Below are 121,801 nucleotides of genomic sequence, written 5' to 3' on the forward strand. Positions count from 1 at the left end.
GATCTCACAGTGACACCACACAGTAACCTATCACCAGGAGAGATGGCAGGGAGGTCGTCAACAGGAGGACATTCAGCCCCACAGGAGAGGTCTCAGGTGTAAACTTGAGGGATAGCGAGATGGATTACTGGGGGTATGGAGTTTATGAGAAGTGTTGCTAGTGCCATTAGAAGGCAGGCAGTCGATAGCCAGATGGAGGAGGCTCTGAGGGGAGTTAAGGGTCCAGCACCAGATCAGCATAATGGTATGCACAGAAGGCTCTGATGACAGAAATCCAGGGCTCACATTGCAGACATAGGGGGCAGTTCTTCTGTCCTTTTGAGTATGGGAGGAGGTCTCACAATATAAGCTTGAAGGCAGGCTCTCTGATTCCTAAGCAAGAAAGGGAAGAAGATGAGGGTGTGTGTCCATCAATACAATACCCCCAATGGTGTAAACCTCCTAGGTAAGGATCCTGGGCCATGACCTGTCGGCTGGACATTCGGTGTCTAAGTAGTGTGCTGTTTAGTACATGTGTCGGGGAAGGGCTGACTCAGGTGCTGTGGTCTGAGCAGCAGGTGGATTCCTACAGCACAGAAACCCTCCACAGATTGCAGATGCTTTCCAGGATATGCAAGAACTTACCCCTGACTCCAGAGTTCTGGCATGAAGATAGTCAGAGATCGACTACGGCATCCGAGTCTTAAGGCAACGCACCAGTCGCCCAAGGCTATCTCTTCCTATGGAGACTGTGCAGAGATCTCTATGTGGATCCCAGAGCCCCTCAGAGAGAAGCCCTCCAGATACACATCTCACAGTTTACATGAACATTTCCCTAAAAGGCCCTCAGCAGCAGCAGGACGGTCACCTAAAGCCCCAAGTGTCTGAGAATTGTTGAAGAATGACCCCAGACTCAGAGCAGGCAAAGGAAAACAGAATTTATTCAAAAACTAACAGCATTTGGGGGAAAATCACTCATCAAAATGGTGACAACCAGAGGAACTTGCAGACCCCCTATTCTGAAGGGTTAGGGGGATCTTCTCCACTGCTTAGGTAGCCACTCCCATGATTGCCTAGATGTGCAGTTGCAACATTAGAAAAATTTTGAGTGGTTGCTATGTTAGTTTGATGGGTTTGGGTGAAGCCTTGAAGAGTTTCAAGAACAGACTCAGCTCTGGCTTGGTGTCCTTCAGCTCGATGTCCAGGAACTGACTCAGCTCCAGGCTTCCCCTCCCTTTCAATCCAATGTCAGCAATACCATTGAGTAATGGACCACTGCTCATTGCTTCAGCTGAAATTTTGTATTCCAAAGGTTTCTGAACCTCTCCAGACCATCAGATGATAGGGCCACCAAACTGGGTTCTCTGCTTAGGGTACAGCACTGGAATTCAGTTCCCCCGTTAGTCTATGACCTCCATACAGACTTTCAGATTGAATGTGTATGCTGACAAATTAATGTGTTCTCCAGGGTTTTCAATGATTCTGGCCTTTGACCCATGCACGTTGTGTAATGGTGTCCTCAAACTTGTCACTTCCTCTCTAGGAGGTGCCTGGGAGACTCAGGAAGACAACACATCCCACAGGTTTGGGGAAGCCCCCCCCCAACCTCAACAGGAGCAGACTTCCACTAGCTGAGCCCTGTACAGGAAATACTTGGGACCTGTCACGCTGCTTGCAAGGAATGCCCCAGACATGCACTTCATGTGAACTGGAGCCATATTGGCCCTCTTCCTGCTAGTAACCTCAACAGAAACCTACTGGGTTCACCAAGCTGGGCTTTGGTGCAACCATTACTTTGGTCTGTGATTCGTTTTCTCCATGTCTCCTGGGATAAACCTCCCATCCAAAAAGAACACACAGAAAGTTTTGTCACCCTCCAATGAGGGGCACTGTCTTATTTTCCCAGTTTAAGTCGCCATCTGCCTAACTGATGTCAGTGACACTTTTTTGTATGTTTCTCATTTCATTGTGGACAAGATATGAGCTCAGGATAGCTGAATACTTTGCTTTGGGAACTCTAAAAAGACAGTAAAAGTAAAGGAATCAAACACACTAACAAAAGACAGGTTGACCTGTCAGCTAGCTACAGAAGCCCATCGTTCTCTTCTGGAAGAGATGGAGAAAATGTCTTAGGCTCATGTTTTGTGCTGTGGAGCAAACTCATTGTTCTGAATTCTCACAAACATACTGTGTACAGGCAAGGTGATTTCATGGATTTATGACACTAAAGAGAGAAAGGCTCCGAGGAGAGGGGTAGGGGATGACAAAGAAAAACCTTTCCATTAGAGCATGAGAATGAGAAAAAGCTTCTCAGAGTTTGGAAATGCATTATTAAACCCAGTAGAAAGGCCTTCTTACTGTGTCCATCCATCTCACAAGGATGCTAAAGATGGGCTGGGGTGAAAACTCAGTCAGTCAGATGCTTTCCACACAAGGTTGAGGACCTAAACTCCATCCCCCAGAACATACCTAAAAAGGTAGGAATGACGGAACACATGTGTACCTCATGAGGTAGAATGGCAGACACAGGTCAGATGCCTGGGACTTGCTGGACAACCAGTCAAAACAAGTTAGCAAGGGTCATGTTCAGTGAGACAGTCTGTCCCCAAACACAAGGTGGGAATGACTGAAGAGGACACCCAATGTCAATGCCTAGCCTCAAAACACATGTACATACCCGTGCACATGCATGTACTCCGACATACATGCATACATATAGCCATATATGTACACATGAATACTCAGGCGCGCGCACACACACACACACACACACACACACACACACACACACACACACACTCACACTGGAAAAGCACTAAAGATGAGTTTTCCCATTAAGTAATTAGTAAATTAATGGCTAAACAAGAACTTGTGAAGCTCAGGGTCTTCCTTCCTCTCTTTCTTTCTGTCTGTCTTTTTCAAATTTTAATATCATTTCTCCCTACTTTCCTTCCTTCAAATGCTCCCATATACTACTCCTTACTCCCCCAGCATCATGACTCTGTTCATTGGTTGTTATATTTCGTTGTGGAAGAGCACATGGATCGCTAAGTGCAGCCGGCTAAGTCTGCATGATGTTATTTCTACGTACATCTTTAGGGCTGACCGTTTGGTATGGAGAGCATTACGGAAAGACCGAAAAAATCCAAATGCAGTGTGGAGTCCAGTTCCAAAGCATACCAGTACAAAACAAGTCCCACACCTCAGCTGCATGAACACTGCAGGATAGGGCTGGAAAGACTATAAGAGCCAGAGATCAGGAGGTTGCTGTGAGAGCTGCCTCCAAGAAATGTCAGAAGCTACGTCCACAGTCTCGCCAACATGACTGAAAATGACCTCAACAAGGACAATAGTCATGCCAAAGTGGGCGGGGGAAAGAAAGTTCGGGAGCCACCAGCACTAAACGAAGCACCACAGAGAGACTTTAATGTTCTTGAACACTAATGTCCAAGGAGTAAGAGTAGTGGATGCCTTTGAAACTGCAGCTCTCTCCTGAATTCACTCGGTTCTCAGGACCGAGTCATGCATTCAGGGTCAGGCTGTGGGACTGATCCTAAGAACACCTTCTACAGAAGGAGTGCATCAAATACACCTCCTCTCTGGGGTCTGCATGCTTTGACAGGGGGCTCCTCCACAGTGCAGATTTGATAGCAGGAGGGCTCTGCACAGAGACATGTCTTTGACAGCCAACAGCAGGGGCTTTGCACTTGGTAAAATCAGCATCGCCTAGTTTTGTTTTTGTATTTCCTTTTCTTTTTCTTTTTTTGTTTTAAGGAAAAAACCAAGTTCACTGCACTGGAATGTCTCAAAAATGATTCTGGTGACTGGACAGATGGCCCAGTCAGTAAAATTCTTGTCACACAAGCACAAGGACCCAAATTCTAATTCCTAGGGTGTGGGGGAACACTCCTCCGTACCTAGATGGACAGGCAGACAGCTGGATTCCTGTGTCTTGCTAACTTGCTATGCGAGCTGATTCAGAGAGCAACACAGAAGAATTCCTGGCAACACTTCTCCCCTTTGACTTAAGTTGCTTTTCTATTGCTGTGATAAGATACCATGACTATGAAGACTTCCGGAGAAACTGTTTCTTGGGGACCTATGGTTTCAGAGGATGAATCCATGAGTAGCATGGTGGGGAGCATGGCAGTAAAAGGAGAGATAAGGTGTTGAAGTGGTAGACAAGGAACATCCTTAACCACAATTGTGAGGGAGAGAGGGTGGGGGAGCTGGTTCCTCTGTCCCCTCCTAACACTCATGTTCAGACATTTTCTTAGTCAGCTGAGCTCATGTGAAGGGGGTGATGCACTCCAGGACGTGAGATCAGGACTTGAGTCACTTCTGGCCTCAGGAAACAACATGGCAGTTAAGAGCTAAGCTTCTAGTTACTGAGGAGAGAGAACACCGACCCACTACACCCATGGTGGATCTCACAGGGGCCATGCACACTTGAGGTTTTCAAGGGAGAAAGAATACAGACTTACCCCCCATCATCAGGGAGTGAATGGGGCTGCAGGGGTTGTCTCTGTCAGACGGTAAAATGGACCACAGCAAGTCAAGGAAAAAAAAATAAGGATGGTAAATGGCAGGCTCCATTGGCAAGGAGGCCATAAACTCCATTTAAGGACCATGCCTGATTTCAAACCAAACGTCAACTCTCCCAGGAACGGATTATAACCGCACACCCTAAATCATCGGTCCCTGGAAATGGCATTAAAACATCAGCTCCAGGAATAGAATATAAACCCCAGTTAAAGGCTATAAAGTCCATCCAAAGAGCCGCTGGGAGACAAGCACAAGGATGGGCCAATACCTCTCGGTGGCCCTCTGTGCTGGGAAGCTTCCTACAGTTTGGGCATCTCACCCTATGGTTAAATATTCACGGCATGGCATCCACTGACCACCGGGCACAAGCCAACCCCAATGAAGCCAATGTCTATCTCAATCAAGCTCTTCCTGGTACAAGGCAGCTGCCAGGACGTGGTGTCACTCAAACTCATCACATGGTGAGACCCTGCAAGAGGATCTCCATTTTAGCTTCCAAGAGGCCTCGTTCTGGACAGACCCTGGATACAGGCAGCGAGAGGCTGGAGAACCCTCGTTCATCAAGTCTGATGTGCAGAAGACACTGGAGCTGCAGATTAACAAGAGGTAGAACTGAAGCTGTGGAAAGAGAAAGGAACAGAGAGCTTCGACCACGCCTTGAGCTGTGTGGGTGATATGCTGCAGTCCTGGAGCAGCGAGAAGGCCATGACTTGAAGTCAGAGCAACTACGGACTATGAATATCTTTCATCTAACTGACAACAATGAGGGCTTTAGGGGCCCCAGCATGGCAGACACCTTTCACAGAGGAGACTTGCCCAAGCCTATGAGTCAGATAATCATGAAAGCAATTCCTCAAATCTTGCAGAAAGACATTTGGGGACAGGTAAAAGGCTTTTTAACAAACTATGTCAAGTAAATATAAAGTGCAGGAGAACTCCCTGCAAAAACTCAAGGCCTCATCAGCCACTTTCCAAAGTCAAGACTCAGTCATGAGCAGGGTGTTTCTGCCCCCACAGGTAGCTGAGGCTCAAGACTTCACAATCTAGGTCAGGCCTATTCTACAGAAGAAAGTGGGGGTTGGCCATGCCAGGACTGCCTCAAAGAAAAGTTTGCACAAAGAACCACCTCAGGGTCCTATGAGAAGGCATGTTTGCCTCCATAGGACTGCCATTGTAGAAAGACAGAAAACACAAGGAAACAATCCCAAGGTACACAGCCAACCTTCCACAGACAAATGGATGGACTACAACAGCCAGGCCCAGCTGTTCAGAGAGTCTGTGACCAGAGCTCATGCCTGTCAGCACACATTACAGCCACCATATGTCCCAGGCACCCCTGTCCACTGTCCCCGGCACTGTCTCTACAGAAGTGTGCTGTCTAGAAAAGCAAAAGCTTTTCTACATCTACTCAGATAGGAAATTTCCCCATGAAATATTAGTTTTTTCAAATATAAAAACAAAAAAATAAAATGAAACAAAACCATGGTGTCTGAGTTCTAATTGACTCCGTTTCCCAAGGTAGGCATTACTTCCTCATATACATGTTCACTCTGGAGGTTGTGTCTGCAGGGCTTGACCACAGGGAACATCTCCATCTTCTTCTGGAGAAGACAGCTCTCCACAGGGTCGGTTCAGTGACATTTGAATGACTTCATGCATTAATTGAGCCTATGGAGGGAGGTAGAAAATAAAATGTTCGGGGCCCAGGCAGGGGGTCATGCAGCAGGAGGATGACCTGAAAGGTTCCGTGCATGTAGGTTCAGCCCCTGTGCTTCCAGTACAGACTATGGACTCTCAGGGACCCGTCCGCTGGCGCTCCACCGCAAGCTGGAGGAGCCCTTTATCTTTCCAGTGTCTGGATGCCAACCCAGAAAGCAGTCCCAGAAGATTGTCTAACAGCACATCTGATCATCCGCATGTTCTGGCTTCCTGAATTCTAGACACTGAGATGGGGGAAAAGCCAAGCTAGATATTCTCTGTGTCACTCACAGCCCGGAGGACTCCGGACACACACACACACACACACACACACACACACACACACACACACACACACACACTGTGCCAGCATTAGTCCCATGCAAAGGAGGACACCTGAGAAGGGTGGTGGGGATGCACTGTGACCTCACAGCTCGCCATGCTAGGCCCCCAGCCTTTGTCTTTCCAGGAGACCAGCAGAAGAGGCCTTCTCACAGGACTTGTTCACACAGCAGAAGGGATTTGGCCAAAGCACAGGTGCTCTCTGGAACTCTGGGCAGGCAAAGAAGTGTCCCTGCTAGGCCTCCCTCTGCTACCTGCCCAGGTTTCCTTACCTCAATCTTTGTAAACACGTGGGGGTAACTGAATAGGAGAATAGCCAATCTCCAGTGAGCCCTGCACTGTTCCTCCCAGATGGCAGCGAGGGGGCAGCTCAATGTGGGGCAAATCTCACTTTAACAATTAATGTCAGAATCCCAATTGGAAACACGAACACATTGATTAGAAGTCAGGGAGAATTAGTTTCCTAGCTGAGCATTTTTTCCCCAATCCAGTGGAGGTTTCTAGACTAGAACAACAACTACAACAACGTGCTAATTTGTCCACCTGATTCCATGGTTCATAGTGTAAGCTAAGACACAGCGGTACCCCCCAAACTGAACCAGATACACTGAGCAGCAGGCTCTGACTCCAGCCTGCATCTTCTCAAATGCTGCTGTGCTGCCTTGGAGGTGCAGTTTAGTCATGTATATGTGAAAGGCCCCCGCCGTACAACGAAACAGGCAAAGCCCTGCTACTCAAAGGGCAGAAATCAAGCCTACATGCCTCCTGCAATCAAAAAATTACAGAGAATGGAAATGTAAGTTGTCAGTGCTATCTAAAGGAACGGGTTTCAATATAGATATATTCTTCCACAGAGCTATTAATCTCTGAAGAAGGGAATAATAAATGGAAATTGCCTTCAATGGTTTTTTTAAGGGGAGAATGGAAATGTAAGATGTCAATGCTATCATAAGCAACTGCAGTCTTTAGTTATGTATGTGCGTACACTGTCGCTGTCTTCAGATACACCAGAAGAGGGCATCGGATCCCATTACAGATGGCTGTGAGCCACCATGTGGTTGCTGGGATTTGAACTCAGGACCTCTGGAAGAGCAGTCAGTGCTCTTAATCACTGAGCCAATGGGAATGTTAGAACTGCTTAGCTTAGCCCATAATACATATGTTGGCCTAAAAATAGGCTTGTATGGTAAATAGAAGGGAATTGAAATGATGTTAAATATAGAAAAGAATATTAATTTCTATAAAGAGAAAGGGGTATGTTTATCCATAGAGCTATTAATCTCCAAAGAAAGAGAATGGAAATCGATATGCATGTTTTTAAGGATAGAAGGGAGAAGTAAGTGGAAATTGATATGTTTTAAGAATGCATGGATGAATGATCAATCCAGGCCTTTGATCTCAATGCTTAGAAAGCAAAGGCATGCAACAGTTAGGTGTCTTGTAAGTCTGAAGCCAACCTAATTTATAAACAAATCCAGCTCAGCTCAGGCCACACAGACAAACCCTGCCTCAAAAAATAATAATTGCTTTTAATTGGTTTAAATTGCTATAATTATCAAAATTAAGGGGGTTATAAGTTCAGTGATTATAATACAAATTCTCTCTTTGAGAGGATAGAGTTGAGCAGGCCTAGATAAAACAGAGGCTGCTAAATTGAATCAATCTATTCTTTTGATGGTTTTGGGTTGCCGGACCAAGGACATGCCATTTTTGGAGAGGGGCATATTTGTGTGTTAACAGGAAAGAAAATAAGACTTTGGACTTCTTCTAAAACAATAGGATTAGATCTGATGGAAGAAAACCCCCTAAAAATCTTGGCTACAGACAAGAAGAAAAAAATCAAGACCAAACAGGAGAGGTTACATGATTTGCTGAATCCTCTACGTGGAAACAGCCCTAAAACTGACTGAAACGTTTCTAGCGAAATCTTCAGCTGTACATAGCCAATGGATCTGTAGGCTACAGAGTCCTCAAAATTCATCACGCCATCCTTCGTATTGCATGAATGAAGATTTATTACAATTTGGTTATTGATCAAACTAATAAAAAGAAAAGACAATTGTCTTTCACTTGCTCAAACGATGAGCAAAAATTCATCCTCACCTGATCTGTGCACCTTGAACATTCCATACAAAAGTCTTTGTAGAGATAAATACTGGTTATAATGTTTGTATATTACAGAATGAAACAAGAGGGCAGGCCTGACAAGATTCACCATCAGGGATGCTGAAATGACCTGCTTTTCCGGTTCCCTGCCTGATCCTGCCTCAGCTGATGCTCTTTCCAGAGACTTGCTTTCAGAACAGCTTCAGAAATGGCTGCTAATCCTTGATGACTCAGTTCATCCAGCCTTATCAGACCCTTTCAGTCAGGACCTCAGTTAAGCACTGAGCTTTCTCATCCACATAAAGACTCGACAATAAATAATGCCAGCTGGCTTTGTTTGGACTTAACCATTTTTTTCAATTTCCTACTGGTTTAGGAATTCTTTACCTCAATTAAGCAGGAAGCAGTTAAAAGAAGACCATTGTTCAATCTGTTAAGTTGGGGTGGGTGGTTTTAGTTATTTTATGAATTACAAATATGTTGTCATTTTAAGGGATAATTTACAAGTAACTATAGTTTTGGACAGGGAGAAAACTAAATAGAGAGCTTAGACTCAGGGATTTCTCTTTCCCTTCCTCTTCTCTATCCTCCTTTCTTTCTTTGGTCAAAGGAAAGGGGACTTAAAAGTAAAATCAGGATATAGTAATATCCTACAAATGGGGATGGATTTTTAAATCTACTCGTAAACAAAAGCATTTTATAACCAAAGTCTGACACTTTATATTTTGATGCAGACTGAGGTTATTTTTATTACATTAATACAGAATTTGTATATTGATACAGGTTTAAGGATTTCATTGGTATAAACCTTTATATAGATACAAAATTTTTAATTTTTAATTGTTACTTTGAAATAGGCATTGTGCCTACGCAAGTCATTTAAGAATACAAGGTTTAATCCCAGTCCTTTCAATAGCTGCTGTTACAAACTCCTTAGGATAATTAAGTAATGCAAGTTTATAGTCAGATAGTCAAACTTGCAGTCATAGTAGATTCTAATTTAGTTAATTACAATAAAATGTTTTCAAGGTTATTCAAATAGTAAATAGCTAAAAATAATGTTTGACAATTCAGTTATGCTATATACACATAGATGGCCTTCAAAAGTGCCAGTGATCCATAGAAAATGGCATTTAAGGTTGTTTTCATTATTAAAAGGTCTTGTGTCTAAGAGACATGTCTGCTCCTGCTAGCATACCCAATCCACTTCAAAGAAGGTGGTGAACATTAATAATTCCACATGGAGTTGTTTCAAATGTGCCAAGCTAGCTAGGCACTGGGCAAGAAATGTCCTAATTTTATCTGCAGACAGAGTAGCTTGCTAAGCTCTGCCAAGACAGGGTAAGCTAGTCATTCATAATTCCTGTTTCAGTGTCAAATGTTCTGGGCCAGAAGGCTGAAGGTAGATGCTGCAATGTTATAAGAAATGTTAAGCACTGTCCAGGTAGTCAGCAGACTCTGCCCATTGTTTAAAATTTGGAAGCTGCATTCCTAGATACACAAATATATTTATTCCTTCTCAAGTCTCTGACACAGTGGAAGACTAGATATAGTCTCACAATGAAACTTAAGTTGTTTAGGATTTTAGATGTTCTAGGTCTAAAAATGATTTCCAGATGGTAATACAAGTTAAAGTCAAAGATGATTGAGGTACAGAATTATAAACTCATTAAGTTAAGAGAGAGGGTAATACTTTATCTAAATTGCCAAGTATGGTGGATTGGACGTGATAAGTGTGTATCTCACCTTGTAGTTTGCACAATTGTTGTAAGTGTGCTCAATTTGCATCTGAGTGCATCAGATACACCTCCTCTCTGAGGTCTGTATGTTTTGACAGGGGGCTTCTCCACCAGTGCAGATTTGATACCAGGAGGGCTCTGCACAGAAAGAGACATGTCCTTGACCGTCAACAGCAGGGGCTTCGCATTTGGTAAAATCAGCATTGCCTTGTTTTTTCTTGTTGTTGTCTTAAGGAAAAAACCAAGTTCACTGGACTGGAATCTCCCAAATATGACACTTGGGACTGGAGAGATGGCCCAGTTAGTAAAGTGCTTTTCACACAAGCACAAGGACCTGAGTTCTGATTCCTAGGGTGTGGAGGAACACTCTGCCATCCCTAGATGGACCGGCAGACAGCTGGATTCCTGTGTCTTGCTAACTTGCTATGCTAGGTGATTCAGTGAGCTACACAGAAGAATTCCTGGCAACACTTCTCCCCTTTGACTTAAGTTGCTTTTCTATTGCTGGGATAAGATACCATGATGTTGGTGACTTATGGAGAAACTGTTTCTTGGGGACCTATGGTTTCAGAAGATGAGTCCATGACTAGCATGGTGGGGAGCATGGCAGCAAAAAGGGAGACATGGTGTTGAATGGTAGCTGAAAGCATCACCCTGATTCATAATCGTGAGGGGAGGAAGGAAAGGGGAGGGGAGGAGGGAGCAAACAAATGCAAATGCTTATTGGGAATGACACTGGTTTTTGGTACCTTCAAACCCATTTCTACTGACACCTTCTCCAACAAGGCATCACCCCCTTCCCAAAGAGTTCCATCAACTGTGAACCAAGCTTTCAAATAGATGAACCTATGAGGGCCATTCTCATTCAAACCACCACATTCCACTCCCTGGTCCATAGAGACTTATAGCCACATCATAATGCAAACATATATTTAGTCCAGCTTCAAAAGTTCCCATAGTCTCTCAGTCTCAACATGGTTTAAAAGTCCTAAGACTTGGGTTGGGGATTTAGCTCAGTGGTAGAGCACTTGCCCAGCAAGCGCAAGGCCCTGGGTTTGGTCCTCAGTTCCGAAAACAAAAACAAAAAAGAAAAAAAAAAAGTCCTAAGACTTGAGGAAAACTCTTAACTATAACCCTTATAAAATCAAAAATACTATTACAAAAGGAAGAAAGGGGAGTACACTGAGGAAATGCAGAACAGAACAAGACTGAACCCAGCAGGGAAAACTGAATCCCATAACTGTGTCTGATGTAAAAGGACTGAAATGGCTCTATCCTTCCGGTACTGCAGGCTGCCATGCTCTTCTCTCTCTTGGCTTGGCTGCACTCCCAGTCTTCGGCTGCTCTTGGTGGGTATCCACAGGCCCTGGTCTTCAGTGTCTTGGGGTCCCCGGCACCCAGGCTTCACTGTCCATGCTTTACCAAGCGTCCTCTTTGGGCCTCCATGCAGGGACTTCCCTGACACATGGCCTCCCTCAGCAGCTTTCCTTAGCCATGGATGAAGACTTCACAAACCATTTGCCCCTGTGTCCTTCTCTGAAGCCAGAACCACATGGCTAATGCTGCAAACTCCTGCTGCCTGCTTGGCAATGACCTGAACCCTCCTTGAACTGCACTTGCATGGGCCTTGAATTCTGCTTCCCTTTGTGGCACACACTTTCAACCAACTGTGGTATCAGGTGGGTGGAGTCTTTCCCCGAGAGCACCATACCCTTTATTCTACTTCTTACCTTGCTTCATCCATTTTAGTGCACGCCTTCACCACAAAGCTTTTCTCCTCAAACTCTACATTCTGTATTCGTCTTTGCCCTGCTTGCTCTTTTTCATTGTAGAGCTGCAAGCAGTAACCTCTAGTAACCCCGCAATAGAGTCAATATTAAACTGTCGTGAAATCTCCTCTGCTTTCTAAAATCGACGAAGTTCATTCCGAACTCTTCCAAGCTTCAAGCTCCAGGCAGGTTCTTCAGACAAGGGCAGAAAGCAGCCATGTTTTTCTGTGTTCATTTTGTTTTTTGCCAAAATATCACAAGAATTGTCCCTTACCTGGTTGCTAATATTGTTTCCGCTGGAGTTTCTTAGGCTGGGTCTCCATAGTCCACATTGCCGTCATTATTACTGTCTTCTAAGCTCCTACTAGGACTGCCCTTTAAGCTGGTTTATAGCATTCAGTCACTTTCCTACTCCAGGCATGCAAACATATGAGGCTGTTGGTGCCATTGTTATTCCAATCACCACACCTCCCCAGGTCCTTCCTCACTCCCACAAAGTACACCTACTTTCTGACTTTGGCTTTGCTGCCAGCTTCTAGTTCTGAGTGAAAGGGAATGAGTTTGCAGTCAATTAACATTCACTATTCATTCACTATGTGCAGATCTTTCCTGACCAGATGATAGATCCAGTAGTCAACAAGCTAAAAACACCCCTGCCTTTAAGGAGCTGATTGTGGGAAGAAACCATGGCTGTCCTAAGACGTCTGTCCCAAGAGTATGTGCCGTCTCTGGCTGGGCTTGGGCTGCTTTGTAGGTTCTTTTTTCTTCTATCCTTCCCCACGCCCTTTCTTCCAACTCCCTAACATTAGATAGAAGGGAAAGACAGGGGAGAGAAGAAAGAGATCCCTGAATAAGGTCAAGGGTTGGAAAGAGGGTGGCATTGTTACATTACTTCCTGCTGAACAGGAGCATTGAATTCCTTGGAGCAAATTAGATCTAATCTCTTCTTGTTTCTTCTCTGTGCACAACTAAATAACAAATTGCAACAAACAAACAACAACCCCTCCCACCTCTCAGGGACCCTCTAAAAAGTCCCCAGAATTCCAAATATCACACAATTGCAGAAACTACCTGCAGCTGGCAAAATCACGCTGCTGCTAGAGCACCAGGCAAATCGTAGTCAGCTGCTGTGGACAGTCCAAAGCAGCCTCATAGCCCTACATCTGGAATCAAAAACAAAAATACCTCCCCATAATATTTCTGTTTTTCAATGAGTCTCAATTAGAGTTTTTATTGCTGTGATGAAACACAATGGCTTACACTTCCACATTGCTGTTCATCACCAAAGGAAGGCAAGTCAGGGACTCCCTGCTATACATCCCTGCTTGAGGCAGGGCTGGATCCTAGAGACAGGAACTGATGCAGAGGCCATGGAGGGGTGCTGCTTACTGTCTTTCTCAGCCTACTTTCTTATAAAACCCATAAGGACCAGTCCAAAGATGGCATCACCCACCATGGGCTGGGCCCTCCCCCATTGACAACTGATTGAGAACATGCCTTACAGCTGGATCTCATGGAGGCTTTTCCTCAACTGAGGCTCTTCTCTGATGACTCGTGTGTCAAGTTGACACACCAAACAGCCAGTAAACAAAGAAACCAAAATTCCAAGATTCTCACTACACTGTCCTTTTCCCAAGGACCCTTCTCTCTCCCCAATGCCTGTGCTTAAATCCATTTAAATTTTCTTGTCTTATAAACTCTAAATTCTCATCACTACACACTCATGACTCTTGGTCCCATTGTACTAAAATGCAAAATCATTTCCCCTCTTTCTGAGTCTGCATCTGTTCCTAACACCGAATATCAGTCATTGTAGTCAAGAAATTTCCATGTCTCAGTTGAGGAAAACTTCCCCAAATTTTCAGTTGTACTTTCTAGATGTCCTTCATAGAATTTCTGGTCACTAAGTTTTGGATTTATTCAACTGTTTTTTTTTCTTATTGTTTTGTGTAAATGTCACTTTTTCATAGGATCCAGTTATTGTTTCTTTGACACAAATCTCCTCTCACAGGAGAAGGGTTTTTAGAAGACTACTGTGCCTCTGAACAAATGAGATGCCTGGTTTTAATGTATTTGTGTGTAAAGTGTGCTGTGAACTTTAACCTCACTTTACCTGTCCCACCCTTCCTACTTCTGGCATTCCCTTCCACTTCCCAATATGATACAAAACTGAGTCTGGTTTCTTTCTGTCAACATCTTTCCAAAGCTCCATCCATGTCTCCACTGAAGGCTATGTTGCTTTAAAATGTCATCAGTCAAACAAATTCATCCACCCTTTCAAATTCAGGCTCACTCCAAATGGTAGTATATCAGCACAGGGGAGCCATGTTCTCTAGCACAATGTTATTGTAAATGGCCTTCGGTTGGATTTCTGATGAAGCCCTCTTCTTTCCTGGAGCCTCATGAACATAGCCTTCATTTCTCTCAACATTCTGGTCTTCCACAATCTCTTCTACAGGATCACCCGTTACACTCTATTTGTGGCATTTGAGGGCTTCTCTGGCCTGTGTAGCTACAAACTCTTCTTCATTCCTCGCCTAAACCACTTCCATCACGCCAGCAGCCAGAGGTCTAGGTTTACCACAACGATTCCCCTTCCCAGTACCACTATCAGTTGTCTCATGGACCCTACAGAAGACTATGTTTTGACTCATGCCTTGAGCAGCACAATCTAGCATAGGGCACAAATTATGGGCTGCATTTGGTTTGTGGCAGACAGAACCCAAAGAGGAACTTGCCAGAACTAGAACCAGGCTATAGGACAGAAGACCTGCACCACGACAAACCACTCCCTTCAGTTGGGCTTCATATTCAAACAGTTCCATGGCCTCCCAAAACATTGTCATCAGTTTGAGACTATGTCCCCAACCTCATGAGCCTGTGAGGCACATTTCATACTCAGAGCATTACCTGTGTGAACCAGTCTTTACACATTCATATACTGGATGCAGACACATCTAATACACACACATGAGGTGGTTCTATACAACTATATTGGACTAGAAAATCTGCAGCCTAGTGACTGACAGAAGAACAACACACTACTTGTCTATGGTAATGCTATAATCAAAAATCAAGGTGCTGGTGGGGACTGGAGAGATGGCTCAGCGGTTAAGAGCATTGACTGCTCTTCCAGAGGACCTGGGTTCAAATTCTAGCACCCACGTGGCAATTACTGTTTGTAACTCCAGTTCCAGAGGATCCAACTCTCACACAGACATACATGCAAGCAAAACACCAATGAACATAAAATAAAAATTTTAAAAATGTGCTAAAGTTAATACAAAATGAAGCACATGCAATTAGAGAGAGTGCCTAATACCAGACCACAAATGACCACACTGCTGATTCATGTATTTAGAATACACTTTTTAAAAGCAGATCTCTAATTATTAATTCAAAATATTGGTTGTAGACTGTATAGTGTGCTTTGGTGGCAGCAGCCCCATCTGTGTAGCCATGTTTCCTCTTTGCCTCAACAGGTCACATCAAATGCTGGTTATAAATGATGTGACACGAAGTCTCTAAGAGCAGTGGCAATACCCACTGGCATGTATCTCAAAACGTTCGTCATACCTCCTTCCATAGTCCACACGCCCATCTCTGTCCTTCCAAACACACACAGACAAACCAGACACAAACGACATTGTGCTTGACTGGAAAATGATGGCAGATAATGTGTGTCCCCAAGACTGGTCCACCATAACACATGGGTCTCGCCATCAGTTCTGGGTTTCTGGAATCTGCACTGTGACTTTGTATGAAGCATTCAAAATAAGTCACATTATGAAAAAGACACAAAAAAATGGTATGATGAGACACGGGTCCACAAATATGCCTAAAGGACAGCAGTTACGGATCGCTCCCTAACGGCTATCTTTGCTTTTATTTTTCTCCACATCCAGATCTGTAAATAATGTATCCGAGTTAGACTGGCATACTACCTGTAGAATTATATACTTTCCATAAGAGGACTGGGGTACTGCCTGTAGGATTCTAAACTTCCCATAGGAGGACTGGCATATTGACTATATAATTCTAAACTTCCCAGTGGAGGGCTGGCATATTGACTATATAATTCTAAACTTCCCAGTGGAGGGCTGGCATATTGACTATATAATTCTAAACTTCCCATAGGAGGACTGGCATATTGACTATATAATTCTATACTTCCCATAGGAGGACTGGCATATTACCTGTAGGATTCTAAACTTCCCACTGAGGACTCGTGTACTACCTATGCCACTTGCTTTCCCTCACTCCACAGCGAGTGTCCCCTTGGCTGTGCTGACCTCATCAAGTACAGAGTACTTGCTTCCCGACTTGATGGGCTGTTGTCTCCCATTTTTTGTTAGAACACAATCTGAGGACTTGCCAGGCCTTCCACCCTGCAGTGGGATATCTACCAGTCGGCTGCCCTCACACAGGGGCAAATTATGTGGGAAGTTATTCTAAGTTGGCACTGACCCATAACTCAACCATAGTTAGAGTCACAGTAAATTCACATCTACACAATTTCTCAGGATTGACCCACTGTTTAAATGTTGGCTTAAATTAGAATTACTCTCTCATTTTGGTTTTAAATGTTTTCCAAATTAAGACATGAAGATAGTTTTAGTTACCAATCATGGTAGCTCACCCCGAGACCCTAATCTCACCATTTAGGAGGCAGAGGTAAGTGCGTCTCTGTGAGTTCAAGGACAACCTGGTCTACAAGGCTGGTTCCAGCTAGGGCTGTTACACAGAGAAACCCTGTCTCAAAAACCACATGTGCTGAGGGAGGAGAGGAAGAAGGGAGGAAGCTCTGACTCTACAACCATCACACTCCTCATTGTTTTTAAATACCGAGCCATATACATATACTTCTTAACTCAAGATGGGGTCATGTGCCAAGACTCCTCAAGCTATAGTTTTTCTGATTTCAAAATGGGACAAACAGAACTGTCAAGTGTCTCAGCTCAGTCCTGGGTGTCCTGTGTTCAGAACACTTAGACTAATCACACTAAGGCAAAGCCATGCCACACAAATCCTTATTTATAATAAAGTGCTCAATGTTCGATGTGGTACTGAAAGACATAGAAGGGTTGATGGTTGTGTGTTGTGGTAAATATTTAATATTAATTGGGGGTTTCTATCCTGTCTTGGATCTTGGAAAATAAAAGACACAACCCTTGATATTGATAATAAGCCTTAATCAGCACAAAGGTGGACAGATCTCTGCCCTCCATGCTATTATGTCTACTTCCCTATCAATAACCCCGAGTGAGGACTTGCCACATTCCACCCGGGCTGCTCTTACTCTAATTAGTCAGACCTCGTGGCCATGTTTTCATGACTCACCTACCCCATTGGCATCTTCTCTCTCCACCTTCTCTCTCTTCCTCTCATGGTCTCCTGCCTCCAACCCCAAACTCAGGAATCAAAGCCCCATCCACCTCTCTTCTGTCTAGCTATAGGCTGCAGGCATCTTTATTCAACCAATAGTTTTCAATTAAGGAGCAAGGTTACATAGCATCACTTAGTGTGCATGAGGATTTCCTCATCCATGAGACAACCAGACCTTGGGGGTCCAATATTTAGCACTATAACATATGGCAACAGACTGAACCTCAGCAGTGTGGACTCGCCACGCCAGAAAGCCAAAAATGTGTGCATACAACTGTATTACGTCAATGTCAAGAGAGGAGAGGGTCTGGAATAGAATGGGTAACATGGACAGTGGAATCAGAAAGAAAACCAAATGTTGTCTGGGGAACAGGTGATCTGCGAGCCTGGATGTGATGTCGAGCCTTTGGTGTGGATCTAAATGAATGTGCAATGCTCAGAACACAGAACCAAAGCAAAACAAACCCAGGACACATGCGGGACAAATTCCACAGAGTCTGACCTGAAAAACATGTATGTCTCTTAGACTGTGCTATTGAATACCAAGTCTGTAAACTTATTCCAGCCAAAGCGGGAGCACTGTCAGCCCTCACAGTGAGACTCCTAGTTTCTCTCCTGAGAACTCTTTATAGAATGACCAGTGCCTGAGCAGCTGCAGCCAGAAGCTACAGGTGGAGAATAGCAGGTAACAGAACTCATTGTACAGGGCACAGTTTATTGGGGACTTACAGAAGCGTGGGCCTGGGTGACAGCAGCAGCAGTGAGCTGCTCAGTTTGGGTCGCAGAGGTCTATGTAGGTGAGGACATAAAGGTCTCCCCCTCCATCCCAGGGGTATGGTTATCCTGACACCAGTGAGTCTCACTCCTAGAGCCAGGGGTTACTATAGAGCTGCACACAGCTCCCTACTGGATTGTCTATTTATAGTTTGCAGGAGAATAAGTGGGAGAATGTCGTTAGGATTATTCTGGAATACTCCTAGCAATCTGACCTCAAGCCACTGCAGTCACATTAACCCGAATCTACATATTATACCCTTCCTTAAGGCTCTTACAATCTCACACACCCTCTTCGGCAGTGTTCACGGAGTTTGTGAGGGGCTACAGACAGCAGCCAGGAAGGGATCAGTACACCTTGTAAACAGAATCCCCAGTCACAGTGAGGCAGTGTTGCTAAGGCATAAAGTCACTGGCAACAAGAGCAACAATTAACTGTTTTACCCTTGGAGACCAAGGAACGGAGCCAACGACTCAGCAGCACCCGTGCAGACACAATAGTCAAGGCCTTAATCTGAGCCTAGTGTGACGTGTGGTTTGTGACATCAGAGATGAGGATGCATTCTGTCCTGAGAACAGCACTTTCTACATACAATATAGAGGTAGAGGTGACCAGAAATGGACTTAAAATAAGTGATTACTAGGGGACTGTCACAGTCAATCTGCACCACGTAAAAACAGCACCATTGGCACCTTCTCACAGACACCATGGCAGAAGCGGCTGGGGGTGTAACCATGGAGCATACCACACACTTGACAACATGAGGAACCCATGCATCATTCCTGGAGTTGACAGCAAAGTGGTGCACAGGACCAGAAGGCCACTGCGACACTAAGGAATTTTCTTTAATCCATTCAGGGCACAACTAGTAACAGAACAGGCACACAGGATCAAGAGTCCTGAGTTAGGAAGACCAGAGACTCCTCACATTGTAACAGGAGTCAAGCGACCCATCTCCTGGTGGACCAGCAGCCACTTGACTCTCACTGGGCTGCTCACTACCTAGGACCTGAGGCATTCTGTACACTACAGCAGTGCTCTGCTCACCCATCAGCTCTGACAGTGGGTCATCTGGGTGCAGCTGGGACAGGGTCAGTCACTGGGGAAACTACCAGAGCCCTGTGGTGTGCATTAGAGAGTCATGGGGGTCAGTTCAATGCTTATGTTTCTCCAAGGGCTTCAGTCTAACTGGCCTCAACGGATATGAGTCCTGCTGCCTGGGGGTTATACAGCAGACAAGTGTTCTCAGAACTAACAGCATGGTCTGTAAAATGAGGCACTGGTCATTGAAAATCTGGTTGACACCTTATTCCATTAGCAGATAGCAAAGAAATGATAACAGTCCCATCATTGAAGGTAGGTTCTGTCCTTCATCTCCTGTCCCTGAGAGCCGTGTATCAGAGAATGTAAGTGCAGAAGCCTAACAAAGAGAGGCTGCTGGGAAGGCAATCAAGCTTGGAGATGCTTTCTAGGTTCAAAACGTGGAATGAAGCTGTCAAAGACAATGCTCAGAGAGACGGACGCGGGAGCAGAGCCATGCTGCCCAGATTTGGAGAAGGACCTCCAGGCCTTTCCATGCACAAATTATTTCACTTCCCTTAGAACTAATCCTCTTTCAAAGGATTCCTTCTTTCTCACCATACAGTGGCTTTGGAAATCATAGTTTGGTGGAGGAAGCACCCTATAAATGATGGGACCCACTGAGCCTTTTCAATCACTGTCACCGGCCTCTGTCTCAGGACACCAGTGCTGGGACTTTGCTTCCCTGGGCTCCCCTTGTCAGTCTGTGGGTCCACTCTCTGACCAGTTTCTGAGCCTGGCCTATAGAGATGGCTGGCGATAGAAGAGACTTAGAACTTGCCTTTAACTTTGCAAATACGAGGAGCTTGCCACACTTCTGCTTAATTCTTACCAGGATCTCTGTTGCAACCCCAAGGCCTGTGTCTTACCTTGTAGGGAAAGTCAAGGCAGGGTAGGATGCGTCTATGGTGCATGCAATATGAAGGGCATCTGAGGTCAGGACAGTTGTGAGTCCATGGACAATAGATACTGACCCTACTCTGCCTACTAGGCCTCTTGACCTCGCCCGCCCCAGCTGCAGACCACATCTCCGTGTCTCCCAAAGCCATCGAAAGAGCTCATGACTGAGCCATGATGAATTCATCCTTTCCCCATCTGCGGCATGAAGTGGAAGAGCAACTCTCCAGCCCTCAGCAGCCAGCTCTCCCAAGAGCTCGGAGCATCATTTGGAGCAGAAATGTATCAAGTAATGACGGCATGTGCCCCCTGCTCAGTGAGCCGTTGCTGGCTCCTGCCTGGTCTCTGCACATGCTCCCTATCTCACTAGAAGATGCCAATTAAATGAACTGTCCTTCCTGGAGTGACTAAAATAGACAAAGGTAAAATTTTCCTCCATGAGTATCAAGATACAATTAGTGAGCCCATTCTCAACCTTCCCTGAGGTCTTCCCACCCACACCTCCACGTCAGTCTCTGTCATTCTTGTAGATTCCAAGTGAAGGAGCAACACAGCCAGGAGAAGTCACCAGAAATGAACAGCAGCAAGTCCCCCACTTCAGATGGGGCAGGCCTGACTCAGGAAGGGTAAATTCTCAAGGACATGTTGATGCCAGGGACAGACAAGTCCGCAGTTGCTTGTGAAGGCCACAAGGGTGTGTAAATGATTGGGTCCTTTAGCGCTGAAAGAGCATCTAAGAAGGGACAAGAGGTGAAACTAACAGATGTAAGGAAGAGACTGCAGGGAGATGGGGTGGGACTGAAGCATCACCCAGCAAAGAGGCTGGAGGGGATAAGAAAGCTTCAGGGAGTGCCTGGTGAGGCCTAGCAAGTGCCACTCTAGAAGTCCCTTATCTAGTGACACAAGCAAGAAACATCTATAGAACATCTTGCAAGTCAATCATGGCAGGAAGTTGGAGGAGAACACACAGGGTCATCCCCACGTGTACTGATCATGGCCCACTGTCAACCATGCTTGCCCAAAGCCCAGCTTCCTCGGTCCATAAACCCAGCATTCTGGAAGGGTTGGACATCCCATGAGAATACCCCCAGAAGCCTTCCTTCCTTGACCTCAGGTCTCACCTAAGTCAGAACCAGACACCCCGTATCTTGTGAGGTTCAGGTGGGGCTCAAACCTGCAGGTTCTGGAGCCAGGGGACCCCACGCTGGGGGTCACTCCAGCCTCGTCCCTTCCCTAGACTGTTGATTCCACGTTGACACCACACTTGCTCTCTCCTGGATAAAACTACCAGAGCAAGGCTGTTCACCCAGAGACTCAGCATGTAGTCAAGTCCGAGCCTTGCAAAGATGATGGGTGACACACAGCAGGTGAGTGGGTATGTGGCCTCAGAAGACACTGAAGAAGTATGACCACCATGGAGACTGGAATAGGGTTCCAGTCATCAGTGACCAAACCACCATGACTGTGGAGTCACTGGAGGTGTGGTGATGACATCACTGCTGAGTGCTAATGGTGTCCCTGCCAAAGTTAATCAATGAATCTAGCAAGATCAGATTCGAGACTAGTAAAAACCTCCATTCTAGAAAGCAGGCATCCTGGCCTGAAAGCACAATAGTGACAGGTATACATTTAAGGCAATAATCTCAAGAATGGACCCCTGGTCCTCCCCCAACACTGTGTCACACTCCCCACCTCAGCCAGCCTGCTCTCTGCACCTCTCGGAGCATCTTTCAGAGTCTAGAAGCAACATGGAGACTCTGGTGAGTTTCTGTGCTCTGAATGAGCTGTAGGCACAGCAGAGAGCTGGTCGCCAAAGAGAAGGTTTCAGAAGGAGTCCCAGCAGATAATTCTATAACCAGGAGAGAGGCGGCCATGAGAGGCCCAGAGCGGAACAGCAAGAGAAAAGCTTGCAGGGGTGAGAGCCTTCCGAGCCAGTGAGCTGAGCCATGCTCAGGGCAGGAATCTAGGTGGGCGCTGTTGGGAGCAAGCCCTCCCCATGCCCGTCAAAGAAGTGACAGTCTCCCCCAGGAAGGCATTTTAAGAGAAGGATGAGGAATGTTCTGCGGTGTGTGGATAACATTGTCTAGTGAATGGAATACTCTCTGCTTTAGTGTGAAGTCCCTGCAGCTACTGTCCAGAGCTGGGCCTAAGTCCAAAGGCATCTCTTCCTGTACATGGGGCAACAGGATGCTCATGACCTCATAGAGACAGCCCAGAGCAAAAGATGGGCTCTGACACAAAATGGCCCATAATAGTGAAGATGCCAAGTTGAGGAACCCCTGGCCCTCTGACGGCAGCCATCCCAGCCACAGTGGGGGTCACTACGACCTAGAACAAAGCAGAGTGGTGAGGCACAAGCTGTGGGCATCATATCAGCCCCAGAGGCCACAGCCATCAGTGAAAAACAAGTGGGCCACAATAGGGACAGCACTCAGGCCTTGCTGCCCAGAAAGTCTGTCCCTAGGAGCCTCTGCCCACACAGTCCACAGAAGACAGGGTTCTGGTTACCTTTACCATCCATCAGGCAGTCATTCAGTAAGGTGGCCCCGTCTGATCAACCAATGCTTCTCACGCATGTCGGCAAAGCTTTTTCAGTAAAAATACGTCCCCACAAGGGAAAAGCTTTACTTCTTATGTGAGCACACCCTCTGTGCACTAATGGCTGTGTCTTCTCAGGACGGGGACCGCTTCCTGGTTGTGTTTCTCTTCCAGTGCGTTGGTTTCTGTCTGCACTGAGCTGGGCACAAGGCAGGTCAGCATTTGGAAATCTTGAAACAGCTTCTAGAAGTAAAGGGCACACAGAGATGTGACAATAACACTGACACTCACACTCACCCATAATCCCTAGCTACACTGTGAGACTCGCCATCCCAGCACCAGAGAAACGTATGAGGAGATGCACCATCCCTCCCGGGACACCCACCTCAAGGTCTTGCTCAACCTGACCCTCTGGCTATGCTGCACACGTGTGCTGGTGAAGGGATGGGTCCGCAGAGGCATTCTCACATGGCACTCCTTTAAGGAGGGTTAGGAATGCTGGGGCTGAGGTTGTCTCCTGCGTCCTGGGCTTCCTGGGGAGAAATTAAACCCCCAGGACAGAAGACCCTGTTCTCCATGGTGAAGCCTAACCCTGCAGCCCCTCAGCTCAGCCTGGGTGACAACATAGTGTGTTCTTCGCCAGTCTCCCATCTCCTCCCCACACCCTCAGAGGTGCCAACTGAACCTAAATCCCTGCAGTGTGGAGGCTGCAGGATGGCATTTGAGGGCTCTCCTGACTTTCCATCTACTCAGGCCTGTCTGTGCAGTCATGGTTGCCACGGACAGAACACTAACCCTAGAGATGGGACCCTGAGCACCCAGTTGGCTCTGAGCACCCTCTCTCTGACACCATCCCAGGGACTCTTGGTCTTGGTCTAAAGCACAGGTCTGGAGAAACAGACTCTTCAGCTCCATCACAGACTTCTGAGAGTGAGCAGAGGCATGAGTGACCTTACCTTTCTCAAATCTCTTAATAATGTTTAAAAGGTCTACAATGGGGAAATTCCATAACCATTTTTTTTGTAAATCAGAAAGTTGTGGTGCTAATCTTAACAGGAAATGCTGAGATTTGAGCAAGTGGGATAAGCAGAGCTGACTCCTGGCCTGTTCTTGCCCCTTCAACTCCAAAAAGGATGAGTCACTAACTAATGGGAAAGCCAGACCTAGTAATTCTGAATGTGGCTCATACCATGGTGACCTTTATATATACATATCACATGGCACTACCACTACACTCGGGGCAGGGTCCCTGATGTGACCAAGAGCATGACCTGGGATCATACAGCAAGTTCTTCTGGGCTTCCAGCACTTGCCTTCCTATGAGACCAGCAAGAGACCAAGTTATCCTACTGGACAGGCTCACACAAGGGAAGGGACTTGTTCAAAACGCAGGTTCCACCTGGTCACTAAACAGGCCAGGAAAGGTTCTAGCTAGGCCTCCCTCAGCTGCCAGCCAGATCTCGAGTTCCAGGGTCCATCCACATGGACATGAGGATGCATCAAAACAGAAGCAGCCATCCACAGAGACTCCCACTATGAGAACACACAGTAGCCACCTTTTTCCTAACATGTCTGTGTGTGTGTCTGTGTGTGTGTATGTGTGTGTGTCTGTGTGTGTGTCTGTGTGTATGTGTGTGTGTCTGTGTCTGTGTGTGTGTCTATGTGTGTGTATGTGTGTGTGTCTGTGTGTGTGTCTGTGTGTATGTGTGTGTGTCTGTGTCTGTGTGTGTGTGTCTGTGTCTGTGTGTCTGTGTATGTGTGTATGTGTGTCTGTGTGTGTGTGTTTGTGTCTGTGTATATGTGTGTGTGTGTTTGTGTGCGCACACCTGCTCTTTATGTACACATGCACCCTCAGTACCTGTGGAGGTTTCCAGTCCCTGAAACTGGAATCTCAGGTAGTTGTGGGTCACTTGACCTGTATCCTGGGAACCGAACCCAGGTCCTCAGGCCATGCTCTTAGTGATGAGTGCTCTCCCAGCCCTTCCACAGTCACCTTTAAAGACTCCTATGATAGAGCCCCACAAGAAAAACACCCAAGGTTCCCCTCAAAAACAACCCCCCCAGACCTTTACATTCCCTACACACACACCTGGGAAGTTGCCCCTTCAACCCTCCCACAAGGACATTCAGGAACACTCAGCACCAAAAATCTTCCTCAGACTCTCTCTTCCATAGACCTTCACAGACCCCTCCACAGAGAACCCTGAGTACTCCCATAGGCCCTTTTACAGACACCCTCTCAGTCACTCACACCAAACCCTCTAGACCGGGCCATAGACCTACACAGAGAACAGCACTCGCAGTGAGAACAGAGACCTGTGATCAACATGGAGACGCTCTGTAATAGCAGCCACCATGCAGAGAGACGGCACATGAGCTTGGACTCCCAACAGGGATCTCACAGAGACCTTTACACGCTTCCCACAGACACCACGGACAGAGACAGACACACCCTCAAAGACCCAATACCTCTTCCAGAGTGGCTTCTACGTGACTTATAGTCCCAACACTCATCCCACCACAACAGCCACTACAAGAGGAGTGGAAGATGCTAACGCGCCCTCTAGGAAAGGTGGTCAACGGGGCTTCTCTGTCAGCCATTCGCCCTCGTCTGCCGCTATGACGCCTGCAGCACTTGGATCGCTTAGTTCAGGCCCTGGACTCGCCACTACCTGTTCACTGACGCCTTAAGAATTTTTACCACCTCTCAGTCATGATTGAACGACCCCAAGATGCCTCTCAAGTTGGGGCTCATTCTGAAGCTTCAAACTAAGCACAGCCCCCTCCCCAATTTCATATTCATCTGGTAACCTGACACTGGGAACATTTTACATACCATTTTCAACATCACGGAGAGCTCAGAGAGAAGCATGCTCTGGTTTTATGCATTGTGGTCCCTGGAGTGAGGTAAACTTTACTGCGCGTCTTGAATCTTCCCTTGCTCCAGCTACGAAATGGGAAACGGACCAGGAATGGGTGTTAATGCTATGTGAAGAGAAATGAGCAGCAAAGCTAATACACTCTGGGTTGCATGCATCATAGGGATTGTTCTTCAAATTCATTTTATGTGCACAGGCTGTGCCTACATGTCTGTGTGTGGACCATGTACATGTCAGGTGCCTGGGAGGCCAGAGGCGAGTGTCAGAGCCCCTAGAACTGGAGCTGGGAATGGCTGTGAGCTGCCCTGTGGGACTGGGAACTGAACCTCTATCTTCTGCAAGAACAGCCAGTGCTCTTAACAGTGGAACCCTCTCCCTAGTCCCCAGTTCTTTTTTTCTATCATTGCTTTTTTTTTATGGCATTGTCACTAACGTGATTTTTACTGGCTAACACACAATCAAAAAATTTTCCCTAGGGGAGAGATAGTTCAGCGGTTAGGAGCACTGGCTGCTCTTTCAGAGGTCCTATGTTCAATGTCCAGCAACTACATAGTGGCTCACAACCATTTGAAGTGGGATCTGATGCCCTCTTCTGGTACACAGGGGTATATGCAGACAGAATATGTATGCATACGCAATAAATAAATCTTGAAAAAAAAAATCCCCAATAAAGGTATTATAGATTCGCAGTCCACATGACAAAAAAAAAATCTGGATAATCTTTCAGGTCATTTTTTTTTGCGTCATTTCATGGCATATGGCACGCAGAGGGCTTCTGTATGGTAAGGGTCACTTTTGCAACCCTAAAGCCATCACAGCTTTGACTATGAAAACAACGATCTCTGGGGTTCGTTTCTTCCAAACCATCTTTTTCCACAAGGCCTGAACACACATGTACCTTGGGTAAGGTCCAGGGTCTCGACTTTACCTGCTGATGTCTAAATAAGGAAAAGTCAGCCGCCAGGTCCAGGATATGACTTCTGCGACAACACCACGCCCGTTCCTACAGTGGCTGAAGGGCCCCAAGGCACTAAAATGCCTTTCCCTGTCCAGAAATGAATCCTAAAGCTTCTGCCTGGCTGGCAGCAGCTGCACACTACTCCATTCCTCATCTTGGTATGGCTCACTCTTCTTCCAAACAGGACCTCTCGCCACCTTGAAATGAGGAGGAAAAGAAACTGGAGGCCTGCAATTTTCCTAGACCCTGAGTTCCCGGGGGCTCCTTTGGCTGAAAACCCCTTTCCAAGCCTTGCTCCAGCGTTCCCCTGGCAACCTCCTCCCCTTTCTGGTCCCCACGGCCCTGCTTCAGCTCTCCCTGTGATAACTCTGCTGTCATTCTGTCGTCCACCCTCGCCATCCCCACCCCGTGCCAGACGCTGGAGGGCTCTCAGGCTGGACTAAGTTGGCAGTCTGACCCCAAGCAGCGGCCCCAGATGCTATAGTTTCAATATTGCCAGGCACTTCGGCTTCCCACTCAAGTCCCAGCCCCAGCACCTCTGAATCCCACCCTAAATGCCATGGAGGACACAGACAGGCTCTTTGCTCGGCCCTGGGTGGGCATCCTTACAGGAAAACTGCTAGCAGTTACTTTAACAAGGTCCATGCCTGTTCAAGTCTAGCACCCGGCAGTTAAACAGCCAAAGAGGAGCAAACCGTCGAAAACAACCTGATTGGCCACAGGTTGCAGAGCCAGGAGGCACCATGTGACCCATTGTTAGCCTGTGATTGGCTGAAACATCATTGCTGTGATTGGCTGAAGCGATGGTTTGGTTACAAAACCTTGTGACCAAACCCTTGACCAAACCCTGCGACATTAAGCTACAACTTATAGTAAGTCCAGTTACACCGTTCGCTCTGTGTGGTGGCCATGTGAATACAAACTTTATCAGCCAAAAATAAATAGATGAAAATACAATTACCTTTAGAATAATAAAGAATATTTATCTAAATAAACTCTAAATTTGAAAGGAACTCAGATAAAAGTGTCATTCTAAAAATCACTTGCTTTGCAGGAAGAAAAAACACTGATTTATTTTTTAATTTTCGAAGTGACTACTAAATGACAAAATGTGAAGGGAACGGGTTTTTCCTAGAAGCCACTGGGAGTCAGGTCAAGCAGAGCCAACAGCCAGCAGGAGGGTCCGGTCTCGCAGCTCAGCAGTCAGTGGATGGATAGTGGTGAAGACCTAGAACTAGCCAATGGGGCTGGAGAGCTGGCTCAGCAATTAAAAACATGCTACTCGGTAGGCCTTTTAACATTTTGTTCTTACACATACAGTTTTATGCTCTTTTTTACTCATTGAAATGTCATGTGTTGTCTGATTGGCTTGTAGAATTGTTATAGATTAACGTGCATTAGCACAGATTTTAATTGTCATGATTGCAGACTACAGACCTGCTTTTTGAAATGAAATATAAACATTAAAAATGAAAAAAAAAACATGGTACTCTTACAAATGACCCAGATTCAGTTCTCAGCCCCCGCATGGCAGCTCACAAGCACCAATAACTCTAGTTCCAGAGAATTCTGTACCCTTTTCTAGACAAAATAGTCATACATAGTTAAAAAATAAAATAAAAAGTGTATGCTACACAGTGTCTGTCTTAGTCACTGTTCAATTGCTGTGAAGAGATACTATTTGGTTTTGGATAAGCGATTGAGGTGCATATTTTACTTATCAAAGTAGACCTTACCTCCAGATTCTCCCAGCATCCCTCAGCCCCTACCTGACATGCCCTCCTCACCTCCAATCTTGAATTTTCCAGCCCAGGACTGCCCTTCCCCGAGAGGCTCCTCCCTATATAATCCAGACATTTGGTCTCTCCTCCTCCTCCTCCTCCTCTTCCTCCTCCTCCTCCTCCTCCTCCTCCTCCTCCTCCTCCCCTTCTCTGTGTGCTCCCTTTCTCTCTTTCTTTCCTCCTCCCACCTCCTCTCCCATGGCGACTCCCCTGGCCTCAATCCTTGGGGCCAATAACTCACCCAAGAGCAGCTTCCCAATCCACTTGCCTTTAATGTATACTATTGTGGCTTGAATTGGCTCATTTCACTGGTGGAGAAATAACCTATCAGACGCCATGACTGAGGCAACTCTTATAAAAAGAAAGCATTTAATTAGGGCTTACTTACAGTTTGAAAGGCTTAGTTCATTGTCATCGTGGAAGAGAGCATGGCAGTGGGCAGGCAGGTGTGGTGCTGAAGAAGTAGCTGAGAGCTGTGTGTTGATCTGCAAGCAAAGAGAGAGAGGAGAGAGAAGTGGAAGGGAGGGAGGGGAGGAGAGAAGAGGAGAGAGGAGAGGAGAGGAGAGGAGAGGAGAGGAGAGGAGAGGAGAGAAGAGAAGAGAAGAGAAGAGAGAGGGGAGAGGGGAGGAGAGGGGAGAGGGAAGAGAGAAGAGAGGAGAGGGAAGAGAGAAGAGAGAAGAGAGAAGAGAGAAGAGAGGAGAGAGGAGAGAGAAGAGAGAAGAGAGAAGAGAGGAGAGAGGAGAGAGGAGAGAGGAGAGAGGAGAGAGGAGAGAGGAGAGAGAAGAGAGAAGAGAGAAGAGAGAAGAGAGAAGAGAGAAGAGAGAAGAGAGAAGAGAGAAGAGAGAAGAGAGAAGAGAGAAGAGAGAAGAGAGAAGAGAGAAGAGAGAAGAGAGAAGAGAGACACCCTGGCTTTTGAAACACCTAAGTCCCGCAGTATCATATACTCAAGCCAAGACTTAGTTTAATTTGTATATCTATTTATATGTCCATATACCTAGAGTCACACAAATATTCCCTGTGGAAAATAGAGTTCAGGAGTGGGAAGTATGTAAGGAGCTTTAGGCTGGGGGGCTCCTTCTGACCATAGGTGACTGGGACCTCAGCAACCCTCTAACGATGTGCTCGTGAGAAAGGAGAGGTGGCCTCCCGTGAGTATCCAGCTGCCCTCAGCATAGGCATGAGATCATCCCCAGGAACCTCCACTGAACTGAAACTTAGGGATGGCCTCATCACTTAAAAAAAATAGTATTTGAATATCATCTGTACAAGACTCGAACCCTTTGTGGCTTCTCGAGATTACTTAGAACTCAGTGTAAAGGCTACATAAACACTGGCTAGCCTGTATTTCCTAGGTGAGGGACAAAGGAGGTGTCTGTACTTAGCCAGGGCCTTTGAGTGTGCTTGGCAGCACTCCCCACTCAGCCGTATTCCCCATCCATCTTTATTTTTCTAGCTTTGGGTTCTTTTCTTCCAGTCCACTTTTAAAAGCTTTTCCCCCTCTTGAGGCAGGGTCTCCCTGATTGATTAGATTAGCCTTGAACTTGGAATTCTACTGCCTCTGCTTAGGCATGGCCTCTCCATTTCCCTGAGCATCGTCCTCCTGAGGTGTCCACGTCCTCGTTCCCTTTGAAGGACACTGGTGACCTTGGATTCTGGTCTCACTGGCGACATCATTTTTCCTAAATTCATCTTTCAATGTCCTTATCTTGAAATGAAGTCATGGTCTGAAGCTCCTGGGGGGTTAGGATATCCAGGGAATTTGAAGAGAGCCACTCAGCCCGTGATGACCTCCCATGGAATTGATTGAGCTTCATATCTGACCACTCCCTGGGCTCAGTAGACAACGACTGATGTCTTTCCTTAGCACAGACTTGAATCTCTATGGAGCAAACTTGTGCGAAGGCTCATGGAGTCACAGTTCATTCCAACACTTCCTGTGAATTCAGGACTGGGCCTCTCTTTCCAGGCACCACATGTCCTAGACTAGACTAGTCTTCCAACGGATGAGTTCCATGAGGCAGGGAGTCCTACAGCTTTCTCAGCTGCTGGCTTCTCGGGGCCTAAAAGAGAGCCTGGTAACTAGAAGGTTCTCAGCAAACATTGTCAAACAAATGTGACATTTCTCTGTCACCCATCTGTGTCTCAGTCTCTGTCCCTCTCTCTGTCTCTGTTTCTCTCTGTCTTTACCTTTTTCTGTCTCTGTCTTTGTGTCTCTCTGTTTTTCTATGTCTCTGTTTCTCTCTCTCCCTCTCTCTTCTCTCTTCTCTCTCTCTCTCTCTCTCTCTCTCTCTCTCTCTCTCTCTCTCTCTCTCTCTCTCTCTCTCCCTTCTTGTACACACACGCACACCCCCTCCAGCACAGATGGCACTAACCTTCTTTTCAAACCTGACTCATTTCCTGCATGATTTCCTCATGCGTCTCTGGTTTATCTGTCATACAAACATTGACAAAATATCTCCAAGACATTCAGAGCCTTAGAAAGGAAGTCATGGTTCAGTTTTGCCTCGCCTCGCCCCGTGATCTCTGCTCCACTTGACAGACCTATGTACATGCCACTTCCTGTCTGGATTGCCCTTTCCTCCCCCATCCCTGCCACCTGCTGGCACTCAGTTTTACAGGCATCTGGCAATTCATAACTCACGTTTGTCTCCCCTGCATCTGGTTTTTCTCGCCTTGGGCTCGGTCCCACAGTCCTTGTCGATTCGTTTTAAATGAATAAATACAGGTATAAAACTATGGCAAGATAACATAAATGTTCCTGTAAAGGACATAAGAGAGTGTGCCCATGAATATGGGCAGAAACGCTTTGGAAAAGATCTCAGAATATGCGCACCAGGGTGTTTGAGGTGTTTGCTGGGAAGGGGAGTTGGGTGAGCACATGGACTGAGATACACTAGATTTTCTTCTGTCCCTTATTACACACCCTGGAGTGTTTCACGTCAAGGACGTATGTAACAGACAATGGAGACACACCCACAGAAACAAAGATGGAGCCTGTACTGTCACTACCTGGTAGTACATTCCAGAAGGCCTAGAATTCCTGTCATCTTAACAATGGCTTAGATTGAGAAACCCCTTACTCTAAATAGAAATTTGGTTCCAGGATTTAAATCCCCATTTAATCCCAGGAGCAAATAGAGCACATTGAGACATAAACTCCACCCTGCTGTTACACAAGTCTGATCTTAAGAAATCCGGGTCAAACAACTGCAGCCAAGGGAACACGGTGTTGCCAAACCTGCCCTGCTCCGGTGGACCCCAGATGTCCTTACAGAAGCCCACACTTGATTCTGACAGAGACCCTTGAGAGGTTTTCTTCACCCCTTTCCCTAAGCCCGATGTGATCAGAAATAACCTTACCACGTGTGCAAATGCTTGGAATAAAGATGGTAATAAATTACACCCCACTAACTGTGACATTAAATACAAGCCACCGCAAGGGCTCGAGTTTCACAATACGGAGAATGACAAGAGTTTCAGGTTGAAAACCTAACTCAGGGGCTGAGGAGATGGCTCGGCAGATACAGTACTCGTTGGGAAAGCAGGCATGCCTGGGTCTAGATCCCTATCAATCACAGAAACATCTAGGTGTCGTGGTACAGGTATCCACACCCCCAGTACTGAAGGGCAGAAGACAGGCAGATCCTGGGAACTCACTGGCCAGCCAGGCTGACGAGCTCCAGGTTCAGTGAAAGATTGTCAACACATATGATGGGAAAGCAATTGAGGAGGACATTCCAATGTCACTCTCTAGGCATCGCATGCACCCAGTAGGGTGAACACTGTTGCATACATACATGCATATACATACATACATACATACATATACTCTCACACATATATACATACACACATACACACATATATAAATGCATATATACATAATATATGCATACATGTACAATACACATGCATACATACACATACACATACACTCACATATATACATACATATACACATGCACACACATACACACATACATATATACATACATACACATGCATGCATACACACACACACACACACATTACCACTTCTCTGCACTCTGGGGACATAGGTGCCACCAAGACAAAGAGCTCTTGTGAGGCTTATACTTTAAAGATAAAGGATGAGATTGGAGCTGGGGACAGATTTGAAAGATGTTGTGGGCAGATAGTGTTTGAGACAGAGAAGGGACTACAGGGAGAAGAGTGGAGTACATACATATACACACATGCATACATATTACACACACATACATACACATACATACATATACACAGGCATACATATTACACACACATACACACACACATATACATACACACCCACACATGCATATACCAAACATAAAATCCACTTTAATCCAATTCAGTTTAGACTCCGGGTAAAGAATGGGTTTCTGGACTCCATCTGGGAATGGCTAGAACATGAGCTCACAGGACTGGAGAAGGGCTGGAGAAGGGGACAGGGATGAAGGGTTTAGCTCAGGGGACTCTCTCTTGCTCAGCCCTGACCCCTCTTCTTTTGAGCCCTCAGGTCTCTGCCCACTGAGCCAGCAAGAAGGTAACTTAGGCTACATCCTTATTTGTCTCTTTCCTTGGGCAGGTCTGACTGCCTAGACTGTGTCCTTCCAGGTGGGTCCATTTCTTTTTAACCAATCCAGAGCCTCGCCACCAGAGAGATGAAGGGCGAGCTGGAATGCGCTGTCTTAGGAAGCACTTCTCAGAGTCCCTTGGTGCACACTCCAAGAAAGTAAGGCTGAGACAGGCCACTTGACTCACATGGGAACACCAAGGGCAGAATCGGCAGATAGGGAGGTCAAGCCCAAAGGGTTCAGCCGAGGAACATTCATTGTGCCAAGGTGAAATGTGCCAAGGTTTGCAATCTTTTCATTAAATGTGGGCTGTTGTTGTGGAGGAAGAAGGGAGCTGAAATCCTCAGCTTATATTGGAGTCCTTTTGTCTTATCAGTAGTGGGCATGTTTGCTCAGGCTAAGCCTAAGTGCTTTCCCCATCTTCAGTGACTCAAACAAAGTCATCTAAGGCAAGCCATGAGCCATCACTACTGTGGGTTGTGTTGTTTCACCAGGAAGGCATCTTCTCGGAGACAATTCTGGGCTCATGCTCTGAGGTGTTTTAAGGCTCCCAGCCTTTCTGTTCCCATTCAACACAGAGATTTCCTGCCGATGGTAGCTGCTGTTGGTTACTACTGGCAGCTGCTGGCTGCTTCCTGTAGGTTAAACAATTCACAATTTGTCAGCTCTGTTGCACAAGAGGAAAAAGCAAAACCCAGCAGGCTCCCTGTTTAATGTGCAGAGGGGTTTAAAGTAAATTTTGAAGACAGAACCTTGGAGGAGGGCCTGGCTAACTTAGTTCTCCCTCTCCCTGGTCCAGTACCCTGAGGAGAGCATGCACTTAGCACAACGGTAACTCAATTATTTTCTTGTGTCTACTCTAGGCAAGTACCATAGTAGATGAGAGAGAGAGGGAGGGAGGGAGGGAGGGAGGGAGAGAGAGAGAGAGAGAGAGAGAGAGAGAGAGAGAGAGAGAGAGAGAGGAGAGAGAGAATATCAAAGAGAGATGTCTGAGTTAGGGTTTTATTGCTGTGAAGAACCACCATGACCAAGGCAACTCTTCTTATAATGGAAATTTTTAATTGGGGTTAACAAACAGTTTCAGAGATTGAATCCATTATCATCATGGTGATAAGCATGGTGACGTCCAGACAGACTCTCAGTTAAAGATGGAGCTGAGAGTTCCATGGGCAGCAGGAGACTGTTCCACACTGACAAAGCTGGATTAAGAGATTTCCAAGCTGGACCCCATAGAGACACACTTCCTTCAACAAGCCACACCTATTCCAACAAGGACACACCTCCTAATAGTCCTACTCCTTATGGCCAAGCATTCATACACATGAGTCTATGGAGGCCATACCTATTCAAACTGTATGTTGATGTCTATATACAGGTGAGGACTGGCACAAGTTAGATCAAGGCCATGATTGAACAGAAAAGAAAACAAGGCGGGGACAAAGCTTTGGTAAGGCTGGAGAGAAGGAGAAGGAGAAGGAGAAGGAGAAGGAGAAGGAGAAGGAGAAGGAGAAGAAGGAGGAGAAGGAGAATCAAGATGGACACAGAGAAGGATGACCCAGATCTGGGTGGTCTTGAATTGTCACAGTAGTTGGGATGGATTTCTGTAGGCAAATTTATCTTCTCTAGTTATGCAATTTATATCCTTATCAAATGGTTGTGAGTTCATTATGAGGATGTATTGTGGATCGAGAATTTAACATATAAATCTGATTAATGAATTACAGTTTATTGAGTCCTTGTGGGCAGAGTCCGTGGCAGGGAGCCGCAATAGGCCAGCCCATGCTGGACTTCTAGAGCCCTAATTTTACCAGGTACCTGGAACCAGAGAGTTCACAGCTAGCAGAGAGCCTCCGGGAGAGATACTAACCAGAGATAAATTATGGTTAGTTCCATATGGCCCCACGGGTGCTGAAACTAACTCCAGAGACCAGAGTGCCACCGCCTGGGTCAGAGAGTACCTTGGGGCCCAACCTGGAGCTGCTGAGATAAATTAGCACTAATTCCTATAGCCCGACGGAGCCAGAACTAGTGAGAGTGACCACCTGGGTCAGAAAGAACCTAGGAGAGAAGTGTAGAGCAGTACACAAACCACAAGAAATAAAGGGGAAAATGCTAAAGCAAATCTTCCACATTAAGGGTTTTTTATTACCTGAAGATATTCATATTAGACTATCAATAGAATATGGAGAGAAATAAACACAATGCTAAGTGTGTGAACATAGATGTACACCTAGTGTGTGTACCTAGATGTTCACTTAGTGTGTGTACCTGGATATATACACAATCTGTCCTGGGCTCCTGTAGGTCCGTATCTGTGAATTCAACCAGTCTCAGAACAAAACTATTAATAAGACAATTTGCATCTGTATTAAACATGTACAAACTTTTCCCCTACAAATATCCAATAAATAATACAGTCTAGCAACTATGCATACAGCACTTACACAGTCTTAGAAGTAATCCAAAGTGGTTGGAAGTATGGGTCACATGCGCATGGGTTAGCTACAAAACTCTGCCATTCTATATGAAGGGTTTTACTTCCCAATGTTTAGATTTGGGTCTGTATAGGATATCACCCATCCTCAGAGATGCTCAAATCCCTTACAGAAAATGGTAGAGTGTATGCAGTAACTGGCATGCACTTTCCCCATCTGCTTGAAACCCTCTCTGTACAAGTTCAGTTCCAAAGGCTTGTTCACCTTGTGTGACCAGCTATTCCACCCTGTGCCTTGCTGTGGAGGGCACAAGATCCTTGAATTCACAGATAATCCCTGGGGAAATCAGAGATGTTAAACAACATGCAGAGGTATCTTCTCACTGGGGAAAATAAAACAGCTGCATTCCATCCAGAAAGCTGAGTGTGGCTGCTGTTAGTAACAGGGCGACCTCACCCAAATCCCCCAGAACGATTATTCCAGACTCTTCCTCTCCATAACTTTATCTTTAGTGCCCATTTAATGGAACCCATCCTTGGGGGGTGGGGGAAGATGTCACATGTGTTTCATACCCTACTGACCTCTATGCCACCTCTGTCAGAGACCACACTGGATCTAAGTCTTTAAGCTACAGAACCCGTCTTCGTGTCACCTGTAGTTTGCAAAGGAGCTTCTATGCAGTCCCACTTTAAGCTTTACCGTGTCCTGGAATTGAAATGAGTGTTGCCTAGAAACCCTGTTCCCAATTGCAATGTGTTTAGACGCGCGGACAGTAAAGCACCTGGCATCAGACTCCTGATGTTTGAGCCAGCCTGTCTGAGTCAAACCAAACAGAGGTGCAATACTTACCCGTTCGTGGAGCTTTCCCCTGTCAGCCAAAACATCTGCGGGGACTCCTACATATTGTCCTGGAAGACGGTTTCATAAGCAGCTCCATTTTGAGAGTAGAGAATGATTGTACCCCGGGGCAGACAACTAAACAAGGGCATTTGTTCAGCACCGCTCACACGGCTGACCAATGACTTATTCCTGAAAGTACAAGGGACACCGTCCTATCGAATTATTGGGATGAATTGAGACTGCAGGGATCTGTGGACATATTAAAATCATATCAGAGAAGCTAATCCAAAGAACTCATCATACATGCCAGACTTAGGGAAGGGTAACGCCTTCACCCGGATCCTATAAAGTAGTTGATACCTAATGTTGGCCACATACAACCTATAATCTGATACTTGGTGTGTGCACCAAGGACCGACAGGTGACGAAATGTTAACTGTCCCTAGGGCTTCATCTTGGGTCAGATTCCCACTGTTGACATGGCTTCTTGATTGCCATCTGCTGTCCAGCAGCTTGTCCATCTGGACCCAAACCTACGGTTTCCTGCTCTAACTGGGCTTCTCTCTCATCTCCGAAGCTGACTACATTGTTTTTCTTAGACCCTGACTCTCCGTTGGCCTGATCTCTACAGCATCAGCCTCACTCCTGCCACTTGTATACCTGGGTCCATCATCTTATTAGCACAGACTACTTGCATTTCTCTCAACCTGCTTCTTTTATAAATGTTTTTAAGTTTATGTATAACTACCACCACCATCACCACCACCACCACCACCACCACCACCACCACCATCGCCACCATGATGATCAAAGCAAGTACTCTGTGTACAAGTAAGTGCATGTCTGTACCTGGGGAAGCCAGAAAAGGGCATCCGATACCCTGGAACTGGAGTTACAAACAATTAAAGGCTGCCACGTGGATGCTGGGAATCAAACCCAGGTCCTCTGCAAGAGCAGCACATACTCTAAACCACTGAGCCATCTCCAGCGACGTGGTTCACTTCTGAAGCCTCTTGAGCTCTGTTGGGGTCTCTGGTTTATATGTGTTCTGTAAACAGCTTTTATGACTACGTAAACAAACTTCCTGTGTGCTGTTTGATAAGAGAGCCATTATTAGTAGTAAAGATTAGAGTAAACGAATCTAAATTCGCCTCTGCCTGATTACTACAGTCGTCAAAATGCTGCCATTGAAACCATGGGAGCTTATGGATTCATTCTCATTCGACCAATTTGGACACGATAGAGAGATATAGCCATACCCATCTGGGTTTGCGGTACGGTGTGCTCCCAGCAACAGTCCCCGTGGAAAGATGCGAGACGCACTCACCGTACTAGAGTCCGGTTTTCTTCTAGGTTAGAAGACAGGAGAGGGTGTCCTCTCTGGGAATCTCTTCTAGATGTACCTTTGCTTTGGATGGATACACACCAGTCTCTCCCCTCTATCACAGGGTACACTTACCAATAGGTCAAATGAGTCGTGCATGGCGGTTCACATGGCACCATAAGGCTACTTAGAAGTAGACCTGCTTACCCATGGTATTGCTAATACTCAGAGTGCTTTAATTTTTTTTTAATTGGGTCAGGCCTCAAAAGTGGGCCCACTACAAAGGTGGGTAGTGAACAATAACACTGTGCTCTCCGTGTTCAAAAGAGGTTCTCACTTTCTAGATGGATCCTGGTTGTCTCAATTAGGGTTTACTGCTGTGAGCAGACACCATAACCAAGACAACTCTTGTAAGAACAATAGTTAATTGGGGCTGGCTTAAGGATCAGAGGTTCAGTCCGTTATCATTAAGGCAGGAACATGGCAGCATCCAGGCAGGCATGGTGCAGGAGGCTGAGAGTTCTACATCTTCATCTGAAGGCTGCTAGCAGAATACTGACTTCTAGGCAGCTAGGATGAGGGTTTTAAAGCCCACACCCACAATGACACACCTACTTCAACAAGGCCACACCTTCTCCAACAAGGCCACACCAACTCCAACAGGGCCACACCTTCTAATTGTGCCACTCCTTGGGACAAGCATACTGGTTAATCAAATTTCTTGACTTAATACTACATTAACTATAAAGTGGTTACATTTCTAGATTTAAACATTGCTTCTAACACTGCACCCTTTGGTAGATTTTGTATCCAATAAGCAAGGCATTGGGGGAAAGCACATGTCAGAGCATATCACAGGGCTCTTTAGAAACCTCAGCTGCTCTCACCACGTGCTGAGAAAAATCAGAGTTCTCAAGAGGACCCAAAAGCCCCGCAGCCCAGCTTCCCTGTTCGTTCCTCTGTGTTTATTGTCTCCTTCACCTGCCCTGCTTCATCCTCGTCATGTGACTGCCAACTCTCCTCACTTCCTTGGACACTCAAGGAAAGCTCCCACCTTGGTCTTCTCTACCACTCCCTTTCCTACCTGCAAAGTCCACAGAGAAACTAACAAGTCTTTGCGGCTTGTGGTGTAAAAATGGCCGGAAGGTCCACTAGATATCTCTAGGGCTAGCTTGATCACTTCCATCTCTCAGCTTCCCAGAAAGGACTTCTTGATCATCCTGTCTAAAATCATGTGCCCTATAATGCCTCTTAGTTACTGTTCTATTGCATTGAAGAGACACCGTGACCAAGGCAACTCTTGGAAGAGAAAGTGTTTAGTTAGGGGGTTTGCTTATAGTTTCAGGGACTTAGTCCATTATCCTCATGGCAGGGGATACCTTCATACACCAACTTCATCGAGGCCACACCCCCTAATCCTTCTAAAATAGCACCACTCCCTAAGGACTAAGTATTCAAACATATGAACCTATTGGGTCCTTTCTTATTCAAACCACCACAATGACTGCAATTCCTCATTAATGCTTTGTGGTTTTCACTCTAGCATTTCCTGTGACTAAATATATTCTATCATGTTTGTATCCAGGTCCTCTGGGAGAGTATACTGTTCAGGAAGGGCGAGATGCTTGATTCATTGTTTTATTTTCCCCTCCTTTTTTCTTGGGCAGACTTACCGTGGTGCTCAGGATATTGGTGGGTGAATGGCTGGTTTTGTGTGTCAACTTGACACAAACTGGAGTTATCACAGAGAAAGGAGTCTCCCTTGAGGAAATGCTTCGATGAGTCCCAGCTGTAAGGCATGTTCTCAGTTAGTGATCAAGGGGGAAGGGCCCAGCCCATTGTGGGTGGCGCCATCCCTGGGCTGATAGTCCTGGGTTCTACAAGAGAGCAAGCTGAGCAAGCCAGGGGAAGCAAGCCAGTAAGTAACATCCCTCTATGGCCTCTGCATCAGCTCCTGCTTCCTGACCTGCTTGAGTTCCAGTTCTGACTTCCTTTGGTGATGAACAGCAATATGGAAGTGTAAACCCTTTCCTCCCCAACTTGCTTCTTGGCCATGATGTTTTGTGCAGGAACACAAATCCTGACTAAGACAGTTGGGTGGCAAAGGAAGAAGGGGAAGTCATCTTAGCTTTCCTAAGAAATGGAGTGCTATTAAATAAGAGACACCATGGTCTTTCAACAACAACAAAAATATATCTTAAGCCTTTGAAAACTATTTGATGGTTGAGTATCATAACAAAAAAACTGACTAAAAGATAAATTGGAGACTCAACCCAATCGTGTGTGGTACAGAAGAAAGAGACATGGGAACTGAGGTACAGTGTAAACTTGAGAAACATATAAGATAAACTTAGAAGATCTAAAATATTTTAATAGCTATTTTGAAACCGAAGAACAAAAGGTAAACCATGTCTAGGATGTATTAAAAGTGATTCAACGGGGCTGGAGAGATGGCTCAGTGGTTAAGAGCACTGACTGCTCTTCCAGAGATCCTGAGTTCAATTCCCAGCAACCACATGGTGGCTCACAACCATCTGTAATGGGATCTGATGCCCTCTTCTGGCCTGCAGGCATACATGCAGGCAGAAAGCTATATGGTGTATACATAAATATAGTAAATAAATATTTTTTTAAAAAAGAGTAATTCAACAGAGCTGAAGAAAGTTGCATATCTACTCACTATGAACATTCAAACAAGACACAATTCAAAAAACATACATGGTGTAGTTTTAAATTGAATAAAGGATTTTAATAGAGATTCCTTCAGCGAAAATGCACAGGAAAAGATGATCAACGTCAGTAGTAATTATGGAAATGCAATCACAGCCATGACCAACCATGTACAGTCCACTAGGATGCCTGCCACCAGCAGGAGACTCAGTACAGTGTCAGAAAGCAATGTCTGTTGACACATGGGCGTGTACTGTAGATGCTGAAATATTCTAAGAACTCACTTAAGAGATGTCAGTGAGTTTCAGCATTTCACAAACTATCAACCATTTGCTAAAGTGTTTAAGCATACTGTTTTCAACTTATTTCTTGCCACAGGCTTTATATAGGTTTAGTTGTAAAAAGCAGTATTTCAATTAAGTGAGTCAAATACATACATTAGATCTGAGAAGAAACACATGGCATATGTAACACACATGCACCTCAAATGCTGCAAATGCTGGGGGGATGAAAAATGGTCCAGTAACTTAAAAAACGTTTGCATTTCATTAGAATGCAAATACAGAGTTTCCACAGGAACCACTGATTTTACTTCTACAACATTTGCAATGAATGGACTTTGCCTTATAAGACAGAAATGGTTCTTTGAGGACCAGGATAGGATGCTACCACATGTTGAGCTGTCTTGTTGACGAGGAGTGAGCTTGTGGTGGTTAATGTACATTGTCAACCGCAGTGGACTTAGAATCACCTAGGACACATACCTGGGTGGGAGTGGATAAGAGGTCATTTCCAGAGGAGTTTATGTGAGACAGGAGGAGCCACCATGAGTGCTGGCAACACCATTCTGTGAGCTAGGATCCTGAACTGAATAGAAAGAGACAGAGGAGAAAGCAGCGTTTATCTCTGCTTCCTGACTGTGAACACAATGTTACCTGCCCCCTTGGCTGCCATGCTCTCCCTCCCCTCCATGTGGAGCTGTGAGCCAAGATAAGCCCACCCCTCCTCAAACTGCTTCTGCCAGGTACTTGGGCACAGCATGTTGAAAGTAACTAGCATATCTACTAAGGAAGAAATACCTTTGTACTAAGGCACAGTGAATAATATGGTTTGCTCTGTCCTAAGGTGTTTCCCTATCAATGTGAGTCTGACCGGATCTCTAGCACTGGAGAATGTGGGTCTCTCACTCTTGTGGATTGTTGGCCAATGCGGTCCACAAGGGCAGTGGGAGACATCGAACAGGGGCTCTGAAAGCCCTGTGAGTACATGTGTGAGTATGTATGATGAATGACCACACCCAGACCTCTTGTCAGGAGGCAGATCAACTTTACTTAGGGTGATCGAAGGCTTATAAAGTTTGGGGAGACTGAAGGCAGGATGAACAAAGTTGACTGACTGGGGGATTGGGGTGCCTGGACTGCCTCATTAGCATGGGGAAGCATTTCAGGAATCTCAGGTGCTGGCTGAACAGGTTTTGTGAGGAGAAAGGAAATTGATTCTATGAACTAACTGAGACTACCTGAAATTCCTTAGGTAGAGGCGAGCATGGGGGCTTAGAAAACCCCAGAGAAGGTCAGAGAAAGAGAAAGTCTGCTAACAGAGTAAGGCCTCCATTGTGCACCAAGCCCTAGAAGACTCTCTGGTCAATGGTAGACTGCAACCTGAATTAGCAGTTTTCCCACAGGAGAAGACAAAGAAAGACAGCACACAGATGGATGAATAGCCACGTTTGTGGGTCGCCAACATGGCTTGGTGGATAAGCCTAAAGACCAGCAGTGAATTCTTGGGTCCCACATAGTAGGAGAAAACAGAAAGCTGAATGAACCCATGATACACGCATGCACGCTCACACATACATGCACTCACACACACACAAGACAGGCTGGGGGATTTTTTTGTTTTTGTTGTTTTTTTTTTAAGATTGATTTATTTATTTATTATATATAAGTACACTGTCTGTAGCTGTCTTCAGACACACCAGAAGAGGACACCAGAACTCATTACAGATGGTTGTGAGTCACCATGTGGTTGCTGGGATTTGAACTCAGGACCTCTGGCAGAGCAGTCAGTGCTCTTAACCACTGAGCCATCTCTCTAGCCCGCTGGGGGGGTGTTTTAAAAATTCAAAACATCTAGTGGGCTGTGGTACAATTTGGTTGGTAGAGTGCTTGCCTAGCATTCACAAAGCCCTGGGTTTGATCCAGGCAGGTGGGTTCCAGCACTGAAGAGGCAGAGACGGAAAGTGTGGGGATCTAAGGTCATCCTTGGTTACATGCACATAAGAGCAAAGAGGTGAAAGCCATCTACCTTTTGCTCATAAACACAAGACCAAAGAAAGAAAACATGGTGTATAGGTAAGGACCCCGGCCTATAAAAATAAGGGATCCTGTTATATTCTCTAGTATAGTTGAAATTGGCATTATTCTAAGTGTAATAAGACAGTTATAAGACAAAGATACTACGCAATCCCAGGTATGAGATGGCTAACTAAATTCTTAAGAGAATAAAGCAGGGTGATGGCTGCCTGGGACCAGGAGGAAGGGGGCCTCTCTGGGTCTCTTTTCTAAAAGAGTGTTGTACCCTCAGGGTCTATTCACTTCCCAAAGCCCCAAACTCCTAACATTACCTGCCCTCCCTCCTCCATTCGCTCCCCACAGGCTAATTTATAAAGCTAGGAAATTGAACTTCCATAATTCAAGGAACTAGAAAGTCCAGTTTGGTGGTAGGACCTGGTGAGAGCCTTCCAACTGTGTCATCCTACTGTGCCAGAGGCCATCACATGACAAGTGAGAGCACAGAAGAACTGGCGAACAGAACAAAGCCACACTGTGATAGCTAACCTGCTCTCACAGCAATTGTACTAATCCACTCATGAGGACGGAGCCTTCTTGCAGAACACTGTTGTAAAGGCCCTAACTCCTAATATCTTAACAATGTCAGTTGTGAGTTTTAGAGGGGACATTCAAGCAATAGCCTCGATGCGCTGACATCGGGTTTTCAACGCAAGAGCTTCAGGAGATACAAATGTTTACTCTCCTGCATATCGAACCGAAGCCTGGCATCTAGAACATTACAAGGGAGTCTCAAAATGGAGCAGCCGAAACAGAAATAATCCAATTGGAGAATGGAGAAAAGACGAACACACTTTTCACCAAAGAGCTTTACTTGGTGGCTGGGGTTATTACAGAGGAGATGAAGGTTGAATTCCCAGTACCTACACAGCTCATAGCCCTGTGGAGCTTCAGTTCCAGGGAGTCTGACGCCCTCTTCTGGATTCCACATGTACCAGGCACCAGTGGTACCCACACATACATTCAGGCAAACCACTTGCACACATAAAATTTTTTTTTTAAAAAGAAAAAAGAAAGGAAGGAAGGAAAAGAACAGAAAAGGGAAAAAAAAACCAAAAGCTTTATTTGATGTCAAATAAACTTATAAAGAAGTTTCAGTTCTCAGTTGGGTTAAATTTGTTAGTTTTTAATCACTAATTAAAAACTAACAAATTTAACCAAAATGAGATATAAACACACACTTGTAAGAATGGTCAACGTTTTTAAAAGTGATAAATCCTGGTGAGGGTGGAGAGAAATTGAGTGTTGTTGCTAAATACAAAACTGGTAGAGTCATTGTGGGAGACAGATGGAATATTTGTGTGGGTGTGTACATATGGAGACCTGAGGACAGTCTTAGATGTACTTCTTCAAGAGCCATGCACCTTGTTTGTTGAGACAGGGGCTATCACTGGCCTGAAACTCAAGTGGGCTAGAGTAGCTGGTCCAGAGAACCCCAGGGATTTGTTTTCCCCACCTCCCCAGTACTATATGCAAGGTTGCTAGGGATTGAGCTCTGGCCCTCGTTACTGACTGAACTCTCTCTCCAGACCCAGTTTACTTCTTTCCCTACTCCCTTTAAAAAGTAAAATTGCTAAGCCAATGGTACTTCTGGACAAGTCTCAGGTAACGCAAATTGGTGTGCACATAAAATTTGTTACCTAAATGCTTTTAGCAGCTTCTTGACCATACTTCGCCATGAGAAAAACCAGACATACACTATTTAAATACCACTCCCTGACTGATCTGAGGAGCAAACTTCATAAATTTCTGTGTCTATTTTTTTTATAATGCTGCCTGACTAGACTGCTTGTTATTTAAAAGGGAAGGATGAATTTCCTTCATGTTTTATGTTTTCAGTTTGTATGTGTTTGTGTTTTGAGACAGGGTCTCTCTCTGTGTAGCCCTGGCTGGTTTGTAATTGGCTATGTGAAGGAGGCTAGCCTAGACTGAACTCAGGAGATCCGCCTTCTTCTGCCCCCAAATAGGACTTAAGGCCTGTAACACCACGCCCGGCCTAATTTCGTTCATCTTAATGACCCTGGGCCCGGCTGACTGCCCAGGACAAAGGGTGCGGGTTACTTCCCTCAATACAAAGTCCATCGGGTGTCGCTACACAAACCTCAAGGGTTCCGAACTTCCGTCTTCACGAGCCGGTCCACGCGCAACGAACAAGCGCGAGGAGGCCCGGCCCTATTTCCGGCAGTACCGCCCCCCCCCCGAGTCTCAAGGCGTCATTAGTCCGCGCCGCGCAATATTTGACGCGCTGTGACCCGCCTGCCGGAAGTCGGGTGGCTGACCATGGCGACGGTGGCGGAGCAGTGGGTGCTGGTGGAGATGGTGCAGGCGCTGTACGAGGTGCGTTCGCCACCGGAGCCTCCCGTGAGCCTGCGGGCCGAGGTCTAGAGACCTGCTCCAGGGATCCGCGGTGCTTTCTCCTCCCCCGAAGCACAGCGGACCGGGCCTTGGCTGTACCTGCCTCCTGGAGCCCGGCAGGGTCTCAGGAAAGCAACTCTTGGGAGGGGTGCCGAGGACAAACCTCAGAACCACAGTTGGAACTGATGGCGAGACGGAGTTAATGGGAGTGGGAAATCTTAGGTGTGAGAATGTCTTATCTTTTGTGAACTTTACCCAGGGCACGGAGAGAGTAGTTTAGAAAAGCAAAATAATTGGGAGTTGGTGAATATGGAGTAGCCTATCTATCCTCTGCCCACAATTTCTGTGTTATAAACATGTAACTTTTTGAACGGCCTTTAAAGAACAGTTGAAGGGTTTGGTTGGTTTTATTCAGCTATGTAAGACAATATGAAATCCAAATGCCGGTCTTGGGGGAGTGCTGGTTTATTGGACAACTGAGGTTTCTTGCTGTATCCTATAAAACGTATCTGTGTCATCTGTCTCAGGGGCTGTTCAGTTCAGCAGTCGCCACGTGTGGTAATGAATTTGTAATTGCACTTTAATGTAAATGTCGTTCGTATTGGACCACACAGATCCAAAACTTGGAGACCATACTGTAAGCGAGCCGATTGATCACAGTGCATAGAGAAGTCACGTTAATTGAAAGTGAATTTCAGTTCTCTTGCTAACATTCGAAAAATTGTTGCTTACTGGAACTGTTAATGATAATGTTCCGTTATAGAGGCTACCTGAAATTTCTTCGTGAAGAACATTCGAGAGAGAGCACACTTGATTTTCCTATTCTAATCTGAGGTCCAATATCGCACTAGTTATAGCTACTAAGTTACTCGAATTGATTGTTTTTTTTTAAAAGAAGTTAGTAGCTTTTTGTTGGACAATGTGACTTCTTAATCCCCAAGAGAGACCAGCACAGACTTGGGAGAATTTTTGGTGCATCACATTTCCTGAGGAGAGAAAGCAAGAAAAACAAACAAACAAACAAACAAGAAACAAAACCAAACCCAATGCTGTTTCTGATGGTTATTCCCCAGACTGGTAGTTTTTTCATCTAAGGGTAATTTCTTTGTGGGGCTGAACAGATGAAATCATGCAGTTACTGAGAAGATCAAGATTAGCTGGAGTTATTTCTAAGCCCATTTTAAGGGGGTGGGACAGCAAAAATTTTAAGTCATATTAAAGAGAGATTTCTGTTCCTGTGCTCAGTCTCTGTGTATCTTGTACAATTTGATGTTTGTATAGTAGCCCCGAAAAGTAAAGATCTGTGTGCGCATGTGCGATCTATATAGTTTTAGAGGTATTTTCACACTGACTTGGAGGTTCATCTGTGAATTTGTCAGCAGTTTCCGGGTCTCTACACCCTATGTATGTTTCTGTTTGTTTGGTTTAAGCTGTGGTGAAATACCATCATTCGTGCTTCATTGTTAATCTGATTCTGTTTCTCAGTTTGTAAGTACACGTCTACATTTTGAGATAAAATCTCGCAGTGTAGCCTGGGCTCTCCTCGAACTCAAAATGCCCCTGGAGTTTCAGGCACACCCCACCATGCCTAACTTTTAAATGCCTGGGCTTGCTGGGTATGGTGGCTCATTCCTTTAGTCCCAGCGCTCCTGATCTGCAGAGTGAGTTCCAGGCCAGCCAGGACTGCATAGTGAGACCTGTCTCAAAAACAAAACAAACCAACAAAGGCCTAGGTTTGTATTTTGTTTCCTTTGTTGCTGTTTGATAGAGATAGGGTCCAAATACGGCAGCCATCCTGGCCTTAAACTCAAAAGATCGGCCTCCCTGTGTTTCCCAAGAGATTAAAGGGATACGCAATTAAAGGGATGCACCACCATATCCACCTTGACATAGCTGTTTTAAAGGATTTTTCTGCTGATAACCCACCGGGATAGAGTATCTAGCACTAACTGACTGAAGTGTCAGTTGGTATCGAGGTTCTACTGTGTAAACCCAGCCAGGCCTCTACCCTGCAAATGTGTAGGAGACAAGATGCTAGAACAACTAAGAGACCATCTCAGCAGGTAAAAGCGCTTACAGCTCCATCAGAGGGTCTGGATTCAATTCCCAGCACCCACATGGTAGCTCACAGCCATTTGTAACCATTTCCAGGGGAATCTTATTCAGGTCTCTGCAGGTATGAGGCACCCATAGGTACACAGACATACAGACAGACAGAATGCCATACACCTAAAAAATACATTAATAACTTCAAATGAAAATAAAGCTATCTTCATGCCTCTTGGAATGGAACAGGTTGGCATTCTTTGAGCAACTTAGAGAATGGAGAACTGAGTTCCTTTAAGCATTTGTTACTGCCACCTCACCCACACTGCATTGTCTGAGATTTAAGGAGATTTAGCTGGGTATGGGAAATACAGTGAAGCATGCAAAACTCCGAGACTTATGGAAGCTGGTTTCTCTATGACTTAGTTAACTTATCTGCGGGTGGCCTGAGGTGCAGCTGTGCGTTCAGGTGTCCATGGGCAGGCTGAGGTAGCAGAGGTGCGTTCAGGTGTGTACTGTTCTCTTACAGTCATTTCCTGCCAAAGTTTAAATTACCTGAAAGATTAGAGAGCGTTGTAAGTGTGGTGATTGTGTGTCAGGCCTTTTTAGTTTCCATTAATGGGAGTTTTTAAAGCTGACCATGTTAGGGGGTTTCATATGCTGGAATGATTGCCGGTTAAGATGGGAAAAGCATGGAGATCCCCTGAGGAAGCCCTGGTGGAATGTGAGAATCAGTAGAGGCAGCACTGTGGTAGGCCCTAGTCCCTGCAGGCTTTGACATGGCTCCTTTGGTTTCTTTACTTTGTCCTCCCGTGCAGGCTCCAGCATACCATCTAATTCTGGAAGGAATCCTCATACTTTGGATAATCAGACTCGTTTTCTCTAAAACTTACAAGTTGCAGGAGCGTTCTGACCTTACAGCCAAGGTAAGAAATGAAGCTCGTTTCACTCGAGGTGTATGGAAGCTACATCTAAAACAGAATGAAACTTGGCCCCGCAGTGTGTGTCAAAATGCCTCATAAAGGGAGAGCAGGGGGTCGGAAGCATCAGAATAGACACAGTGTGAGGAAAGCGTGGTAAAGCCATTCTGGAGAAGTCAGCAGCCTGCTCGGGTGGTGCAAGGTGCAGATGGCACAGCTGCTGTATGTACTTCAGTGTCCACACACAGGCTATGTGAGTTGTCCCTGAGACCCAGAGGAGAGTTCTCCATATGTCCTCAGAAAGGAGGTTCAGAGTTGGAAATAATCTTACCTACCCACGTCTGAAGTGTTTGGCAGGGAAGAGGAAATCCTGAGCTTAGAAATAAAATTTTTAAGTTGTCATGTGACCCACAGACTGCTTGGAAATGAGATTTGAGCTGTAATAAGGGAAGGTGAGGGAGGTGAGTACCCTGGACCCAGGAAGGATGGCAGAGAGGTTTGTGTGCACTGTTGAATGTGGCAGTGTGCGATGACCCATGCTGGGCTGCACGCTGACGCCCGTTCTTCTGTAGGAAAAGGAAGAACTGATTGAAGAATGGCAGCCAGAGCCCCTCGTCCCCCCGGTCTCCAGGAACCATCCTGCTCTCAACTACAACATCGTCTCCGGGTGACTGGCCTGCTTCATTCTGTTTGCAAAGCCTGGGAAATGTGTGGTATCCCTGTTAAATGAACAGGTTGCTTTGAGTAACCACTATACTTTTCAAAATTTTCCAGGGATGGTCTGGGAAATCTTTTAAACTCTAATTTGGACTTATCTTTTTGTTTTCTTTAAAAAGCAAATTTTTCTTCCCCTAACTTGTACTCTTGTTTCTTGGTTCCCCCTTGTTCTGAGTTTTATTTTATGACTGGTGGTGGGACTAAATACTGGCTATAAATACACCAGTGCTCGTGCTACCCGACCACAGCATTCTCTATCAGGTCAGGTCCTTGTACCGATTAGGGACAGGTAGGCTAGAGCAGGTACAGCTTGCGGTGGCCCTCAACTTTGTCTCAGCACCCAGGGAACCTGCAGCAGGATCCCTGATGCTGCATGCCCAGCCCTGTTCCCCTGTTCCCTGCTAATTCTGACTCTGGCCATCGTAGAGGCTGGTGCTGTGCGGCCATGTTCTCTCTCTCCTGCACAGTGTCCTTGGTTTACTTGTTGGTTCTCTGTGGCAGTCTGCAGTTCATGTACATCTTTCTCCAGGACTGTTCCTCTCCTCTGTTCACTCGTGTTAGCCAGTAGGGTTTTCTTTTCTTTTTTTTCTAGAACCTTCTGTCCTTCTCCAGTCCTGCCACTCAGAACTTCCTTGTAATCTTGTCTGTTGGCTTGAAAAATTGATCTCTCTCCTATATTGGCCTGTCTGTCCCTGTCTGTCTGTCTGTCCCCCCCCCAAGTGTATAGGCAGGTACATACATCTAAATGTGGGCACATATGCAAATGTTTGTAGGCCCGTGGCCTAATGTCTTTCTCCACCACTCTTTGCCTTATTCCCTCAAGACAGTGTCTCACTGAATGTAAAGCTGCCATTGGTTTTTGACTAGGCTGCCTGACCAGCGATTCTCCTGCCTGCGCAAAACCCAGCACAGCTATTGTAAGCCTCTCTTTACTCTTCTCCTCTATGTTATTAGAGGACAGACAGGCAGACAGACTCCTGAGGATCTGGAACATGTCTCATGCTTATCTTTAAATGTGTTTATTTCACACATGTACACTCTGCTGACCCTCACCCTCCACTCATTTTTTTCAACAATTTTTATTAAGACCAAGAGATCAGGTCAGGCCTGGGGGCATAGGAATCCCAGCTCTTCAGGATCTCATGCTCAAGCCCTCCCTGGGCTATAGAGTGAGTTCAAAGCAGCCGTCTTCAAAGGAAGCTTGAAAACACACTGCTAATAGTAAATGGACTGGGATTATAGCTCAGCGGTGGAGAACTAGGAGGAGGCAGCACATTGGTTTTAAGTTGTTTTAGGTGTGTGTGTGTGTGTGTGTGTGTGTGTGTGAGAGAGAGAGAGAGAGAGAGAGAGAGAGAGAGAGAGAGAGAGAGAGAGAATATGCAAACGTGTGTATGCAAACATGTGTGGGTGCCTTTGGAGGCCAGAAGAGTGTTGGGCCCCTTGGAGCTAAAGTTGCAGACATTTGTAAGCCACTCAGCATGGATGCTAGGGTCCAAGCTCTGTCTTCACAATAGAGCCCGCAAGTCCATCACCGCTCATCCACCTCTGTGGCCTAACCCATGGGGTTTACTTGCTTTTGTGGTGCTAAGAATGGAGCCCAGGCCTTGTATCTGCTAGCTGAACTTTGACCCTGCCTGGACTGATGTTTTGATTGCTACACTGAGTCTTAACTGCAGTTCACATAACACCTGTTGCTTTAGTACTGAGGTGACAGGAAAGTGCTACTTTAGTTTTTTCTGTTAAAACATGCCTTACTGCGCTATCCACAGAGCACAAAATTGATTCTTTTAAAATCTCAATTAAAATTAAATTGGTAGTTTTCACTGTGTTAACGTAGGTATGCCACTGTCACCACTATCTTAATTCTAGAACCTTTCATCCCTCCCCGCCTCCCTCCCTGCTCCCCAGCCCTAACAGTGTTTATCTCCCTTCTCTACTGAGCAGGCCATTTTAGGTAGTTCATATGAAAGAAGTCATGCAAAGTGGTACGTTTTGTGACATGAAGCTTGGTCCCTTTGGGGCCATCTTTGCTATGACAGCCATCAGTGTGTCCAACCCCTGTCTCTTTTACATTCCATAGTCACCTTTGTGTATGGTTTCTCAACTTTGTCAATAGAAAAACTGATACATGACCTGATAGCTTGTGAGTAGATACACAGTTGTCAGCATGCCAGATCCCATTGGTCTCTGCCTCCCTGCCCCAGCGCTGAGCCCGAGATGTTAACCTTCCTGTGAGGGACCTTCCGGCCTGTTTGTAAACCCATCGAGCCATGCATAGCCTTCCCCTTCCATGTCATTACATGAGATTTCCTTGGAAACCCTAATTGTGGTCGCTTTTCAAACACTGAACAATCCTTTCAGATGAACATCATACATTCCTTCCTTAATATTTTCTTAGTGTTGCACATTTGTATTTTATTACACTTTGCATATGCTTCCCACGTTGGTTCAGTAGTTTCATGAGGCTGGAGTCCGTATGTGATGTGACCCAGGCCTTGCAGGTGTGCTCTTGTTAATGTAACTGACCTCTACACACAGTCCCACTACACACAGTGTGACCTTTTGTGATAAGCTAAGCGAGCGGTAAGAAATAAGCAGCTTTGGTTCTGTTCTTAAGGAGAATGCCTTCATTGTCTGCCTTGTTACCTACGAGTTGTCCACAGTGCCTTATTTCATGAGGAACTCCTGATCTTGGCTTAAGAATTTAGATATACATGCTGAGATTTGTCTACTGCCGTTCCCATTTCTGTGTTTTTAAAATCGAGTCACACTTGGGATTTGCCTTTGTGCCTTTCTGAGATTCACTGATTTAGTTGAACACTCAATTTATATGTGTTTACTTTTCTCTAATAATGATTCAGTCTTTTTTCTGATACCTTAGGAGCAGGCATTCAGAATTGTGTAGGTTTTGAAAGACACTGTGTTTACTTCTTCCATAAGAGAGCGCTGTGCATGGCCTGGGACGGTCTCTGTGTGAGTGGCCTGGGATGGTCTCTAAATGCACCACTCACTGGGAAAGGCACAGTTCTGCAGCGGCCTCTCCGCTCCCGATGGCTTTGTCCCGTGAGTTCCATTGCTTTAGAAAGCTTCATCCTTCCTAAGTTCTGTCCAGCTGCAGCCTGTGCTTTAATGTGTGCTGGAGAGAGACTGACACTTTTGAGCAGTTTGTTTATTTTTTTAAGTGTGTGTTTGTGCACGTGCATGTATGACTGCTGCATACCTGTGGAGGTCAGAGGACAGCTTTCAGGAGTGAGTTCGAGGGATTGAATTCAGGTCAGCAGGCTTCATGGTAAGCACCTTGACCACTGAGCCATCTCACCAGCTGTAATACTTGCTTTTGATACCTGAGCATTCCTAACTTTTCACTTTGATTTTTTTTTAATGTTTTTTTTTTCTTTTTAAAAACAAGGACATTGCTTTCCTTGAACTGTCTTTTTAGTGGTTTCTGATTCATTGCCTTGTTTTTGCAAAGTCTGTTCCTTTCTGAAGGTTTCTTGTGTCCTTGCTGAGCTTGTGGCTTTTACCTTTTTACAAGTATCCCACTCCCACTGACTATCCTAAGCCACAGTGTCTCGGGGTGGGGCGGGGCGGCACAGCCGTGATTAGTCATAGCACTAGAAGGCAGGGAGGCTCAGGAGCTCAAGGGCAGTCTGGGCTAGACAGTAAATTTAAGACCATCTTGAGCTACAAAGTCAGGCCCTATTCCAAAATGAAAAGAAAATGTCATGTTTTATAGTGCTGGGTGTGATGACGGGTATCTTCTAGAAACTTTATAAGAAAGCAGCCATTTGCTTTATTTCCGGTGACTTGGATCCACTGCATTCATTGTTGCTCAGATATTTCACCTCAGATACTTTGTGTCTGCTCAACTGAAGAGTGGAAGAGAGTAGACAGGACTGACTCCCTCCCTCCCTCCCTCCTTCCCTCCCTCCCTCATCTACCCACCATGTGTGTCTGTTTTGTTTCCTACCCCACTCTACTTTCAGAACTTCTGCTCACCGCCCTTTTGACTCTTTTCCTACTCTCTGTCCCTTTGTGCTCTTTTATATTTTTCTGGGGTCTTTTCTTTTCTTTTCTTAATACAGGGTCTCTCTATTTAGTCTTAGCTAGCCTGGAAATCACAATGTAGACCAGGCTAACCTCCGGTTCACTGCGCTCCTCCTGCATCTGCCTCCCAAATCCTCAGTCTTCCTCCATTTTATATGATTTAGTTCATATCTGTCTCTTGTCTAGCTTTCCAGAATTGTGAGCCTCTTTCCTCCTGAGTTGCCAGATCTGCTTAAAATAGTGTCTCTGAGTGCAGTGTACTCTCCATAGACAGCCAGGCAGCAGTGTAACTGAAGCCACAATTCTGGGCACAGTCCTTTTCTTCACTTGGACAAGAGTTTGATAGCATCTGTCTGGTGTGGTGTGGTGTGGTGTGGTGTGGTGTGGTGTGGTGTGGTGTGGTGTGTATTTCCTTACATCAGCAAAAGACTTGACATCTGTTTTCTGAGATCCTGTCTCCCACCTCAGCTGTGCTTACATTTGGCTCTCGTATAGCTGGCCACTTTTTGAGGGGTGAGAGGGCATAAAGGAGCCATTCATCTCAGCATTAACCATTAACTAAGAAATGAATTGTGCTTTCAGTGTGCTGCTATAGACAACATTTTAGAACACTTTAAGATCACTTTAACTCACTTTGCCTATTCTTGCCTTTGATCTTGATCACTTTGTATTTCTTCAATTATTGTTTTATTATAAGTTTAGACATTTTATTTAGCTACTTCTCCTTTTAAGTTTTAAAAATCAAAGATTTATCATTCATTTATCTCCTTTAAAAATAAATTTTACATTTATTCTTAATTTACTCGTATGTATGTGTTGGGTATGTATAAGCACCACGTGTGTGCAGTCCCCGTGAGGGCCAGAAGAGGGCATCAAATCTGGTACTAGAATAGAAACAGTGGGAACAACCACATCTATGCCAAGAACCAAACCCCAGTCACCTGCTGTCTTTCCCACAGTCCCCCACTTTTTTCCTCTGTGTAGTTGTAAGGGATCATATTAAAGAACAGAACCAGTGGGAAGATGTCTGACTCTTAACTACCATTCTCTAACTCATCAGAAAGCACAAAGGAGAGGGGTGGACAGCAAATAGATAGGGAACGATGGCTCCATAGTCTTGCTGTGCCTGCTATCATGAGCCCAGATGGGTGCTGAAATAAACTCTCCCTGTCTTCCCCCAGCCCTCCAACCCATAACATCGTGGTGAACGGAAAAGAGTGTGTCAACTTTGCCTCCTTTAATTTCCTCGGGTTGCTGGCCAACCCTCGGGTTAAGGTGAGTAGCATGTAATGCTGAAGTGGGTCAAGACACTGCTAGCTGAAGAAACGACACAAAGACGGGCGGGTTATCAGAGGGGGATGGTGTATCACTGTGTCAGACAGAATCAAATCCGGACTTGGACCATGCAGGACAGAAGTGTCTGGTGGGCTCAGTGTGGGTGACGACCAGAGAACCTAGGACACCAGAGCTAAGTAGAAGTCAGAGAACATCCGAGAAGTTGTCCCAGCTCCTGTTAGGATCAGGGCTAGCAGGCATCTCTAGAAAATCCTGGCAGTCAGTAGACTTTCAGAAGTAGGCAAATGTCACTTCTCTGGTCCTTCAGGCTTCCTCATGTTTCCTAAACCCTAGGAAAGTGGGAGCAGGGAGGAGGAGCCATGTGGGACCAAGAATAGGGAGGGTCATCTGCACCGCGCACAGGAAATCATTGGCAAGTTTGCTTCCATACAGGCTGCGGCTTTTGCATCATTAAAGAAGTATGGCGTGGGTACCTGTGGTCCCAGAGGGTTTTATGGCACATTTGGTAAGTGCATTTTTCTCAGACTCCCTTGAGGGATCTGTTGAAATGTGAAGCTCTTGGGAAGCATTCTGAACAGTCAAGCTGTGTATGTGCACTTTTCATTTAGTCCTGTTGAGAGCATGGTGGGACTGTAGAGAGCAGAGCTGTAGGAGCCAGAGGATGGGCTGCAGTGGGCTCTACTGCAGGCGTTCCAACACATGGTGCTGGGAACAGACTTTCGGGGGTGCATGCCTGTTGTTGATGAAAGGTCCAACTGCTGGGGGCTCACTCTTTGTAGTCATGAGGGATCCATGTCTAATGTCATGGTGCTGTGAAACAAAAGGGCAGGCAACAGTGCGTTCCCACCTCTCTTTCCCACTGTCCACTGGCAAGAAGTAGCAGCAGGCCACATCTGAGCCTAAGGCAAGGCTGGCAAAGAGCCCTGAGCAGCAAGTACCGTGGAGAAAATGGGAACACATTTACTAGGTTGTGACTTTTTTTCCTTTCTACAATGAGGCTGGAGGGTCACCAGTGTCTATGTGTGAGCTCCTGCTCAAGTGGCAGGAAAAAAGAACTGAGCTAAGACACACTCCCACTGCCAGACGATGTGGGAGACTAGTCTAAGGCTAGCAGAGTGGTTGGCCTAGTTCTCACTAGTAGGGGTTTGTTTCTTTGGCATAGGACTAGAAAACAGAAAGGCCGCTTTTTACCGGGGTAGTCGGCTGTCATCTGATTTACGAGGCTCTCTGTGGATTTGCCGGAGTAAAGAAGCTGCTTTCTATTTCTCCTCCTACTCTTCCTTCTCTTCCTCTTCCTCCTCCTCCCTTCCTCCCTCCCTTCCTTCCTTCCTCCTCGTTTCTTTGTCTCTTTGTCTCTAAGGTGTGCGTGCGTCATCACCATCCCTAGCCCAGACACTGGTTTCTTCAGAGTCTCTCATAGCTTGTATTTGTCCTTGGCCTTGATTATTGTTTAGAGTTAATCTGGGAGGACAGATAAGACACACTGCTGTATCAAAAGAGGGACTTTTAAGGATGATTTCCCCAGAGCTGTGAAAATGTGGTTAGACTGGCCCCGTTCTCCCTTACGACACTCACTATATTTGGTCCCTTAAGGCTCCTCACCGAGTAACACAGTATGAGGTACAGACTCCAGGCCTTCTCCTACCTGAACCTCTTATCGAAGCCTTCACCTCAGCCTTAAAACAAAGCCATTTCTCATTAGCTCTGCTGTGGACTCCTCTTAGGCACATGCAGATGATGTCCATGCGTTTGCACTTCTTCCATTTCTGTGTTCTGATTTTTCTTTACTTTCTTATTCAATTTCTTTAAACAATTTTATACAATATATTTTGATTACGTTCCCTCCCCCAACTCCTCCCAGGTCCCACCCAACTTCATGTTCATTTTCTCTCAAAAAAAGAAGAAAAGGAAGACCAAAAAAAAAAAAAAAAACCAAAAAGCAAAGCAAATAAAAAAGCCCATCCCACTCCCCCAAAACATTTTTGAGTTTGCCAACTACACCTGGGCATGAGCCATGCCCTGGAGTGTAATTGATACACAAGTTACACTCCACTGGAGACAGTGGCTTTTTTTGGCCAAGCAGGTATCAATTGCAAATAGCTTTGGTAGATGGTAGACTGTGATTTAATGTTGGTATGGATGTGTTTGGGTTTTTGTGACCCTAGGGTAAAGCCATAACCTGTGTGGTCTGGGCATATGGTTGACCTGGGAGCTGTACCCCAGCCCCACATATTAAGTATATTAGGAGTTTAAATTGGTGTCTGAATGGCCACCAGAAGCATAGAGTGAATATACAGGTTTAGAAATATGCAATCGACCTTATAGACCCGTCACTCCGTCTGTCCTAAAAGCGTGAGCAAAGGCTCACTTGAGCAGGGCTGCAGGCTCATGTGCAACAACAGGGTAGCCATGTCATGGGACTGGCAGGTCCCTTCCTTCTCACCTGTCAGCCTGCTTCCTCTGTGTGTGCATGTGGAATCTAGACTCGTCCTTACCCTGTTTTCTAGCAGGTTTGTTTCTGTTTGTTTGGGTGGGAGTTTCCCCTCTCATTCTGGAAGCAGATATTTGAATAAGTGTAATGACCTGCCTTGGGATTCTAGCATTCAGTAAAATCAGGCACTACTTGAGTCTCTCAGACCTCTGAGTTGTCTCCCTGAGCTGCAGACGCCTTTGCACTGAGCCCTGAGGCCGAGGTGAGGACCCTCTTCTCTGTACTTGCTCCGTTGACCTGAACTCCATAGCTCAAGGCTTAGCCTTTCTCTCCCTGCCCACAAAGGTTGCTTTTCCTGTGATCTTCCCTCCTTGGTGTACATTTGGGCATCTGTTTTCAAAGTTCTCTCCCTCTTAACTTGGAGATGATGAACATAAACCCCTTATAGGAGAAGTAACTCCTTGTTAAAGCATCCTCCCAGGCCCGTGAGATGGCTCAGCAGGAAAGGGAAGAGAGAACTCAGTCTCTTAGGTCATCCTCTGATCAGGACACATGCACACCTGTACTGTACCCATGCACGAATGCAAAATAAGTGTTTTGTTTTGTTTTTAATTCTTTTTGACCATTTACTGTCACAGAAAGTCAGTAGAGCAATGACCAAGGTAACGTCTATGTAAAATGTGTGGGTATCCTGGCCTTCCTCCCAGAAGTCTGGCAAGAGAACTGAATATCAAGTTCCTATAGTGGCCAGCACACAATATGCATGTCATGTGTGGACACTACACAGCAAAGCTATTAATTTGTACCGCTGATATGTGTTGTTAATTGTGGTTTAAAAGCCACTACAGAGTCATGATTGGAATGTTTCCCGCACACTTGTGTGTGGTTTGAGCTGAGAGCCTTGTGTCCCTCCACGATGTTCAGGAGGGTGTGTTGGTACCTGTTCATTCCAACATTTCCCTGTTTGGGTACATGGAAGCCACCCGTGCTACCCTCTGCTGCCTTGGGAGTGGTCTACTGTAGGTAGTCCTCACTGGCTTCTTGGTCTTACTCTGAGTCAAAAGACATCACTGTATAGCGGGCTCACTGGCCATTTTATTATGGTGTAGAACCAGCAGTGAGCCTCCTGTGGTGGCCTTTAAGTGCCCACTTTTTGTGTGAGAGTAGCAAGCTGGGCTGCCACTGAGGGCCAATAACACCTGTTCTTCAGAGTCCTAGGTGAACTGCTGCTTTTCTCCTGGTCATGAGATCATGGTTTTTAGGTGTGGGGATCAGTCCTCAGGCACGTAGCTCAAAGCATTTCAGTAAGAGTCACAGGGTCCACACATTCATCACGGCAGTTGAATACGTAAGTACTGTCGGTTTCACTTATAGGAAAAAGTGAGTAGGTGTGTGTTTTGAGTCAGGGTCTCATAAGTTCTCCAGGATGGTCTTAGCTTGGGATCTTCCTGCCTCAGCCTCCCAGGTAGCTGAGTGAGTGTCTCCTGTATCTCAGGAGCTTTACATTTTCACTTATTTGCTTATATACGAGAAGGGGCATATGCCACAGTTCCTGTGAAGGGTAGAAGGCAGTTTGCAGGACTTAGCTCTGCCCCTCCACCGTGTAGGTTCTGGGAACCAGATTCAGGTCATCAGGCCTGGTAGCAAGTGCTTTTAGCTGCTAGGCCATCTCTGTGGCTAAGGGGTTTTTTGTTTTCTTTCAATAGTATTTATTAACTAGGTGGCAACACACCTTTAATCCCAGTGTTGCAGAGGCAGGGGCAAGCAGATCTCTGAGTCCCGGGCCAGCCTGGTCTACAGAGCTGTGTGGAGTTGGTTGTTTCCTAGGCTCTCCTTTGGAAACCAGTCGACAGGGTTTGCTCCTGCTTCCTTGTACATGAAACCGGACAAATGGCCCACAGAAAACAAACGGTAATGACCACATTCACGTAACTTCATGAAAAGATACGGGATAACCAGATTTTCCTTTTTTGAAGTAAAACCTTTTCTCCTGGGGATTTAGCTCAGTGGTAGAGCGCTTGCCTAGGAAGCACAAGTCCCTAGGTTCGGTCCCCAGCTCCGAAAAAAAAGAACCAAAAAAAAAAAAAAAAAAAAAAAAAACCTTTTCTCCTGGATATTAGTTTAATTGAACAGTCTTTTCAGAGCTGGGCACTGTTCTGAGTGTTTGATTGATGTTAAATTATGTGTCCTCCCAGCGGCCCTTTGAGGAAGATGTGGCTGTTACATGCTTGTCAGAAGAGATATTGGGAGGTGTGAAAGAGTTTCAGACTTGTGTGGGTGTAAACCCAGTGGTGGCTGCCCAGCCTGAACCTCCTGGAGGCTGCAGCCTGGGCTCTGGATATCTCAGTGGGCCGGCCTCCTATCATAGGTTCTAGTGAGGTCGGAAAAGGTCTAGAGGATCCTGAAGCATCAGTGGCTTTAGGGAGTGTGGGACATAGACTTCCTAGGACCGGCCTCATTTCTGCTGATTCGAGTTATAAAATGTAGTGCTTGAGCTGTGCTCCATGTGTAGTTGGAGCCTCACTGGCCTGGGTGGATCTACACACAGAAGACAGGGCCATCAGCAGGCAGAGAACAGCACCTGGTAGTTTTTCCTGCTGCCCTCTCCCTTGGATGGGAGTGTGCTCACTCACAAGCCAGCATCCAGAGGAACAAGTTCTGCACTTGCCCATGTTGACCGTCACAGAACCTGTTCTGCAAGACTGACACCAACCAAAATCTGTTGTTAGATAGAAGGAAAGGCCACAGCATCTGAAACTGTGAGGACTAGGCGAGTCGTTGATTTCTCTCTCGGATTCTCCAGCCCAGCATACTGCAGCTAGCTGTATGTGAGTGTCCATCAGTGAGTGCAGTGGTGAGCCTGCTCCCCTGCACCTCAGTGTCCATCAGTGAGCGCAGTGGTGAGCGTGCTCTGACACAGTTTCTATCGGTACAGGCCTTCCTCTAAGGCCATCAGACAAGCCCTGGTATGTCCAGCTTCTCACCAGTGACAGGAGTTGAGAGCTGAGAAGCCCTTTCAGTGTTAGTAACCATGTTGTATCTGCTTCCTAAGTGACAAACGGCATAGCATTCTGAAGTGGAGCTCTCAAAGGAGAGCAGTTCACTGTGATCTGGAAGCCTGGGCTAAGCACCTGCCAGCTCTACTGATGGGCACAGTAGACTCCCGGCCAGAGGCAGGGACCTGAGAGGCACCGGCTACAATGCTCCAGACCCTAGTGGAGAATGGGAGGAAGATGTGCCTCAGACTAACCAGTGCTTAGCAACGTGGGGAGGAAGCAGCTGTAAAGTCTTGTTGCTTTCCTTTCTGGCCATTTTACCTGAAGCCTTTTGGTGACATTTCTCTGGGCAGCCACCTGCCTTAGGCTCTGTCTGTGTTAACGTCATAGATGTAGGACGTGCTGAAGAACTTAAGCTTAGTCGTCTGGAGGCCATATTTATCTACCGTTGAGGTAAGTTTAGCTGTGATTTGACTGGCCATTGGCAGTGTATTCCTTTCGGTAAGCACATGCTGTTCCTTACCGTGACATAGCCATAGACATTGTGACCAGTGAGTGTGGACAGGCATGCTGTGTCCCTGCTTGCTTAAAATGGAATCTGCTGCTTTTTCTCAAATTCTAGGACCTTTTGAAGAACCTAGATAATCTGGGATTGGCCATTGCCACTCACTGTAGTCCCTTGGAATAGCCTTGCCCTGCCATTACTTAGTGTCTCCTCAGCTGACACACCCTGACTCCTCTCCTCCACTGCTTTGGAATCTGCTCTACTCCCCTGCCTTCAGTGCCTCTGTTAGTGGTCAGGACTAGAGCCACTTTGCCTCCCTGAGCTGGAAGTTCTCCAGCACAGAGCATGTGGGGAAGCTGGTCTACTCCTTCAGGCATGAGCCCTGGAGTGTTTATGATCCAGTGCTCCCTCAGAGTGCCTCAGTTCTAAGGGACTTTGTTACTCTAATGAGCCAGTTGGTGGTAAGCTGTCCCCAGAGACTGCTACCCTTCCTCCTGGATATGAATTAATGGCTCAAACTGAGTTGAAAGGCTACAAGAAACCATGAGTTTAGAGTGACTAAATATGTCAGCTCACGATTAAAATATGTTATAACAGCATCCCCCTTTCCCACCTTTATTGAAAATAGTTTTTTCTCATATCCTGATTATAGTTCCCACCCCTATCCAGATCAACTCCCTTTCTGTCTGTCATGAGAAACCACAGACTTCTGAGGGATATTATTAAAATAAGACAGACTAGAGTAAGATGAAACAAAAACTAACACATTGGAGTTGGAAGACAAACAATAGGGGAAAAGCCCAAGAAAGGGCACGAGGATCAGACTCCGCCTCTCTGTGATGTCTACTGTGTGTTATATTAATCAGGGTTCTCTAGAGTCATAGATCTTATAGAGTAGGGGTAGGGGGCGTTACATATTGTGAGGATTTATGGGGTGACTTACAAGCTGGAGTCCAGCTAATCCAATAGTGGCTGGCTGTGGAAAGAAAATCCAAAAATTCAGTAATTGCTCAGTCCGCAAGGCTGGATTTCTCGGCTGGTCTTCATTTCAGTATATGCTGGAATCCCAAAGAAATAGGTCTAAAGCCGGTGAGGAACATGTGCTAGCAAGGCCAGGGCAAGCAGGCCGTGAGCAGCACCTTCCTTTGTCCATGTCCATCAGGCTTCTAGCAGAAGATGTGGCCCACATTCGAGGTGCATCTTCCCCCCTCAAAATCCAGTTCAAAAGTATGTGTGTTCCTACCTCAAAGATCCAGACTAGAAGTGAATTCTCCCACTTCAAACCAAGTTGAAATAAGCTCACGGTGTGCCCTCCAGTTTTGGATTCCAGTTCCTTCCAGATGTAGTCAAGTAGACAGCAAGAAGAGCTATCAATCACGTGCGTCTCTATATATGTCCCTCTGCTGTGGGCTGTGAGCAAGGTATTGATGTATGGGTATGGCTCTTGGTCCTTGAAGCAGTGTTGTGTATGCGTTCCATCACGCGGGAGGGGCTTAAGTCAAGTCAAGTATTGCTTGGTTCTTCCCACAGGCTGTGCTGCCGTCTTACATGCAGGACAGCATTGCAGGTCAAAGGGTTGTGACTAGCGTGGTGTTGACATTTTCTTTTGGTACCATGCAAGAGTAAGTTCGTATGCCAAAGATGCTAGAACTCGGGAATGGAGGCTCCGTGTAGACCCCGGCTAGACTTGCTCATGTTGGGTGAGCGGTGTGCTCTCGTCGGCAGTGGAGCCTTGCAGCAGTTGGTGGAGAGCAGCCTATAGTCTTGGCAACAGCCAGAGTTGTTTGGGGTTCCAACAACTCCATTAAATGTAATCCGGTCCTGGAAGCTTCACTTGGTTACAAGAGATGGCCAGCTGGAGCTCTGTTCCCCACCCACCCACCCCCAATTGTTTAGAGATTTCATTTGTATTACCTTCATATGCATATATGTCTTTGAAAGCTTCTACTGCATACAGTTTTCGTACTACTCTTCAAATGGCCCTTAATTTTAGCTGTTTCTCCCTGTGTTCCCTCCCTCATCCTCTTCTCCCCTCCTCCTCCTTACTTGATCCTCCTGTTCCAGCTCCTCCACCACCCTGGCCATCCATAACTATGTTTCCCTTTCCTGTGCCCCTTAGTCCCTTACTTTATACCTCCCCTCTGCGGTTCTGTGGATTTATACCAGCATTCTTAGGGTACTTCTACACGAGGACCTGATTTCTGTTGGAACTGTGAGTGTGAATTTCCACAGTCTACACTTGCCGCACCTGAGTGCTAACCAGGGCTGTCGGAGAGGAGGCCTCTTGAGTTCTAGCACGCTGGTGCAGAGTAGGTCAAGCTCTTTCTGCTCAACTGTAAAGGCTGCTCGTGTAAGTGGCAGAGCCTCAGTAAAGTGTCAGAGGAAGTTGAAGTGGGTGAGGGAAGGAAGTCAGTGGGGTCCTGGTGGCAGAGGTGAGGAGGCAAAGCTGCCTGCCCTGCTCCGTGCTCTGCCCCTGCTCCTTCACAGCGGGGTCAGTTGCTCACACCAGCTTCTGGAACACTTTTTAAGAAGTCCATGGCTAAGTTGGGGTCTCCCTCTGCCATGCTTAGAGATAGGGAGCTGCTTTCAGTTCTTGTGACTCACTAGAACTCTGAGACCCAAATTATCTTCATTTTCTAGGGGTTTTTTTGGGGGGTGGTGCTATCATTGTTTGTTTGTTTGTTTGTTTGTTTTATTCCATTTTAGGGGCTGGTTAAATGGCTCCATAGATAAGCTTGTCGCCAAACCTGAAGACATGAGTTTGACTCCCAGAACTAAAACACTAGATGGAGACAGTTAATTCTCACAGGTTGTCCTCTGACTGCCACACATGGACGCACACGCACACACTCACACACGCATGCAAATAAATACATGTTTTTTAAAGTTCTACTCTGTCTGTAAGGTGGAAGGGGCAGTAATTAAACTACTGTGTACTTCGTGTCATTTGTCAGTAAAGGAGAAAGGATCGCAGGACAGTTTAACCGTTTAACCTTTCTTCTGAAAATAGATGTCCATCTGGATTTGGAAGAGCGCCTGGCAAAGTTTATGAAGACCGAAGAAGCTATCATTTACTCCTATGGCTTCTCCACCATAGCCAGTGCGATTCCTGCGTACTCTAAGAGAGGGGACATTGTTTTTGTGTAAGTGCCTTCACCTACACTTCTGACCAGATTCCCTCTGAAACAGCACTGTGCTCCAGGGTCAGCAGGTCCTTGTTGGAAGTTAACTGCTGAAAGAAAGAAGGAATCTTCTGGGCTTCTTGATTTTGTTTTTGCTTTTCCCGGTCAAGCCCCCCTCCCATAAGATGCTTGACAGTGCAGGTCTCACTCTCCCGGCACCATGATTATTTTTGTTGATGTCCAAATGAGGCAAGCCGTCTCCTTCCAAGTCAGCTCTGTGGCCCTGTCATGTGCTGAGTCGTGATCACAGCCTCACATTGCTTACTGTGCCCCTCATCACCCACCCTTCCTAGTCTGTAGGTCTCTGCTGATCTTGCCTCAGTGCTCATTAAGGACAGGAGCTGGGGCAGGAGCAATGGCTCAGTGCATAAGAGGCCTGGCCCCTGTTGCTCAGGACCCGAGATGGCTCTCAGCATCCATATCACAGCTCATAACCGTCTGTCTGTAACTCCAGGCCAGGATAGCTGATGCCCTCTTCTGGCTTACTTGGATACCAGGCACACGTTCATATATGATCACACAGTCACCCATACAAATAAAAAAAGTAAATATTCTTTAAAGGGATATAGAAGCCACCGGGTGGGGGTGTTCCTGACTGCCTACGGCACGTCTAAACTCAGGTGTATTCCCTGAATGCATGGTGTGCTGTGTACTGCAAGGGGAAACTGGGGCTGGTGTCAACAGTTGCTAGTGTCGGGCTGGAGAGATGGCTCAGTGGTTAAGAGCACCGACTGCTCTTCCCAAGGTCCTGAGTTCAAATCCCAGCAACCACATGGTGGCTCACAACCATCTGAAACGAGTCTGATGCCCTCTTCTGGTGTGTCTGAAGATAGCGACAGTGTAATCATAATATATAATAAATAAATAAAATATTTTAAAAAAAAAAAAAAACAAAAAAACAAAAAAAAAAAAAAACAGTTGCTAGTGTCTTTGCATTTGCTGTGAAGTTTACAAAAACATCCTTTCACTCTAGCAAGCTGTTTTCAATGACTGCAACTTACACGTCATAAACGTAAGCACAGAACAAAAGAAGATAAGCTAGGGAGGAGATGCTGCCCCTGCATTCCTCCCTCCCATCCCCATGTGTGCACATGTATGTGGAAGCTTGAGGTTGATGTTTGGAGTCAGCCAAACATCAGCATCTTCTACCTTACTCCGTGAGATGGGGTCTCAGTGAGACCCGACCCTGAGCTCTCGGATAAGCTAGCTCACTGATGGGCTAGTCTGGCTCGCTGATTTGCTCTGGGGAGCTCTTCTCCTTACAGGGGACACTTACATGGGATCTGGGAATCCAAACTCCACTCCTCATGCGTGTAAGCAAGCCCTATCCACTGCACCATCTCTCCAATCCCTACGTACACTCTAGGGAGGATATTTTATATCTACCCAAGACCAGGTTTACTGGAAGTGATCTGTTGTATTGCCAGTCTTTGAACACTAGAGGGCAATTCAAGCCCAAGTTCTTGTCAAATTCATAAATGGTGGTTTGTGTAGGCATGAATCTGAAGTACCTAGAAAGGTTAGTAAGTTTTCACAAGCCCCAGTCATAGGCAGAAAGCTTGTTCTGGAAGTCACTGGCATACAGTCAGGCACTACAGAATTCTGTCCAACGTGGCATGATCATTGTGCATAGATGTACTCTGCTTCCTATGCCATACCTGTGCTGGCAACACTGCCAAACTCTGATGCCACAAGGCCCCAAACCTGCACGTCACTGGTGACACACACACCAGAGCACACCTACTCCGGACTGGCTGAGGCAGAAGAGGGCTCATGACCCATGCTCAGTGCAGCTGGCATGATGGCGTTTACCAGCGGTCCACCTGTGGGTTTAAGTCGTCTTTGTATTAGGGCTGTACCCAGCTTCTTTGTGTCAGTCTGTGGTTCCCTTCTGTGACGACTGACACAGATGTCGGCCCACTTGTCATAGCCTCCTGGAGCTCTGCTCTCTTCTTCCCAGCTGTTTCTCTCTGGCATGCAGTGACTCATTTCAGTGATGTCTTTCTGTTCCCTGATCCTTTCCCTCTGTCTGCTCCACTGTAGTCTCCGTGGCTATTTTATTTTTCAGAATGCTATCTCCATAGAGTTCTCCCTGGAGCTTCTGTTTGCTCAGGTTTTCTGTTTTAGCTGACTTGTTTCAGGTGTGCTGGTAACTGCTGATTGACCCATTTATCTCCGGCTGCTTGGAGTTTGCTCCTAGGTCATCCTGGGCTCTGTCAGCTTGTGGTATGGCTGACACATGATGGATGTGAGGCTCACTTGGAACCTAGGCCTTCTCCTGTTAGGCGACTCCACTCTATACTGCTTGTCTCACTGATGCCCACAGGTTACATGTGCCCCAAGAAAGCTATAAGTGTGGCCCAACTAACAGCACTGGGATATTTTCCCCTTCTAACTCTGTTGTGTTTCTGGAGTATGAACTTTGCAGATGCAGTGTTGCAGTACCATCTGACTGGGTTGGGTCTCACTGATACTGGGGAAATAGAACATAGGAGGCTACTATGTTGTCCCTACTTCAGCTTGGTACCCAAGGTCAGAGTTTCTTCATTGCCACTGGGTGATGATGACTGTTCTGATTTTCCTTGATGTCACTTCTGACAACCCCCAGCTCAAAATGTCATGCCTCAGTGTTACCACGTGGGGTAGAGTGCACTCCCAGGGAAGGTGCAGGCTGCCATCCTCATGTCCTCAAAGGCCAAAAGTCTAAGCCCTTCCCTCGTCTCAGCTGGGGTGGGCGAATGAGGTTAGACCAGGTTCCCTGTGCTGCTTGACTGAGCTCAGGCGCTTGTTACCCAGAAGCTCTGCCTGCAGCTGGCCTGCCTGTGTTTCTTTGTGGAATATAGTGAGGTGCCATCAGGTGACAGAGCCACCACTGGGGGTGAACTCACTAGTGCTTGCGAAGGTTCTTAGAAAGAGGAGCATGTGAGTAAGCTCAGATGCCATCCACAGCATGGGCCCTAAGTTTAGAGTTGTCAGGATCACTTAATCTCAGGAGAGATTAAGAAGTAGCCATGTGGACAGGATGTGTGGAGTAAAGAGCAAACATCGGTGTGTGAGCGCTCAGACCTTTCTGTTGGCTGTGTTCCGGGTAGCAGTTGGAGGCTGGCGCACTCACACAAGCAGGCATTCTTCTTCTGAGAATGTTGACAAGGCCCTTTAACCCCAATTTGGTGCCTCTCCTCCTTGCAGGGACAGTGCAGCCTGCTTTGCTATCCAGAAAGGACTACAGGCATCACGCAGTGACATTAAGTTATTCAAGCACAATGACGTAGCTGACCTGGAGCGACTGCTAAAAGAACAAGAGATTGAAGATCAAAAGGTACGATCCTTTTGAAGAAGATTCTACAGCTCTTTGTGCTTCCTAAGCAGCTAAATTATAGATGAAATGGTAATTTGTCATTGAAAACTCGTCTGCAGATCACATTTGGATATTAAATAAGGGTGTTCCTGCCTATTAAATGTATCTCTGCTTGGAGAGCCTTGTCACATTTAGGCAGTCCAGGAGGCCAAGAGGAGAGCAGCAGCCTGCCCTTCAGGAGATGCAGAACACACTAAGGCTGTAATGGGGTGCATGGATTAAACTCATAATAGACTTATTTCTGTCCTCACATCTTAGCCTCCTGAAGCTCCCTCAGGAGGGAGTGCTTGGTGCCTTGAGGCTCCCTCGAGGTGGTGATTACATAATGTCTCCCTGGCATCGTTGGAGAGCAGCACAGAGTAATGTGTTTAAAGCATCATTGGGAGGATTAGGACTTATTTTTCTGGTCAGTGTAGATGGTAAAAGTCAAGCTGTTGGTGGCTTTGCCACAGGACTCCATGATGTGTGGTCTGTTTGGAGCCCATTTGTCACATCCCAAGCATCCCTTCCAAGTGGACCTTGCCCACAAACCTTATTCGTAACTAGAGTAACTGATGAAATACTCACCACCTTCTTTGGTTTTCTGTTAATTTCAGTTTTCCCAAATATTTGCATTATTCATTTAGAATTCTGACATCTGTGTTGAGGAGTCATCCCGTGCAATAGACACTTCATGAGTATGTATGTACGTGATCATTGAATATGCATAAACTCACCGGTCTGTGCTCAATACATTGTCAGCCAGTGTTGTGTATTTACACAATTAAGAGAAGGCTAAAGAAATTCTGAAGTTGAGGCTGTGCCACAGAATAATTCTTTCAATAGACTAAAAAGATGACCTGTATTCTAAGTACTAGAACCCAACCACCAAAATAAATTCCGTTTTGGAAAGAATGACTAAGGAACAAGTCTGCTGGAGATTTTCATAGATAAAGTTTGGAGATGTGATACTCAAATTTCTTGTGTATTTTTCATAAGGCTTATGATCTGTGGAGCTTCTTAATGAATCTTCAAAAAAATGTATCTTAGAAATTAAATTTCACTTTTTTAGTAAGTAATTTAGACTTCATTTTCTTCCCAGGAGTAGGCTACTAAATAACTTCACATTGTATTTTTAGAAATATCTCCCCACTTGAGATGTTGTCTCTAGAAGATAAGCAGAAGTTATATCAAAGATTGGCCTGTTCTTACAATGCAACACAAAAAGCAGAGTGAAGGTAGCAGCTTGCTTCAGCACCGAGAGTCCTGAGGTAGCTGTGAGCCTGCAAGTGGGACGTCTCCTAAGGCCACGTCTTCAAGCGCCATAGAGATGCCGCAGTGACTAAGAACACCCCCTGCCTTTCAGAAGCAGGTTCTATGCAGCATCGGCACTCCGGCTCCTCCTCCCGACCTCTGTGGTCCCTGCTGGCACGCACATGCCTATGTGCAGGCAAAACATTCATACACATAAAAATCAGTCTTTCAAGAGAACAAAATACAATTGTGTTTTAAGTAAAAATTAGAAGTGACCACAATGTAATATTTGAAAATTCAGATCCTAAAATTTACTGCAGCAGTACAATCCGGACTTTAGAGAAAGTGATGCCTGGGTACATATCTAAAAGAAAGGCAGACGTTACTGTGCACAGGCTGACTGCCTCGTCTTTAAATCCTTCTGTGTGTTCTTGCTCATGCTAAGACTCTACAGTGACTCTTGTAATCTCAAGCAGCTACATGAATCTGTGGTAGGACACTTACTAGTGTGTGTAAGGACGCCCTGCAGAAACCAAGGAAAGGACGGTTTTTAAAAGGGAGATGTCAGGATGCTGTGAGTGGAATTGCAGCTTTCCAGTTTTCTCTGGTGACCCCGACAGAGCTATACTGTCGTCTTGAAAGCATTTAGCTGTGAGTTTCAGGAACCTGGCAGCCTCTGTGATGTGTACCTCTACAGAGCAGAAGTGTCTGTGCAGACAATGCCCACTGGGTCCTTAGGTGCTCTGTGGCATTGCTGTGAGGATGGCTAGCCCAAGTGTGAAGTCTGAGTGGGGAGGTGGGAATGAGTTCTCTCTGGTCTTAATATTCTTCCATCTGTTACACCTGCAGTCTCCCCGGGTTCCTAGGTGTGAGAGGTTAGTGGCCTGCTGTACATGAGGTATAGAGAGACGCACACTGTCTGAGATAGCAGCTGTAGTCTACCACCTTGGACTTGATCAGATAAATCACGTCTGGATTTTACCTGACTAACCGGTGTGTAAGCAATGGTGGTGGAGGTTACAGAATGCCAACACACAGGAAAATAAAGTCATATAATGTACATACACACACAGAGAGACATATAGACACACACACACACACACACACACACACACACACAGCAGCATGTAGACACACATACACAGAGACATATAACACACCATCAACCTCCCACTGCTTGCACCATTTATAGCTCATTCTGCTCCTCAGGCCAGGCCCACGGTGCTGAAAACGGTCTTCTCTCAGCCATTCTGCGCTGGGACCCTGTTTTAGTACTGACAGGGTGTATCCAGCCCTGTGTGAGGTCACCTGACTGATGGTGTTCATTGGAAACTGCCTAAGCACGGACACTGCTTTCTCTCACTCGTGTTTCTGTCTAAATAAAAGGATCTCAAGCATGAGTTTTAATTCATCATGGCCTCTTTTTTCCTTTTTAAATAAATCCTTTATGAGGTGCAAGTTCTTGGGAGTAGCACTTTACATTTGGAGTTATGACAATTAAGATGTCTGGTCCTGTTTGTTTTGTTTTAGAATCCTCGAAAGGCCCGTGTGACTCGGCGATTCATCGTCGCGGAAGGATTGTATATGAACACTGGAACCATCTGCCCTCTTCCAGAACTGGTGAGCAGCCGTTGGCTCGCATCAGTGTGCTGATTGCCTGTCAGTTAGGCCTTTGGTTTCTGAGCACTTAAAGCACGACGCCTGGGCCACGGGCTGTGCTGCAGGTGAGGGGCTTGTGTTTAGAGACCCGGGAACTCACGATCGAGTCAGGAGTGCAACCCTGAGAGCTGTGCTCCAGCTCCACACTCAGGCCGTGGCTCACACTCGGGTAAGTAAAGAAGTAAATAAATGTTTAAAAAGGTAAGAAATGAGAGCGTGATATGAGGAAATGCCATAAATACACTCTTACGTTAGGAAAGAGTAACATTCCTGGCCGAGGTGGCCTTCAAAGAGGAAACCATGTTCAGTGGGTTGTTTTTACTTTTACATTCCATCTGCAGTTTCCCTTTCTCCTGCCTCCTAGTCCCTCCCCTCCCCTTCCCCTACCCCCCTTCCTCCACTCCCCCACAATCCACTCCTCCTCCGTTTGCTCAGGACAGGGCAACCTCCCCCACACCCCCGTGGAACATCCGTTGCAGTGAGACACGTTGCTAGACAAGGCAGCCGTAAGGGGAAAGGCAGGCTCGGAGTCAGAGACAGCTCCTGCTCCCTCTGCTTGGAGTCCCACACGAAGGCCAAGCTACACAGCTGTAACATGTGTAGCAGGCCTAGCTCGGTCCCATGCTGGTTGGCAATTTAGTCTCTGTGAGCCCCTCTGGGCCCTGGTTAATTGATTCAGTGGGGCTTTTTGTGGCGCCCTTGATCCCTCTGGCTGCTACAGCCCTTCCCCCCCCCTTCTGTGGGCCTCCCCAGGCTCTGCCTGAGGTTTGCCTGTAGGTCTGCATTCAGCCATCAGCTGCTGGGTGGAGCCTCTCAGAGGACCTCTGGGTTAGACACCAGCCTTGAGCATAGCACAGTGTCACTAGGAGCCATTTCATTGGCTTTCTCTCTTTTTTTGCCATTTGTGTTTGGTTCTATCCCACATGGGTCTCTGGACTTCCAACCTCTAGTTCCTGGCCCTCTAGGCAGTGTCAGGGGTGGACTCCCTCTCATGCATGGGTCTCAAGTTGAACCAGTCATTGGTTCACCAGTCCCACAGTTCTGCACCAGCTTTGCTCCAGCACATCTTATGGACAGGACAGAGTGCATAGATTGATGGCTTTGTGGCTGAGCTGGTGGCCCAGGCCCCCCACTGGACAGGAGTCCGGTGGTTGAATAAGAACTCGAGTTAAGGGCTTCACGGGGTATTTGTGAAACTTCTCATACATACGTCTTCTGAGGATATTAAATAACCTGTAAATACTGATGCAAGTGACGGGTTTTTCTTCATCTTCCCGGCTTTGTAAGGCTGTCAAAGACTGACAGGATAGAGGGGGTGGGGAGCCAGACTTATTACAGCAGGGTTTTCAAAGCATTCGGCACATTTATTTATGTGGTGTTGAGGAAGAACATGAATGCCACATTGCACGTGTGTGGAGGTCAGAGGACAGCTTGAAGAATGTACCGTGTGGGTCCTAGGATTAGACTCGGGTGGGCTTTATGCACTGAGCCATCCCTAGTGCTGCTTTGTGTGGGGTAAGAGTTCCAGGGCATTGCGCCCAGGCACAGGTACCTGGTGGGACAAAGTCAGAGAAGCTGGCAGCAGAGGGTTGAAAGTGCTGATGGTGCAGAGACGACAGAAGGAATTCTGTTGCCTGGGACCCTGTGCTCTTCACTGCTTCCCTCCAAGTGCTGGGCTCTTGTTACTGTTTCGTAAACGTGTTTTAGAGCTTGGTATCTCGCTCTGTTAAGGAAGAGTCAGTGTCGAAGAGCTTTCCCTTAAATGAGCATTTTTGATGGAAAAAAATCCAACCAAATGCCCACTATCCCCCGCCCACTTAACAGCAGTGGGACAGCTCACTCACCAGCCGCTCAGGAGGGGGCGTGTCCGTGCTTACAGTGGGAGGAGCTTAGTAGTGGGACCTGTAATAGGTAAAGGTGCAGGCGTGAACCAGAGTGTGGACCGGGGAAGGGCTTCACACAGGTCCTCATTGCAGTAGAAGCTGAGTAGCTTGTGACGCTGTCCTTTAATGTGGCTGTGCAGCTGATTACATGCACATTGCATGTAATTAAAGTACAGATTGGAGAAATACATAGAAATTGCACGTGACACTTCCTAATGCATTGTTGGTAAATTTAAGAATACTTTTTATTTAATAACTTCATACATGTCTTCTGCCAGGTGGTCATGGCACACGCCTTTAATCCCAGCATTCGGGAGGCAGAGGCAGGCAGATCTCTGAGTTTAAGGCCATCCTGGTCTACAGAGTGGGTTCCAGGCCAGCTATGGCTGCACAGAGAAACCCTGTTTCAAAACAACAAAAACTTGAAAGGAAAAGATTTACTTAGAAGTCTGACAACAGGAAACAACCACCTAGCGATCCATGTCGGGGGCGTCTGCATGTCTGTATCCTAGCGCTGAGGGACTCAGACAGAGGGAGCAACACAAGTCGTAGACCCTCCTGTCCTGCATGCGAGCTCTAGACTAACCTTGGCTACAGAGTAAGAGTCTTCTCTTAAAATGTAAATTCACGGGCTGGGGATTTAGCTCAGTGGTAGAGCGCTTGCCTAGCAAGAGCAAGGCCCTGGGTTCAGTCCCCAGCTCCAAAAAATAGAAAAGTTAAAAAAAAAATGTAAATTCATAAATAAAGTAAGAGGAAAGCAGATAAGCGAGCCACAATAAATGTAATAAAACATTTTTCCACTCAGGCATTCTGTGGATCCAAATTAAACCAACCGCTGAGAAAAAGAATTATTTCCCAGGGGGTTTATATGTAGTCAGATACGTTGTGTCTGTTACACATACTTGTCTTCTCATTTCCCTTCTTAAAGCCAGGCATTGTGCTGTCCTTGCTAAGCTGGGTCATATCAGAGACGAACAGAACAGTTGTAGCATTTGCTGTTCTTCATCCCGTAAAGGGGCTGTGCACAGGCACAGAGGGAAGGGTGAGCTGTTGCTCTGGGGCTCGCGTGTGACTCTGTCTAGTGCAGACCGTTGATTCATTCCCACTGCACTCCTGCCCACAACCTCACAATTGATGCTGAAGGGAATTTCTCCAATGTACATTTTCCTAGAAGGTATCTCTCAGCTTTCTGCATGTAAGATACTAGAAAGCACACTAGCAGGGCCAGTGTGAGCAATGGAGTCACTAGCAAAGGCACAATGGCGTGACAGTGCACAGTAGTGCTACACAAAGGACACTTAGAACCCAGTGACCTTTCCTCTCTGGGAGCACACTCTGGTGGGTAGCTCACTTGTCCTTCACCACCCACACACATGAGCTTCTAAAGGACGGATATTGATTTCAGAGTCACAGATTTTAACAAGTAGGTACATTTTATTCATAGATATTGAGGGTCAACTGTCAGTATTTTATAAGTTTAACTTTTTTTCTCCGAAAGACACTCTGTACGCTGCTAACAGTGATGGCTTTAAGTTTGTTTGTTTGGTTTGCTCTCTTAAAACCTAGGTGAGGTTAAAGTATAAATACAAAGCAAGGATCTTCCTGGAGGAGAGCCTGTCGTTCGGAGTCCTTGGGGAGCATGGGCGAGGAGTCACCGAGCACTATGGGATCAGTGTGAGTTCTCTCGCTGGGGAAGCTCCCCTGTCGGAAGCCTGTCAAGGAAAAGACTTCACCCATCCAGACAGTTCATGAGGCCTTGATGTCTAGGTAGATCTGGTCAGGTCAAGCGGAACCCTGTCTTCCCTCTGACATTTTTGTTCTTTTTTCCCAGGGGTGGGGGCAGGGGCAGGGTAGCTTGGCTTTCCATGTCTCTTCTAGGTGCAGCTAGGTTTGTGTTAATTTGTTAAGATGCTGAAGAATTGCCTTGGTACAGGGCATAGTGACAGGTGCCCGTGATCCCAGCAGTTGGGAAACTGATCTTCTGGGCTGCCAAATGATCCCACACCCAAACAGCAACAAAGAGGATTCCCCTAGTTCTTCCAAAGATGCTTTTAGTATTAACCTTCTACATATATTTATGGAAGTACATAATACAGTTGTGCCGTGAGTGTGTTTGTGTAAGTTGCAGTATGTGTAGTCATATTTGATATATAATTTTGACACATACATGCATGCTGTCAAAAACATCAGCAAGAATGAATTCAGCAAATCTACTATAAAGGCCCCAAAAGTTGGAATAACATTGACCCGTTTCCTTGCCCTACAGGAAAGTAGAGCCAGAGTGGCCAAGTGCCCTGGGCTGTGCTCCTGGTGCCCAGGCCGGTGACAGCTGCTTTGCTGGCCACCGTGGGGAGGTGCAGGGAGCCTTTCTCTAAAATGTGCTTTGCTGGCTGTCACCTAGTTGATAGATAAAATACAAAATCCCCTTAGCTGTGTGCACCAAGCACCGTACTACCCCAGAGAAAAGAGTGCGATGCCACAGGAAGTTAAGCAATGGCTGACACCAGCAAGTGTGTAGGGGCCTAGGTGAGCTGTAACTGCATGAAATTTAGTGAGGAAGGCCATGGTCCTCGTGCTGGCCTGGGAGTGACTGGCTTTCTGTTTTCCTGGCAGATTGACGACATCGACCTTATCAGTGCTAACATGGAGAATGCGCTCGCTTCTGTTGGGGGCTTCTGCTGTGGCCGCTCTTTCGTGGTTGACCATCAGGTGATGCCTCTTAGAAATGAAGGACAATTGCAGATGATTGTCCCCACCATCCCTTCAGAGTGCAGCTTCTAAGACAAGATTTAACTCATAATTTATTACATAGGTTTTATTTAAAAGCCTGGGTGATTTTTGGTTTTTTGGTGGTTGTTGTTTTAAAGGGTTTGGTTTTGTTTTATTTATATGAACATACTGTAGCTGTCTTCAGACACACCAGAAGAGGGCCTCAGCTCTCATTACAGATAGTTATGAGCCACCATGTGGATGCTGGGAATTGAACTCAGGACCTCTGGAAGAGCAGAGGTCTCCAGCCCCCTTAAAGCCCGTCTTAAAAGGATAATGCAAAGTGTTTACAGACACATGAAGTCCTTAACTCTTGAGAAAGCATCTCAGTTTTGTTATCTGTGCACCCTGGTGGTTCAGTCAGTATGCTTGCTGTTCAAATGGGTGTGGCCTGTCGGTGGGGACTGGGTGCCTTCCAAAAGTCCCTCTCCACAGAGAACATGTCCGTCTGTTCCTCCTTAGCGGCTCTCTGGCCAAGGATACTGCTTTTCAGCTTCACTGCCCCCCCTGCTAGCCGCTGCCGCCATTGAGGCCCTCAACATCATGGAGGAGAACCCAGGTATGGTCTGTAAAGTTGGTTCTCTTGGCTGTGGACCATCTGGCTTTCCAGAAGAACCAGCCCAAGGAAATTATTTACCAGACAAGTATTTAGAAATCAAGTTATTTAGAAAACAAGTGTCCTAATACAAAAACAATATCCAAACTTGTTGAGTACAAGTATTTAAAATTCGACCTATCGTCTATGAAAATGCCACATAGTATGAAACATGAAGATCCAAACCATTCCCGTCCCAGCATTTCAGATAGGCGGGCTCACCCATGCCTGGCATCATGAGATGATGGCAGTGGAGAAGCCACCCCTGCCCAGGACTGTGTAGAGGGCTTCACCTCCAAACTAGGGGCTAGAGCCAGAGTGGCTGGCTGCTACTCCAGGTAGCAATGCTAGGAAAGGTGGGGCCTGGGCCAGTGCCAGGCCTCAGTGCTTCCCCAAGTGTAATGGTCGCCATAGTTTGGGAAGCCCGATGAGTGTGCTAAACTTTGGTAGATGTCCTTTTCTGCCTTGGCTTCCCTTCAGCCTTTGAGGCATCAATTAACAGTGCTTGCCTGTCTTGTCAGCAAACAACTCTGGGCAGAGTGAAAAGTTAACTGGGAATTTAGCAAATGGCCTTTGACTGTAATGGTGCAGCTCTTAAAACCATAAAGAGGCTGGCGAGATGGCTCTGCAGGTTACGGTGCGTGCCATGCAACCACGGCAGCCTGTATGAGCCCAGAGCCCAGACACAGCAGGAGGGAACTGAGTCCATAAAATCCACGCAAGGTCAGTGCTGGGTGACTCCCTCCCCCCGACACACTAGTAATGAAGAAATGCAAGTGACAGGAGGAGAAGAGGCCTTGCTTAGCTGGCACTCCTGAGTCCCCAGCAGAGGGCTCTCACAGTCAGAGGTGTGTCTCCAGCTTTCCTTGAATAAACGGAAAACATCCCAAAAAGTTACTCTGCTGCCTACTGGTTTCAAGTTAAGATCAGAGTAGGAAGTGTGTACCCAGTGGTCGTGGCTGGGCTTGGGTAGCTCTCAGTAAGGGCGAGGGCTATGTTTGTCTCCGAAGCCATCACCCCTGGGCTTGCTGAGAGCGAGCAGCACCAGTGAGAAGGACCAGTTGGTGACATCATGAAGCCCAGGCCCTCAAGCCGGGCATAGCTGAGTGTCTGTTCACACCCAGAACATCCACAGTGCTTCAGTCTTAGGATCTGGGCTCTTAGAGAAATCGTAAGCTGGTACCAACAGATGTCTTAAATACACCACCAAACTCTTTTTCTATGCAGGGATTTTTGCAGTTTTAAAGAAAAAGTGCCAGACCATCCACAAGTCCCTACAAGGGTAAGTGTGGGTTTCGGCAACAGAGCGTGGGTCTCCACCATGCTCCATCAGTGCAGTCCTGAGTTTATGAGCTCTGGGCCCTGCAACTGCATAGCAACCACAAAAGCAAAATCTCAGTGCATGCAGCTTCGAATACAAGCAGACCTGCTGTTCACCATGTCTTAAAGTCACGGCCTTGCTTTCCTAGAAGTCACACAGCCTGGTAGTGGGCCCTGTGCTGACCCAAGTGAGCGTGGTGAGTCTCATCTTGTCAGAAAGTGCACGGCTGTGTACAGTGCTGTGTACAGGACAGTCCTACTCCCGCACCACTATTAGTAAATGGGGCCTAGAAAAGAAAACGGATTAAAGTTAGTAATGAATGTTCACTTTTTTAAAAAAAGAGAAAGTCTTCAGGCTGAGTTTTGGTGCCACAAGAAATGATCCCACGTTGTTCTAGATCTTTCCTTTAGCTCCCTGAGGAGATGTGTGTCTCATGAGTTGTGAAAGTTCTGACTCTTTTGTAAGATGTGGGGATAGACACTGCTGGAAGTGACAGTGGGTGAGTGAGTGGCCACAGCTGTTGTGTAGAACAGGCAGACTGTGCTGCTCCGTGTCTCCTGCATGCGGAGTGGCTCTTGCATGATTTGTGGTGGGAAGGTCACTGTGTGTACTCTTAATTTCCGGCACAGCACAGCACACTGGAAGGTTGCACATCCACTAGCACCAACCTGAGGTGGCATGTGCTCCAGCTTTCTCCAAGTTCTACCTTACCGTCTCCAGCCCTGTCCAAACTTCTTTCCTCTAATCCTGGCTCTGTCCACCCACTCTAATGGATAGCCTGGGCTGATGCTGTTACTCCCTGTATTCTCATGGACAGCTGAGCCAGTGTTCCTCCTGCCAACATAGGGGGGTGTGTGTTTGTGTCTCTCTTTGCATTCTGCTGTCCCTAACTTGTAGACTTCCTTTTAAGACTTCACATGCCTTTATCTTGGTCTCCTGAGAAGACTGTGCTCAGCACTCTACTCTTTAGGGTGTAGCCTCAAATTGTTTCATAATTCTTGTATATGAATCTCCTTAGGGAGCTAAAGGAAAGATCTAGAACAATGTGAGATCATTTTCTGTGGCACCAGAATTCAACCTGAAGATGTGTGTGTTTACAAGCATACATATGTGCCTGTGTATAGGGAGGACCACTTGCTTTCATAGTTACCATCGTCTTGGGTTTTGAGAAACAGACTCATTGGCCTACAACTTGCCCAGCAGGCTTGGCTGGCAAACTTGAATGCTGTGCCTTTCTCCAGACTCCTCAGCACAGGATCCTGGCCAGCGTGCACAACCACAACCCAGCATTTCCACATAGGTTCTGGGGACTCAAACTCAGGTCCTTGATTGCCCTTTTCTGTTTTAGGCCTGTCCTCTGTCTCGTTTGGCCCTCCCCTTTCCCGGGACATTACAGTAGCTCCACTCCATGCCTTTATTATCCCGTCCATGTGACCCCTCCTTTCCCTGCTCTTTGTTGCTAGTCGGTCTACTCAAGAGTTGCTCACGCCCTATCCACTGCTCCTGCTGACCTTCCACTAGAACTGATTCCACTAGACCTGAGAGCTGATTGTTCCTTCTATGCTTGGCCAGTGGTAACCGTGGTGCAGAACCAACAGGACCCACCTCAGGCTCAGCTGGCATGTCTGATAGTGTTCAGGTCAGGGACCACCGTGCCTTCCTTTGCATTCTGCTCTCCCTAAGAAAGAGGTGCTGAACAAAGGCAGCCAGGCTCAGATGGCGTGACCACAGCTGCATCCTTGGAAATGGATAGCGCAGTGAAGGTGAACCTGAGTGAGTGAACTCATGTGGTTGCCCCATGTCTTGTGTCTCTAACAATCAAGAGGAGACTTACCCTAGAGAAATCTGTCTCCTTCCCTGACAAATCACATTTCTGTGTGATTTGTAGAAGAACATCTTAATCCACACAAGATTTAAAGTAGATCACACAGACAAGACAGTCCGCCACTTAAACCTGTTGTTGATAGTCAGAATACAGTGTTGTTGGTCAGACTATAGCGTTGTTATGTCATGTCTCCATGGCACTCTAAAACTCAGGTAATAAGGAAGGAGGTGAGCATGGTCATGTGTACACGTGAAGGAAGCAAACAGGAAAAATGATAGAAAATTGCAGTGCACATCCTGCTGTAAGTGGGTCCCAAGGGAACACACACACACACACACACACACACACACACACACACAGGCTGCATGATCTGGATCTCACAATGGACAGCTTTCTTGGGGACGGGAGAAGTGTATACCAGGTGAAGAGCCCAAGGTGATGAGGAGGCTATGAAAGGGTTGACCATTAGGGACAAGCAACAAGGATGCCCAGATCCCCATGGGACACTGGAAAGGAGACACCACAACATCCCATGAACTCCCTGTGCTCAGAGAAACAGTTTCACAGGCATTTCCTGGATGGGAAGTTGCCCATTGCTTCTCAAGATGGAATCCCCCATCATGCAATGGGTGTTCCTGTCTGCATCCCCAATTCTGCTTTTCCTGCAGTAGGCCTTGACATGGCTATTACCTGTTCATGTGTTTTATCTCTGCCATTAGGACTGAACCCTGGGCCTCCGCATGCTAGGCAAGCATGAGCCCTGTGTTCCTGCCCCTGCCCTCACAGTTACATTGTGTGGGATCTCTGTGAGCCCGCAGTGTACCTATGCCATGTGTGCTTTCTCTCTAGGGTTTCCGGTTTAAAAGTGGTGGGGGAGTCCCTTTGCCCAGCGCTTCACCTCCAGCTGGAAGAGAGCACGGGCTCTCGGGAGAGAGATATGAAGCTGCTTCAGGAGATTGTAGAGCAAGTGAGTATGCGGTTACACAGTTGGCCCCCACCCTCGCTTACCTCATTTTCCAATACCTCCCCACCACAAAAGCAGCCAGCTACTGCTCAACACACTCACGGCAGCCGTCCCAGCCAGCCCCGGGAGCTCACAGGGTACCTGAAGGGCAGGCTGAGGGCTTTTCTCACCGTGTCAGCCTAGCTCCTGAAGTTGTGCCCTGGCCACTGCATTGGGTATAACTGTGCTCAGCCTCTCCTAAACAGCCCTGCAGAACACTCACCTTTGCAGTCTTTGTCACCAGGCTAGCCTGGAATTCACCACCTAGCCTAGGCTGGACTTCCAACTCACGGCCATCCTAACTCAGCATCCTGAGTGCTGGAATTGCAGGCTTGGGCTGCTAGTCCTGACTACATTTCTGTTTATGAGTTTTGCTATTACTTATTTTACTAATTTCTGCTAAATTGTTGACTCTCTGAGCTCACTGGTCATTTGCTTGGCCTATCCTCCCAGCAGTAGCTGCCTCTCCAGAAGCCACCCTGCCGTTCTTCCAGGCTCTTGCCCAGTCCTCGCTGCAGTGTGCTGCAGCACTGAGGACATGCACGCCTGGGGCCTGGCAGCCTTCCCCCAGAACCTGGCACAGGGTTAAGCTGCTATGCCTTCATTCCACTCTCCTGCTGCCCTGAGCAGTACCACCAGGCTCTTTGAAGTAGTCTGCCGCCTGTCCCCTTCATCCCTGTGGTGTGCCTGGAGAACACTGGTTGGTCAGGTGATACTCAGGGTGAAGACCTCTTGTGGTTGCATAGGCTGCCTGGGTTGCCTTCATCCTGCCATGTCTGACTTGCATGGAGTACTGTACATGGTACACAGTGCACACAGCACACAGTGCACACAGCACACAGTGCACACAGCACACAGTGCACACGGCACACAGTGCACACGGCACACAGTGCACACAGCACACAGTGCACACAGCACACAGTGCACACAGTACAGAACCTCTTGGGACCACTGACTACCAAATCTAAGATTCATAATTAAAGACACGCGTACATCCTTATCACCGTTTGATGGTCAGGCTAACGTGACCGGCTGGAAAAGAACGTATCACACATGTCCTCTCAGGCTCAGCTCTGTCGGCCTTCCTTAAAGGGACACAGCAGCCTCCATCCTTTTACTGCCTCAGTGTCTTACCCTAGAATACACAGACATGAAAGGAGTTTGTGGTTAGAGGTTTTCGAAAAGGTAAGACAGATGCACAGAACCAACCAGTGGACAAGCCAGCACGGCTAGGTTGAATGCATTGTGTCCCTGCGGCTGTTGAGTCTGCTGTTTCCAACAGGACTGTAGGCTCACAACAGTGAACACAGTAGAAGCTCTACAAAAGCTGGAGCCCATGAGGCAGCCTCCTATTGCCTGTCTCCCCCGTGGTGGTCTGCACTGCCCTGTGGGAAGAATTACCTTCATGCCCGTATATGTGCTCTCTCTTGGCCCCACTCTTTTGCCTTAGCAAACACTGCTGTTCAGAGGCGCAGGGCTCACATGCAAGCAGTGGACGTGAGCGGGCAGACTGCATGCACAAGCGTTCTCAGAACAAAGCCTGAAGACAGGCTGGAGAGATGGCTCAGTGTCTTAGCCACTCTCCTGTTGCTGTGATAAAACACCAAGACGAAGACAACTTTGTTTGATTTGGGCTTACCATTTCAGAGAGTCAGAGACCATGACAGTGGAGAAGAGGCATCGTGGCAGCAACAGCCTTGAACTCTCACCTTGATCCACAAGTAGGAGGCAGAGAGCACACTGGGAGTAGCAGGATGATTAGAAACCTCGAATCCCATCCCCAGTGAGATACCTTCTCTGGGAAGACCACACCTCCTAATCCTTCCCAAACAGTTCCACCTACTGGAGGCCAGTATTCAAATATATGAGCCTCTGGGGACTGTTCTCATTCAAACCACCACAGTCAGACATCTCATAGGCTCTGTAGCCACCATCACAGGAAAGTCTGAGTCCAAAGAAGGGTTTGCCTGGAGAGTACAGTAGGACACATAAGCTTTGTTTCCTAGAACTCTAAATGAATGAAGAGACTTGAGGACAGCACATCTGTCCACCGTGATCTGAGTGGCTTGCTAATAGCCCCTTTCTCCCTGCAGTGCATGAATAAGGGCATCGCATTGACTCAGGCACGCTACTTGGACAAGGAAGAGAAGTGCCTTCCTCCTCCAAGGTTGGTAAGATAAGAGTGCACCGCTACCTTCCTGCTCTACACTCTTTAAATATGTCGTGTTGGGGAAACTTGAAATGTTATTGCAGGATAAGAATTTCCTTACAGTACAGCACACACCTGGGTTCATTGCACAACTATTTGTTTTCCATTTTAACTGAGAAGCATCACAGGACTGGGTGTCGTCCTAGGTGACTCAACAATGAACTGTGGGGACAGACTCTTGAGCAGCTGTAACAGCTGGAGTCCAACTGTAACTTGTGCTATGGAGACACTCAAGAGAAGGGAGCAGCCTGGATGTGGTCACCTTGCCAACGGTGCTCACGGTCTGCATCATCCTGCAGACACCAGCTACAGCGGGACCGCAAAGCAAGGGGGAGGGTTGGCCTGAAATAGGCTGTCGAAGTACTCAACTGTGACCCCAACGGGCCTACACTGTGACCAGAAGACATGAACACTTCAGCCACCATAGCCCTGGGTCAGAGGCCACAGAGAAGACGGGCATGATGTTAAGGCTGCTTAGAACAGGTGACGCCCTGACTAGGAGAATCAAGTGCAGACAGTTCCCAGCTTCTGATAGGTTCCCTGCAGATTCACCATGATGGAGAAGCACACCCGGAAGAACAGTCATCTAGTAGTGTCTACTAGCATGACATATGAAGTTAGGTTGTTGTACATGACTTTCCCACACTGTAGACTCATGTCCTGAGCTCCGGTGTTACAGTGCTCTGGCTGAGTACAGTGGGAAACGGGCCGAAGCGGATTAGATTTGTAGAGGGTTTGTTAGGGTGTGTTCCCACCCGAGGCCAAGCAGCTTCTGCTCAGGAGAATCCTGGTGGACACCAGGATCTTCAGCAGATGAGACACTGTAATTTGCTGAACACCTCCGGGGACAGTCTGGGACACAGAGTGTAAGGTACAGGTGAACTAGGGCACAGAGCTCCCTGCTGGGTTGATGTCTCACATGCAGACGGCCATGCCAGAACTAGGGAAGTTCATAGAATCAGCTGCTCAAGATGCCTTTACTTCTGACTGCTTCCAGTGCCTGCCTTCACTGTGTCCTTGGCGACCATGCCTAGTGCTTAAAGCCACTGTTGGCAGAGGACAGGAGGAAGGTTGCCTCATCAAGCCTGTGTCCTAAGAACTTGGAAACATCTGCTTCACCTTCTGAAATAGGCATCTGTGTTCCCAGATGAATTATTAATAGGAGCACGCGGGCGATCCCTAGTCCGAGCGGGGCTGACTTTGGGCCCAGGGCTGTTTAGAGTAGGAGATCTAGGAGAGGGCCTGGTTTCCACCTCAGTGGCTTCCCCAGAACAGAACACTTGCACTTGATAAAGGGGTGTGGGGATGGCCACAGAGAACTGTGTTAGGCCTGCAGGCTGCAGATCCCTGCCATAGCTGCTCCCTTCTACGCCTGGAAGAAAACAGCAGCAGGTAGAAGGGCTTTCTGCAGAGCCAGAACAGTCCGCTGCACAAGTGTTTGACCCCGCATCCCTGTGCTTTGTCTTCCTCAGCATCAGGGTTGTGGTCACCGTGGAGCAGACAGACGAAGAGCTGCAGAGGGCTGCAGCCACCATCAGGGAGGCGGCCCAGGCTGTGCTTTTGTAGGCTCCTGCCCAGTGCTTGCGACCATGTCACCTGCAGACAGAACTACTCAGACCTCCAGCTGCCCAGGGCGTGGAGTGCTGCCCAGGGCGTGGCTGCCCTTGAGTCCACAGCCAGAATGGATGGCTTTACCCAGCAGGCTTCCAGAGGATGGCAGACGACGGTGTAACACTGGTGTTTATGCGGTGCCATGGCTCTGTCTCTTATACTCGCCTTTGTTTAAAACTGGAGCTTCCGTTTTCCCTCTCCCGCCTGTGGGAACAATTCGATAAGCACTCCTCTGTATTCCATACAAAAGGACTTGCAGCTGAGAGGAAGTCTCCACGCACCACAGTTACTGTGGGATGATAGACTGTGGCCTCCCAGGTCCTTCGGGTAGAGCTCAGTGGTGGCTGCTGTGCAGACAACTCCTGTGTGTCAAAACTGTCATAGAACATGTTGATCCTAGAACTCTGTGTGCTCCAGTTACTGATGCTGTCGTGTCTAATCTGAGCTTCACTAACAATAGTCATACCGCTCCCTAAGCAATAATCTGAATCAAACATTATTTTATTTTTGTGTAATTGACTTTATATTTTTTATATATTCTCTAGTCAGTTTTGGGAAGAGGGTTATTATTCTGGTCCCCAAATATATAAATCATATCCTTGGTATTTTTTAATATGTACGGTGTCCTTTTTCATGGTGGTTTTGTCCAGGAACATAGAACTGTGGGCCTTTTCTAAGCTGAGAAAAGAGAGAACTTTCTTCTTTCGTTCTATAAATTCCAGATGCCTCAGAAAATAGGAATGCTCTGAAAACTGCTGCTGTCCTTAGCGAGCGTGCTGAGGGGTGTAACGGCTTGTGACATGTGCCGCGATCGTGTACATGGAAGGCCATTACTCCCTCTCGCTGCACAGGCAGAGGAATGGGGCCTCTAACCGTCGTTTTCGGATGTTCATTCATGTTAACAGTGGACGGCATCTTCCTAAGTGATCTGTGACATGTTTAATGTGTCTATTTCATACGTGCCTTGTGAATGCTGCTGCTGTGAGGGTACGGGGATGAGTCTGTTTTGGTTTGGTTTTTAATGAAATAAACCTCCAAGAGCCTACATTCCTCCGAGGGGTCTGTTTGGATAGCCGCTTGCTCAGCTCAGCTTTCTCTCCGTTCTAACCTTGGGCAAATCGAAGACCATATTCTTTTTCCGTGTGCTTTTCTTTTGTTTTAGAACATAATTTAATTTCTTAGTCCCTTCTCCCTGCTCAACCAAAGACTGTCACACAGTTCTTCGGTCCCTACTGATTGAACACCGTCTGCTTCGGACTATAAGCAGTGCTAGAGCAGGGGCGGGGGACAAATGTCCATGGGACAGTTCTTGTCTGGCAAACACCAGGCCTTGGGTTTGATCCCCAGCTGGGGAAGAAGCTTGGCTGAATGGCAGGGCAGTTTCCTCTAGTGGCTGAGAGAAGGCTGAGAGTGGCTGAGGTGCTGGCTGCCATATCTGTTGGTGCCCACCTCCCACCCCCAGCCTCACATAAAAACATCCCAAGGCTTTCACCAAGGGCCACACAGTACTAACATGAAGTTCAAGCCTCAGGATCCCTGTGGCCCCTAGGAAGACCCTGGGAAGACATGAAAAACATCTATTTGCTTCAGGGAAGACACCAAAGGAAAAGCTCACTCTTGCCCAGCTTGGTAGACCAGTGGTTGGAGTGCAGTTACCTGCACGACCATGACAAACCTGGAGACTGTGAGCTGCTTCTATATCCTTAGGGGGAACTGGGGTCTCATGAGCCCAGGTCCACCTCATGACAGACTGGTAAAAGGCTCAAGTCTCTGCGGTCTCACGGTGGTATTCACAGCTGCTCAGGCTGCAGGAGAGCAAAGAGCACGTCATTTATGGGGACATCACATTCGCTGGCACACATTAGTTTCCAGTGAGCTGACACTGAAAAGTTCTCATCGGATTACCTCAAGCTCAACAACCTTCAGGTTAGCAGAGCCAACAGAATACTAGATACAGCACAGTCAGCCCGCTGTGAGCACCAAAGCCATTACGTACCAAAGACCAACGGTCAAGGCTAAGTTCCCAGGGAAGGGGGCGGGAGGGGGCCGCGGATGCTAAGAAGACATTTAGATGAAATATTCAAAGTACTGAAATGAAATTTTTGTCACGAATTCTCTGTCCAGCCAAACTGTCAGTGAACATCAGAGCATTCCCAGACAGAGAGTCTGTGGCTCGCAAGTCACCTCGTGGTAAGGCCCAAGGAAGCCTTTCTGTGTGGGAGGAAATGGTCCCGGATAGGAAATCAAAGAGATAAAGGCAAGGGCGGGGCAATAAAGCCTGCACCCGGATGAACAGACTCGAGAGCCTGGGGCCAGGGAGTGTTGAAACAGTGGTGGGTTCCCATACTACACCCTTTGTTTGCTGTGTGAGCCTTGTTCCAATTACCGTTGCCTGGTTGCTTTAATGATGTTCCTAGACCCACTTTGTATTCATATTAACTAGTTTTGGTAAAACAGAAACGCTTCAGAGTAGCTCCCTCCTTCACGCCATGGTGGTCATGTTTAGTACATCTCTCAGAGGTATAAAAATGTCAAAGGAAAATAAATAGTTACGGACAGAAGAGCAGGTGGTAATAACCGAAATGAAATCACAAATTAAACCCCAAACCAAACAGTAACTCACGATAGAAATGAAAACCCACAAACCAATACCAAGGACCCAGGAAACAAACTCCCCATGATCGGCTCCAAGCAGACCCCATCCATTTCTGAGAGATTTAACACCATGCATGTCTGTCAGAACTGAAGTCTGAGTAACTGCTCCCCAGCCATACACCAGCTTCTCTCTAGTGTCAGGACACGCACACATGCACACGCACACCACCCAACCAGCACTGTATATGAGTAAGCCTGCAACTCCTCACAATGACTCTTAGTGAGATACAGTAAGAGATGGGCCAATCACAGAGTCACAACCAACAATGGGATTTTTCTCCCTGACAGGAAGCAACTTAAGAAAGTAAGGGTTTATTTTGGCCTTGGCGTTCAGAGGGCAAGGACAGCATGGAAGGAGGTGACGCTGGCAAGCAGGGTGTGTAGCAATTGGTTTCACTGCATCGACAATCTCCGGGGCCTCCTAAGGACCCACTGCCTCCAGCCAGGCCACACATCCCTGAGTCTCAGCTTAGACAGCACTGCCCGAAAGGACCAAGGCTTCAGACACACGAGACAGTACAAGGCATTCAACCCATGACGGAGACACTTTCCCCTTAATAAAGCAGTGGGAACAGTGGTAATAGGGACCCAGGAAGCTTGGTGCTGTCCGGGATATAAGTGCTGGCATTTACTAGTTAGGAAGTAAGTGAGGGAGCTTCAGTGGCCGTAGGACCTGAACCGTAGTCTTCTTCAATAACATTTGGCTTTCACAGACCTCATCTCTACATCAGGATTCACGTTAAATTAAGACCAATGGGTTTAAAGAACATAGTCCCACAAGACACTTAGATGCTGCAACAAGATGCTGTTTCCAACATGTGAGGACCATCTGGGGCCTCAGAGGAAGAAGCGTCATCATAATGTCCCCTCAGGCCTTCCTCAGAAGCCGGGGATTCCTAAAGCCAGCGACTTGATATAACAAAACAATGAAGAACTGCCCGTCAGTCCACAGCCCATAAACACAAGAGGCGTCCTTCAAGTGGGCATGAGAGATGGAGCAATTTCTTCTTGCTCTCCAACAAAATGCCTTGGTTGCATCATTTATAAACCACAGAAACGAGCCTCCTGTACCACAGAAGCTTGGCCAGTGTCTTAGTCAGGGTTCGTATTCCTGCACAAACATCATGACCAAGAAGCAAGCTGGGGAGGAAAGGGTTTATTCAGCTTACACTTCCACATTGCTGTCCATCACCAAAGGAAGTCAGGACAGGAACTCACACAGGGCAGGAAGCAGGAGCTGATGCAGAGGCCATGGAAGGGTGTTATTTACTCTCTTGCTTCCCCTGGCTTGCTCAGCTTGCTTTCTTATAGAACCCAGGACCATCAGCCCAGGGAGGGCACCACCCACAATGGGCTGGGTCCTCCCCCTTGATCACTAGTTGAGAAAATGCCTTACAGCTGGATCTCATGAAGTCATTTCCACAACTGAGGCTCCTTCTCTATGATAACTCCAGTTTGTGTCAAGTTGACACACAAAACCAGCCAGTACAGCCAGTTAATATCAAGGTACCAAGAGGGTAGAAGGAGGGTGCCATCTCTCTCTAACAGCAGTCTGCTGCCCAAAGGCTGCCAAGGGAGGGACTGAGCCCAGGAGCTGAATCCTCAGAGCTCTTTTCTAGAGGCAACCCCTTCCATCATCATCATGAACCCCAAGACTTCATCACCTCCTAAAGGTCCCACCTATTAATACCATTGTATTGGGGTTGAAGTTTCAATAGGGATCTGGATACACTCACACCTGAAGCATAGGCAAAGCAGGTTTCCCATCATTGTGCTCTGCCTGAGGGGAGTCCTTCAGGGTCAGCCAGACAGTAGGCAGAAGTCTGGGGGTCTCCAGTGAGCATGTGACAGATGCCAGACTCCTCTGAAGTGAAGGCAGTTCGAGGTCATCCTCTCTACAGCCAGTTCTAGACTAGGCTGTGCTCCATGAGACACTGTCTCAATCCAAAAAGTAAATTAACAGTATTCTGTGACACAGCACAATAAAGCTATCTGGGCTTTTGTTTTCTGCACGATTTTTATCATAATTATAACGAGCCCGTTAGTTATTAGTATTTGCCTAAGTGTACACACATCTTCGAAGGTAGCATTAGCAACTGAGGAGAGGTTCAGAGCCCTTTTCCATGTTCTTGAGCTATACTGCTGTAACTGTCTTTAAGATTGTGTGTGTGCATATGTGTGTCTGTGTGCGCCTGTGTTTATGTGTAAGTGTATTTGTGTGTGTGTGTGTATTTGTGTGTGTGTATCTGTGTTTATGTCTGTGTCTGTGTGTTTTTGTGTGTATATCTGTGTGTGTCTGTGTCTGTGTGTCAGTCTGTATGTGTCTATATATTAGTGTGTGTTTTTGTGTGTGTGTCTGTATTTGTATCTCTTGGTCTGTGTGTTTGTATATCTGTGTGTCTGTCTGTGTCTATGTGTCTGAAGCCAGGGGAGAGTGTCCGAAGTGTGAGCTGGGAATGAACTCTGGTCCTCTTCGAGAGCAGCAAGCACTCCACTGAGCTGTCTCTCCAGCCTCCAAGAACTGACCAGCCAACCAGTCACCTCTCCTCAGAACCGTCATGACTCCACTGCTGTGAACTGTTAATGGATGACCAGGGAAGAAAGACCAAGTTCACTTAGATTTTGAACCTTTGGAAGGTTTGTCTACGCTCAATTTTCTATCTCACAAGTATGGTGAGACTCCTCAGTTCCAAACGCATTTAACTGAGGATTCTTCCCATCAGTTACCATACATCGCTGTGACGTCTGCTACTGACACACGCAGCCGTCTCTAGCTGGTAGAACACATTTCAAAGATTGTGGGGCAGAAATCAAAGGCTCCTAAAGCTATTCCTGGCGAGGCCATAATTCCATTTTGAAAGGACAACTAGCAAGCTAAGGTCAAGCTGAAAGGACACGGATAGTGAAGGTAAACAATTTTTTAAAAAATTGAGCAAAAAATAAAAACTAGGGTGGGTGACCAACTTACCAGGGATGACCCAGTATCCTCTAGAGAAGGGGCGTAATATTTGAGATGGATCTGAGGGGGGATCAAAGCCTGCTGTAGTGTGCCCAAATGAAGAGCGTCCCAGGTAGAGGCAGTTCACGAAGTCAAAAAGGGTCTTCGGGAGGTTGGCGGAAACACAGAGATTTGATGAAGTCATGCAAGGTTTGTGGGCCATGCCAAGCATTTAAATCGAGATTTGATTTCTTATTGCTATATAAAAACACTACATCAAAAGTGAATGTTTTAAAAGTTAAACATCTCATTTCTAAAAGAACAACTCCTAGTCCCTTCCAGCACAGTCCATCTACTTCACCAGCAGGGACACGCCTCTCAGATCCACACACCCAGTCCTGTCAGGCTGGAGCAAGGTCAGGCAGAGCAAGTCCTCTGGACGCAGCTGACCATACTCCCCGGCAGTGTGGAGATGCTGGCATGCTCTCTCACCTCAGAGCCCGGCACCTCTCCCCCTGCCCCCACCTTCCTCAACTTGGACAGTCACTACACACCTCCATTTTCCCATCTGTGTCAAACAGTTGTAAGACGTATATGATGAAGGACTGAGGATTCTGGACCACAGGGAAGGAGGTCACCGGAGAAGGAGCTCCGTGTGAATCTCTGAGAGTATCTCCTGTAGGGTACTCCCCTCCCCCAAGGCAGGAGGAGGCAGGCTCTGCTCCAGCTTCCCCCAACTCTGGGTTCCACGGCTCGCTCAGCCCAGGGCATGGCAGTAAGATCTGAGGCCAGGTGTCCTTGAGGGTCTCTATGGCCTGCTGGAACACTGCTGAGTGGCCTTTACAACAGGCCCCACCCTCGCACACACACCCCCAGCTTCCGGGATACAGGACCTCTGGGTACTGTTTCAAGTCCCTTCTGTTGCACAGAAGATGAGCCCTTCGCTCTGCCTCGAGGCCAACTGGGGATGCAGGGCTTACATCTGTGCCAACTCCTATTCCCCACCCGTCTTTGTCACCCGGTGTCCATGTGGCCCTCCTGGCTTCATTACTGTTTACGCTTTTAAATTATACAAGTGTATTCCCTTCGAAAATCTGAATAGGAGCTGGGAGATGGCTTAGTTGGGGAAATGTCAGCTGCACAATCATGACCAACTAAGTTTAGCCCCCAGACCTGCATAAAGGTAGGCAGGTGCCATTTGTCTATAATATACACTGTGGAAGGAGAGACGGGATCCCTGGGATCTCTGGTCCAACAGTCTGATCCCATAGGCCATCTTCCAGTTCAGTGAGAGACACCCTGTCTCAAAAAACAAAGGTAAATAGAAACTGAGAAAAGACATCTGAGGTTGACCCCTGACCTCCACACATATCCATCCACACATATCCATCCACACATTTACACACTTATCCATCCACACATATCGATCCACACACACCATTTTTTTAAAAAAAAACACCCAAATAATAAAATATGAGTAGTAAAAGTTGAAAACTTGATTTCCACCCAATTTTCTTTCCATCTCCAGGAATAAAAGTGAGCTGGCCATCAGCCAAGAATCTTTCATGAATTCTCTATTCCTAAGAGTCTCTACTCGAATTCAGAGGACGTTGGGAGTAACAGCCACAGAATGGTTTCGCTATTCAGGCTTAACATAGGAATTTAATCTCACCAGTAAGGCACGCTCTCTGAACCCTGGCAGAGTATTCTGCAAGTTTGGCTGTAGTACAATTTTTTTTTAACAAATTTTTCTTTTGTAGATAACTCAGTTTCTTTTAAATTCTCTACTCCTATGGAGAAAGCTAAGGGAAAACGCCCCTGGGCTCAGAACGTTATACAACTCTGCAGGAACTTCTGTGATGCACGGTCCAGGTCTGCACAAACTGTACATACTGGTTCTCTCCTCGTCAGTTATTTGTCCCTGTTATTGAGTCAGAGTCTCAGTGTGTCTGTCTGTCTGTCTCTCTCTCTCTCTCTCCCTCTATCCCCTCTCCCTCCCTCCCTCTCCCCCTCCCCCTCTCTTTCTCTGTCTCTCCCCCTCCCCCCTCCCTCCTCTGCCCCCTCTCCTCCCCCTCCTCTTCCCCTCTCCCTCCCCTCTCTCCCTCCCTCTCCCTCTCTCCCTCTCCTCCCCCTCTCCCTCTCTCTTGTCCAGTTTCTCCCCCAAAAGAGTACCAGCTGCTCTTGTAGAGGACCCAGGTTTGGTTCCCAGCACCAACATGGTAGTCCACAAACCATCCCTAACTCTGGATCCAGTGGATCCAATTCTAACCTCTGAGTGCACCAGGCTTGCACAAGGTACCCGTATATACCCACAGGCAAAACACTCAGACATATAAAGTAAATGTGTCTTTTTTGAAAGCTCACCCTGCCACAAGAGTTAGGAAAAGGCTACATCCCACAGTTCCAAGACCCAGTCACCTGGTGATCTGGTCGTCTGTCTCATGCTGTGAATTTCTGGAATGTGTGTGTGTATCTAGGGGGAATGTGTCTCTTAACTTTGTCTTTTTCAAAATATCCTTGGCCATTCTTCAGTCCAAACTGGTTTCTTTCCCAGAAAAACTCTAAACCCACCCAGGTTTTGCACAAACATGGCCACCTTGCCTGCACTGCTGCTGGGAGAAAAGTTCTCCAACTTGCTTTGTGGGCAAAAACCTCCTTTAACCCATTAGGCCAGAGAGGTTGTGGGGGACCATGGTACTGTCCGTCTGTCTGTCCTTTCAGCACCCCACGGGGCTTGTCCTCAACAGAAACTTATATAACCATATCTAATGAACACACAGAGTAATCTGATCCTCCTGTCTGCCCCCTCAGTGCAGAGATTATGAGCTTTATTTAAAGCCCCCTCCTAGTCTGGGGCACCCAGGTCACGACGTTGCCCACCACACACGCTATGGACGCCCCTCCCTTTTCTCTTTATATTTCTTTTTTTTTTTTTTCCGGAGCTGGGGACCGAACCCAGGGCCTTGAGCTTGCTAGGCAAGTGCTCTACCACTGAGCTAAATCCCCAACCCCTCTCTTTATATTTCTTAATGTTGCTAATTTCATTCACTTCCCCCGGGGCATTGGTGGTCCAGACCTTTAATCCCAGCATTCGAGGAGGCTGAGACAGGTGGACCTCCGTGAGTTTGAGAACAGCCAGGACTACACTGAAAAATCCTGTCTCCCAAGTTTCTAACTCCCAACAGGTCAGAGGACTAAGAACCAGTGTCTGTCAGCCATGTTCCCTCTCCTGCTAAACCCAGAGGTGAACAAACAACAGATTAGCTCTCCTTCCTGTGTGGATGCCTTGAGTCTCTCCATATTGAGTCTAATGTGAGTCTGAGCATCCATAGCTCCTATGTACATGTGGAAGGGAGGGGACATCTTTGAGTGGAGCCCTCAGCTGCCATCTTGTTTGAGACCGTTGACTATTTTGCTGTTGCACTGAGTAAGCCAGGCTAACCCGCCCACAGGTTTCCAGAATTCTCCTGATTCTTATCTCCCATCTCCCTCTAGAAGTGCTGGAATGATAGGTGCGTGTCACCACATCTGGGTTCACATGGGTTCTAGGGACTTGAACTCAGATCCTTAAACGCACATAGCGAGCGCTTTACTTACTGATCCATCTTTCCAGGGCCCTCTTCATTTTTGTTTTATTATATTTGTCAGGTTTACTTAGTGGGTGTGTCATGTACACATACACTTACCAGCCATTAGCCGTAGGTGTAGAAATCAGAGCTGTTGGGAGTCTGTCCTCCTTTTTCTGTGTGGGATTTGAGGATGGAAATTAGGAGATTAGGCTAAGTGCCTTAAGCTACTGCACTGTTACAGAATATTCTATCACACTGTGAACCCCTTGACACACACATTTAATTCCTCTGGCTGGACACGCCCTTAGTCCACACCTTTAATCTCAAACAATGAAGGATAAGTGAGTTTGTAGAAGGGAGCACCCACGTTTGAAAATGATGTCTAATTGAGGGGCAGACAAAGTGACGAATCAGAGAAAGATTTGACAGAATAGGATACACCCAACTCTCACAAGGAGAGACAGGAAAGAGAAGCTACTTGAGGGAGCAATGCACAGGAGGGAGAGGGACTGTTCTACTAGGACAGTTGTATAGAGACAGGCTGAAGAGAGAACAAACTAAACACAGGTGGAGACAGATGAGCTAGGGAATGAGAAGGAACCAGAAAATTAGAACAGATTGCCAGAGTTAGTTAGAGCAATTCAGTCAGAAGCTGGGGGACAAGCCACATTGAATCAGTTATCTTGTAGAAGAGTTTGAGCAAAACACAGCTGAGCTTAATCAGCCAGCCAAAGCTCAAAAAAGCACTAGAAAGTGTGAGCTTATTCAACAGTTAAGTCTCAGAGGCTGAAAACATTGTAGGCCTAGATAAGATTGCACAGAGGCTAGAAGCTTCTAGAACTAAGCCAAGGTTAGCAGACAGAGGCAATAAGCTTTCCAAGATGACAATTACTACAGGAGAATCATCCTTGTTTCTCCTGCCTCTACTTTTGAATTATAATTTTCTCAGATATAGGGTGTATAGCTGAGAGGCTGAGAGATGTTCTTTTGTTTTCTTTAATAACTTGAAAAATGTGTCGCTAACTTCTGGTGTTCATGGTAAGACAGAACATGTCTTAGTCTTTATATTGTTGTGAAGAGATACCATGACCACAGCAACTCTTATAAAGGAAAACATTTAACTGGGGCTGGCTTACGTATGGTTCAGAGGTTTAGTCCATTATCCTTACGGGAGGAAGCATGTCAGCATACAAGCAGAAGTGGTGCTGGAGAAGCAGCTGAGAGTTCTAAATCTTGCTCGGAAGGCAGCAGAAGGAAACAGTGTTGCAGTGGGCATAGCTAGAGCATATGACACCTCAAAGCCCGCCCCCACAATGACATACTTCCTCCAACAAGGCCACACCTACTCTAACAAGGCCACACCTCCTAAAAGTGCCACTCCCTATATCCAAGCATTCAGACACATGAGTCTATGGAGGACCATACCTATTCAAACCAACGTATCTTCTGTCATCCAACTGGTCCTCTACAGGCACTGTGTTACTCTCTGGCTGTTTTAAGATTATTTTTTATGCTTCCTGGTTGCTGCCACCGCAGAGAGCCCTTGGGCAGCACCCCGCGAGCAAACTTGAGCCTCGGGACCACAGGTAAGACCAACTTGTCTGCTGCAAGAGAGCTGCCTGGTGAGATTGGGACACACAGAGGCAGAGTTCATCTAGGACCGGGCACGTCCTGTGTTTGCCGGAGGTCCCACGCCCGCGGATCCCGGGCCCGCAGCAGCTCTCTGCTCCCAGACCCTGTGGGAAAGAGACCTCACCGCCTGATCAGGTGGGCACTCCTGAGGCTGCAGAGCGGAAGAGACCACCAACAGTGCCCACCCCTGCCCACATCCCTGGCCCAAGAGGAAACTGTATAAGGCCTCTGGGCTCCCGTGGGGGAGGGCCCAGGAGCGGCAGGACCCCTGCCTGAGACACCACCGGAACCTGAGGGAAACAGACCGGATAAACAGTTCTCTGCACCCAAATCCCGTGGGAGGGAGAGCTGAACCTTCAGAGAGGCAGACAAGCCTGGGAAACCAGAAGAGACTGCTCTCTGTACATACATCTCGGACGCCAGAGGAAAACACCAAAGGCCATCTGGAACCCTGGTGCACTGAAGCTCCCGGAAGGGGCGGCACAGGTCTTCCTGGTTGCTGCCGCCACAGAGAGCCCTTGGGCAGCACCCCGCGAGCAAACTTGAGCCTCGGGACCACAGGTAAGACCAACTTGTCTGCTGCAAGAAAGCTGCCTGGTGAACTCAAGACACAGGCCCACAGGAACAGCTGAAGACCTGTAGAGAGGAAAAACTACACACCCGAAAGCAGAACACTCTGTCCCCATAACTGACTGAAAGAGAGGAAAACAGGTCTACAGCACTCCTGACACACAGGCTTATAGGACAGTCTAGCCACTGTCAGAAATAGCAGAACAAAGTAACACTAGAGATAATCTGATGGCGAGAGGCAAGCGCAGGAACCCAAGCAACAGAAATCAAGACTACATGCCATCATCGGAGCCCAATTCTCCCACCAAAACAAACATGGAATATCCAAACACACCAGAAAAGCAAGATCTAGTTTCAAAATCATATTTGATCATGATGCTGGAGGACTTCAAGAAAGACATGAACACACTTAGGGAAACACAGGAAAACATTAATAAACAAGTAGAAGCCTACAGAGAGGAATCGCAAAAATCCCTGAAAGAATTCCAGGAAAACACAATCAAACAGTTGAAGGAATTAAAAATGGAAATAGAAGCAATCAAGAAAGAACACATGGAAACAACCCTGGATATAGAAAACCAAAAGAAGAGACAAGGAGCTGTAGATACCAAGCCTCACCAACAGAATTCAAGAGATGGAAGAGAGAATCTCAGGAGCAGAAGATTCCATAGAAATCATTGACTCAACTGTCAAAGATAATGTAAAGCGGAAAAAGCTACTGGTCCAAAACATACAGGAAATCCAGGACTCAATGAGAAGATCAAACCTAAGGATAATAGGTATAGAAGAGAGTGAAGACTCCCAGCTCAAAGGACCAGTAAATATCTTCAACAAAATCATAGAAGAAAACTTCCCTAACCTAAAAAAAGAGATACCCATAGGCATACAAGATGCCTACAGAACTCCAAATAGATTGGACCAGAAAAGAAACACCTCCCGTCACATAATAGTCAAAACACCAAATGCACAAAATAAAGAAAGAATATTAAAAGCAGTAAGGGAAAAAGGTCAAGTAACATATAAAGGCAGACCTATCAGAATCACACCAGACTTCTCGCCAGAAACTATGAAGGCCAGAAGATCCTGGACTAATGTCATACAGACCCTAAGAGAACAAAAATGCCAGCCCAGGTTACTGTATCCTGCAAAACTCTCAATTAACATAGATGGAGAAACCAAGATATTCCATGACAAAACCAAATTTACACAATATCTTTCTACAAATCCAGCACTACAAAGGATAATAAATGGTAAAGCCCAACATAAGGAGGCAAGCTATACCCTAGAAGAAGCAAGAAACTAATCGTCTTGGCAACAAAACAAAGAGAATGAAAGCACACAAACATAACCTCACATCCAAATATGAATATAACGGGAAGCAATAACCACTATTCCTTAATATCTCTCAACATCAATGGCCTCAACTCCCCAATAAAAAGAAATAGATTAACAAACTGGATACGCAACGAGGACCCTGCATTCTGCTGCCTATAGGAAACACACCTCAGAGACAAAGACAGACACTACCTCAGAGTGAAAGGCTGGAAAACAACTTTCCAAGCAAATGGTCAGAAGAAGCAAGCTGGAGTAGCCATTCTAATATCAAATAAAATCAATTTTCAACTAAAAGTCATCAAAAAAGATAAGGAAGGACACTTCATATTCATCAAAGGAAAAATCCACCAAGATGAACTCTCAATCCTAAATATCTATGCCCCAAATACAAGGGCACCTACATACGTAAAAGAAACCTTACTAAAGCTCAAAACACACATTGGACCTCACACAATAATAGTGGGAGATTTCAACACCCCACTCTCATCAATGGACAGATCATGGAAACAGAAATTAAACAGAGATGTAGACAGACTAAGAGAAGTCATGAGCCAAATGGACCTAACGGATATTTATAGAACATTCTATCCTAAAGCAAAAGGATATACCTTCTTCTCAGCTCCTCATGGTACTTTCTCCAAAATTGACCATATAATTGGTCAAAAAACGGGCCTCAACAGGTACAGAAAGATAGAAATAATCCCATGCGTGCTATCGGACCACCACGGCCTAAAACTGGTCTTCAATAACAATCAAGGAAGAATGTCCACATATACTTGGAAATTGAACAATGCTCTACTCAATGATAACCTGGTCAAGGAAGAAATAAAGAAAGAAATTAAAAACTTTTTAGAATTTAATGAAAATGAAGGTACAACATACCCAAACTTATGGGACACAATGAAAGCTGTGCTAAGAGGAAAACTCATAGCGCTGAGTGCCTGCAGAAAGAAACAGGAAAGAGCATATGTCAGCAGCTTGACAGCACACCTAAAAGATCTAGAACAAAAAGAAGCAAATACACCCAGGAGGAGTAGAAGGCAGGAAATAATCAAACTCAGAGCTGAAATCAACCAAGTAGAAACAAAAAGGACCATAGAAAGAATCAACAGAACCAAAAGTTGGTTCTTTGAGAAAATCAACAAGATAGATAAACCCTTAGCCAGACTAACGAGAGGACACAGAGAGTGCGTCCAAATTAACAAAATCAGAAATGAAAAGGGAGACATAACAACAGATTCAGAGGAAATTCAAAAAATCATCAGATCTTACTACAAAAACCTATATTCAACAAAACTTGAAAATCTTCAGGAAATGGACAATTTCCTAGACAGATACCAGGTACCGAAGTTAAATCAGGAACAGATAAACCAGTTAAACAACCCCATAACTCCTAAGGAAATAGAAGCAGTCATTAAAGGTCTCCCAACCAAAAAGAGCCCAGGTCCAGACGGGTTTAGTGCAGAATTCTATCAAACCTTCATAGAAGACCTCATACCAATATTATCCAAACTATTCCACAAAATTGAAACAGATGGATCACTACCAAATACCTTCTACGAAGCCAAAATTACTCTTATACCTAAACCACACAAAGACACAACAAAGAAAGAGAACTTCAGACCAATTTCCCTTATGAATATCGACGCAAAAATACTCAACAAAATTCTGGCAAACCGAATCCAAGAGCACATCAAAACAATCATCCACCATGATCAAGTAGGCTTCATCCCAAGCATGCAGGGATGGTTTAATATACGGAAAACCATCAACGTGATCCATTATATAAACAAACTGAAAGAACAGAACCACATGATCATTTCATTAGATGCTGAGAAAGCATTTGACAAAATTCAACACCCCTTCATGATAAAAGTCCTGGAAAGAATAGGAATTCAAGGCCCATACCTAAACATAGTAAAAGCCATATACAGCAAACCAGTTGCTAACATTAAACTAAATGGAGAGAAACTTGAAGCAATCCCACTAAAATCAGGGACTAGACAAGGCTGCCCACTCTCTCCCTACTTATTCAATATAGTTCTTGAAGTTCTAGCCAGAGCAATCAGACAACAAAAGGATGTCAAGGGGATACAGATCGGAAAAGAAGAAGTCAAAATATCACTATTTGCAGATGACATGATAGTATATTTAAGTGATCCGAAAAGATCCACCAGAGAACTACTAAAGCTGATAAACAACTTCAGCAAAGTGGCTGGGTATAAAATTAACTCAAATAAATCAGTTGCCTTCCTCTATACAAAAGAGAAACAAGCCGAGAAAGAAATTAGGGAAACAACACCCTTCATAATAGACCCAAATAATATAAAGTACCTCGGTGTGACTTTAACAAAGCAAGTAAAAGATCTGTACAATAAGAACTTCAAGACACTGAAGAAGGAAGTTGAAGAAGACCTCAGAAGATGGAAAGATCTCCCATGCTCATGGATTGGCAGGATTAATATAGTAAAAATGGCCATTTTACCAAAAGCAATCTACAGATTCAATGCAATCCCCATCAAAATACCAATCCAATTCTTCAAAGAGTTAGACAGAACAATTTGCAAATTCATCTGGAATAACAAAAAACCCAGGATAGCTAAAGCTATCCTCAACAATGAAAGGACTTCAGGGGGAATCACTATCCCTGAACTCAAGCAGTATTACAGAGCAATAGTGATAAAAACTGCATGGTATTGGTACAGAGACAGACAGATAGACCAATGGAACAGAATTGAAGACCCAGAAATGAACCCACACACTGATGGTCACTTGATTTTTGACAAAGGAGCCAAAACCATCCAATGGAAAAAAGATAGCATTTTCAGCAAATGGTGCTGGTTCAACTGGAGGTCAACATGTAGAAGAATGCAGATCGATCCATGCTTATCACCCTGTACAAAGCTTAAGTCCAAGTGGATCAAGGACCTCCACATCAAAGCAGACACACTCAAACTAATAGAAGAAAAACTAGGGAAGCATCTGGAACACATGGGCACTGGAAAAAATTTCCTGAACAAAACACCAATGGCTTACGCTCTAAGATCAAGAGTTGACAAATGGGATCTCATAAAACTGCAAAGCTTCTGTAAGGCAAAGGACACTGTGGTTAGGACAAAACGGCAACCAACAGATTGGGAAAAGATCTTTACCAATCCTACAACAGATAGAGGCCTTATATCCAAAATATACAAAGAACTCAAGAAGTTAGACCACAGGGAAACAAATAACCCTATTAAAAAATGGGGCTCAGAGCTAAACAAAGAATTCACAGCTGAGGAATGCCGAATGGCGGAGAAACACCTAAAGAAATGTTCAACATCTTTAGTCATAAGGGAAATGCAAATGAAAACAACCCTGAGATTTCACCTCACACCAGTGAGAATGGCTAAGATCAAAAACTCAGGGGACAACAGATGCTGGCGAGGATGTGGAGAAAGAGGAACACTCCTCCATTGTTGGTGGGATTGCAAACTGGTACAACCATTCTGGAAATCAGTCTGGAGGATCCTCAGAAAATTGGACATTGAACTGCCTGAGGATCCAGCTATACCTCTCTTGGGCATATACCCAAAAGATGCCCCAACATATAAAAAAGACACGTGCTCCACTATGTTCATTGCAGCCTTATTTATAATAGCCAGAAGCTGGAAAGAACCCAGATGCCCTTCAACAGAGGAATGGATACAGAAAATGTGGTACATCTACACAATGGAATATTACTCAGCTATCAAAAACAACGACTTTATGAAATTCGTAGGCAAATGGCTGGAACTGGAAAATATCATCCTGAGTGAGCTAACCCAAACACAGAAAGACATACATGGTATGCACTCACTGATAAGTGGCTATTAGCCCAAATACTTGAATTACCCTAAATGCCTAGAACAAATGAAACTCAAGACAGATGATCAAAATGTGAATGGTTCACTCCTTCTTTAAAAGGGGAACAAGAATACCCTTGGCAGGGAAGAGAGAGGCAAAGATTAAAACAGAGACTAAAGGAACACCCATTCAGAGTCTGCCCCACATGTGGCCCATGCATATACAGCCATCCAATTAGACAAGATGGATGAAGCAAAGAAGTGCAGACCGACAGGAGCCGGATGTAGATCGCTCCTGAGAGACACAGCCAGAATACAGCAAATACAGAGGCGAATACCAGCAGCAAACCACTGAACTGAGAATAGGACCCCCGTTGAAGGAATCAGAGAAAGAACTGGAAGAGCTTGAAGGGGCTCGAGACCCCATATGTACAACAATGCCAAGCAACCAGAGCTTCCAGGGACTAAGCCACTACCTAAAGACTATACATGGACTGACCCTGGACTCTGACCTCATAGGTAGCAATGAATATCCTAGTAAGAGCACCAGTGGAAGGGGAAGCCCTGGGTCCTGCTAAGACTGAACCCCCAGTGAACTAGACTGTTGGGGGGAGGGCGGCAATGGGGGGAGGGTGGGGAGGGGAACACCGATAAGAAAGGGGAGGGGGGAGGGGGATGTTTGCCCGGAAACTGGGAAAGGGAATAACACTCGAAATGTATATAAGAAATACTCAAGTTAATAAAAGAAAAAAAAATAATTATTAAAAAAAAAGATTATTTTTTATACCGTTAGGTTTTCAGTTGAATTACTCTGTATTTGGTTTGATTTGTTTCAGTTTAACCTATGACTTAACTTACTCTCAGGACTAGGTTTTATGTCTCTGGCCAAGTCCGGGAGATTGACAGACGACATTTGGGGACATTTGAGCCCCACCTTCTTCCCATTTTCTTCTGGAACTCTAAGGATACGACTGTCAGATAACCTCCCTGTGCAGATGAGTGCTCTCCCAGGCTGCCGGGGATCCTGCTTTTCTATTTATTTTCATTGTGTTTTTCTCCAGTTTTTGAATACATCCCACTAAGGTCTTTACATTCTTGGCTTCTGTCTCCTGCGGTCTCTGCTTTAGCGCTGAGTCTGTCCTGTCCAACAGGTTTTTTGTTTCAGCTGTGTTTCTTAGTCCAACAGTTTCCATATTTTTACAGCATCTGTTTCTTCGCTAAGGCCTTGGCCGAGGCTGGTTTTCATTTGTCTCAAGGGAGTCTGTCGAAGCATTCTTATGGTGACCCTTTAAAGCCATGTGAAATAATGTCAACACATTTCTTCTCGGTACTTGCACGTGTGGGTTGTTCTGGTTTTTTTTGTTTGTTTTGTTTTCTCATTTAGGTTTGGACTCTCTGAGTTTTGAGAGGACCAGTGGTATTGTCTCCTGGACACCCTGGCTGTTCCACTCTGGGACTCTTGGTGGGATTTCAGTCTCCTGTCTTAGCGGAGACTCCTCTAGAATTCTCTCTCTAGAGTGTAGGCTGACTTCTGGCCTGCATCTGTGCACCAGGCTTCTGATATGGTTGTGTTTCCGGCCCCTGGGGTGTTGCTCACTCTACCACTTCCTCTGGCATTTCGAGGGCCCTCCCTCAGTCTCTGCTGTCGCTCTCTGGACAGACTGAAGTTGCGTCTCGGTCCCAGCTGCTATAGCAAGGCCACCTTCTGCCATGGCAGATGGGAAGAAATGAAACCTTGGGCCTACATCCCCTGAGGCAATTAGACGCTAAGCCAGGCAACAGTGGGTTTGTTTTATGCTGTCCAAGAGATGACTGATCCGATGGTCAGTTACCCAGTTCTGGAGAGGAGGTCGGGCAGTCCAGCAGGCATTTGAAGATAAAGGAGGGCACCTACTTGTGCCCTGTTGTGGAGTTTCCCAGGCAACTCGTTGCCTTCTCTTGCCCTATGTCTGTCAGGGGTTTCATACCTCTCTGTCATCCAGTCTGGGGTCCTCTGGAAAAGCAAAGGAGGACCCAGGCATTGCAACCTTGCCTCACCTGGTGTTCTAGGCCCTCTCACCATCTAGCCTTCTTCCAGAGAATGCTATCCAGACCATCCATTTGTTTCTTTCTTTCTTTTTTTTTTTTTTTTTTTTGGTTCTTTTTTTCGGAGCTGGGGACCGAACCCAGGGCCTTGCGCTTCCTAGGCAAGCGCTCTACCACTGAACTAAATCCCCAACCCCCATCCATTTGTTTCTTTTTGTTCTGCCAGGGAGACCCTGAACTGTGATCCTCCTGCCTCGGTATCCCAGATGCTCGGTGGGCTGGTTACTTTTAAATGTGGATTTGCCACAATCTAGAATTGTCTGAGAAGAGAATCTCAGTTGAGTTTTGCCCAGATGAAACTGGCCTTTGGGCCATGTCTAGCAGGAGGCAGTCTTAGTCCTTAAGTGATGGGACAGGGCAGCCCACTGCGGGAAGAAGAGTCCTTCCTTTAGGTAGATTGTTCTGAGTTACCTAAGAAAGCTACCCAGGCAGGAGCCAGCAAGCAACATGGTCTATGGTTCCAGCCTCATTTATTTGGCTGTGAGGTGAGTTCCTTGGTCAGAGGGAAAAGTGTGTGGAATAGCAAGCCGGCCCGCCTTCGGGTTCTATACCCTGCCTGGCTTAGGTCCTAGAACCCTGTCTATGGGTTGTGAGGAATGAAGAAAATATAGGCACATGGGCGTTCATACAGAAAAGGAGGGGGTGGGGCTCTGCCCTCTGATGACGTGACACCTACTGGGGCCACAACCCAGAAATGCTGTGATCTGTCCTCCAGAGGAGACTGCTCAGACACGAGTTCAAGCCAATACAAAGTCCTTACTGGCCAGCCATCGACTGCAATGAATGTTCCAGGCCCAAGTGTAGTCTGAACCTTTCTCCAGGTGAGCTTTCAGGCACAAAAACTGCGTCCTGAGTTGACACACCTCAGTTAGCATGAACAGTGAGCCTGAAGCAGAACCACGGGAGCCAAAAAGCAAGGTCCAGTGCATTTAGGCGCTTTCCCAGAGCCATGGGCTTTGATGGACTAAGTCTTGGCTCTCATTTTAGCAGGTGTTGCTGCTTACCTGCTGGGCCTGCGTGGTACCACGTTGGTTGTGCTGATGTCTGCAGGCCTGCTAAGCCTATGGGCCTGTGACAGAACCTTATTAGGCACAGCGTATGGGGCAGGGTTCAGTAGTCATAGAAGGAGATCTCTGTAAATGAGCAGCTATATCCTGAAGACAATTCCACAGCAGAAAGCGGCAGTTGCTATTTTTGCACACACTGGTCAAACATTCCCGCTCAGAACCCTGAGGAAAGCTTTGCCAATCCTCTGGGCCTCAGCCAGGGGAGGCTTTGCCACCCCCACAGAGCCTTGGAGTCCCTGACGTGGCACATCCATGTCAACACGTGCAGTCAGGATTTCACACACACAGCCTTCCTCCTACATTCAAGTTCCTGCCTCGACTTCCCTCAGTGACGGACTGTGACCTGGAAACGCGAGCCAGATAAACTCTTCCCCCAAATTGCTTCTGGCCAGGGCGTTTGACATAGCCATGGCAACCAAACTGGACCGCTAGCACTGTCTCCTGTGACTGCAAGTGGGACTGAAGAGGAAGCAGTCATTTATGTTCCGTGGGCCGTTCCTTCCGTCCTCAGTGCAGAATGAGCTCTAATATCCGTGGACTGAGTGAATGAACGGGACGGTTTTCATACTCGGAGATGTCAGAACCCTACGAGCCTGCACCAGGCGACCGCAGACCCACCCTACCCTGTTGAGTAGATGCCTCCCAAGGCTGTGCGTAGCATCCTTGTGAGAAATAGTTGTGTAGAGCTAGTGACCTAAAAGTAGAGAGCTGCTATTGTCAGGTTAATGGCATTATTTTCAACTTAAACCCTCCCCAGACATCCTGCCATCCATCCCTCTACACCCCTTATCCATCCATCCATCTGCGCGCGTCTTGCCGGTCACCTTGAAAGATTCTTTTCTGTTCTTTGAAAGGATGAATCCTTGCTACTCACGAACCTGATGTCCTCAGCCAGATAGATTAGTCCCCTAACTGGACTGTCCCTAGAGAAAGACTCGAGGATCTACCATGCAGACATGATGGGACCTTTAACTCTCGTTCTTAATGGCACTGGAGTGACAAAGCTTCAGTGGGGTTTTAGTATACTAGGACGCCCAGATTCCTACTAAATTTCTTTCACCTCTCCTCCCCTTTGCTCAATAAATATTATGATGACTCTCACACTTGAACTTTCTTTTTTTTAAATAAAAATGTTTAAATGAGGTCGTAAATAACCTCACGGTGCACTACCAACTCCTCAGTGTGGGTTGCACAAAGGACCACACCAGCGAGGCTTTGTTTTCCTGAGTCTGAATCCTACTCCCCCGAAGGACACCCCACTTCTGCGTTTGAGACGCGGGGGTGCATAAGGGAGTCATTACAAACTGGGCTTTGGTGGGGCAGCTTTGATTTGACACTTTTGAAATACGATCTGGGTCACGGTGGTGAATGATGCCGACCTCTTTTGGGGCAACAGCGTCTGGACTTGATTATCTTAAGCCAGGCTGTGGGCGCTGTTATCCACACTCCGCCGTGACAGGGCTGCTGTGGCAGATCTTGTGTCCTGAAGTGATTGTCAGAGTGTACGGTTCTAAATGTTAAGAAGTGTCTTCTTAGGTCTTGGCTTTGTCGTCAGCTACCCAGGTTCCGAACCTTTGGACTCCACCTTTTTTTTTTTTTTTTTTTTTTTTTTTTTGGTGGGGAAACTGGGCAGTTTATTGACAGGCATCAGAAGACTGCGCGGTCAGGTCCATGGGCGGGACAGCACCCGAGTCCAGGCTCTGTGCTTCTCCTCGGGCCTTGTGGGCAGAAACTTCTCCTGCAGTTTCCTCCACACACTCTTATTCATCTCTTGAAACTCCTCCAAAGTGTCTGTGGACAGGATCAGCTTGGTTTTTTTTTTGTTTTTTTTGTTTTTTTTTTTTTGTTTTTTTTTTTTGTTTTTTTTTTTGGTTCTTTTTTTCGGAGCTGGGGACCGAACCCAGGGCCTTGCGCTTCCTAGGCAAGCGCTCTACCACTGAGCTAAATCCCCAGCCCGACAGGATCAGCTTGTACTCTTCCACGGACAGGCCACTGAAGCTGGTGTCTCTGGGGCGAGGGTACTTGTACTTGTAGTAGTTTGAATGCAGTCGTGCTAAGCTCTCGTACATCTGATCACAGGCCTCGGGTTCTGCAATCTGGGTGTTCTCTCCCTCCCAAAAGGCCTGTGCTACCCACTGCCGCAGGTAAGCGCCCAAGTCCCGGCCCCGTTTGGTCTCGTCCACTGGCCATTCCTCACAGAGCTTAAGGAAACGCCGGTAGCGGAGAGCGGCCATCTTGGGCCCCGCTTTGGACTCCACCTTTTTTACCTTGCTTCTACTGGGGTGGCCTTCCTGCCACACAGATAATACCTCTAGCATCTTGTCAGTGTTCAGTCTTCTCCCTGAGAACAAATGACACTGAACAGATTATTCAATAAAAAAAAAAATGTATCCAGTGAATGAAAATGTATCCAGTGGAGAATAATCCCCTGCCACAGTGGGCTTCCGTGTCACATACACATCTGTGGTTAGGGACCTCCCTCTTCCGGTAGTGGAGAGATTCACACAGCATCTTTCCATCCCACTCATCCCCTACTGCAGTCAAACAAGAGGGTGTAAAGCTGGCCCATTCACAAGGTCTAGCCTTGTGTACATCCACAAGGTCCAACCTCGTGTACATACTGTTTTCTGACTGCAAGAACGTTCTCTCATGAAATATTTCTTCAGAAATAATCTCTTAGGGCTGCTTCTCAATGTCTTAGCTTGGGTTTTTATTGCTGTGAAGAGACATCACAACCAAGGCAACTCTTATAAAGGAAAACATTTAATTGGGGCCAGCTTACAGTTTTAGAAGTTCAGTTTAATTATCATCATAGCGGAAGTATGGCATCATGCAGACATGGTGCTGGAAGGGCCGAGAGTTCTGCATCTTGATCCAAAAGCAGCCAGGAGGAGACCGCTGTGTTTCATACTAAGTATAACTTGAGCACATGTATGAGACCTCAAAGCCCGCCTACACAGTGGTAGCGTTCCTTCAACAAGGCCACGCCTACACCAATAGGACCACCCCCACTCCAAGGCCACGCCTGCTCCAACAAGGCCACACCTCCTAATAATGCTACTCCCTGTGGGCCAAGCATTCTAACACACTAGTCTATGGGAGCCAAACCTATTCAAACCACCACTCTCGACGATCATGTAGAAATGAAATTCCAGGCATGTTAGTACTTCAGAGACAGCTGGAGAGTTTGCACAGGGCTTTCCTATTTGTAAAGAACGCTGCAAAAACTGTCAAGGGAGGGAGTCGGAACAGGAATTTGTGAACATTCTCATCCATGTGGGTCGAGGGGACTGAGCAGAATCCTCTGCACTCCCAGATTTACCTTAAAGTCACCAGTGGGTATTTTATAGAGAGTTCAGATCCATAGGGGGATGTCTCAAAACTGTCAAATAAATCGCATCTCATTTAAACCCCACAAAACTCCACTGAAGGTAGGGAAACAGTCAAAGAAAGGCCTGTGCCTTGGCTTGAGCTTCCTCATAAGCAGAATCAAGAATAAGAATTTTGTAGAAAATCAAACTGGGAAACTCCTTTGGGGGGAACCAGAAGGGAGGCTCATCTAGAGAGCCTGGCTAGGCTCCAGGGTGGGCAGCTGGAGCCCAGTCCTGTAGAGAATTTATGTTCACAGCTCTTCCTAAAACAGTCTCCTCGAGGGCTGGAGATGACTCATCCGAGGACCTGGGTTCATTTCCCAGGACCCACACATTGGCTCACATCTGTAACTCCAGTTCCCAGGGTTCTGACACCTTCACACAGACATACATGTGGGTAAAACACCAATGCACATAAAATAAAAATATTAATAAAATATTAACAAAAAATTTATATATTTATAATATTAATATAAATATTGTATGGTGTGTTATATTATTATTTATAAATAATAACTATAAATTATAAAAATAAATAAAAAATTTTAATGTCTCCATAGGAGTGCACTGGGTATACTCCGGCACCCACTTCAGGCAGCTCACAGACACCTACAGCTTTTTTAGGCTCTGATGTCCTCTTCTCACCTCTGTGAGCATCAAAACACACACGTGGTGGCAAAGGCACAGAGAGGCACATAAATAAAAATAAAAGCAAATCTTTGAATTATTTCATTAATTAAAGTAAATTAAAGTCGTCCGTGGGCAGGGGGTGCAGCGCAGTGGAGGGAAGCTTGCTTGGCATGTTACAAAGTCCTGGGTTCGACTCCTAGTGCTACACAGTCATATAAATAAACCAGTAAGTTAGGAGCGCTCGAGGCTTTTGGTTTGTTACTTTGTTTCGTCTTCTCCCGGTAACACTAGGGTTAGAAGTTAAGGTCTTGAGAATGCTAGGCAGGAATTCCACCACTTAGCTACCCCGGGTCCTTGCCCTCGGTATTATTTTTAAAGAACCTGCTTTAAGTGAATGACACAGGCTGCCTGTCAAGGGTTAACTATTAGGGTGGAGGGGGGCGGGTTGTTAATGGTTAGAGGAAGCTTACTCTGCAGTGCATTGGAGCCCTGCTCCAGCCAGGCCGCTATGCTGTTCAAGTGAAGTCAGCTTTAGGCAGTCTCCAGGAAGTGCCTTCTCAGAGAACACCTTTTAGTCCGTTGGCAAATTGACAGAACAGTTAACCACAACAAGAGATGGAGCCTGGTCACAAGGAGTCTTGCCAGAGTTCTTTACCAGAATGTGTGGAGAGAAGGAAAGAGCATGCGCTAAGCGAAGCCCTTTCTACCATAAGAGGACCATTGGAACATAACTAGGAACTCAAAGGCCGGAGAGCCTGAAATTTGAGTGTCCAAGGACAGAAGACAGGCTAGCTCTCCAAAAGACACCCGCGGTTCCTTTGCCAGGTGCCCACAGACTGGCAGTTGCCCACGTTCTTGTGGGTGGTTTCTTGACTCAGTCGAAGTGCCCGTATAGTCTGGGAAAACGGTCATGAACACACCTATAAGCAGTTTTATCAGCTGCCGGGACACCTCGTAGCCTAGTCATCACGCTTCCCAGAAGGGAGCAAGGAACTCTTTTGAAGGTTGTTAAGTGGTGACCACCCACTTATACCACAGTTTCGTAGAGACAGGTTTTTCGCAAGGAAGGTTAATTTGAAGTAGCCCGGTAATATTACTCGCCTAGCATACAAAAACACCCTGAGTTCAATTTCCAGGACCACAAACAAAAGAAGTGGAAGATTAAAATTTAATCTTAAATTTTCTCTCCCCAGCGTGGTAGACACAGACCCAGTTTCCCCGTTGGTTTTATTGTCAGCTTGGCACAAGGTACAATTTTCTGGGAAAATGAAGCTCAGTTGAGAAAATGCCTCCATCCAGATGGCCGGTAGGCAAGTCTGTTGGTTATTTTCTTGATTAATGATTGAAGGGGAAGGCCCCGCCCACTGAGTGCTAGCCCCACCGAGGGCAGGTGGTACTGAGTTTGTATACAGAGGCGCGGGATGAGCAAACAGGAGACTAAGCCAGTAAGCAGTGTCCCCCAAAACCTCAGCTCTGTTCCTGCCCTGACTTCCTTCAGTGACAGTGTGATCTCAGAATTGTTAGAGGAAACAGCCTTTTTCCTCTCAAGAGTCATATTTGATCATGGTGATTTATTAGTACAAGAGAAACACTCAGACAGGGTTTTGTTGTTTTATCTTGTTTTTGTTTTCCCCGTGGTCCTGCATTGCAAGGCTTCATTGGGTGTATTTTCCTTCAGTGGGCTGTCAGTGGGTGGCAGGTCTCAGTCCCCACCTTCCCTGCTCACCCCCCACAGGGCAGGATCGTTGACACCCTTAATCTGCAGTACAAAACACTTGAACAATATTCTCTTTAGATGAGTGCTTTGAAGTTCATTATTTTCTAATCACAGTTTTTGGCAGGGAGCCTGTGTCATTCATTTAAACACCCTCCCTGCCTTGCTCTCCAAACCCCGCCTTTGCAGGAGACACCCTGGTTACTTTGTTGCACCTGTTCTCCAAGAGTAGCCATTTAGAGACCTGAGCCTGTGCCTGCTTTCTTCCGAGATCATCTGAAGTCTCTGGATGGCAGTGGGTCCACAGGGCTGCTGTTCTGGAGTGATATAGGTATTTTGGAGCATGGAATCAAAGGTAGGGGCTGGCTGGCCTGGGTCTGAAGGTTCTTAGTCTGGCAAACGTCACAGGTAATATTAATTGGAAACTAGAATCCGTGAGGTCCTAGAATCAGACAGGGGTGGTGACAGTTCGTGTATGTGTGTGTGTGGGTGGGTGGGGGACTGATAAGATCTACTATAGTCTCTTACCCTGTCTCCTGAAAGGGTAATTTGCTCCACGCTTGTCAGTCTCCAAGAAACTTCAAGAACAAATAACTCATGGCCACCATGTTCACTGCATCTCAACCAGTAATGAGGCTGAAGCCTTTATCCCATTAACTATCAATGCTTCGAAGGCTTGCGTTTTTTTTTTTTTTCTTTTTTCTTTTTTTCGGAGAAGGCGTGCTTTTTTAAAAAGAAATTTATGTAGGTATTATGTGTATTTGTAGATTTATGTAGGCACAGAGGACAACTTGAGGGGCTCAGTTCTCTCCTTCCCTCATGGCTTACTTCAATCAGAAGCATTTTCTGAGAGCTCAAGTGATAGCCCAGTCATTAAGAGCACTGGCTGTTCTTGCAGAATCCCGGGGTTCCCAGTACCCACACAGTGGCTCACATTTGATGTAATTCCGGTTCCATGGGGTCTGATGACCCCTTCTGTCCTTTACAGTAAGTAGGCACAAATGAGGTGCACATACATGTATGTATAAAAAAACACTGACTGTGTCTCCTTTTTTGTTCTTTTTTGAAACAGAGTTTGTCTGTGTAGCTCTGGCTGTCCTGGAACTCACTCTGTAGACCAGGCTGGCCTCAAAACCAGAGATCTGCCTGCCTCTGCCTCTGGAGAGCTAGGATTAAAGGCTTATGTCACCAACACCTGGCTAAAAGGGTAGCTTTAAAAAAAATAGTTGTATAGGCGTTTTCTGAATTAAATCTCTTTTGGTTAAAGCTTCATTCAGAGTTTTAACGAAATATAGTGAACAAACACTGCTTTAATAGGGAGCTAATAGTCCTGCACAGTTACGCCTAGGTAGGGAGACAAGAATTGGTTAATCTAATCCAGTACTTGGCCCACGACACTGGAGAGTTTGTTTAAGCAATTCTGTTTCTCAGCGCCAAAAAACATAAGTAAATTAAAATTCCTTACTGTATTGGGCAAATTTTAACAGATCCCAATTTCCTGTTGGTACTGTTTTCCAGAGGAGAACTAAAAATAAAATCTGTATATTTTACAAGCTATCAAAATAATTTACCTAACACCATCCCAGTGTAAAAACACATGTGAACGAGTGCCCAGGGGGGAAGCCACTGTGCCAGGAGTAGGAACCACATCGGGTCTCCCCAGCAAAGCAAGATTTTCACCCTGTTCAAGCAGAGCTTAGGGCCACCTTATAAACTATTTAAGATAGTAAATTTTTTTTTTGCTTAGAATTTTTTATAGTAAGTCAGCATTTTGTAGTTTCTCCCCAGCATTATAAGAACATCTCTCTGCCCTTGCTTATCAAATTTCAGCCATAACTGAAAGACTTTTTTAAGAAAAATATACAGCAAAACAGAACTTGAAGTTGGTGGGTTTGGAGACTGGAAAAACATAATCACCAGAAAAGCTGCGCAAACATTGATGGCTTCTTGCTAGATAGAGGAAAGCGAGTGGTAGGCCCTTAACCTCACCCACCTTTCCTGATTCAGAGAAACTTGACCCTATTAAAGCTGGGCCCAGGAACCCCATTTTCCAATTTCTTCCTTCTTGGAGTTTAGAAAGGTTTATCTTATCTCTCAGGCTTCCAAGACACAGAAGATAGTATGGAGAATGGAAAAACATTATATATTAGTTCCAGTGCCTTCCCTCAATGCCTGTAGAACTGTCAATCCATCTTTTAGTATTCATTGATTTCAAAGAGACGAACCCCATGGAACTGGGGCAGCTTAGGCAGCAGTCCGCTGAGCAGTGAGGCAGTGTTGATGAGGAAATGAGCAGCATCATGCTTAGTGTGGAAGCTGACCACTAGGTAGCGTACAATAGAACTGCTGAGGAACTTTCGTGAGGAGGTAAACTGTAGTCCATAGTCCATCTGTTCCCAGTGTGTCAAAAGCCGAGCCTGTCCTTGTTCAGGGGTCTCAAAGGGCGTCCCTTTGACCGTATGTAGGAAGCTCTACATTGCCTGCCTGCCTCAGGAGCCCGACCGGCTTGGGGCATGGCCTGGGCTCTTACATCTGTGGTCTCCAGGAAGTTGCCTTGAGATAGTGTTTTAAGGTGGGAGGCTGGGGAGAGGCTAAGGATCTGTCAGTGAAATGCTTCAAATGCAACCTCGAGGATCCAAGTTCGGATCCAGCACCCAGGTTAAATGCTGACCTAACTGCAGAGGGAAAACTACAGAGGTGCAGCCCTAACAGGAACATGCGTGCTGTGGGGGAAGGAGGTGTAAAAGGAGATATTATTAACATAAATGTAAATAGTAAATTTACCTGGCAGCTGTATTTCTTTGCCCTTGCTAGCCCCCAATAACCACACAGAGAAACCAAGATTTATTTCAGGCTGCACCTCAGTAGCTGGGTAAGTTAATCTGGCTACCTCCCAGCCATGATCCCAATGCTTGTATATTATTACTGATCTGACTCTTTGGGCTTCAAATGTTTCTTTCTCATGGTGTCTTCTTGGACCCTCTCCTAATGAATCTCTCTCTCTCTCTCTCTCTCTCTCTCTCTCTCTTTCTCTCTCTCTGTGTGTGTGTGTGACTGTGTGTGTCTGTCTGTCTCTGTATGTGTGTGTGCCTGTCTCTCTCAGTCTCTCTGTCTCTGTCTCTGTCTCTGTCTGTCTCTGTGTCTCTGTCTCTCTCTGTCTCTGTGTCTCTGTCTCTCTCTGTGTCTGTCTGTCTCTCTCTTTCTCTGTGTGTGTCTGTCTCTCTCAGTCTCTCTGTCTGTCTCTGTGTCAGTGTCTCTGTCTCTCTGTCTGTGTATGTGTGTCTGTCTGTCTCTCTTTTTCTGTGTGTGTCTGTCTCTCTCAGTCTCTCTATCTCTGTCTGTCTCTGTCTCTGTGTCTGTCTCTGTCTGTCTCTGTGTCTCTGTGTCTCTGTCTCTCTCTGTCTCTCTCTGTCTCTCTCTGTCTCTCTCTCTGTGTGTCTGTATGTCTGTCTGTCTGTCTCTTTCTGTGTGTGTGTCTGTCTCTCTCTCTCTCTCTCTTTCTCTCTCTCTCTCTCTTTCTCTCTCTCTCTCTCTCTCCTCCTAGCTGGAGGAAGCTCCTGCCCAAGTCTCTCTTCTGCCCAGCCATTGGGTGATCAGCATTTATTGACAAGGCCGAGAATAAATGGGAAGAATTGGTTCATAAACTTGAGACAGGAGATTCTGGTATGAGCCTTACAATGCTGTGTCGGGATTGAAGCAATTCCTGAGGGCAGAGATAGCAGCATTTGAATAACACAAGGACAAGCTTTATTCACACAGCGCACAGAACCGTGATGCCTAGGGGACCTTGAACATGATGAAAATTTACTGTGTGAAAATTTCAACTAACAAAAATAATTTATTTTTATTTTTTTTTTACGATTTTATTTTATTGTATATGAATACACTGTAGCTGCCTTCAGACACACCAGAAGAGGGCATCAGATCTCATTACACATGGTTGTGAGCCACCATGTGGTTGCTGGGATTTGAACTCAGGACCTCAGGAAGAGCAGTCGGTGCTCTTAATCACTGAGCCATCTCTCCAGCCCCCCAAAAATAAATTTTTAAAGGGTTTTTTTTAAAGGCAGGTGCTGGTGGCCCACACCTTTAATCCCAGCAGTTGAAAGGCAGATAGGCAGATAGGTGAGTCTGTGAGTTCAAAGCCACGCTGATCCACAGAGTCCAAGGACAGCCAGGGCTACACAAAGGAACCCTATCTTAAGTAAACATACAATTAAACAAAACCCAAACAAACAAACAAACATAAACAATTAAACAAAACCCAAGAATAAAACAAAACAAAAAACCTTTTGGGTATAATAACGTAGACCTGAGACAGAAACAGAAAGATCCCTGGGGCTCACGGCCAAACTATCAGCCTCAGGTTCTAATAAGAAACTCTGTTTCAAAAAACCAAGGTGAACGGCTACGGAGGATTGTCTCTGACCTCCACATATACAGGGGTCCACACGAGTAGCGCAACAAACAAACACCACTAAGTTAAGCAGGTGTTGTATTAGCAATGGGGTAAATCCAGCGACTTTTCTGTAGAATACCCACTGGCTGGCAGAAGATGGGGGGAAAGGTGCTTGAGAGGATGTAGCTGAATCACAGGGCCACGCCTCAGAAGAGCAGTGAGCTCCGGTCCTGAGAATCAGCCAGAGCCAAGCAGAGACACAAATGGGTAGGAACACGAACCCGAGACCAGTGGGTTCATGCAGACGTACAGTAGCGGCCGGATAAATGGATAAATGAACAGGAAAGCAAACCAACCCCATTAATACAAGAAGAACCAAGCTGAGAGGAGAAAGTTACCATTAGGCACCTGTGGTGGTTTGAATATTCTTGGCCCATAGAAAGTTGTACTGTTAGGAGGTGTGGTCTTATTGGAGGAAGTGCGCCACTATGGGGGTGGGCTTTGGAGGTCTCAGGCTCCACCCACTGTGAAAGAGAGCGTCCTCCTAGCTGACTGAGGATACCGGTCTTCTCCTGACTGCCTTTGAATGAAGATGTAGAACTCTCAGCTCCTCCTGCACCATACCTACCTGGATGCTGCCATGTTCCTGCCTTGATGATAATGGACTGGCCCTCTACCTGTCAGCCAGCCCCAATTAAATGCTGTCCTTTATAAGAGTTGCCTTGATCATGGTGTGTCTTCACAGCAATGGAATCCCTAACGAAGACCTGAGGCAGTGATGACTCCTGAGTGGAGAATAATATCTGGAAGAAACAGGATGCATGTGTTTTACAACACGTGTCTCCTTGATGCTGACACCGTACAGAGGGAAGCTGCAGGGGCCACAGGACCAAGACAGGACCAAGAAATGAGGTATCTGTAGAACATTGAGCCTGCTGGGCATACCATGCTGAGGGCAGAGTGGTATTAAATGTTCTTTGCTGAACCCCAACATAATCGAAGAAACCATGAGAGGAGTGCGGAAGAACCAACCAGTGCACTTGGACTGTGCACCAAGGTCACAGCTGGGGGGACAGATGAGGGAGAACAGAGGACCTGCCTCACACTAATGCTGACGGAGGGGCTAGGAGAACACGAGGGGACTCTGGACAGACAGCAGGGAAAGTGGCGAAGCTCTAGGTCTGTGGCTCATTAACAGCACGTCATTGATGCTGAGGCTTGAGTTCAGGGCTCCGTTATACAAGGTGCCAGCACTGAGGGTATTGGGACTCTCTGTTCTGTTCATAACCTTCTCATTGGTCTAACAGTCCAGGGTAGTGCCCTGGTGTGGTGTGTGTGTGTGTGTGTGTGTGTGTGTGTGTGTGTGCGCGCGTGTCTGTGTAGGACTCATGCTCCTGTGTAGGCAGATATACACAGAAGTCAGAGGACAACCTCAGCTGTCATTCCTCAGCCCCCATTCACTTGGATGTTCGGACAGGGTCTCTCATTGACCTCGATCTTGCCAAGTAGGCTAGGCTGCCTGGAGCACTGTCCTGACTGAGCCGTCTCCCCAGCTCCCGATCGAACATCATTTCAAAGTAAGAAAACAGAAAAGTGAGGTGGTGTGGCAGGGTATCCACTTAGTAACCATGAAGTTTGGACCCCAGCACCCTACATGTACATACAGAGACAAAGCAACGGCTGCGGAAGCCGTGTCCTTCCCCTGCCCCGGTGCTTCAGGTCGAAGCACCAAGCAGCTGTGACCATTTCCTATCACTTTTCCGTGATCTGGGCTGCTTCTCCTCAGGGGAGCCATGGCAGCCCCAAGAGAGCTGAGGTGGAACTTTATTTGTTCTGGAAAGCACAAGGAGACATGGGCTGCCGACAACAGGAATTATCTGAGCCTCAGTGCTAGCCAAGAGCTGGCCTTGGTTTAAGCAGAAACTGTAGACATGTTTGGGCAAGGTTGTTGAGCTGGGTTGGAGGGAGCTAAGGAAATGCTAGCCCTAATCTTGCCATGTTCACTCGAACATGTGAGGGCACTTGGGGAAGAGTGATGCAGGAACTCTTCACTTCCCAGAGGAACCCCCAGCAAGGGACTCCATTATCATGGGTCCCCTGCCCAAGGGTCCCACCAACCACAGAGAACTGATTGGATCTAGGATAGGATAGGAGACTGGAGGTAACACCCACCTAGATGGTCACATAACCTTCTAAGGACCCATTCACGTTTCTCCAACTTTATTCATTCTCCTCCCCGTTGCTTCCCTCTCCCTCCCCTGTGAGGGCATAGAAGCTTCCAGATCCATCTAGGCTTTGGGCTACCCACTTTGTTTACACCTGCTCCCCCATGTTCATAATAACTTTGTGAATTCCCCCTCTAGTTAGTCTGTCTACCATTTACTCACAGTCCCAGCGCTGGAACCGTCACAATGAAGAGGAAAACTCTCCAGTCTCCTGCAGGGTCACGTGTAAACGATGTGTCATGTGTCGTCACAATGTTCACAAGCTCCTTGTTGAAATGGCCAGGGGCAGCTCGCTGCCCTCTCCTTTCCCAAACACTGAGCACACTGACCAATCAGATAAATACTGAGCTAGGCGTGGTCACCCACAGTCGTGATCAGCATTCAGGAGGTGGGGGCAGGAGGATCAGAAACTTAATCATCCTTGGCTACAGAGTGAGTTGAGGATAGCCTGGGCTGCTTGAGATCCAGTTTGTAGAGTGTCGGGGATAGAATCCTGGGCCTGGAGGTATTCAAGGCTCTACAATCTGAGCTACCTCCCCAGGTCTCCACATCTTCTATTTTCCTTCCTCTTTCCCTAGCTCTTACGGAGTCCACATAAGCACATCTGAGGATGTTGGGAGAATATGCATTAATTCATAACTCATTAAGAATTTCCAGGACAACGTGTAACCTCCACATACATACGTAGGAGTGGGATGCCATAGGCTTCTCGCAAACCGTACGATACATGCTTACCCTTCCCTTGTTCAGGGGAAGGAGGGCAGAAACTCTGCACCTTGGGCGAGGGCTGGAACACACTGGTCCGCATATGCCGCCTTTGCGTAGGGACCATTCGGAGCCCAAGGCAGCTCTGGAGGAGCAGGTACAGAAGGGAAACTCCTTTAACCGTAGTGGAGGGTGCACTGTTCATACTTTGGGGTTGAGAAGATGGCTTATTAGTTAAGAGCACTCAATACTCTTATAGAGGAGGAGAGTTCAATTTTCACCACCCACACCCAGCAGCTCACAGTCCCTTGTAATTAGGGCACCACACCCAGGTGCACACATGCTCCCAGGGAGACACATCCATATGAATAAAAATAAATCCTTTTAAGATGGTTATGACGGTACATTTAAGATGAGGTATGCTGTACACCAACAGAAGCTGTGTGTTATAAATCTTACTATGTGGTCTTGGCTAGACCAGAACTTAATATGTAGATCAGGCTGGCCAGGCAGACCTTGAATTCATCCTCCTGCCTTTGCCTTCCACTGTAGGCTGTGTTTGTTTTCTGAGATGGGAATCCTATCACGTAGCCCAAGCTGGACTCAAACCCCTAATCCTTTAGTCTCTAACATCCCCAGTGCTGGGATGACCTGTGCGCCGCCACAGCCAGCAGAGTATGTGTGGTATGTGCACATGTATAGATGCATATGTGTGTGAGTGTGTGCACACATGTGTGCATACACATAATAGAGGTCAGAGATTGACATGCGTGTTTTCCTTTACCTCTCTTCACGCTATGTTGGCATAGGTTCTCATTGAACCTGGACTTCAATAACTCAGCCCGGGTCTTTGTCTCCTGAGGGTTAGGCTTGTAGATGGCTACCTGCTTGGCATCTATATAGGTCCTGGGGAATATAAATTCTGGTCCTCGGGATTGCTCAGCCCCCACTTTATCCACCCAGAGTCCCCAAAATTTAAAAAAAAAAAAAAGCCAGCCAGGCATGGCGGCACATGACTTAAAACTAGCACTCAAGAGTTGGAAATACATCTTAGTGGAAGAGTGCTTGCCTTGGCTTCAGTTCAAACCCTAGCATTGCCAGGAAAAACAGCAGCAACAACAACAACAACAAACATTAAAAATCCACAGGGTGGGGGTTGGGGATTTAGCTCAGTGGTAGAACGCTTGCCTAGCAAGCGCAAGGCCCTGGGTTCAGTCCCCAGCTCTGGAAAAAAAAAAAATTCGCAGGGTGGTGGTGGTGCACACTTTTGAGCCTAGCACTCAGGAGGCAGGGGAGGTAGATCTCTGAGTTCAAGGCTAATCTGCTCTACTGAGCAAGCCCAGGATAGCCAGGGCTACACAGAGAAACCCTGTCTCAATTAATTAATCAATTAATTAATTAATCAAAGAAAATAAAACTAGCACTCAAGAGGCAGAGGCAGGCAGATCTCTGTGAGTTAGGCTAGCCTGAAGGGGAAAAAAGAGGAAGAGGAGGATGAGGAGAGGAAAGAGAAGAAGGGAGGAGGGGGTAGAGGAGGAGGGAAAGGAAGAGGAGGAAGGAGGAGGGGAGGAGGAGCGGAAGGAGGGGAGGAGGAGGGGAAGAAGGGGAGGAGGAGGAGGAGAAGGGGAGGAGGAGGGGAAGGGGAGGAGGAGGAGGAGAAGGGGAGGAGGAGGGGAAGAAGGGGAGGAAGAGGAGAAGGGGAGGAGGAGGAGAAGGGGAGGAGGAGGGGAAGAAGGGGAGGAGGAGGGGAGAAGGGGAGGAGGAGGGGAAGAAGGGGAGGAGGAGGAGAAGGGGAGGAGGAGGAGAAGGGGAGGAGGAGAAGAAGGGGAGGAGGAGGGGAAGAAGGGGAGGAGGAGGAGAAGGGGAGGAGGAGGAGAAGGGGAGGAGGAGGAGAAGGGGAGGAGGAGGAGAAGAAGGGGAGGAGGAGGAGAAGAAGGGGAGGAGGAGGAGAAGGGGAGGAGGAGGAGGAGGAGAAGGGGAGGAGGAGGAGAAGCAGCAGCAGCATGTATGATTTAAGAGTGTGGCCATAAAACCATCATTCTAGCTTTGCCCTGTCAGCATTAGTCTCCGGCCAAGCCAAATGGAACCACGTCACCAGGAAGCATTTGTACCCACATTAGAGCAGAGACTCATCTCAGAGGCTTCCTTTCCAAGCTCCCACTCTAAGGACCACTGTGTCTGGATGACCTAAGCTGGCACGACCAACCTTTGCCCACTCCCACCCTCCACCAGCCTCATGCAACCAGAGATAGCTACACAGGTGATCCCAAATCATAAAAACACCTAGATTATTATAAGGATTTGGGTTTTTTGTTTATCTTTGTTTTCAGTGGTGGTGGTGGGTTCTTTTTGTTGTTGACATTTGTTTGTTGGTTTCCTTGTTACTCAAGTATGTGATTCTCCAACTTGAAGTTGGCAGCATCGCATCCCAACGTCAAAAAGTCAACAATCGTGTTGGGTCTAAAGTCAGATCAGTCCTACTTGCTTCAGGAGGGAATCAATGGACGAGCAGACTGACTCCCAACAGCAAGCCAGCGAAAAGCTCAACGAGACTCTTCACAACACAGAGGCTGGAGGTAGACAGTGGCCGCCTGGAGAGAATTCATGGTTTCCCTTCTTCCCGGTCTCGCAGTCTCTTCTCCCTCAGCTGCCTGCTGGGAAGGCATAGCTGGGCGGGGAAGGCAGAAAGAAGCCGAGCCTGCAGGTGCTTACATTTCCTGCCTGAGCACCCATCTTTCTTCCCCAGACGCGGAGGGCTCCCTCCAGGTGGAACCTGAACCCGTGACCTCCCCACATAAAGACATCGGTGACACCCACAGCACCATCTGGGGCTCATAAAATTGCGCTCTGTCTTTCCTTGGCTCCGCCCCCAACTCCCACCCCCACCCCCACCCCCTGCCGCCGCCGCACCCCCCCTGTTCAAAAGCTTCAGGGCCACATTCAGGACTACTCTGGTTTACCCGTGGACTTTAATTCAGAACACATTTCCACACAGAGAGGCAGAACAAAGCACAATAGTTCTGGAGTTCAATTTACATTCTCAGTCAGTGAAACAAAATGGAAATAAAAACCAGTTGTGAGAGAGTCACTTATAACCACTCCGCAGCTCCGAAAGTGCCTTTCCTAGTCATGGAAGAAAAGACGGCTTTTTTAAAGCCACCAGAGAAAATCTGAAGTGACCAAAAAAGGAGAGGTGAGGGATTTTTTTTTCCCCTCCTCGAATTTGTTTTAAAGTGGAGATGACAGTGTGTGAGCGCGAGCACCCTCAATCTGGCAGACACAAGGCTGTCTCACTATTTCCTGATGGATCTTTCCCTTCTCTTCTTCGCCTGGTTCAGCACTGCCAGGCACCAGCCACTCCGTGTGGTCCTGGGAAGTTTCCACACAAGTAACTCAAGTTTTCTTAACCAGGCTTCCTAGATGACGGCCGAGCTTGGGTAATGTGCCAGCACCGAGATTTCCAGGTACCTATCTGCTGTCATAAGTAATGCCTGGCTTATTCTCAGGGTGGGGGGGTAGGGAGTAGGGAGGGCGGTGGGGGGAATCCCAAGTATTAACAGATGGATACATCTCCAGGCATCGTGTCAGCTACCCAGTTTAAAAGCTCCGTGCTGGAGTGTGTTGCACTCACATGATTAGAAGGGTTTTAAGATGCTGGTGATGAAGGGCTCCCCTGTTCATGTTATCTAGACCCCACAGAAATGGCCGCGGGAGCCCAGAAAGAGGTTCAACTGCAAGTTACTTGTACATTCTCTCATACCAGCAGTTACGTGAACGCTCGCTGTTCCATGGGTGCCCAGTTGCGGCTATTCCGTGTATCCCCTTCCTCTTCTAACTGCTGAGTCAAAACCCTGAAACATCTGAGACCCCAGACAAGTTTCCTTGTGCCCACAGAGAATGTTGGGTTTTTGTTTGTTTCTGGAAAGTCTCTCCCACAACGTGTGGCTGTGTTTTGGAGAACGTTTCTACTATTATACACTTCCTGAGGGCATGCAGACTCACATGCTGGTTTCTGTAAGTGAGGTTTTTAGCCTCATGCGTGGTATGGCGCTGTGTAAATCTGTGGCTTGTTAAGTATTTACAGAAGAACATTAATGCTATAATCCAAAGTAAATATGGGGACTTTAGATTTATTTTCAGTATTTTTTTCAAATGCATTTTATTTTTATTCATACACTGTGTATAGATGTGTGTGCCTGTGCGTGATGTATGTATTTGTGTATGCATACATGCATGTGTATGCTTGTATGTGGGTATGTGCATGTGTTTAAGATGCCTGATAAAACAAGAATAGGGTGTCAGATCCCCTGGAGCTGGAGTTACAGGCAGTTTTGAACAGCCTGACATGGATCCTGGGATTTGAACTCGGGGCCCCTGGAAGAGCGGCACATGGTTTTAAGTGCTGAGCCGTCTCTCCAGCCCCTATTGTTCGCTGTTTACACTTTTTAAAAAGAAAAACATTTGAAGATGCTTGCTAAGGAAATCTGCTCAGACGTACATTTGGACGCTGTTGTCTGAACTAGTTAAGAACAAGATCTGTTAGCCTCTCCAGTCCCCGGTTCCTAACCTCTCACTTCCTGGCTGGTTTCCCTAGCTTCCATCAGGTTTAGTTTGCTGTGCTTCCGTTTAGACCTCACTACTCCAAGGAAGGTTCTGTGGGAGAAAGGAAGGTGCTGACCTGCTCCTGCAGCTTCTTCTGGAGGCTACTAAGGCCAGAAGCACCCGACACAAATCTGACATTGTTCCCAGCCAGGGTGTAGGATCACGAGAGACCTGTTTTATGAGAACATCGTGGTATAGGATCGATATGGTATAAAAGGCCAACTGCTCCCTCCAGATAAGCGGGTGGGCCATGTATACAAACACTTCCAGTTCAACACGAAGCAACAGAGCAGATGCCCTGTGAGCCCTGTGCCAGCCAGAAGGGAAAGACTCAGCCGGGTGAAGCCGGAGAACAGACAAGGAAAAAGTTACTTTGTAAAGATTTATACCAAAGTCAAAATTTCCTTAAAAATAAACAAACCTATTGGCAGTACTCTCGTGTTCTCAGATCTAAGTCTTTTCTGTTAAAAGGACTTTGTACATATTCTTCTGTGCCATTATAAAATGTTTCATAACACTTCATCCTTTGAAGAAATAAGACACAGCCTCCCCTGGTATCCACGGGGCATTGGCAATGGCGTCAGAAACACCCTAGAGAAAACCAAAGGCCATGAGTGCTCAGTCACAGAGCCTATACGCCGTCCTCTGCCTAAACAGCCATCCAGAGGATGACAAGATCCAGCCTGCACCAGCGGAACCCACTCAGGGCACAGACAAGGAGGACAACGGAGAGTCCACACTCACACTGTGCTGGGTGGAGGCTGAGACTACAGCACTGTGGTGCTTGCGGCTCTCGGAGTTCAGCTTTGCCTTGGGAACGTTTTAGAATCGTTTTCAGATATGTTTTTCCAACCAACTGTACTCCATGGGTAAAGAATCTGTGGATACAGAAGGAGGATTGTGCCTCACGTCTGTAACTGTGGCATCTTTATTGCGCTCACAAATGTGATAATTTTCACATATACTCCGACCCCTCCTTCCAGTCAGTGTTTAGGCTTTCCTATTTATTCTTTGTTTCTTTAAAAAACCAGGATCCACGAGCCGGAGTTGGCTTGGTGACTAAGAGCTCCGGCTACTCTGGCAGAGGACCTAGGCTCTGCTCCTAGAACCTGTGTAGCAGCTCACCGCCTTCCCTAACTCTAGTTCCAGGGGATCTGATGCCCTCTTCAGGCAACAGGTATGAATGCAGGCAAAAACAACAACAACAACAGCAAGAACTTACACGTATAAGGAAAGAAAAATAAACCTTTAATAAATAAAAATGATTCTGGGTCCTTCTGGGACTTAAAGGTGTGGTGATTTGGGTTCTGCAGAACTGTATGTACCCTCAAAACTGGTTAGGGCATCAATACGTTATCTCTCGGATGGGAGGAGGTAAGTAAATAACAAAAAAGAAGCGAGTGAGTGAGTGAGTGAGTGAGTGAGTGAGTGAGTCTGCCCACTGCATCCTACCATGGGGCTGGATGGCCCATCCTGCACCTCCATTCCTGTGGATTTTTGCTTGGCACTGAGGCTGCATCTGTTGTCATGAGCAACGGTTGTTAGGTTTTGTCTCCTCCCAGAGTTGTTGTTGTTGTTGTTTCTTTTTTAAGAATTATTTATTTATTGTATGTCTTCCCAGGATTATTTTTAAAGGTTGGTTATTTATTTATTTATTTATTTATTTATTTATTTATTTATTTAATGTATGTGAGTGCACTGTTGCTATCTTCAGATGCACCAGAAGAGGGCGCCAGATCCCAATACAGATGGTTGTGAGCCACCATGTGGTTGCTGGGAACTGAACTCAGGACCTCTGGAAGAGCAGTCAGTGATCTTAACCGCTGAGCCATCTCTCCAGCCGACTCCCCC

General features: G+C 46.6%; 1 protein-coding gene, 3 long non-coding RNA genes and 1 pseudogene across 9 annotated transcripts; 2 read left to right on the forward strand and 3 right to left on the reverse strand.

The window, feature by feature from the left end:
* Positions 1 to 18,258: 18,258 nt before the first annotated feature.
* Positions 18,259 to 27,398, reverse strand: LOC102554142 (uncharacterized). 2 transcript variants are annotated; one of them, NR_190693.1, is given in 4 exon segments: positions 18,259 to 23,093; positions 25,690 to 25,800; positions 26,661 to 26,887; positions 27,300 to 27,398. It is a non-coding gene; the product is annotated as an uncharacterized LOC102554142 (long non-coding RNA).
* A 5,394-nt stretch (positions 27,399 to 32,792) lies between these two features.
* On the reverse strand, positions 32,793 to 44,886 carry LOC102554241 (uncharacterized). 2 transcript variants are annotated; one of them, NR_190690.1, is given in 5 exon segments: positions 32,793 to 33,683; positions 36,333 to 36,512; positions 39,321 to 39,436; positions 41,082 to 41,184; positions 44,770 to 44,886. It is a non-coding gene; the product is annotated as an uncharacterized LOC102554241 (long non-coding RNA).
* A 45-nt stretch (positions 44,887 to 44,931) lies between these two features.
* Sptlc1 (serine palmitoyltransferase, long chain base subunit 1) lies at positions 44,932 to 84,186 on the forward strand. 4 transcript variants are annotated; one of them, XM_087590967.1, is made up of 15 exons: positions 44,932 to 45,245; positions 47,888 to 47,995; positions 48,562 to 48,656; positions 53,935 to 54,028; positions 54,482 to 54,554; positions 62,992 to 63,124; positions 66,353 to 66,482; positions 69,285 to 69,374; positions 72,863 to 72,970; positions 73,910 to 74,005; positions 74,528 to 74,624; positions 75,888 to 75,942; positions 78,656 to 78,773; positions 80,903 to 80,976; positions 82,491 to 83,674. In XM_087590967.1, exons 6-15 carry the CDS (start codon positions 63,030 to 63,032, stop codon positions 82,582 to 82,584), a joined length of 957 nt encoding a protein of 318 aa, XP_087447093.1. In that variant the 5' UTR covers positions 44,932 to 45,245; positions 47,888 to 47,995; positions 48,562 to 48,656; positions 53,935 to 54,028; positions 54,482 to 54,554; positions 62,992 to 63,029; the 3' UTR covers positions 82,585 to 83,674.
* On the reverse strand, positions 103,902 to 104,552 carry Uqcc1-ps1 (ubiquinol-cytochrome c reductase complex assembly factor 1, pseudogene 1; annotated as a pseudogene).
* LOC148000000 (uncharacterized) lies at positions 108,231 to 121,232 on the forward strand. The gene is made up of 4 exons (XR_015642001.1): positions 108,231 to 108,374; positions 113,164 to 113,330; positions 117,739 to 118,812; positions 119,943 to 121,232. It is a non-coding gene; the product is annotated as an uncharacterized LOC148000000 (long non-coding RNA).
* Positions 121,233 to 121,801: the final 569 nt, after the last annotated feature.

The sequence above is a fragment of the Rattus norvegicus genome, chromosome 17 (assembly GCF_021556685.1).
Source record: "Rattus norvegicus strain SHRSP/BbbUtx chromosome 17, alternate assembly SHRSP_T2T, whole genome shotgun sequence".
In the NCBI taxonomy this organism is placed as follows: Eukaryota; Metazoa; Chordata; class Mammalia; order Rodentia; family Muridae; genus Rattus; species Rattus norvegicus.

Excerpts from the sequence above, each read along its gene's own strand:
- Sptlc1 (XM_087590967.1), top strand. The coding sequence starts at position 63,030 with ATGAAGACCGAAGAAGCTATCATTTACTCCTATGGCTTCTCCACCATA. Across the intron at positions 66,483-69,284 it reads AAGAGATTGAAGATCAAAAG|AATCCTCGAAAGGCCCGTGT; the intron begins GTACGATCCTTT and ends GTTTTGTTTTAG. Across the intron at positions 72,971-73,909 it reads CCGAGCACTATGGGATCAGT|ATTGACGACATCGACCTTAT; the intron begins GTGAGTTCTCTC and ends TTTTCCTGGCAG.